At 46.5% G+C, this 136,863-nt stretch overlaps 6 protein-coding genes and 1 long non-coding RNA gene across 10 annotated transcripts; 6 read left to right on the top strand and 1 right to left on the bottom strand.

Moving 5' to 3' along the window:
* Positions 1-12,199: 12,199 nt before the first annotated feature.
* Positions 12,200-26,502, top strand: dalrd3 (DALR anticodon binding domain containing 3). The gene is made up of 13 exons (XM_029664103.2): positions 12,200-12,568; positions 13,687-13,991; positions 14,182-14,492; positions 14,776-14,834; positions 15,332-15,433; positions 19,573-19,637; positions 19,824-19,882; positions 20,589-20,671; positions 21,099-21,225; positions 24,261-24,319; positions 24,981-25,094; positions 25,598-25,666; positions 25,996-26,502. Exons 1-13 carry the CDS (start codon positions 12,338-12,340, stop codon positions 26,113-26,115), a joined length of 1,704 nt encoding a protein of 567 aa, XP_029519963.1. The 5' UTR covers positions 12,200-12,337; the 3' UTR covers positions 26,116-26,502.
* A 13,235-nt stretch (positions 26,503-39,737) lies between these two features.
* On the top strand, positions 39,738-86,857 carry LOC115132606 (cadherin EGF LAG seven-pass G-type receptor 3-like). The gene is given in 37 exon segments (XM_065020631.1): positions 39,738-45,321; positions 53,786-54,123; positions 55,755-56,043; positions 58,674-58,896; positions 60,611-60,726; positions 60,822-60,922; positions 61,460-61,617; positions 62,584-62,747; positions 62,917-63,042; positions 63,364-63,533; positions 63,959-64,144; positions 64,974-65,084; positions 65,210-65,378; positions 67,201-67,342; positions 68,975-69,095; positions 70,516-70,699; positions 70,867-70,968; positions 71,222-71,316; positions 71,439-71,648; positions 71,954-72,137; positions 72,633-72,782; positions 72,895-73,081; positions 73,235-73,402; positions 73,918-74,251; positions 77,200-77,374; positions 77,777-77,889; positions 78,013-78,092; positions 78,317-78,443; positions 78,622-78,741; positions 79,260-79,357; positions 80,087-80,178; positions 80,986-81,159; positions 81,392-81,589; positions 83,052-83,808; positions 83,810-83,947; positions 83,949-84,002; positions 84,633-86,857. Coding segments are annotated over 37 exon segments (11,766 nt in total). The 3' UTR covers positions 84,661-86,857.
* LOC115131972 (uncharacterized) lies at positions 86,618-89,030 on the bottom strand. 2 transcript variants are annotated; one of them, XM_029664101.2, is made up of 4 exons: positions 88,943-89,030; positions 87,671-88,549; positions 87,419-87,522; positions 86,618-87,259 (listed from the first exon to the last, which is right to left on the bottom strand). In XM_029664101.2, exons 2-4 carry the CDS (start codon positions 88,071-88,073, stop codon positions 86,720-86,722), a joined length of 1,047 nt encoding a protein of 348 aa, XP_029519961.1. In that variant the 5' UTR covers positions 88,074-88,549; positions 88,943-89,030; the 3' UTR covers positions 86,618-86,719. The 2 variants fall into 2 exon arrangements, with proteins under 2 accessions (XP_029519961.1, XP_029519962.1); XM_029664102.2 differs by having other exon boundaries at positions 87,419-87,480.
* A 147-nt stretch (positions 89,031-89,177) lies between these two features.
* Positions 89,178-98,832, top strand: wdr6 (WD repeat domain 6). The gene is given in 11 exon segments (XM_029664099.2): positions 89,178-89,301; positions 89,781-89,914; positions 94,325-95,101; positions 95,104-95,140; positions 95,142-95,212; positions 95,215-95,229; positions 95,232-96,452; positions 96,455-96,983; positions 97,153-97,230; positions 97,710-97,826; positions 97,986-98,832. Coding segments are annotated over 11 exon segments (3,687 nt in total). The 5' UTR covers positions 89,178-89,299; the 3' UTR covers positions 98,692-98,832.
* A 526-nt stretch (positions 98,833-99,358) lies between these two features.
* Positions 99,359-104,689, top strand: LOC115131970 (WAS/WASL-interacting protein family member 3). The gene is made up of 3 exons (XM_029664098.2): positions 99,359-99,627; positions 99,712-99,778; positions 103,202-104,689. Exons 1-3 carry the CDS (start codon positions 99,517-99,519, stop codon positions 103,666-103,668), a joined length of 645 nt encoding a protein of 214 aa, XP_029519958.1. The 5' UTR covers positions 99,359-99,516; the 3' UTR covers positions 103,669-104,689.
* A 2,248-nt stretch (positions 104,690-106,937) lies between these two features.
* LOC115131965 (solute carrier family 26 member 6-like) lies at positions 106,938-116,381 on the top strand. 3 transcript variants are annotated; one of them, XM_029664095.2, is made up of 18 exons: positions 106,938-107,352; positions 107,652-107,791; positions 107,907-108,017; positions 108,219-108,367; positions 108,447-108,611; positions 108,723-108,875; positions 109,013-109,095; positions 109,261-109,408; positions 109,522-109,635; positions 111,190-111,267; positions 111,449-111,544; positions 111,671-111,777; positions 111,922-111,991; positions 112,096-112,185; positions 112,609-112,752; positions 112,869-112,923; positions 114,912-114,966; positions 115,177-116,381. In XM_029664095.2, exons 1-18 carry the CDS (start codon positions 107,219-107,221, stop codon positions 115,193-115,195), a joined length of 1,911 nt encoding a protein of 636 aa, XP_029519955.1. In that variant the 5' UTR covers positions 106,938-107,218; the 3' UTR covers positions 115,196-116,381. The 3 variants fall into 3 exon arrangements, with proteins under 3 accessions (XP_029519955.1, XP_029519953.1, XP_029519954.1); XM_029664094.2 differs by having other exon boundaries at positions 106,939-107,352; positions 114,912-115,030; XM_029664093.2 differs by having other exon boundaries at positions 114,912-116,381.
* An 11,255-nt stretch (positions 116,382-127,636) lies between these two features.
* Positions 127,637-134,160, top strand: LOC115131968 (uncharacterized). Its single transcript, XR_010464368.1, has 2 exons — positions 127,637-128,659; positions 129,003-134,160. It is a non-coding gene; the product is annotated as an uncharacterized LOC115131968 (long non-coding RNA).
* Positions 134,161-136,863: the final 2,703 nt, after the last annotated feature.

The raw sequence follows: 136,863 nt of genomic DNA, 5'->3' as shown, positions 1-136,863 counted from the left end.
CTTTGAACTCAGGTCTAATGGGAAATGCCATCTAAGTTGTATGGAGTAAGGTGAGAGTTGGGGATGGAAAACCTCTTAATTTAATGATAGAAATATTACCTTGAGACCATTTTTTTGGGCATACAAATACTATCTAAAATGTAGTGTTTATAACCCACCTGTCTGATAGACACACAGAACCATGATCCTCTTTTGGAGAGGACAATGAGGTCTCTGGGGGGGAATCGGGTACACCTCCAAATCCACCGGACTTTCCAGGCCACGCACCAGTGGACACACACCTGCCCCACACATGCACACCTGTCCCACCGATCAGACAGACTGGTATCTTCAATTAGTAACTCCATAAGGCTGAAGAAGGGATTTATCCAACTTACTGTAACAGCTGTTTGTATTGTATCGGTTGAAAAAGTAATACAGTGTACAGTACCAGTCAAAGGTTTGGACACAGCTACTCATTCCAGGGTTTTTCTTTATTACTACACTTTTCTACGTTGTAGAATAATAGTGAAGACATCAAAACTATGAAATAACACATGGAATCATGTAGTAACCAAAAAAGTGTGAAACAAATCAAAATATATTTTATATTTGAGATTCTTCAAAGTAGCCACCCTTTGCCTTGATGAAAGCTTTGCACACTAGAGGTATGAGGTAGTCATCTGAGGTAGTCACATGAGGTAGTCATCTGGAATGTATTTCAATTAACAGGTGGCCTTGTTAAAAGTTAATTTGTGGAATTTCTTTCCTTCTTAATGCGTATACAGAAGACAGCCCTATTTGGTAAAAGACCACGTCCATATTATGTCAAGAACAGCTCAAATAAGCAAAAGGAAACGACAGTCCATCATTACTTTAAGACATGAAGGGCAGTCAATATGGAACATGTCAAGAACTTTAAAAGTTTCTTCAAGTGCAGTCACAAAAACTATCAAGCGCTATGATGAAACTGGCTCTCATGAGGACCGCCACAGGAAAGGAAGACCCAGAGTTACCTCTGCTGCAGAGAATAAGTTCATTAGAGTTACCAGCCTCAGAAATTGCAGCCCAAATAAATGCTTCACTGAGTTCAAGTAACACATGTCTCAACATCTACTGTTCAGAGGAGACTCCGTGAATCAGGCCTTCATGGTCGAATTGCTGCAAAGAAACCACTAATATAGGACACAAATAATAATAAGAGACTTGCTTGGGCAGAGAAAGATGAACAATGAACATTAGACCGGTGGAAATCTGTCCTTTGGTCTGATGAGTCCAAATTTGAGATTTGGACTCAACCACTGTGTCTTTGTGAGACGCAGAGTAGGTGAACAGGTGATCTCCACATGTGTGGTTCCCACCGTGAAGCATGGAGGAGGGTGCTTTGCTGGTGACAGTGTGATTTATTTCGAATTCAAGGCACACTTAACCAGCATATATATAGCTCTCTCTGCAGCGATATGCCATCCCATCTGGTCTGCACTTTGTTTTTCAACAGGACAATGACCCAACACACCCCCAGGCTGTGGGCTATTTGAACAAGAAGGAGAGTGATGGAGTGCTGCATCAGATGACCTGACCTCCACAATCACCTGACCTCAACCCAATTGAGATGGTATGGGATGAGTAGGACCGCAGAGTGAAGGAAAAGCAGCCAACAAGTGCTCAGCATATGTGGGAACTCCTTCGAGACTGTTGGAAAAGCATTCCAGGAGAAGCTGGTTGAGAGGATGCCAAGAGTAGGCAAAGCTGTCATTAAGGCAAATGGTGGCTACTTTGAAGAATCTAAAATATACTTTGATTTGTTTAACCCTTTTTTGGATAATACATGATTCCATATGTGTTATTTCATAGTTTTGATGTGTTCACTATTGCTATACAATGTAGAAAATACAAAAAAATAAAGAAAAGCCTTTGAATGAGTAGAGGTGTCCAAACATTTGACTGGTACTGTATATCAACTGTAAAAATCAGTTGAAAGTGGCAGGAGGTAGTGGTACAGTAGTCAAGCAATCAGAGATTGAAAGTGTTGTTGGGACAGCGAAAGGGGGAGGGACGGAGCGAAGGAGGAGTTATGGTCAGTTGTTCTGCAGAAGTGAAAGTGAAATCGGTTCTTTGTGTATTTAGGAGGAAGTGAAGACCCATAAATAGAGGAGTGCAGACAGCAGGGTGACAGCCGAGTTGGAGCAAGCTGATGGCAACCTGAGCAAAGCATATACGGTAACTTTCTTTTCAGAAAAGGGGGACTCTTCATGTCATTTTATGGGGGGGGCTGTACTTTTTTTCCATTCATTTAACTGTCTGTTTTTGTCCTCATTCAGCTCATTCAACCCTTTCTCACTAATTATGTAGCTTACCTTCAAAATACCCCTCTCGGAGGTTCTCTTGTTTTGAGTTACCGTTTTTCTGTTCCTTTCTGTTTGCGTTCTCTTCTTCTAGTGATCAGATAAACACTAGCTTTCCCCTCAAACCTGAGGAGTAGGTGACTTCAATTAATAAGTGAAAGTATGCCTCTGATGATTCATTAATAGGCTTTCTGCCCTCTCTTTTTCTCTCTCTCTCTCTCTCCCCGTCTCTCTCTCTCTCTCTCTCTCCCCTGTTTCGCTCTCTCTTCCACTCTCTCTCTCCCTCTCTCTCTCTCTCCCCCTGTTTCTCTCTCTCTTCCACTCTCTCTCTCTCTCTCTCTCTCTCTCCCTCTCTCTCTCTCTCTCTCCTCTCTCTCTCTCTCTCTCTCTCCCTCTCCCTCTCCCTCTCTCTCTCTCTCCCTCTCTCTCTCTCTGTCTCTGTCTCACTCTCTGTCTGTCCCTTTTAACTATTCTCTGGGTTTCTTCCAGTAACTTAGCAGCAGAGCCTATGTGAGATTTAAAGTAAAATGACAGAAGAAATAAAGTGCCACAGCCAACCTATCTTTTCCTTATATCTCCCATAAATCTTTGCTTTTATAACTCTCCATCTGTGCCTCCTTCAATGGACTGTGATCTCCTGTGCCGTCTCTCTCTCTGTCTCTCTCTCTCTCTCTGTCTCTCTCTGTCTCTCTCTCTCTCTCTCTCTCTGTCTCTCTCTCTCTCTCTCTCTCTCTCTGTCTCTGTCTCTCTCTCTCTCTCTCTCTGTCTCTCTCTCTCTGTCTCTGTCTCTCTCTCTCTCTCTGTCTCTCTCTCTCTCTCTCTCTCTCTCTGTCTCTCTCTCTCTCTCTCTCTCTGTCTCTCTCTCTCTCTCTCTCTCTCTCTCTCTCTCTCTCTCTCTCTCTCTCTCTCTCTCTCTCTCTGTCTCTCTCTCTCTCTCTCTCTCTCTCTCTCTCTCCCTCTCTCTCTCTCTCTCTCTCTATATATATATATATATATATATTTATATATATATATATATATATATATAGCTCTCTCTTCCTCTATCTCGTTCTCTTCCTCTATCTCTCTCTCTTCCTCTATCTCTCGCTCTTTATCTCTCTCTCTCTCCAGACATAGTTTTTTCAAGATGTGAATGGAACAGGATAGACCAATTACTTTTCTCCACTCCAAGAAATTGTGAAATGGGAACGGGATCCTCAATAGTAATGTTGGCGGGTAGGATGGTAACGGAACCCATAATGCAGCTGTGTCCTATGAACAGCACCTGGATGTGGGTTCCGTCTCCATCCCGTTTTGCAATATCCAACAGTCTGACTGTTTCTAGTGATGTCAGAGGGAGAACAAGACTTCATGGTGTACTTGATTTCCGTGAGTGTCTTTCAGCGCGGGTGTGGTTTAAGTTGACACTTCAAGAACTAACAGGTGATGTTCTTCAATGACACGTTTTCTCCCGGATTGCCAAACACACTATAAGGCACCGGGAATTTCGTGTCAGCAAAGAATGACACCAGCTTCTACCTTAGGACTTGAGCAGCTGGGTGCTATTTATATTTTGATAATGTTGTATATACAGTGTAGTTTGTAAATAGATTCATCGTCAGAGAGTGTTTCTGCACTGTCGCCCTATTTTTGTGTCCTAAATTCAAAAATGGATTTTGTTAACAAGTATCAACTTTTGACATTGTCTGGGAACACTGCTAAATAAAATGTCCATGGATATGTTTGTGCTGTCAGTTTACATTACAGGGACCGTTTACATTGCAGCTACCAAATCAAATCTTATTGGTCACTTGTCCCCAATATAACATGTGCAGACGTTTACAGTGCAATGCTTATTTACGAGCCCATTCCCAAACAGTGCAGAGGTAAAAAAGTAACACAATAAAAACAATAACGAGGCTATACACAGGGAGTGCCAGTACCCAGTCAATGTGGAGGGGTAGAAGGTAGTTGAGGTAATTCAGGTGACACAGTATGTTCATGTAGGTAGGGGTAAAAGTGACTAGGCCATCAGGAAATGGTACGACAGAAAATAGTAACACAAGAAAAACAATAACGAGGCTTTATACAAGGACTACCAGTACCCAGTCAATGTGCAGGGATACGGGGTTATTAAGTAATACAGTATGTACATGTAGGTAGGGGTAAAAGTGACTAGGCAAACAGGAAATATAATAAACAGAGTAGCAGCAGCGTATGTAAAGCGTGTCTATGTGTGAGTGTCATGTGTTGCGTCAATATGCATGTGTGTGTGTGTGTGTGTGTGTGTGTGTGTGTGTGTGTGTGTGTGTGTGTGTGTGTGTGTGTGTGTAGTGTGTGTGTGTTGGAGTGTGAGTGTAGTATATGTGAGTGTTTGGGTAGGGTCTAGTGAGTGTGTGTTGGAGTGTGAGTGTAGTATATGTGAGTGTTTGGGTAGGGTCTAGTGAGTGTGTGTTGGAGTGTGAGTGTAGTATATGTGAGTGTTTGGGTAGGGTCTAGTGAGTGTGCATGGAGCCAGTGCAAGGGAGTCAGTGTAAAACAATTCAGATGTAGAAATAGTAAAGGGAGTCAATGTAAATAGTCCGGGGGTGACCATTTGATTAACTGTCCAGCATCTTATGGCTTGGGGGTAGAAGCTGTTCAGGAGCCTTTTGGTCACAGACTTGGTGCTCCTGAAACGTCTATGACTTTTGGTGGCTGGAGTCTTTGGCAATTTCTCTGGCCTCCCTCAGTCACTGCCTGCCATAGCAGTCCTGGATGGCAAGGAGTTCGGCCCCGGTGATTTTGTATTTGTATTTATTAAGGATCCCCATTAGCTGAGAAGCTACTCTTCCTGGGGTCCAGCAACATTAAGGCATTGATATACAATTAAAAATATTACATGACATTTCATCTCATAACCCTTTACCCAATAGACTTAGTGTGTTCCCTCAGGCCAATACGGCACTATCACATATTTACAATACAACATCCATGTGTACGTGTGTGTAGACTGCATGTCTTTTCATGTGTGTGTGTGTGTGTGTGTGTGTGTGTGTGTGTGTGTGTCTCCTCACAGTCCTTGCTTTTCCATAAGGTGTATTTTTATCTGTTTCTTAAATCTGATTCTACTCCTCGCATCAGTTACTTGATGTGGAATAGAGTTCCATGTAGTCATGGCTCTATTGTAGTACCGTACGCCTCCCATAGTCTGTTCTGGACTTGGGGACTGTGAAGAGACCTCTGGTAGCATGTCTTGTGGGGAATGTATGGGTGTCTGAGCTGTGTGCTAGTAGTTAAACAGACACCCTCGGTACATTCAGCATGTCAACACTTCTTACGAAAACAAGTAGTGATGAAGTCAATCTCTCCTCCAATTTAATTAAGCAATGAGAGATTTACCTGCCTATTATTCATGTTAGCTCACCGTGTACATTTAAGGGCCAGCCATGCTGCCTTGTTCTGAGCCAATTGACGCACCTGTCACACCTGAGCAGTAGTCCAGGTGTGACAAAACTAGAGTTATTAGTAAGGACTGAAAAAAGTAAGTGGCCTGTACTGGGTCATACGCACTACCCTCTGTAGCGTCTTGAGGTCGAATGCTGAGCAGTTGCCATACCAAGCGGTGATGTAGCCAGTCAAGATGCTCTCAGTGGTGCAGCTGTATATCTTTTTGAGGATCTGAGGGCTCATGCCGAATCTTTTCAGCATCCTGAGGGGGAAGAGGTCGTTGTTCTCGTCCCCTTCACGACTGAGCTGGTGTGTATAGACCATGGTACATGTATGTCCTTGGTGACGCGGACACCGAGGAACTTGAAGGTCTCGACCCGCATAGCAGGCATAGTCAACTTCTTATTCCACTTAGTTCGACTACGCTGAGACTTCATGAACATCTGTAGGCTACTGCTCAAATTAGCCTGACTGTAGGCCTGTTGGCCAATGAGCCTGAACCAGCCCTGTGTTCCTAGTCTGTTAACCTTCATTTTCATATATACACATATACACACACACACATACAGTCATGTTCTGGCACCCGCCATGAGAACAGGATGATTTATTATGACCACTTGAGTTTCTATACCAAAAAGGCTTTCTATGGCACAATGAGAATTCATTCAGATAGAGCTCTAAAAGAGCTCGTGACATTATTGAACAAGTAGGAAAAGCCATATAAAACTGTCATTGCAATGTTGTTATACCATCTACCAAGTTCACCACTTACTTACAAAACACTGGACCTAGCGCCTTTTCAACACGAGAACATTTGTCATTGACTACACTTCGATGCAACAACTAGAACTTCTAGCACCTATATATCGAGGGAAGAGTTCATTGAGAGCTGCACATGTTTTATTTTGTGTATGATTTGATGTCCTGCTTTGTATGTACTGTATAGTGAGTTTCCAAGGGTATCTAAAGGCTTAGAATGAGAGCTTACGTTCCTCCCAGACCACGTCATCCTGCTCCACGTGCCTTTTGGTCACTGGGCGGGGCTCCAAGAAAACGGTTCGAGCCAACGCGACTCATGGTTTTCACAAGAGCACCACTCTCTGCGTGAACGTCTCGCACGATACCAGGGTAAACGTCCTGATCATACTCCGCCGCAAAACTACTTTCCGGTCAATGTTTCACATAGGTCTTCAATGGGCTGGAAGGCGTTGTGAGATGTGTTGGATTTTCCATCTTGGTCCGACTCTCACTTTTTTTCAACCAGTCCGTGGGCTGAAACAGCTGCAGTGATGTGGAAAGGAACAGAAGCAACTGAGTATCCTCTTAAGTTCTCTCTCTTGGACTGTCGGTGACAATCTGGAAACACAGGAAATTCTAAAAGTTATGCACATTCGGAATATGTAACGTTAACATAGTCTAGTGACACATAATGTAGTGATAATATGTTTGTATAACAAATGTGAGATTTGACATAAAATGACCCACAAGGATTACCTGGTGTATCTTCATTGCCCCACGGATTGTCCCCAGGTGGGAGGTTCCCCATGCTCTCTCTCTCTCTCTTCCTCTGAGATATATAAGAGCTTGTAGGCTGACTGATCTTTTGACAGTTCCTCAAATACAGTTCTTCCATATGGGAGGTCCTTGCCTCGTGCCACAATTCCATCTGCTTTTCGTTACACAGCTGCGCCGACCCCATCAGCTGGGACTTTTCCATGTCCGGCTTCTAGGAGATTCCATGTGACTCTCTGGAAGCCCATTTCAAAGGGAAGGGTGGAGAGATAGCAGATGTTTTTTTTTTAGACCTATCCTGACCTGCACTCACAAAGTGTACAGCAGTAGCCGATGGGCAGAGCTCAAGGAAGTAGGCCAGTGTTTTTGAGAGATGGGCCCAGATAGCAGAGGGGTCATGCCCCATAGACGAGCTCAGTGACCAAAGTGAAACTGTATCATTTGTGGTATATCCAACACAGGTGTGGAGGGTCACCTGCTTGTGGGAATCACCAAAGTGAAATCTGCCTGGATTTCACTGGTGTATTTACACAGGTAAAGGAAGATGGCGCCGGAAGAAATGGCAGCCGTTTTACAGGCGCCGAACCAATTCTGCTATTATGTGTTTGTTTTTCGCGTTGTTTATAACTTATTTTGTACATATTGTTTCTGCCACCGTATCTTACGGCAAAAAATAACTTCTGGATATCAGGACAGCGATCACTCACCCTGGATTAGACTAAGATTCTTTCTTCAACAACCAGGACGCACAGGATGTACTTCAGATACCCGACAAGGCCAATGTCCCAGTCATTGGCAGGAGAAAGAGACACAGGTATAGAGGACACAGGGCGGGGTGCCTTGTAAGGATCCGCCGACAGCGAGTGGGAAATCTGCCTATACCATCAATATTACTTGCCAACGTACAATCATTGGACAATAAATTAGACGAGGTACGATCACGAATATCCTACCAACGGGACATTAAAAACGGTATATCTAGTTTCACGGAATCGTGGCTAAATGACGACATGAATAACATTCAGCTGGCGGGATATATACGCTGCACTGTTTGCTTATAGATAGAACAGCACACTCCAGTAAGACTATGGGAGGGGGGGGGGGGTCTGTGTATATTTGTAAACAACAGCTGGTGCACGAAATAGAGTAGAGAGTAGAGAATCTCATGATAAGCTGTAGACTACACTATCTGCCAAGAGAGTTTTCATCTATATTTCTTGTAGCTGTTTATTTACCACCACAGATGGATGATGGCACCAAGACCGCACTCAGTCAGCTGTATAAAGAAATAAGCAAACAGGAAAACGCCCACCCAGAGGCGGCACTCCTAGTGGTCGGGGACTTTAAGGCAAGAACACTGAAATCAGTCTTACCTAATTTCTATCAGCATGTTAAATGTGCAACCAGAGGAGAAAAAAAACTCTAGACCACCTTTACACCACACACAGAGATGCATACAAAGCTCTCCCTCGCCCCCTATTTGGGAAATCTGACCATAATTCCATCCTCCTGATTACAAGAAAAAAATAAAGCAGGAAGCACCAGTGACTAGATCAATAAAGAAGTGGTCAGATGACGCAGATGCTAAGCTACAGGACTGTTTTGTTAGCACAGACTGGAATATGTTCCGGAATTCCTCCGATGGCATTGAGGAGTACACCACAGTCACTGGCTTCATCAATAAGTGCATCGATGATGTCGTCCCCACAGTGTCTGTACATACATACCCCAACCAGAAACAGGAAACATCTGCCCTGAGCTAGAGTAGAGTAGGGTAGAGCTGCTGCCTTCAAGGAGAGGGACTCTAATCTGGACGCTTATAAGAAATCCCGCTACTCCCTCAGACGAACCATCAAACAGGCAAAGCGCCAATACAGGACTAAGATTTATTGTACTACATCGGCTCCGACGCTCGTCAGATGTGGCAGGGCCTGCAAACCATGACAGACTACAAAGGGAAGAACAGCCGCGAGATGCCCAGTGACATGAGCCTACCAGACGAGCTAAATCACTTCTATGCTCGCTTCGAGGCAAGCAACAATGAGGCATGCATGAGAGCATCAACTGTTCTGGACGACTGTGTGATCACTCTCTCCATAGCCGACGTGTGTAAGACCTTTAAACAGGTCAAAATTCACAAGGCCGCTGGGCCAGACGGATTACAAGGACGGGTGCTCTGGGCATGTGTTGACCAACTGGCAGGTGTCTTCACCGACATTTTCAACATGTCCCTGATTGAGTCTGTACTACCAACATGTTTCAAGCAGACCACCATAGTCCCTGTGCCCAAGAATACTAAGGTAACCTGCCTAAATGAATACAGACCAGTAGCACTCACGTCCGTAGCCATGAAGTGCTTTGAAAGGCTGGTTATGGCTCACATTAACACCATTATTCCAGAAACCATAGACTCACTCACATTTGCATACCGCTCAAACAGATCCACAGATGATGCAATCTCTATTGCACTCCACACTGCCCTTCCCCATGTGGACAAAAGGAACACGTACGTGAGAATGCTAATCATTGACTACAGCTCAGCCTTCAACACCATAGTGCCCTCAAAGCTCATCAATAAGCTAAGGACCCTGGGACTACACACCTCCCTCTGCAACTGGATCCTGGACTTCCTGACGGGCCGCCCCCAGGTGGTGAGGGTAGGTAACAACACATCTGCCACGCTGATCCTCAACACTGGAGCCCCTCAGGGGTGCGTGCTCAATCCCGTCCTGTACTTCCTGTTCACCCACGACTGCATGGCCAGGCACAACTCCAACACCATCATTAAGTTTGCAGATGACACAACAGTTGTAGGCCTGATTACTGACAACTTTGAGACAGCGGATAGGGAGGTCAGAGACCTGGCCGGGTGGTGCCAGAATAACAACCTATCCCTCAACGTAATCAAGACAAAGGAGAGGATTGTGGACTACAGGAAAAGGAGGACCGAGCACGCCCCCATTGTCTTTTTTTTTGTGTGTGTGAATTTGACCCCTTTTTCTCCTCAATTTCGTGGTATCCAATTGTTTTTAGTAGCTACTATCTTGTCTCATCGCTACAACTCCCGTACGGGCTCGGGAGAGACGAAGGTTGAAAGTCACGCGTCCTCCGATACACAACCCAACCAAGCCGCACTGCTTCTTAACACAGCGCCATCCAACCCGGAATCCAGCCACACCAATGTGTCGGAGGAAACACCCTGCACCTGGCAACTTTGGTTAGCGCGCACTGTGCCCGGTCCGCCACAAGAGTCGCTGGTGCGCGATGAGACAAGGATTTCCCTACCGGCCAAACCCTCCCTAACCCGGACGACGCTAGGCCAATTGTGCGTCGCCCCACGGACCTCCCGGTCGCGGCCGGTTGCGACAGAGCCTGGCAGTGCTAATTCTGTTTCACTGATTTTTCCTGGAGTATTGTTTTCATTTGCCCTCATTGCTTTTTCTGTTTGCGGCATTGGCCAGGCCATACTTTCTCAGGATGTTGCCACTGAGCATTTTTGAAGCCACTTGTTTGTCCTTGGCACTGGTCAATTTGTTGATACTTTTGCTTTAACTCTGCAATGATGGCATTTGAAACAAAATCCTTCTCAGGTTCTTTGGAGTTTCCTTCCATTTGCTGTTTTGTCTTTGTGGAATCTTGTCTTACCAGTTTCTTCATCAGTCGATCGTACCTTTTTTTGAATTTCTCAGCTTTTCCGCAAAGCATTATCAAGTTTGACATTTGACATGTAAAGATCTTTGTATGTTTTTGAGAGACTTCTTCCAACATTTTTCCTTCCAGCAAGTATTCGACTACTCATTTATGTTGCAGACAATGAGGAAGGAGTATCAGGGCGTGCATCAGTGTCAGGTAAGTTAGGGGCAGGTATGTTGGCCTCATGTTCTGGCTGCAGGTCACCTGGTGACTGAGGTGATGTGTTACCTGATAGGTAGGTCTACATTGCAACTGTTCTCTTTAAAGTCGGTCTTCTTTTCCATTGGTTGCATTTCCATTGCCTTCTCTTGTTTCTTTGTTCTGCTTTGTAAGCTCAGAGATAGATTTCACTTCTCCCTTCTCTTTTTATTTCCAGTATTTCTCCCTGTCTTTTGCAGATGTTCCTGGTATCGTATAGGATCATTTTTAAAATTTGGTTTCTATATGTCTGTAATTGCTAAAATATACTTAAGTATCAAAAGTAAAGTATAAATAATTTCAAATTCCTTATATATTAAGCAAACCAGATGGCACCATTTTCGAGTTTTTTTAAATGTATGGTTAGCCAGGGTTACATAATTTACAAACAAAGCTTGTGTTTAGTGAGTCATCTTGATCAGAGGCAGTGGAGATGACCAGCCATGTGATACACTGTCACAATATGTTTCCATGGTAACTAAATTAACATTCTCTTCAAAAAACTTTATTAATGAGGAATTTGTCCTCAGTTGTGGAAATGGCACCACATATTTGGTTTAAAAACAATATAAAGAGCATACTCACAATACATATTGATATAGATTTAATGTAATCTTCCTCTAGTAGATAACATTAATTAATTACACATTATATAATGTTTTCTCATAGGAAAATATAGTAGAAGCGCAAAAGTCTGGGTCAGGGACAAGGGCAAAACAAAACATAAAATGCATCTGAAATACTTGATAAAGAGGTGTGAAAGAAAAAGTATGGGGTGATTGTAGTGTGAACTTAACAAATAAAGAATAACAATTATAATAATTTAAATAAAATCACTGCGAGGACATAGAAGTGCCCGTAGTTGCAGAATCAACATTAAATTACCAACATTGTTGATGAAAGTTAATTTACTATGAATTTCATAGCTTGTGCTAAAAGGCCAACACTGCCACACACAATATGGCGCCATAAACTCGCGCTTTTGCCCTGCTTCACAAGGAAACGGGACTCAGGGAAACAACATTTGCACTCTACAGTTCCGCATTGTGGTTATCATGCAGTCATTCACAGCCAATACGAGATCGATCGACTAGAGCAGAGGAACAAATGTTTTGTCTATTTGAAAAGTTAGCTGTCATAAACACAAATGATTACTATACCATTTAGCTCAGTTGAAGTGATGATTAGGTTGTGAGTTAGTGATGGAGAACATTGACGAGACACCGTTTCGGATCACCCGTACCGTCCAAGCTCTGGGCTCCGCACTACGGGGAGAGCCTGAAAATGTTCCCGATGCCGGTCAGGGTAGCAGTGACAGAATCTCGAGTGAGCCGGAGAAGCTTTGGTTTAAAGAAAGCAGCGCTAAGAATCTCCAAAACAGGGATTTCTTGTCACCCACTACGGTGCTGAATACGCTTTATGCAGACGGACAGGTCGGTGTGCTAAATAGCTAGCTTCTTAATATTATTATTTAATTCAATTCATTTGAACCCCATTATATTTTTCCTTTGAATTATTTGCAGTTGGATACACTGCTTATAACGCATGGGTTGACAGACAGACACACACACAGTTGACAGCACACGCTTTTCATTTTGACAGGTTGAAGAGTCTTGAGAGATGTGGAGGCTAATTATTTTACCCCGACCTATCTTCAACATCCACTTGATGATTGTGAACAAAATGGAATTAATACGTTTTCATATTTGAGACCGTTGACATTGTCCTCGTCGACATAACATTTAAACCCTGCGGCAAAAATTATTAACCCCTGACTGGACAAATCTAATGTGGGTCACTCACAGCAAAATGTGGCACCGTGTTTTTACATGGGGTCTATCATCTCGCGAGACGATGTTTGCATGGCATCGCCAAGACTTTGCGAGGTCACAGCCACAAAGTAATAAATCCCGCCTATTTGTACAATTTCTCTTTCTTAAAGTGTGATTTCCAACCTAACCTTAACCACACTGCTAATGTTATGCCTAACTTTAAATTAAGACCAAAAAACGAAGTGTTTGTTTTCATACACTTTTATGATAGAACATTTTGGCTTTGTGACTGTGGTAACTAATGGAAACCCGTTGCTGACGCATGCCAAATCTGGATAGGTATTTAATGTATCAGAAAACCACATCATATGTTATAGCAATCTGTCAGTCGATGACAGTCGATGACGTGGAACTCAACCATTGGTTGATGCATGCAAAGTCTGAGCAGAGGATCGTGACCAAAGTAGTTGCATGGTTGCATTCCCTGGTCAGACGTTGCATGCGTGCCACGTCATCGACTGTGCCGTCGGGCACCAGATTGCTATATCATATGATGTGGTTAGCTGATACATAAATTACCTATCCAGGCATTTTAAGATCTGGCATATGCCAGCAACGTCTGAGCAGGAGAACACGAACAGACTCATGCAGTAGGCAAATTAGGTCTATCCCACTGAAGGCAGAAGGCTACTACTGCTCCAGTATTGTTTTTGACTGAATTTGAGAAGAACTGTCTGCTATCCATAGACAGTATGTAAGTGTGATGTGTTTGTGTCTAGGTTCCCCCAGCAGTGATGGGTAGAGTGCTGTCCCTGAAAGGGTGTGGGGTTCTCCCTGTGGCTGGTGGGGAGGTCATGGGAGAGGGGCTGAGGGTGCGGGTTGACCGGATTGCCGCGTTTCAGAAGGTCCTGAGTGGAGTGTCGGCGTACCTGAAGCCTCCTAGCCAGAGACAGGGGGGTGTGGTGCTCAACTGCCCGGCCCTTCACCCCAAACCCAATTTACCCTCCCCGGACACACTCACGCTGGGGCAACTACGCACCGTGCTGCTGACTGACCACTTAGGGGCGCTACTGAGGAGACAGGGGTGAGTTAGGACATGGCTTGATAACTCATCTGGCATTATGTCACTGTCCAGTACATTGTATGTATCCGTGTTGTGTATGTTCATTGCGGTATGTGCCGTCTTGGTTAAATATGTGTTATACTGAGTATAGAGTGTTTTGCATTATCACCATATCATATATCAGTGTTGGTAACGTCCCTGTTTTTCTCAGGTTTACTGTGTCCTGCTGCCCTGTGCTGCCTGAAGATAGCAACATCATCGTCTTCCTCCGAATACTTGGCGTCGATTGGCCGTCAGTGCCGGTCAGCTGGACCAATGACGAGAGGGAGGAGAAGATGTTGGAGGCTTTACAGAATTCCCCGTACAAAGAAAGAGAGGAGACGAGGAATGGAGGAAGGCGAGAGAGTGAAGGAAAGAAGATGGAGGGAGAGAAGGAGTGGGGGACGCTCAGGGTGAACTTGAAGAGGGTGTTTCAGGAGGAGCAGCTGCCAGGGTATGACCCCAGCCTGGGTACCTGTACAGGTGAGACATGAAGGATCTTTGACCTAGGTTAGGACTTGGGGATTGGTTGTAAACGTGTTAACCTGTGATTAACACATTCATTGGCAAAGACAGAAGGTTTGGGTCAAATTGGTCAATACAATGGAATTATCTCATATGGAAGTAAGTCTATAACATGGCGCCTTTAGATGTGAAACTTACTGTAATGTAGCCGAGGGAAATAAAGCCTCCATAGCTTAACAGTCCATTATAGATTTGACTTAAGGACTGTCTGTAACATAATTCATGTGATTTTTGTCCTCAGTGCAACGAGACAGTGTGTCTCATCTGGCCCAACTGGACAGGGCTACTGCAGACTGCACAGTGAGTCAAGCTTTCTTTTCCCCAACGCTTTAAACATCAAGCTTTACCAGTGTACTACTATAGTAATACTATATCTATGGCCGTGTACTACTATAGTAATACTATATCTATGGCCGTGTACTACTATAGTAATAGTATATCTTTGGCCGTGTACTATTATAGTAATACTATATCTATGGCCGTGGACTACTATAGTAATACTATATCTATGGCCGTGGACTACTATAGTAATACTATATCTATGGCCGTGTACTATTATAGTAATACAATATCTATGGCCGTGTACTACTATAGTAATACTATATCTATGGCCGTGTACTATTATAGTAATACAATATCTATGGCCGTGTACTACTATAGTAATACTATATCTATGGCCGTGTAGTATTATAGTAATACAATATCTATGGCCGTGTACTACTATAGTAATACTATATCTATGGCCGTGGACTACTATAACGTCTCATGTTAGGTTTTCACATCTCTTATTGACCTAGGTATCCACAGCAACCGTGGTACATGTCACTTCCTGTCAGGATGAGTTCCGTCAGCAGCAGATAGCGATGCTATGGAGAGCCAGCGGTGCAACAGTGACACAGGTTTGTTTGACACAACGACACATTAACTACCACATAATGGTGATCTGTACTTAATTGTGAAGGACGGGCTCGTGGCAATGTCTGGAGGGGAATCAATGGAATGGTATGAAATACATCAAACACATGGTTTCTATGTGTTTGATGCAAATCCATTTGTTCCGTTCCAGCCATTTTTATAAGCCGTCTTCCCCTCAGCAGCCTCCACTGTTCACCATACTAACCAATAGATGTGCACGCAGGGGTGAAAGTACAGAGTACCGGCAAAATAAATAGTGTCGAAACAGCTTACCGGTAAAATATGAGACTATCACAATAATTAAAACAAAGATGGAAAGAAAACTAGGCTATTTCACAATCATTTATCATTACGGCGTGTCAGCCGCATGAGAAAGGAGCGAATAGTCTTGAAAACGGGTGGTATATACGCTTCAAAATGCAGTGTGGTTGGAGATGAACACAAACATTTTGCCAAGGCAGAGATGACTGGCTGCCGAGACTGAGAACCGCTCGGACAACAGTGGACACATCAATCAATTCAGGCTGTGAATTGTGTCCCTAATGACAATCACAGAATGACATTATACTTTTTGGTGTTTTTAGAGACGTCCCTTTCCATTCACCAAATGGCGGGTGCACAGCGCACTGTTTTTGATGCTGGAATTAAGCCGGACGAATGTGCGCAGGAAGCCTACTTTTTAAAGTGAATTGTTTGACAATCGGATGAAAAGGTAAGACATTTTCACAGCTAAATGACATGTCGTTACTGTTCCTCCCATGCAAGCACGTGTATGCATAGGATGTCCTGTACTGGGAAGAAATGAAATCGACTTTCTCCACTGGATGCACCAATACATTTGTTTTGATGACTGATCCAAGTACCAAGTGCTTACTCTTGAGGATCAGCCGATGCCTACCAAGTTTCTATCACTCTAAATTTCAAGCTTCTGCTTCCAACCCTGGGAAACTATTCTCCACCTTCTCCTCCCTCCTTAATCCTCCACTTCCCTCCCTCTCTGTGGTCGACTTTGAAAAGAAGGTTGACGACATCCGCTCCTCATTCACTCAGCCTACTGAGCCCACTGGCCCCACAGAACTACCTGACGCCTTGACCTCTTTCTCCCTTCTCTCTTCCTGCCACGAGTCATGTCCGGCCACCCGACAACCTGCCCACTTGACCCCATCCCCTCGTCCCTTCTCCAGACCATCCCTGGAGACCTTCTCCCATTCCTCACTTCCTTCATGAACTCATCCCTGACCGTTTCCCCATCTGACTTTAAGATGGCCAGAGTCAAGAAGCCAACACTCGACTCCTCTGACGTCAAAAACAACAGACCGGTAATCCCTTCTTTCTTTTCTTTCCAAAACACTTGATTGTTCTGTCTCTGACCAACTCTCTTGTTGTCTCTCTCAGAACGATCTTCTTGACCCTTAACGAGTCATTTTTCAAGGTCGCTCGCTCGCTCAACTGAGACCGCTCTCCTCTGTGTCTGCTCTGCCAAAGCTGACTCTCTCTCCTCTGTTCTTATCCTCCTAGATCGATCCGTTGCCTTCGACACCGTGGATCCTCCTTCCCACCCTCTCAGGGTTGGCCGTCTCAGACTCTGCACACTCCTGGATTGCATTGCTACGCAGATGACACTCATATACTCCCCCCTTCTGACACCCAGGTGGCGAAACGCATCTCAGCTTGGATGTCGGCCCACCACCTCAAGCTCAACTTCGACAGAACGTGTTTGACAACTTCAAGGTGTTCCCCTCCCAGAGTGCAAAGAACATTGGCGTGACCCTGGATAACTCCCTGTTGTTCTCTGCAAACATCAAAGCAGTGACTCGCTCCTGCAGGTTCATGCTCTACAACATCCGCAGAGTCCGACCTTTCCTCACACAGGAAGTGGGGCAGGTCCTAATCCAGGCATTTGACATCTCCCGTCAAGACAACTGCAACTCTGTTGGCTGGGCTCCCCGCTTGTGCCATCAAACCAGAGTATATGGGCGGAGCTGGAGCGGAGCGTGCCCAATTTGACTGGAGCGAGATTCTCAAAGGCTGGAGCGTCGGTCTTCTCGCCCGCTCCAATTTCCATCCAGTAGCGCTCACTTCACGAGCTCAGGGCATGCCCGGCCCAGCATGCATCTGTAGTCTACTTGTGTGCTGCTATAACCCCTTAATGTCATGTAGTTCGCTAAATATTTCCATAAAGAAACTGATAAAACACACAGGTGCAAAGTCAAAGGTGACTTATAAAGACGAGAACCAAGAGAAAGAGAGGGAGTGCGGTGGTGTAGTGTCCACAACTAAATAATCATTGTGGAATCTGAAAAGACACGTATATTGAAAGCATGATGGTTGTACTTACTACGTGCACATGCTAAAAGAAAGGAACGAGCTGGGTAGATAACTAAGTGTGTCATTGTAGCGAAGTATTTCTAAACTAAAAATCAGATCTCTTAAACGTTTAGCAAATGTTTTGTTCTATTATCTATACATTAGGCCATAATTGATTTTGGGCCCGTGAGGCCTGGCATATTCTCACGTTCAAGGAGCTTTCCATTTTGATTGGGTTATTTTGCCTAAAAAGCTTTAGGCCTACTTATAGAAAAAGGAATACAAAAACAACTCTGCATCTCTGCTCAGCCAGGCAAGAATGCCCAAAAGAGTGTTTAGCATCCCCAGTGGCTCTACAAGTGTGGAGAGGATATTCTCTGCTGCTCTCCGGCTCTCCAGGCACCATCACATAAGCCTGAAACCACAGACTGGCCAAACTCGTGTTCCTAAAAATGTATTCTAAAAATGAATTCAAATGCACTAACAAGTCATTTTTCATTTAATTTGTATTTAATTTGAAGTAAATCACAGCCTATATGCGCAATATATAGACTACAATGATTTAACACAACAAAATGTTGTTTAAAATGGTGAGCGCTTTATGTCCCTACCAGCCTATTGTCACACTCGCAAATGCTTCACTGTGTATTTATTTGTAGGCAAAAGCCTTGAAATAATAGAGCCTAAATAATTCCTTCTTAGGCTCCCTGTCTGGCTCCTGACCTATTTAGAGTGCTGTTTAGTAATCCTATTTGAAATTATGTGCACTTCTTTACATTCAGCTTTTCATGTTTCGAACCCATGCAAATGATCCAGAATGCTGCAGCCCGGCCGGTGTTCAGCCTTCCTAAGGTCTCCCATGTCACCCCGCTCCTCCGCACACTCCACTGGCTTTCAGTGGAAGCTCGCATCATCTTCAAGACCCTGGTGCTTGCCTATGGAGCAGCAAGAGGAACCTCCCTTACCTTCAGGATATGCTCAAAACTCTACACCCCCAACAGGAGCACTCCGTTCTGCCACCTCTGGTCTCTTGGCAGCTCCCACTCAGCCCAGTCAATGATCTTCTCTGTCCTGGCACCCCAATGGTGGAACAAGCTTCCCCCTAAAGTAAAGGGGAAAACGTCTGAAACCCGACCTCTTTGAAGAGTACCTTTTTAAAGCTAAAATATGTAACTTATTGGGCGACCCAACCAAATTCACATAGAAATGTGTGTTGTAGATCTGTCATTCTCATTGAAAGCAAGTCTAAGAAGCAGTAGATCTGCTTTATGTGCGCTATTTTTATGCTGCCAGTTCTTAAGTTTAGTTTTTGTGTCTTTTACTTTCGGTTTTGTACACTAGCTTCAAACAATATTTTGCGTTATATAAATAGATTTCACAGCGTTTTAGATGTTACAATGGTTCTCTACACTATAGTTGATTGTTTTGTCACATGAACTAAAATTAGGCGAACTATTAGAATTTTAGCAACCAGGAAATGAGGGCGTAATTTCTGCATAATGCAGCTTTAAATAACTCAAGGCGCCCCTCCAAAACGAAAGAAGAAGGCACTGGTTCTAATAGCACGGACTTTGCTGATTTTAAACACTTTGTTGAGGGGAAAATGTACTTAAAACGATTGTGATGGGTTGTTGTCTCACCTTGCCATCTTAAGATATGCACTAATTGTAAGTTGCGCCGGATAAGAGCGTCTGCTAAATTACTCAAATGTAAAACTGTTGACAATATTGCTTTATGCATCCACAAAACAGTCTCTCAACCGGCTGCAACCAGATACATTATGAGGGAACCAGTTTTACCGCTTTCTGTTTCTCAGAGGCATCTAGTTTGTGGACCAGTGAAGACTCCTGGAAGTCACCTCAGTGCGGCCCAGTATCTCCAGTAAGAACTACATCTAGTTTTATCCATTTGATTTCTCTTTAGTCCCCAGCAACTAAGTATATCACTGTTCTCCACCGTCTGCATGGAGGTGGTCTTTTCACATCTCAAATGTAGTCTCTTCAGATCTCCTCGAGCCTCTGTATGTGCGTCTGTCTCATCGGGTCTTTGTTCGCCCCTGTCCTATAGACTGAGAAGAGTGCAGATGAAGGAGGCCTCAGAGATGAAGTACGGAGAACAAGTCGAAGGTGAGTGTGCTCAATTTGTCTGAAGTGCACTTTGTAACGCGTGTGTACTTTTTAATGTGTATGAGACACACTGATTTGTATGATTAGGCAGTGGTGAAAAGTACTTAAGTAAAAATACTTTAGTGTGCTACTTAAGTAGTTTTGGGGGGTATCTGTACTTTACTATTTATGTTTTTGAGAACTTTTACTTCACTGTATTCCTAAAGAAAATAATGTACTTTTTACTCCATACATTTTCCCTGACACCCAAAAGCACTCGTTACATTTTGACAGGAAAACGGTCCAATTCACCTAAGAGAACATCCCTGGTCACCCCTACTGCCTCTGATCTGGCGGACTCACTAAACATAAATGCTTTGTTTGTAAATTAATGTCTGAGTGTTGGAGTGGGCTCCTGACTATCCGTAAATCAATTTTAAAAAACAAGAAAATGGTGCCTTCTGGTTTGCATAATATAATATAAGAAATTTGAATGAATTAAGACTTTTACTTTTGATACTTATGTTTATTTAGCAAATCCATTTACTTTTGATACTTAAGTATATTTGAAACCAAATATGTTTAGACTTTTACTCAAGTACTATTTTACTGGGTCATTTTCTATTAGGGTATCTTTACTTTTATTCAAGTAGAGCATTTGAGTACTTTTTCCACGACTGATTAGGGTATGTGATTTCTTTCCTTAATACTCCAAATCATTTTCCAGGCCAGACTTGGGATGACATCATCAAGGTCATGACCTCAGCCACTGTGAGGTTTGAGCTGCTCTCAACGGTCCATATGAGCCCGGTGAGTCTTAGCTGTGCCACTAGAGATTCTGGGTTCGAGTCCAGGCTCTGTTGCAGCCGGGCGCGACCGGGAGACCCATGGGGTGGCGCACAATTGTCCGGGTTCGGGTCGGGCTTGGCCGACAGGGATGTCCTTGTCCCATTGTGCACTAGCGACTCCTGTGGCGTGCCGGGCATTGTGCATGCTGACACGTTCGCCATGTCTATGGTGTTTCCTCCGACACATTGGTGCGGCTAGCTTCCGGGTTAAGTGGGCATTGTGTTTATGTGTGTGTGTGTGTGTGCAGTTGTACACACCGATAATCATGTGTGTGTGTGTGTGAACTGGTAGCGTGCTGGCCTACCTTGCTCTCCAGGGGGCTTGTGCCTGGCTGGTGTTGTGTTGAGTCAGAGCTGACTGTCAGACTGACAACTGTTTTAACACACAGGTCACCCTGGACGTGCAGAGGGAAGGCAGTGTGTCCACCAAAGGCCCCAGAGGCGGAGTCTTTGTCATGTACAACTGTGCTCGGCTCCACACCCTCTTTGACAGTTACGAGCGAGGCATGGAGAAGGGTGAGACACGCAAGGCAACACGATGATGATATGGTCATTTAGTAGACGTGACTGACTGGCTTATCTGTAGTGACTCACGGTACTGTATATTTCTAGTCCAACCACAATCTAACACCTCCACAGCCAACGGAACCACACAGTTGTACATACACTACCAATATCAAATCAATCCAAGTTGTATTAGTCATATGCGCCGAATACAACAGCTGTAGTAGACCTTATAGTGAAATGCTTACTTATAGGCTCTAACCAACAGTGCAGTTACAAAAAATACAGATACGAATAAGAGATCAAAAAAGTAACAAGTAATTAAAGAGCAGGGGGGTGCCGGTACAGAGTCAATGTGTGGTGTCACCGGTTAGTTGAGGTAGTATGTACATGTAGGTAGAGTTAATTAAAGTGACTATGCATAGATGACAACAGAGTGTGTCAGTGGTGTTGAGGGGAGGGGGGGGGTAGCCATTTGATTAGATGTTCAGAAGTCTTATGGCTTGGGGGTAGAAGCTGTTTAGAAGCCTTTTGGACCTAAACTTGGCGCTCCGGTACTGCTTGCCGTGCGGTAGCAGAGGGAACAGTCTATGACTAGGGTGGCTGGAGTCTTTGACAATTTTTAGGGCCTTTCTCTGACACCACCTGGTATAGAGGTCCTGGATGGCAGGAAGCTTGGCCCCAGTGATGTATTGGGCTGTTCACACTACCCTCTGTAGTGCCTTGCGGTCAGAGGCTGAGCAGTTGCAATACCAGGCATTGACGCAACCAGTATGCTCTCGATGGTGCAGTTGTAGAACCTTTTGAGGATCTGAGGACCCATGCCAAATATTTTTAGTCTCCTGGTGTGCTCAGTCCTCTTTTTCCTGTAGTCCACAATCATCTCCTTTGTCTTGATCACGTTGAGGGAGAGGTTGTTGTCCTGGCACCACACAGCCAGGTCTCTGACCTCCCAATAGGCTGCCTTGTTGTTGTCGGTGATCAGGCCTACCACTGTTGTGTCGTTGGCAAATTTAATGAGGGTGTTTGAGTCGTGCCTGGCCGTGCCGTCATGAGTGAACAGGGAGTACAGGAGGGGCTGAGCACACACTCCTGAGGGGCCCCTGTGTTGAGGATTAGCGTTGCGCATGTGTTGTTACCTACCCTTACCACCTGGGGGCGGCTCGTCAGGAAGTCCAGGATCCAGTTACAGAGGGAGGTGTTTAGTCCCAGGGTCCTTAGCTTATTGATGAGCTTTGAGGGCACTGTGGTGTTGAACGCTGAGCTGTTGTCAATGAATAGCATTCTCACATAGGTGTTATTTTTGTCCAAGTGCGAAAGGGCAGTGTGGAGTGCAATCGAGATTGCATCATCTGTAGATCTATTGCGGCGGTATGTTAATTGGAGTGGGTCTAGGGTTTCTGGGATGATGGTGTTGATGTGAGCCATGACCAGCCTTTCAAAGCACTTAATGGCTACAGACGTAAGGGCTACGGATTGGTAGTCATTTAGGCAGGTTACCTTAGTATTCTTGGGCACAGGCACTATGGTGGTCTGCTTGAAACATGTTGGTATTAGACTTGGACAGGGAGAGGTTGAAAATGTCAGTTAAGATACTTGCTAGTTGGTCAGCACATGCTCGCAGTACACATCCTGGTAATCTGTCTGGCCCTGCGGCCTTGTGAATGTTGACCTGTCTAAAGGTCTTACATCGGCTGCGGAGTGGGTGATAACACAGTCTTCCGGTACAGCTGGTGCTCTCATGCATGTTTCAGTGTTATTTGCCTCTAAGCGAGCATAGAAGTAGTTCAGCTTGTCCGGTAGGCTTGTGTCACTGGTGAGCTCTCGGCTGTGCTTCCCTTTGTAGTCTGTAATGGTTTGCAAGGCCTGCCACATCCAAAGAGCGTCGGAACCGGTGTAGTACGACTCGATCTTAGTCCTATATTGACGCTTTGCCTGTTTGATGGTTCGTCGGAGGGCATAGAGGGATTTCCCGCTCCTTGAAAGCGGCAACTCTAGCCTTTAGCTCAGTGCGGATGCTGCCTGTAATCCATGGTTTCTGGTTGGGGTATGTACGTACGGTCACTGTGGGGACGACGTCATCAGTGCACTTATTGATGAAGCCAGTGGCAGATATGCTGTACTCCTCAATGCCATTGGAAGAATCCTGGAACATATTCCAGTCTGTGCTATCAAAACGGTCCTGTAGCTTAACATCTGCTTCATCTGACCACTTTTTTATTGATCTAGTCCCTGGTGCTTCCTGCTTTAGTTTTTGTTTGTAAGCAGGAATCAGGAGGATGGAATTATGGTCAGATTTGCCAAATGGAGGGCGAGGGAGAGCTTTGAATGTATCTCTGTGTGTGGAGTATAGGTGGTACAGAGTTCTTTTCCCTCTGGTTGCACATTTAACATGCTGATAGAAATTTGGTAAAACTGATTTAAGTTTCCCTGCATTAAAGTCCCCGGTTACTAGGAGTGCTGGGTGAACGTTTTCTTTTTGCTTATGGTGGAATACAGCTCATTCAATGCTGTCTTTAGTGCCAGCCTCTGACTGTGGTGGTATGTAAACAGCTACAAAGAATATATATGAAAACTCTCTCGGTAGGTAATGTGGTCTACAGCTTATCATGAGATACTCTACCTCAGGCGAGCAATAGCTCGAGACTTCCTTAGATATCGTGCACCAGCTGTTTTTTTTTACAAAAAGTACATAGACCGCCGCTGTTCTATCCTGCCGGTACATCGTATAACCAGCCAGCTGTATGTTGATGTTGTTCAGCCACGACGCCGTGAACCATATTTACATACTATTTAGCAGAAGCTTTTATCCAAAGCGACTTAGTCATATGTGCATACATTTTGTGTGTTCGTGGCCCCAGCGGGAATCGAATCCACGACCCGTGATGTTGCAAACGCCATGCTCTACCGACTGAGCCACACAGGACCACAAACTACCATGTTGTATATGAGTACTAGTCCACACCAAGCAATATAAACAACCTTGATTGTACTATGTGTTTATTGTCACGGTGGATGTTCAGTTCCCATGTATTTGCCTCCCACAGGACTTTACCCTGAAATCCCAGAGGGCTCCCAGTTGGACTTCTCAGCTCTAAAAGAAGAGGTAGGCCCACAGTAGGTGTGCTGATCAAGGATCAGTTTGACCTGGGACCTCCCGAGGGGTGCAGTGGTCTAAGGCACTGCATCGCAGTGCTAGCTGTGCCACTAGAGGTTCTGGGTTCGAGTCCAGGTTCTGTCGCAGCCGGCCGCACCCGGGAGACCCATGGGGTGGCGTACAATTGTTAGAGTCGGGTTTGGCCGGCAGGGATGTCCTTGTCCCATTGTGCACTAGAGACTCCTGTGGCGGGCCGGGCGTAGTGCACGCTGACACGGTTGCCAGGTGTATGGTGTTTCCTCCGACACATTGGTGCGGCTGGCTTCCGGGTGAAGTGGGCATTGTGTCAAGAAGCAGTGCGGCTTGGTTGGGTTGTGTTTCGGAGGACGCATGGCTCCCAACCGTCGCCTCTCCCAAGTCTGTACGGGAGTAGTAGCGATGAGACAAGACTGTAACTACCAATCGGATACCATGAAATTGGAGGTAAAAAAATAGATATTTTCAGTTTGACCTTTTTAGGTCATAACTAGATGGACTAGATGGTGGATACCTGATCCTGATAGGATACCTGATCCTAGATCACACTTCTACTCCGAGACGCTTTGTGAATATCTGTGTTTAATTTCTACTTAGGTCCTCTAGAGACTGTGTCTCTCTTTCTGTTTCACAGGGGGAGTGGCTTCTTCTGTTCAATTACCTCATTCCATTCTCTGAGCTTCTCGACCAATCAGGACAGGCGTTGGAGTGTGATGGAGGGGCCAGAGTGAACCTGAAGACTGAACAGGTGAGGTTTTAAAAGGATATATTTGTAGTGTATTGAAATATCAGTTGATGGCAAAAATGAAAACACAAAGCAGACCAAACTCTTTGACCCTTTATAAACCTGCAGTATGTCAAATAGTGTGTGCTGTAACTTGGAAAATAAATAAATGTGACTCTGGATGACAACATAACGATGTTTGTTTCCAACATTAGCGCCGTTTTCCTGAAGAAGTTTGGTCCGCTTCATGTTTAGTTTCCTTCCGCTTCATGTTTAGTTTCCTTCCGCTTCATGTTTAGTTTCCTTCCGCTTCATGTTTAGTTTCCTTCCGCTTCATGTTTAGTTTCCTTCCGCTTCATGTTTAGTTTCCTTCCGCTTCATGTTTAGTTTCCTTCCGCTTCATGTTTAGTTTCCTTGCTACGATACTAACGAGTATCGCGATACTGGTATCGTCCCGGTCCTAGTTGATATAGGTGAATGAATGCTCATTCAATGTATGTTTAATGCGTGTGCAATGTGTCTCCCAGATCTGCAAGTTCCTGGTGTCTCTCAGTAAGGATTTTAGCTCCTATTACAACAGAGTCCACGTCCTTGGGGTGAGTAAACCAGCCATTTTACCTCTGTCTGTCTGGTAGTTAAATTAGGTTAGAGTTAGTGGACAGTACACTGTTAGAGCATGTGTCTCGCAGTATGTAGAACTAAATAAATGTTTGCATGTGTGATGCCCCCTATTGTTTGACACACAGAGATCCATGTGTTTATAGCCTCGGGTCATTCATACCAGGCCTGAAAACATGGCGTACTGGCAGAAAGCACAGCTGACTTGGATTTAAACGGACTAAAGTTCATAGTATAGTCCATAACATTTAACCTCAATCTGTCTCTCTCTCTCTCTCTCTGTCCCCCTCTCTTCCCTTCTCTAAAGGAGCCGTTGCCTCACCTCTTCAATCAGATGTTCTGTCGGCTGCAGTTGTTGAGAGCACTGAGAGAGCTCTATCATCGCGCGTTGGATACTCTTCACCTTCCTCCCATCCGGCAGCTATAGCCAAAAATACCCCAACTGTAGCCCCGAATATAGCCCCAACATACCCCAACTGTAGCCCCAACATACCCCAACTGTAGCCCCAACTATAGCCCCAACTGTAGCCCCAACATGCCCCAACATGCCCCGAATATAGCCCCAACTGTAGCCCCGAATATAGCCCCAACTGTAGCCCCGAATATAGCCCCAACTGTAGCCCCGAATATAGCCCCAACATACCCCGAATATAGCCCCAACATGCCCCGAATATAGCCCCAACATACCCCAACTGTAGCCCCGAATATAGCCCCAACATGCCCCAAATATAGCCCCAACGGTAGCCCCGAATATAGCCCCAACATACCCCAACTGTAGCCCCAATATAGCCCCAACTGTAGCCCCGAATATAGCCCCAATAGCCCCAACATACCCCAACTGTAGCCCCGAATATAGCCCCAACTGTAGCCCCGAATATAGCCCCAACTGTAGCCCAGAATATAGCCCCAACTATAGCCCCAACTGTAGCCCCGAATATAACCCCAACTGTAGCCCCGAATATAGCCCAACTGTAGCCCCAACATACCCCAACTGTAGCCCCAACATGCCCCAACAAATGCCCCCAAAATACCCCAACTGTAGCCCCCAACATGCCCCAACAAATGCCCCCAAAATACCCCAACTGTAGCCCCAACAAATGCCCCCAAATACTCCAACTATATAAGGCCTAATAACTGCCGTAAATTATCACTAGCCTATCCCCTACATGAAATACACATATAAATGTCACTTTTACTACTGTACTGTAGCTATTAGGCTTTTATCCCCCCCAGTCCTCTTATGTATATGTGACATACACCTGGTATTACACCCAGTCTATTTACTGTTGATGAAAGAAACTGTAGAGATAATTTGCACCCCTGTGTGAAGCCTTGGTCTCCCCAGACGTATCACCAGTATCTCTGATGCACCACAGATGCAGCATCTACCAGAGACCCTCACTGCCTTTGAAACAATGAACATCTGCCTGTCTTCGGTCTTCCCTTCTACGATACCATAGACACTATTCCGCTAACAGACACTGCCCTAGAGCCATAGATACAGTATTTACACACACTGTATGTACACAGTGTAAGCACTGCCCCTGTCCTCATCACTAGATATTGCTCCTGGCCACCATGAGCCATTTACTGTCCCCTTCTCCCTTCCCCTCCTACTTGAATAATACAAATATATATATTTCATTGGAACTGGCTGTGTCAGTATTATATATATATATATATATATATATATTGTGGTAAACCGTGGGGTGTTGGGTTGAGCGTGCAGAGATTGACACAGAGACAGGGGGGGCATTAGTCCGCAAAAACAAATATATCAAAGAAATTGCTCGGTCTTCCTTCTCTCTCTTAACCGGTGTCCGTCTCTCACCCGCGGTGTGCCACCATGCTCCTTTTGGGGCGGCAGGGTAGCCTAGTGGTTAGAGCGTTGGACTAGTAACCGGAACGTTGCGAGTTCAAACCCCCGAGCTGACAAGGTACAAATCTGTCGTTCTGCCCCTGAACAGGCAGTTAACCCACTGTTCCTAGGCTGTCATTGAAAATAAGAATTTGTTCTTAACTGACTTGCCTGGTTAAATAAATGTCAAATAAATTTTAAAAATTATCCGTTATTTTACCAGGTAAGTTGACTGAGAACACAATCTCATTTGCAGCAACGACCTGGGGAATAGTTACAGGGGAGAGGAGGGGGATGAATGAGCCAATTGTAAACTGGGGATTATTAGGTGACCGTGATAGTTGGAGGGCCAGGTTGGGAATTTAGCCAGGACACCAGGGTTAACACCCCTACTCTTACAATAAGTGCCATGGGATATTTAATGACCTCAGAGAGTCAGGACCCCCGTTTAACGTCCAATCCAAAAGACTGCACCCTACACATGGCAGTGTCCCCAATCACTGCCCTGGGGCATTGGGATATTTTGTTTTTAGACCAGAGGAAAGAGTGCCTCCTACTGGCCCTCCAACACCACTTCCAGCAGCATCTGGTCTCCCATCCAGGAACTGACCAGAACCCCGAATATAGCCCCCAAATATATAAGGCCTAATAACTGCCGTAAATTATCACTAGCCTATCCCCTACATGAAATACACATATAAATGTCACTTTTACTACTGTACTGTAGCTATTAGGCTTTCATCCCCCCCAATTAAAACCCTGTTTTTAGAACCCTGTTTTTAGACCAGAGGAAAGAGTGCCTCCTACTGGCCCTCCAACACCACTTCCAGCAGCATCTGGTCTCCCATCCAGGAACTGACCCGAACCAACCCTGCTTAGCTTCAGAAGCAAGCCAGCAGTGGTATGCTGCTAGTGTTTGGCCTCCACGGCTGGTTGGCACTTTCCTCTAATCACCTCCACTTAGAGCTGTCCGTGTCGGGGTGCCCAGCTCCCGTATTCCCAGCAGAGGGAGCCAACGTCGCCTCACGTACCTCCCCTCTATTACCATCCCCCGGGGTAGACCTCCTGGGATACCACAATATATATATGGAATGCTACATGTGACATAGACTAACCCACCACCACCACAGTACTTCTGTTGTGCCAAAGTACTATACAGTACTGTCCCAGATCCCAGTTCTCCATTGTCGCTCTGTGCCATATCTCGGACTGTTGTTATTGTGTACGTTTTTTGTGTTTCTATGGTGACCCGAGCTTTACACGGACTCTCACTCTCTCCCACAATGTTGTCAACTGTGCATTGGGCCAATATATTTTCCACCTAGATCAATAAATGAGTGTTGACCTCGGTGACCCCGCTGCCGTGTGTGTTGAGATGCGTGTTAAGGTGTGTGTGTGTACCACATTGCAGCACCGTGTGCAGCTATTTGTTCATGTTAAGTGTGATGAGTTACGGGCCAAGTCTATATAGATGGTTGCGTAACGCCTGGGGATTACGGAAATAATTGGTTATGAGTATAATTAATTTGTAGGCCATATCAGATCACTTCCCCCATCGTAGCGCTTATATAAAAAGATACGTGGATGCTCAAGTTCACGCAAGGCAATTAAAATGGACGCCGGGGCCACGCAATTAGAAACGTATCCACATTGACGGCTATAGAGAGTAATTGGTGGTTCAGCCCCTCTCTTCGTCATTAGCTGGTCCTGCCACATCATGCTCTATGCTCTCTGTTTGTCAAATTGAGTGATTCTTTTTTTCCCTCCGCTGGTGTCCTTTTGACCCCCCCCCCATAATGAGACGGGAACAGCTGGCCTTGGAGCTCTCCTCGGGCTGCAGCTGTTTGCTCTCCTCCCAACACAGCCACCACGGGTCCAATTCATTAGGGCACACCGTAGCAATGTAAGAACGAGTCCTTCTGATTGGGACAAGGTTTTCTGACGTCAGACCAAAGCTCTTGAGGCAGGCAGAGTTTTCCAGGGTGTGACACCAAGTTCAGTGTTACACGGCCTTTGTGTGGGGAATCGGCTGTTTCTAACATCTGTTCATCCATTTAGCAGGGGAATATACGTCCCCCCTGTCCCCCCCCCATGCTCTTTCATATCTGTGAGTTAGCACATACACAGATTTCCATCCGACTGTCTAGAGTTCTGGTCCAACATGACGCAATGCTACGACTTCAGCTTTTTTTCTTTTCTGGGAATGGCCTGGTTATTCCAGTTTGAAAATGATTTGTGCGCGTGTGTGTGTGTGTGCAGAAGTGTGTGCGTGTGTTCCCATTCCCCACTGCCAATGAGTTAAAAGAGTCTGGACTAGAAGTCTGACGAGACCAGGCAGGGGTGGTGCAGTACACGAACATTGCCACAGGGTGGAGCTCTACTGACAGATATTTTAGCCACCTGACAGTCCACCGGCCTTGCTTTGCATCTCCTCCTATCAAAGCGTTCCAATTCTCCTACCCTGCCTGCTTGTCAATCACTCCCCTCGGGCCTCGGTTGGCCAGAGACAATAGAGGGAGGAGAGAGAGAAAAAGAGACGTGAACATGAAAGCAGTTCAGAAACGGAGGGATGGATACAGAAAGGGAAAGGAGAGCACGCAGTCATCGCTATGAGCAAATCTGCTGTCTTAAAGGACGGAGAAAACAGAGAGATGAATTGAGGTCAGGGATGCTCACGAGTGTAGAGTGATTCTTTGTGGTTGCCAGGGAGAGAGAGAGAGAGAGAGACTTGCTCACTTGCTTTGGCAATGTTAACACATGTTTCCCATGCCAATAAAGCCCTTGAATTGAATTGAATTGAGAGAGAGAGCACAGGAGGGTGGGAGAAATAGAGGGAGTGAGGGAGTAGGCTGGGCTACTGATATTGATGAGTATTTAAGTGCTTTGACTGACTGTGGCTGGGCATACCCAACCGAGCCAGGAAATGACAGGATGAGACTGGGGGTTGGAGGGGGGCTAACTGAGGCTGAGGAGCAGCCAGACACTGTCACAGTGCCAGGCGACTCAAATGATGTCTAACACAAACAACATAATGACTGATATCAGTCGGAACATCCGGGATATTTCCTACTTAATGTGCTTCTTATATGAGTCACAGATCCTCTGAGGGAGTGGTTACTGTGAGGAAGGGATTCTACTGAAAGATAATATAAATTGTCTTTTATAACGCAGCAGGTTATTTTCAAGGGAACGTGGCTCCTGTTGAGCGTGTCCCAGAGTGCCTTTGAATGTGCAGGGTGTGGTGAGAGGAGAGCGTGTGACTGTGGGGGTTGGTTGATGGTAGAGGCAGGGGCCCGGAGATGGATAGATTGAATCAGATAAACTCCTCATGCAACAGCTGTCATCCAGCCCTTTTTCTCCCTCTCCCTCTCCCTGCCGCTCTCGTTCTGTTGCTCCCTTTCCTTTCTCTCCTCCTTGCTCTACCCTGGTTGAATACAAAATAGGGAATTGGTTGAACATGATTTGCTGTGTACTGGATACCTAATTGTGAGCAAATGTGACAGACCATCCATTGTTTGAATGAATCCCTGAATTCGTACATTATGATTATAACTGTGTATAATTATGTATTTCCTGATTTTGTTCTATCAGACATGTTTATGTACGCATGTGCATGTAAGTGCGCGCATAGGTCTACCCTCTTCACATATTCACGGGCCAAGAAAATAGGCCGAAGGCTGCTTAATACTATATCTGATCAGATCACATTACTGTTCATGGGTATTGATCTTCTCACAGCACTTTGGTTTAATCCAATATCCTCTTAACCATCCACGTGGTTAGGAAGCTCCTATATCAAACTAACTGCACATCCAGCAATAATGATTTACAGTCAGCATGAGGCCGGGGCTGCGAGGACGCCCTGCTGGGTTCAAGCCCTCCAGGACCCTAGTTGAATAGCTCTGCTTATAGGGATAATACACTTCCTTAGTTAATGCTAATAAAGTCCCATAAAGGCCTAGAGATGGAGATCCGTCCATTCAGCTGCTGCTGATCCATTTTGGATTAGTCAGGTTCCCGTCTGAAATGGATCCAGTGTGACCCGGGCCGGAGGCCGCCAGGTGCCAGGCTGATGCAACCCAGACCACAGTAGTGTGATAGGGATCCTCCATCCACCCTGATCTCACTTGACTGTGATCCAGTTAGGGTTAGATCCAGCCTGACAGCGCCGTGGCTCTGCTAACTCTCAGACCTGGTAGTTATGGCAACTTTCCACCTGAGACTTAGGTGTTTTACCAAAAAGGCTCAGACTTTTGTGTTTCCACCTCCAAGGTCCGGCTGCAGTGTCTCACTGGGCCCTGGCCTCAGTGGATCTGCTCTGACTTAGGGCAAGGATTATCACCCTCTCAAGGTGGACGATTACTACCTTTTCAAGGTGGAAGATTACTACCTTTTCAAGGTGGACGATTACTATTACTACCTTTTCAAGGTGGACGATTACTACCTTCTCAAGGTGGATGATTATCACCCTCTCAAGGTGGACGATTATCACCCTCTCAAGGTAGACGATTACCACCTTCTCAAGGTAGATGATTACTATCTTCTCAAGGTGGACGATTGTCACCTTCTGAAGGTAGACGATTACCACCTTCTCAAGGTAGACGATTACCACCTTCTCAAGGTAGACGATTGTCACCTTCTCAATGTGGACGATTGTCACCTTCTCAATGTGGACGATTGTCACCTTCTCAAGGTGGACGATTACCACCTTCTCAAGGTAGACGATTACCACCTTCTCAAGGTAGACGATGACCACCTTCTCAATGTGGACGATTGTCACCTTCTCAAGGTGGACGATTACCACCTTCTCAAGGTAGACGATTACCACCTTCTCAATGTGGACGATTACCACCTTCTCAATGTGGACGATTGTCACCTTTCTCAATGTGGACGATTACCACCTTCTCAATGTGGACGATTGTCACCTTCTCAAGGTGGACGATTACCACCTTCTCAAGGTAGACGTTTACCACCTTCTCAAGGTAGATGATTACCACCTTCTCAAGGTAGACGATTACGATCTTCTCAAGGTGGACGATTACCACCTTCTCAAGGTAGACGTTTACCACCTTCTCAAGGTAGACGATTACCACCTTCTCAAGGTAGACGATGACCACCTTCTCAATGTGGACGATTGTCACCTTCTCAATGTGGACGATTGTCACCTTCTCAAGGTAGACGATTACCACCTTCTCAAGGTAGACGATTACCACCTTCTCAAGGTAGACGATTACCACCTTCTCAATGTGGACGATTGTCACCTTTCTCAATGTGGACGATTACCACCTCAATGTGGACGATTGTCACCTTCTCAAGGTGGACGATTACCACCTTCTCAAGGTGGACGATTACCACCCTCTCAAGGTGGACGATTACCACCTTCTCAAGGTAGACGATTACCACCTTCTCAAGGTAGACGATGACCACCTTCTCAATGTGGACGATTGTCACCTTCTCAATGTGGACGATTGTCACCTTCTCAAGGTGGACGATTACCACCTTCTCAAGGTAGACGTTTACCACCTTCTCAAGGTAGACGATTACCACCTTCTCAAGGTAGACGATTACCACCTTCTCAAGGTAGACGATTACCACCTTCTCAATGTGGACGATTGTCACCTTCTCAAGGTGGACGATTACCACCTTCTCAAGGTGGACGATTACCACCCTCTCAAGGTGGACGATTACCACCTTCTCAAGATGGACGATTACCACCCTCTCAAGGTGGACGATTACCACCCCCTCAAGGTGATAATCGTTCACAGTTATCCGTTGTTATGTACCTACTACCATACCACGTCCAAAGGCACTGAAATATTTTGTCTTGCCCATTTACCACCTTCTCACAAAGTCTTGTTGATGCATAGGTTGTTGATTCTGCTCGCCTCATGTCTTTAGTGTCACACTCCCGATGGGGAAAAAAACAGTTTCCCACCCCCAAAAAACAACAGAACTTTTAATATGAACACTGGCAACACACTGGTGTGGGGTAAGTCTCAGGTGGCAATGCCCCCATTATAGTGCTCTTGAATCTCATGATCTCATAAAGCCTACTGATATACACGGAGTGCAAAACATTAAGAACACCTGCTCTTTCCATGACATCGACTGACCAGGTGAATCCAGGTGAAAGCTGTGATCCCTTATTGACGTCACTTGTTAAATCCACTTCAGTCAGTGTAGCTGAAGGGGACGAGACGAGTTAAAGAAGGATTTTTAAGTCTTGAGACAACTCAGACATGGATTGCTTATGTGTGCCATTCAGAGGATGAATGGGCAAGATTTACGTGTCTTTGAACGGGGTATGGTAGTAGGTGCCAGGCGCACCGGTTTGAGAGTGTCAAGAACTTCATCGCTGCAGGGTTTTTCATGCTCAACAGTTTCCCGTGTGTATCAAAAATGATTCACCACCCAAAGGGCATCCAGCCAACTTGACACAACTGTGGGTAGCATTGGAGTCAACGTGGGCCAGCATCCCTGTGGAACGCTTTCCACACCTTGTAGAGTCCATGCTCAGATGAATTGAGGCTGTCCTGAGGGCAAAAAGGGATGCAACTCAATACTGGGAAGGTGTTCCTAATGTTTTGTACGCTCAGTGTAGATCTCAATCTATATCTATTACAGTGACTCTGTGTTTCTACGTTGTATTTTGAGGATTCAATTTGATCTGGCGTTGGTAATATGCCAATGTGGATTTATGTCCTGAATGTTCCCTTAAAGTGAATGATTTCATTCAATGGAATTTTTACATCCGTGTTTTACCTGAATGTTCACATTCATTAGAATATTTGCAGTTTGATACATTCTATGGGAATGTGCTTGGGGAGTTGTGCATGTGTAGTGAGAGAGAGAGCAATGGTGATGGAGGCTGTTCAGAGACTGTAGGGAATATGTAAGGTTTTATGTATTTCTGCTGTGAATTCATTTTCCTCATTCTCTTTTTTTAAATGTCAACTCACTCTCTCTCCCACGCTTCACCCCCACACCTCTCTCTCTCTCTCTCTCTCTCTCTATTCCGTGATTTGGGTCACTGGCTGACTAAGAGAGGACACACAGCTGGCCCATAACCCCCCCCCACACACACACACACAGACTCTCACAGTCTGTAAAATATTTGTTTACTGTTGTTTGCCCACACTGAACATTAACTTCTCTTTCCCTACCACTCTCCCTTCATCCTCCCACTATTTTTATAAACAAAACTCTGTGACCTGTGTGTGTGTGTGTGTGTGTGTGTGTGTGTGTGTGTGTGTGTGTGTGTGTGTGTGTGTGTGTGTAAGGGATCCTGCTGCTCTCTTCATCATATCAAGAGATTTTCATTCTATTTGCTTTATGTGTGTGTGTGTGTGTGTAAGGTATCCTGCTGCTCTCTTCATCATATCAAGAGATTTTCATTCTATTTGCTTTATATGTTTATTTGACAGAGAAATCTGTCCAATTTGTTTAGTATTTGATCCCCTGATGATTTTGTACATTTGCCCACTGACAAAGAAATGATCAGTCTATAATTTTAATGGTAGGTTTATTTGAACAGTGAGAGACAGAATAACAACAAGAAAATCCAGAAAAGCGCATGTCAGAAATGTTATAAATTGATTTGCATTTTAATGAGGGAAATAAGTATTTGACCCCCTCTCAATCAGAAAGATTTCTGGCTCCCAGGTGTCTTTTATACAGGCAATGAGCTGAGATTAGGAGCACACTCTTAAAGGGAGTGCTCCTAATCTCAGTTTGTTACCTGTATAAAAGACACCTGTCCACAGAAGCAATCAATCAATCAGATTCCAAACTCTCCACCATGGCCAAGACCAAAGAGCTCTCCAATGATGTCAGGGACAAGATTGTAGACCTACACAAGGCTGGAATGGGCTACAAGACCATCGCCAAGCAGCTTGGTGAGAAGGTGACAACAGTTGGTGCGATTATTCGCAAATGGAAGAAACACAAAATAACTGTCAATCTCCCTCGGCCTGGGGCTCCATGCAAGATCTCACCTCGTGGAATTGTAATGATCATGAGAACGGTGAGGAATCAGCCCAGAACTACACGGGAGGATCTTGTCAATGATCTCAAGGCAGCTGGGACCATAGTCACCAAGAAAACAATTGGTAACACTGTGCCGTGAAGGACTGAAATCCTGCAGTGCCGCAAGGTCCCCCCTGCTCAAGAAAGCACATATACATGCCCGTCTGAAGTTTGCCAATGAACATCTGAATGATTCAGAGGACAACTGTGTGAAAGTGTTGTGGTCAGATGAGACCAAAATGGAGCTCTTTGGCATCAACTCAACTCACCGTGTTTGGAGGAGGAGGAATACTGCCTATGACCCCAAGAGCACCATCCCCACCCTCAAACATGGAGGTGGAAACATTATGCTTTGGGGGTGTTTTTCTGCTAAGGGGACAGGACAAATTCACCGCATCAAAGGGATGATGGACGGGGACATGTACCGTCAAATCTTGGGTGAGAACCTCCTTCCCTCAGCCAGGGCATTGAAAATGGGTCGTGGATGGGTATTCCAGCATGACAATGACCCAAAACACATGGCCAAGGCAACAAAGGAGTGGCTCAAGAAGAAGCACATTAAGGTCCTGGAGTGGCCTAGCCAGTCTCCAGACCTTAATCCCATCGAAAATCTGTGGAGGGAGCTGTCGGTTCGAGTTGCCAAACGTCAGCCTCGAAACCTTAATGACTTGGAGAAGATCTGCAAAGAGGAGTGGGACAAAACTGCTCCTGAGATGTGTGCAAACCTGGTGGCCAACTACAAGAAACGTCTGACCTCTGTGATTGCCAACGAGGGTTTTGCCACCAAGTACTAAGTCATGTTTTGCAGAGGGGTTAAATACTTGTTTCCCTCATTAAAATGCAAATCAATTTATAACATTTTTGACATGTGTTTTTTCTGGATTTTTTGTTGTTATTCTGTCTCTCACTGTTCAAATAAACCTCCCATTAAAATTATAGACGGATCATTTCTTTGTCAGTGGGCAAACGTACAAAATCAGCAGGTCAATCAAATACTTTCTTCCCTCGCTGTAGGATGGCAGAGCAAGCAGATCAGTAATATCATGATCAAATTGGGCAAACTCTAGGTCCCTGTCTGAATCTATAAAACTAGCAGTCAGATAATGAACATAGGCCTAGGGGCCCTGTGGTTGAATCACATATGGCTAATCTCCTCAAATAATGAATGACATCATCATCCTTTTGATTTAGACTCTATTGAAGGCAAGGGAAGGAAAGCACACACCTTGCACGTGATAGGGAAACAGGTTGCAATAGAACTTGAGTCTGGACCAATGAATACATGAATGGTCACTAATCAACTGTGAGATCAAGGAGAGCTAAGGGCCCTTTATCTTTTGATGGCTGTTTGGTATGCTATTCAAGTCAGTGAAGCCTGCTGAGGCTTATTATTCACACGCAACCACAGGCCCAATAAACTGTGGCAAGAATCACACAATCACCCCGCACATGCCACGCAGCTGTCGCCATATGGCATCGTGACTTGTACAGAGAGAGGGGAGGGAAGGAGGGGGGCTTCCCGGATAGCGACCCTCTGTGTCAACCTGTCTGAGTGACAGGACGGGTAGGGCCTTGTCCTCCTCCTCTAGCATAAATTGTAGATGTAAATGACAACAGGCGATTGGCTGGCAAACGACACGATTACCCGTTAATCTATGTCCGTCCCAATCACACCTCCGTCACATCTCATGAATGTATTACTGCCTCATCATTTCCGGTCGAGGCCAGATGCACACCGGGCCTCCGCTACCACCTGCCGCTCAGGATTTCAGGGAGGGGGAAGGATCTGGCGACTGTGGCACGGGGCCTGGTCAGACAAGGAGAGAGGGGCCGGGGGCCTGCAATTACGGAGTATGTGACTGGCAGGCAAAATGAGTGAAGAAAGCCTCAACACCACCCTCCCTCCCTGCACACTCAACCCCTCCGAGGGGTATAATCCACCAGAGGCTAAAAGTACCCCCACTTTCACTGTTCCCATGGCAACTCGCACCGTTGGAAAGCAGGGTCTTGCATGGCGGCTTGCGCAGTTAGGAGACCCCCCCATTGAGGAGTCAGAGCTTATTGATCCACCGTTGCGTGGAGGGGAGCCAAGCAGCTAAATTTGGACACACCCGCATCTTGAAAAGGGTGCTGTGTCTATACATTCTAAAACGCATGCGTGCACATACATAAGCACCCGCGTAGGGCTAAACGTGCATTAACCAAGAGGAGTGTATATAGCTGACTAATTACTGCTCTTAAAAATGAATGTTGCATTGCCAGAGCAATGTTGCGTAGTTGGTTGGCCTCTGCATAACACAGCCTGGGCCTGTATTATTTTTGTGTAATTTCCTACAATTTTGTAAAAGCTAATATTTGTGAAATGTTTTGAGTAAGAATGATCATTTAACATGTCTTATGTAGACTTAAATGGGCCGAGTGATGCAGCAGGCTGATTTGGAACGCCGCTGTCCATGGTGCTGTATATAATCAGGTCGGTCATGGCGCTACTAAAAATGACCCAACATGTTGGCTTAGTCATTTCTCCTCGGAAAGAAATCCACGGTGTGGACTGCCCAAACGTACAGTTATTTGGTTAAAGTGTTCGACAGGGCTTCCTAGTGTAGGCTTCTTTCAGCATTGTTTAAATGGACGCGGTCCATGGTTTTGTAATGCTGAAATGTCCCATTGCATGCTGATCCATCCCATCAAGTTTTTGTCTCGTTTCATTACTTCCCTTTTTCTTAAGTTAATGATATTGACACTGAGCTTGGGTGAAATGCTGAACATATAGTAGTACTCCATGGCTCAGAGTTTTAGGCTACATTATGAACAGATACAATTTTACAGCACCCCGCTTTGGTGTCACTTCACATTTCAGGTACTTTCCATTAATACGAAAATGTGTTTATATCCGGATACATTATTTATATTAAACGTAGGGAAATCATGGAATCGTAGCCTGTAATGTAGCCTACTTGGATTTTCTTCATCCCACTATTTCAGTATAATATTACAAGCGCCAGTTTGTCTAGACGACTTTGCGCGTGTCGACATGTATCTGTCCTAATCACGGACAGGGCGGCTCGCCAGTATAACCTAACCTACTTTTCACAGCAATTATTGTTGGTGTGCAGGCATGGCAAGCCATGATACCCAACATGGCTGACTGCCTGGCCCTCGCTTCCTAGCGCCTAATTACTTACTGTTCTCAGCTCCGAGAGAAGGATAGAAGCGAGAACATAAAGCGCGAGGGTTTTGATTTTTTTTTGTGCACTTTATTATTGTGGTTGGAGCATGAATATTTCAACATGCGTGGATCAGCTCCAACCGTGGCGGCGGCGACAGCCAGACTGAGAGAAACACAGATTGGTTTTCATAGCAGAACTATTTTGTGCCACAACACATCCGATGATGCAAGTCAAGGCTGCCAGACACGCCTTCCCTCCCTCAGCCATTTCCAAAATGTGGGGATTTCATTTTAGGTTGTAGAATTTACCATCAGAATGGATTATGTGACTGAATTTGGAATTTAAAAAAGAAAGATATTTCCATATAAACGACTTTTAATTCACTTTGTAAATACAACGAAATATATTGGTCATATTCATATGAATTCATGTTTGATTCAAATAATAAGTGAAGGGTGATGACCACATCGCAGGAAAAGCAATGAATAGGTAGCCTACTAATTACTCATCGATGTGTTGGCAGAGCATGACGTCATGGAGAGGCTCAATTCCTTTTTGTAGGCTATATAACATGGGCCTAACTGTCTTTGAAATGTATCAGGCTACAAGTGACAGAAAATGTGCAACAATAAATATAATTTACAGTGCCCCCTGTGTTATAATTGAATATTTAATAAAGCTTACATGTTTATAATTATTACCAAAAATGCCATTAGGTTTCATATGCTTCATTGCTACTATGTTCCGCTATAGCCTATATACAATTGAATGGATTTAGATGGGTTTACTAAAATATGAATGCGAGTGAGATATAGTTCCGAGTCTCCTTCCAGTTGTGGCTATGGCGGCTACGATGGTTTAACAGCCCTGCGAGCTGGAATAAACCAGGGAGGCGGAGGAAGAAAGCAGCGAGGGGGAGGGGTGTTGAGAGGAGGAGAGCGTAACGCGAGGATGGATAGTACCACCAGGGTCTGCTGAGAGCCATGTTGGATATGAATGAAAGGGAGAGTTGCTGCACCCCTGACGCCGACAGACCGAGTTCTACCGAACACAGCGAGTAAATGCCAACTTCCCGGGCCCACGGAGAGACGGGGGAGCACGGGGGAAGGTGTCGGGCGGTGCCGCTGGAGCTGGCTACCTAGCCGGCGACGGAAGAGAGAGAGACGCACTCGGAAGAGAGCGAGAGAGAGGGAGAGAGAAAGAGAGAGTGGTGAGAGGGAGAAAGGGGGAAGGAGAAAGGATCTTACCAGACTAATGGCTACACTGCTACTGGGTTCCAGCCTGCTCTCACCACTTCTTCTTCACCTGCTCCTCAGCCCTTTGTTCGCGGTTAACCCGGGGAAGTTAACAGGGACCTGTCGTTGGAGCCCGGGACCCTGCCCTGAGACACCGAGCCATCCAAGGGAAGCTTGGGTCTTGGCGAGCAGTAGTGGTTCGGTGATCTGCCCCAGGTGTACGTTACAACGTCTCCCATCGGGACGGCTCCAATCGGAACCAGCATTCCCGGTGTGGAGTCCTTTTGTATGGCAGGGGGCGCACGGAGACCCTTTTGAACCGTTGTGCACCGAAGAAGGAGGTGCGAGAGGGCCGTGGAATGGAGTCAGGCACCCCCAACCTGCAGGTAGGAGCAGGAGCAACGGTGGGGAGAGGGGCGTTGTTTCACCTGTTTTCTGTTCGTGGGTTCAAAAGGCCAAAAAGCGGTATATACAAAGGACTAGAGATTGCGCGCGGTCACCACCCTCTCTGCCGCCCGCCAAACCCGACACAGGGAGAGTCTTTGTGCGCGGCCAACACCAGGGACCTGAAAGCGAGTCGTCGGAGATTGCTAAAGACGTTCGAGGGGCTTCTGAAAGGTGTACAAGGACCCTTCACCGGCCACTTCCCCCAACACAGCAAATATCTACAGCTAAGCAACCACCTGGACAGCTGCCATGGGGCCCTCCTCACTCTCATTTGGGCAATAATGCTTTGGACTCCGGCGAGGTGGCCACCGGTGCTTGTTCTCATTTAAGTAGTCACAATGTTATCGATCTCACCAGTGATGGTTGTAATCGTTCGTTTACTAAAGCCATTGGGAGAACGGGGAGGAGCGTGATGCAAGGTCCCTGCCCATGCTATCTCACCTCAGCCACCGCAGGCAGCGCAGCCAGATGTTACCAGTCACCCGGGATTACTGAATGGGCCATGGCCCTCACAGGTTGTTATTTCAGGCATACCCGAGACAGGCTCCACGCCAGCCCCAGTCCTGGGCATGCCATGGTTCTGGGCAGGAGGAGGGAGGGATGGAAGGCACAAGGTAACAAACACGTGAACAAAAATGATTTGGATAATGATTTGGCCTCTGTTTATCTAACAACCAAGCTTAAGGAGCCGGCTGCTCCGCCACAGAGAATATCAGTGTTGACAGGCCGAGAACAGAGCGCTCAACCCCTTGTAGAGAGTAAGGGGTTACCCTGGGGGTCTCTCCTCGGAACGAGGTGTTGTCGTTTGCAGCGGATGGATGTGGGGGGAGGACTTTCAGCCAACGTTATAGGTCCCAGGGGAAGCACAGAAGTGAGTAATCTCGACATCCAATTTCCCCCAATCACGGATAGTCTATGTTTGCCATCTAACGGAACCGGTTATAAAAACAGAAATTCTACTAGCTCATTTTCCTTATTCCATGACGAAATACAGGCAGCAGAATCGGCTGCTCGAGCCAATGTTCCTCATCCTCAGTCTGAGCCAGCTCACAATGAGTCAGCTATCGTCACCCCTATATTTTCTTCCATCACCGCTCTCACTATAGCAGCCTCGGTACACGCTGGTGTAATTAAGTCTGGTGTCACTCACAGGGATCTCGTTATCGCAAACCCCTTCTCATTCCCCATGGAGCTCAATCTAACTGAACGGGATAGTGACTCAGACTCACATTCCCAGCCACGGACTAGCCTCCTCTACACACCCCCTCCCTTTCACATAGGATCAGCACCACAGGCACAATGGACAGCACCCATCAAAACCTCTACCCAGATTTCTCCAAGTAAACAGGTATATTCGGCTCACCACTTTCTGCCATTTTTTGGGGAGAATGTTCACAACGTCAACAATAATAACAATATCAGAAATTACAACCAGAACCAGAACCACAATAACAACAACAAGGAAAACAAAGAGGAGCGTGTTCAGATGAATCATGAAATAAATGGTGCCAATAGTAGACAGGAGCCAGTGGATCTGAGTGGACTATGCTCACAGACACAGCTGGGCTTGGTCCCTGAAGAATTGCTCTACACTGCGTGTGTTGACAGCAGCTCAGGCGACAGCTTAACTAATGTCCAGGGGGGCACTCGCCCGCAATTAAAATCAGGTAAACTGGTGCCATTACAACAGGAAGGTGTCAGTCAGCCAGAAAGGCATATGGGTGGCGAGGTTGAGGAGGGGTCTGGGGGAGGCAAACTACAGGTGGGGGAGGGAGAGAGACAGGCCAGAGAGAAACGGAGGGAGGAAGTGGAGGAGTGGGAGTCAGAGGGAATAACAAAGAGAGCCACAGCCCAGACAGATGAGACTGTAGAAGCAGAGGGAGAGAGAGAGAAAGGTCAGGAGAGGGCCAGCCTCACACAGACACCGAGTGGTGAAGGAGGAAAAGAGGAGGGGAAGAAAGTGTGGCAGGGGGCTGAAAGCACACAGGAAGACGAGGAGGAAAGGCACAGGTCAAGGGGAGAAAGAAGCTTGGGAAGGCAGACCGTGGAAGATGAAGGTGAGGAGGACAGAGGGAAAGAGGTTTTGGTGGTGGGGCGCGCTCGCCGAGCTGCCAACAGACACCCTCACTTCTCCCAGTATAACTTCCAGGTCCAGGTTCCAGAAAACCAGCCCCCAGGCACCTCAGTCATACCCATGTCAGCCACCGACCCAGACGCAGGTGAAGCAGGCAGGCTCAGCTACACCATGGCCCCTCTCATGAACAGCAGATCCACGGACTACTTCCACATCGACCCTGACACGGGCCTCATCACCACCTCCCAGGTGCTGGACAGGGAGCACATGGACCTGCACTACTTCCGGGTCACGGCGTCAGACCACGGCTCTCCACGCCTCTCTGGCACCACCATGGTGGCAATCACTGTGGCCGACCGCAATGACCACTCGCCTATCTTTGAGCACACAGAGTACCGGGAGACCATCCGGGAGAACGTGGAGGAGGGCTACCCCATCCTGCAGCTCCGAGCCACTGACCTGGATGCCCCGTCCAACGCCAACATCCGCTACCGCTTCATAGGAGACACTGCTGCTGCGGCCCGGGCCGCATTTGAGATCGACCCCCGCTCAGGGCTGATCACCACGCGGGGCGTGGTCGACCGGGAGACCAACGAGCGCTACACCCTCCACGTGGAGGCCAGCGACCAGGGAAGGGAGCCCGGGCCACGCTCGGCCATCGTTAAGGTCTCCATCACGGTGCTGGACGAGAACGACAACGTGCCCCAGTTCAGCGAGAAGCGCTATGTGGTGGCGGTCAGGGAGGACGTCCGACCCCACTCGGAGATCCTGAGGGTGAGCGCTACGGACCATGATAAGGATAGCAACGCGGCCGTCCACTACAACATCATCAGTGGGAACAGCCGGGGCCAGTTCTCCATCGACAGTGTGACGGGGGAGATCCAGGTAGTTGCCCCTCTGGACTTTGAGGCAGAGAGGGAGTACACTCTGAGGGTACGAGCCCAGGACAATGGCCGGCCGCCCCTCTCCAATAACACAGGTATTATCAGCGTGCAGGTGACCGACGTCAACGACAACCCTCCCATCTTCGTGTCCACGCCGTTCCAGGCGTCAGTGCTGGAGAGCGCCCCCGTGGGCAGCTCCATCCTCCATATCCAGGCCATCGACACCGACTCTGGGGACAACGCCCGTCTGGAGTACAGGCTGACTGGCACCAGCCCTGACACGCCCTTCGTCATTAACTCCGCCACCGGCTGGGTGACGGTCAGTTTGTCTCTCGACCGGGAGTCTGTGGAACACTTCTTCTTTGGGGTGGAGGCCAGAGACTATGGCGTCCCACCTCTCTCCGCCACAGCCAGCGTGACTATAACAGTGATGGACGTCAACGACAACAGGCCAGAGTTCCTGCAGAAAGAGTACTTTGTGAGGCTCAACGAGGACGCAGCTGTGGGCACCAGTGTGGTCATTGTGACCGCGGTCGACCGTGATGTCAACAGTGCGGTCACCTATCAGATCACAGGGGGCAACACGCGTAACCGCTTTGCCATAAGCACAGCCGGGGGGTCGGGGCTGGTCTCTCTAGCACTGCCGCTCGACTACAAACAGGAGCGCCGATACGTTCTGACTGTGACGGCTTCCGACCGCACGCTACATGACACATGCCAGGTCCACGTCAACATCACGGACGCCAACACACACCGGCCTGTGTTCCAGAGTGCTCACTACTCTGTGACCGTGAACGAGGACCGCCCCCCGGGCAGCACGGTTGTGGTCATCAGCGCCACGGATGATGACGTTGGCGAAAACTCTCGCATCACCTACTTCCTGGAAGACAACATCCCCCAGTTCCGCATTGACCCGTCCAGCGGAGCCATCACCCTGCAAGCCGAGCTGGACTACGAAGACCAGATGACCTACACTCTGGCTATCACCGCCCGGGACAACGGCATCCCACAGAAGTCTGACACCACCTATGTAGAGGTGAATGTGAACGATGTGAACGACAACGCACCGCAGTTCCTCAGCCCCAGGTACCAGGGCACCGTCAGTGAAGACGCCCCACCCTTCACTAGTGTCCTACAGATATCCGCAATGGACCGAGATGCCCACGCCAACGGCCGCGTCCAGTACACCTTCCAGAATGGGGAGGACGGTGATGGAGACTTCACCATCGAGCCCACATCGGGCATCGTACGCACGGTCCGCCGTCTGGACCGCGAGAGTGTTCCATTCTATGAGCTGACGTCGTACGCCGTGGACCGCGGTGTGCCTCCCCAGAGGACGCCCGTCCACATCCAGGTGACGGTTCTCGACGTCAACGACAACGCTCCTGTCTTCCCGGCAGACGACTTTGAGGTTCTGGTGAAGGAGAACAGTGCTGTGGGGTCGGTGGTGGCCCAGATCACAGCCACAGACCCAGACGAGGGGACCAACGCCCAGATAATGTATCAAATTGTAGAAGGCAACATCCCTGAGATCTTCCAGATGGACATCTTCTCCGGGGAGCTCACCTCCCTCATCGACCTGGACTACGAGGCCCGCTCTGAGTACGTGATCGTGGTCCAGGCCACCTCAGCTCCCCTGGTGAGCCGGGCCACGGTGCGCATCCGGCTGGTGGACCAGAACGACAACCGGCCCCAACTCCAGGACTTCCAGATCGTCTTCAACAACTTTGTGTCCAACCGCTCCAATAGTTTCCCCAGCGACGTGATCGGCCGGGTCCCGGCCCACGACCCTGATGTGTCAGACCACCTGTACTACTCCATTGCCCGGGGAAACGACCTACACCTGCTGCTGCTCAACCACAGCAGTGGAGAGATCCGGCTGAGCCGCAAGCTGGACAACAACAGAGCCTTGGTGGCCCCCATGCTCATCACTGTCACAGGTGAGAGACAGAGGGATAAAGTGTGGCTGGATATGTGAGAGAGGGAGGGGGAGAGAGAGATGTGTGTGAAAGAGATGGTGTTGGTTTGTGTGTGTGTCTGAGAGAGAGGGTGTGGGAAGGGCCTGTCAGAAAATGCGAATGAGGGTTATTTGAGATACTTAGGCTCTTGATCCATGATTTATGTTATTTTTGTGAATTAAATGAAATAGGCGACGAGGGGCATGCAATGATAAACTTCCTGGTAAGGATGGTTTATGATTTATTTTACTGTACAACAGTCATGCATTTTTCTAGTTTGTTAAAGAGCTTTTATATGGCCAGTGTTTTTTTTGTGACCTGCTGGTCTATTTACAGAGCTTTTATCCAGCCTCTCTCAGCCGACTCCTCTCCTCTAGGACTGGAGTGTTATGAGATTATAATTAAATACAGTCAGCCTCCCCTCTATTCTCCCCTTCACAATCTCTCTCTCTCTCTCTCTCTCTCTCTCTCTCTCTCTCTCTCTCACTCACGCTCACTGTCTCTCTCTCTCTGACTCTCTCTCTCTCATTCACTCTCTCTCTCTTTGGCTCTCATGCTCTCTCTCTCTCTCTCTATCCCTCTGCTCTTTACTGAGACTAGAGAGAGGGGAGATTAAGATGTAATATAGTCGGTCTAAGATCCCAGCAGGACAGCCGGCCAGGCCTGTACTCATCTGATATCTGTCTCCATCCATCTGTCTGTCTTTCCTTCCCTGGGGCACCAACACACAACACCACTTCCCCTCTTTTGTGTGTGTGCGTGCGCGAGTGCTTGCATGTGTATCTGTGTTTGTGTGTGTCTGCACAGTACATATGGGTGTAGACAGAAAGCTGTGGAGAGGAAAGGCAAATGAGCATTAAATCAGTTGTATTTGTCACATGCTTCGTAGACAACAGGTGTAGACTAATAGTAGAACACTTACTTACTTATGTTCCAAGTTAAAGTTAAGATAGACAATAGAAATAGTGAAATGAGGAATAAATACACAGTGAATAACGAATGGGAATAATGAGTAAAAATAACATGGCTATACATAGGGAGTATAAAATAACATGGCTATACATAGGGAGTATAAAATAACATGGCTATACATAGGGAGTATAAAATAACATGGCTATACATAGGGAGTATAAAATAACATGGCTATACATAGGGAGTATAAAATAACATGGCTATACATAGGGAGTATAAAATAACATGACTATACATAGGGAGTATAAAATAACATGGCTATACATAGGGAGTATAAAATAACATGACTATATACAGGGAGTAGAAAATAGCATGACTATATACAGGGAGTATAAAATAACATGACTATATACAGGGAGTATAAAATAACATGACTATATACAGGGAGTATAAAATAGCATGACTATATACAGGGAGTATAAAATAACATGACTATATACAGGGAGTATAAAATAGCATGACTATATACAGGGAGTATAAAATAGCATGACTATATACAGGGAGTAGAAAATAACATGACTATATACAGGGAGTAGAAAATAGCATGACTATATACAGGGAGTATAAAATAGCATGACTATATACAGGGAGTAGAAAATAGCATGACTATATACAGGGAGTACCAGTACCGAGTCGACATGCAGGGGAACGAGGTAATTGAGGTAGCTATGTACTGTACATATAGGTAGGGGTAAAGTGACTAGGTAACAGGATAGATCATAGACAGTAGCAGCCTCATATGTGCAAAAGAGTTAGTGTGTTCGTGCAAAAAAGGGTCAGTGCAGATATCCGGGTAGCCATTTGATGACCTATTTAGCAATCTTGTTTAGTAGTCTTATGGCTTGTGGGTAGAAGCTGTTCACGGTTCTGTTGATTCCAGACTTGGTGCACTGGTACCGCTTGCTGTGCGGTAGAAGAGAGAACAGTCTGTCGCTTGGGTGGTTGGAGTGTTTAACAATTTTTTGGGCCTTCCTCTGACACCGCCTGGTATAGAGGTCATGGATGGCAGAGAGCTCGGCCGCAGTGATATACTAGGCCATAAGCACTACCCTTTGTAGCACCTTGCGGTCAGATGCCAAGCAGTTGCCGTACCAAACGGCGATGCAGCCAGTCAAGATGCTCTCGAGGGTGCAGCTGTAGAACGCTTTGAGGATAAGAGGGCCCATGCCAAATCTTTTCAGTCTCCTGAGGGGGAAGAGGTGTGGTGCCCTCTTCACGACTGTGTTGGTGTGTTTGAACCATGATAGATCTTTAGTGATGTGGACACCAAGGAACTTTAAGCTCTCTACCCGCTCTACTACAGCCCCATCGATGTGAATGGGGATGTGTTCGGCAACCTGTTTCCTCTAGTCCACGATAAGCTCATTTGTTTTACTGACCTCCTCCCTATAGGCTGTCTCATTGTTGTCGGTTATTAGGCCTACCACCGTTGTCTGTCGGCAAACTTTATGATGGTTTTGAAGTCCTTCGCAGCCACACAGTCGCGGGTGAACAGGGAATACAGGAGGGGACTAAGCATGCAACCCTGAGGGGCCCCCAGTTGCAGAGGGAGGTGTTCAGTCCCAGGGACCTTAACTGAGTGACGAGCTTGGAGGGCACTATAGTGTTGAACGCTGAGCTGTAGTCAGCATTCTCACGCAGGTGTTCCTTTGTCCAAGCCCTACCACATCCGACGAGTTTCAGAACCATTGTTGTAGGATTCGATCTTAGTCCTGTTTGATGACGTCAAAGGGCGTAGCAGGATTTCTTATAAGGGTCCGGGTTAGTGTCCCTCCCATTGAAAGTGGCAGCTCTAGCCTGTAATGTTGCCTGTAATCCTTGCTTCTGGTTGGGATGTGTACGCACGTACGTATGTCACTGTGGGGACGACGTTGTCGATGCACTTATTAATGAAGCCGGAGATGTGATCAACTCCTCAATGCCATCGGATGAATCACGGAATATGTTCCAGTCTGTGCTAGCGAAACAGTCCCGTAGCTTTGCATCCAATTCATCGGACCACTTCCGTATTGGGAGTGTCACGGGTACTTCCTGTTTGAGTTTGTGATGTAAGCAGGAATCAGGAGGATATAATTATGGTCCGATTTGCCAAATGGAGGGCAAGGGAGAGCTTTGAATTCCTCTCTGTGTGTGGAGTAAAGGTGATCTAGAGTATTTTCTCTTATAGTTGCACAGGTGACATGCCGGTAGAAATGAGGTAGACATGCTAGGCACATCGACAGAACCAATTTTAGACGAGTCCCCTAACACATTTCCCCCATGGAGTGGTTATAATAGTTCGTATTTCAAACCGTTTCGGGCGCTACAGACTTTTTAGTGAGAAGACCGATTTTTCGGGGATGTCTCATGGTCTGACCAACACCGCTCTAGCTCTGTCACCTTTCACCTCAGATGCGGAAGTGTAAACACAGGTGGATGCGGTGGATTGAGACTCATTCAATGCTAAACAACAGATATTTCTAGCTTAAACTGACAGAGTTGGATGGGGATCCTTTTTTATTACGTTACTTAGATGAACTCTAGGGGGTTTTAAAATGTGCGCGGTACACTTTTGTTTACCGTCCAACTTACATAATTGTGTTCTTGACTGGTCATGCATGGGATGGCAAGAGTTCACACAGTTTACAGTGTCCGTAAAGAGACCCTTCTCTTCCTGCTCCAGTTCTAGGATTTCCCCGTTATATAATCTATCTGTAATGCCCTTTATTAAACACAAGAGACAGGAGGGTTCAATACCCCCTCTCTTTCCTCTGTCAGCATCATCCTTTACTCATTCAACACACATAAATACATCCTGTAGGGAGTGTTCAGGCATATTTTGTGTGTGTTTGTGTGTGTGTTTGTCTGTGTAAGTACAGTATAGTCAATGAGTCATTTCTCATTATATACTGTACATACAGTAGTTGTCAACTACACAATGTACACAAAAGTATGTGGACACCCCTTCAAATGAGTGGATTTGGCTCTTTTAGCCACACCTGTTGCTGTGTATAAAATGTATAACATCGAGAACACAGCCATGTAGTCTCCATAGACAAACACTTGCAGTAGAATGACCTTACTGAAAATCTCAGTGACTCTCAACTTGGCACCGTCATAGGATGCCACCTTTCCAACAAGTCAGTTCATTAAATGTCTGCCCTTTCTGCTGGTACCGTCTAGGAGCAACAACGGCTTAGTAGGTAGGCCACAAAAGCTCACAGAACAGGACCGCCGAGTGCTGAAGCGCGGAACGTGTAAAAATGGTCTGCCCTCGGTTGCAACACTCACTACTGAGTTCCAAACTGATTCTGGAAGCAACGTCAGCACAAGAACTGTTTGTCGGGAGCTTCATGAAATGGGTTTCCATAGCTGAGCAGCCGCACATAAGCCGAAGATCACCATGAGCTATGCCAAGCATCGACTGGAGTGGTGTAAAGCCTACCACAATTGGACTCTGGAGCTGTGGAAAGAGGAGTGATGAATCACGCTTCACCATCTGGCAGTCCAAATAACAAATCTGGGTTTGCCGGAGGCCAGAAGAACACTACCTACCCGAATGCATAGTTCCAACTCTAAAGTTTGGTGGAGGTGGAATAATGGTCTGGGGCTGTTTTTCATGGTTCAAGCTAGGCCCCTTAGTTCCAGTGAAGGGAAATCATAATGCTACAGAATACACTGACATTCTAGACAATTCTGTGCTTCCAACTTTGTGGCAACAGTTTGGGGAAGGCCCTTTCCTGTTTCAGCATGACAGTGTCTCCATGCACAAAGCGAGGTTCGAACAGTAATGGTTTGTCAAGATCGGTGTGAAAGAACTTGACTGGCCTGCACAGAGCCCTGACCTCAACCTCACCAAACACCTTTGGGAGGAATTGGAACACCGACTGCGAGTCAGGCCTAATCGCCAGACACCAGTGCCCGACGTACCTAATGCTCTTGTGGCTGAATGGAAGTCCCCGCAGCAATGTTACAACATCTAGTGGAAAGTCTTCCCAGAAGAGGGACCAATTCCATGTTAATGCCTATGATTTTGGAACGCGATGTTCGACAAGCAGGCGTCCACATAGTTTTGGCCATGTAGTGTACCTTCCATGTGACCCGGTAGATAGATCTGTACATCTGGGTAGGAATAAGGAGGATAATGTGTAGTTTAGATCATTGAGACTTTAAGCATCTGTATAAGTACAATGCATTTTTATGCTTATGCCTTATGTGTGTTTGTTAATATGGTAGAGTAATGTGTGTGTGTGTGTACGTTTTTGTGTAAGTGTGGATGTGTGTGTGCATCCGTGCGTCTGTGTGTGTATCTGTACGTCTGTGTTTGTGTGTGTGTGTGTGTGTGTGTGAGTGTGGTTTAATGTATCGTAAAGATGCAGTGTAAGCCTGCAGAGAGAGAGAGCCCTTTTAACTGTGTGGCTTATTTCGTTCTGCACTGAGAGTAATGAGTGTTCAGACCTCAGGGGGAGAAGGGCTTTTAAAACAAACAGAGCGCGGAAATCATGTCAGACCACTGCCTGTAATGTGTGTGTGTTCACACGTGCAAGAGTGTGAATGCATGCAGGCTATGGATGTGTGTCTTTCTATGGTTGTTGTGTGTGTTTCTTTCTAGGTGACTGTTTGCGCTACACGTGATGTTGTTAACTCGTAATCATTTCCATCCATTTGAAAAGGCCAACCCCTGATATGACTGCAGTTACTGATATAGGCAGCAGGAAGCTTGGTTTTTCCAGCTGAGCTTTAGGAAGGGAAGCATTGCTTATATCTTGGAGGCTGTAAAAGCACTGTTAGCCAAGTCTACCTGGAAGAGCGCCTAAAACGTCCCCGTTAGCCAAGTCTACCTAGAAGAGCGCCTAAAACGTCCCCGTTAGCCAAGTCTACATAGAAGAGCGCCTAAAACGTCCCCGTTAGCCAAGTCTACCTAGAAGAGCGCCTAAAACGTCCCCGTTAGCCAAGTCTACCTAGAAGAGCGCCTAAAACGTCCCCGTTAGCCAAGTCTACCAGAAGAAGCGCCTAAAACGTCCCTGTTAGCCAAAAGCGCCTAAAACGTCCCCGTTAGCCAAGTCTACCTAGAAGAGCGCCTAAAACGTCCCCGTTAGCCAAGTCTACCTAGAAGAGCTAAAACGTCCCTAAAACGTTCCCGTTAGCCAAGTCTACCTGGAAGAGCGCCTAAAACGTCCCCGTTAGCCAAGTCTATCTGGAAGAGCGCCTAAAACGTCCCCGTTAGCCAAGTCTATCTGGAAGAGCGCCTAAAACGTCCCCGTTAGCCAAGTCTATCTGGAAGAGTAAAACGTCCCGTTAGCCAAGTCTATCTGGAAGAGCGCCTAAAACGTCCCCGTTAGCCAAGTCTACCTAGAAGAGCGCCTAAAACGTCCCCGTTAGCCAAGTCTACCTAGAAGAGCGCCTAAAACGTTCCCGTTAGCCAAGTCTACCTAGAAGAGCGCCTAAAACGTCCCCGTTAGCCAAGTCTACCTAGAAGAGCGCCTAAAACATCCCCGTTAGCCAAGTCTACATAGAAGAGCGCCTAAAACGTCCCCGTTAGCCAAGTCTACCTAGAAGAGCGCCTAAAACGTCCCCGTTAGCCAAGTCTACCTAGAAGAGCGCCTAAAACGTTCCCGTTAGCCAAGTCTACCTGGAAGAGCGCCTAAAACGTCCCCGTTAGCCAAGTCTATCTGGAAGAGCGCCTAAAACGTCCCCGTTAGCCAAGTCTATCTGGAAGAGCACCTAAAACGTCCCCGTTAGCCAAGTCTATCTGGAAGAGCGCCTAAAACGTCCCCGTTAGCCAAGTCTACCTAGAAGAGCGCCTAAAACGTCCCCGTTAGCCAAGTCTATCTGGAAGAGCGCCTAAAACCTCCCCGTTAGCCAAGTCTACCTGGAAGAGCGCCTAAAACGACCCCGTTAGCCAAGTCTACCTAGAAGAGCTCCTAAAACGTCTCCGTTAGCCAAGTCTACCTAGAAGAGCGCCTAAAACGTCCCCGTTAGCCAAGTCTATCTAGAAGAGCGCCTAAAACGTCAGCCAAACCGTTAGCCAAACTCACATAGTGTTATTTACAAACACTTGTTCTCCCTCTGTGCTAAAAATTCCCAAATAACCTTCATTTATGGTTTGGGGAGGGTTATAAAAGTTTAAAGAGGAGCGACGTGGTCTAGAACAGTGGCTTAGCTTCAGAGGGCCAGTAGCTATGGCATTAGGTCTGAGTTCTTTTGCACTCACTGTAGCTATCTGTTTCTGAGTGAGTTAGCTACTAGCTGTTAGCTGGGTTATATTATTAGACTGTATGTTACAACATTCAGTTCCTAAGTTAGCTAGCTAATAGCACTGTTCTTTTGTACTCTATGTAGCCTATCTGCACCTGACTTAGCTAGCTGCTAGCTCGGTTATATTGTACTGTTTTGGATTAGCCTATATTGCAGCTCATTGTATGTACCTGTTTCTGAGTTAGCTACGTAGCTGGCTGCTGGACAGAAGCCAGGCATGTGGGCCAAATCACACACGATTATCCTCTTAACTACGATACTTCTCATTTCAATAAGAAAGGGTATCAGGAGTAATTAGAAATGCGTTTTTGCAAGCTATTCATTGACAGCCAAAATGTGTAATATCCTTTGCCTGAGCAGTAATTCTGCTATATAATTTGTTTCTCTTTTTACAATGAGAGAAAGTCGTCAATATCCAATGTTTTTTCTCATATTATTTCTTGAACATGGGGAAATTAGTTTTGGTTTAAGCCTTCCTCTTACAATCCTGGCCGACCCTCTGGCTGTTCATTTATTAACGTCTGGTGTGTGTGTGTGTGTGTGTGATGCGAGTATGTGTGAGGTCAATAGAGAGTCGGCCTCCTCATAATCCTGTAATCAAACCAGCTGCCACCACACCCCTCCCCCCCGTGTCAATATTCTCATTCTGCCTCCTTTCTCTCCTTTCTCACCTTTTCTTTCAGTAGCTCCATCAACCCCTCTCTCTCTCTCTCTCTCGCTCTCTTTCTCTCTCGCTCTCTCTCTCTCTCTCTCTCTCTCTCTCTCTCTCTCTCTTTCTCTCTCTCTCTCTCTCTCTCTCTCTCTCTCTCTCTCTTTCTCTGTTGTACTCCACAGTACCAAGCTCTTAGCCATGGGGGTCTTTTGTGGTTTCAAATTATATTATCTTTTTGATTATATTGTACTCCCATCATTGCTTTTATAGTAATACATTTGGTCAATCTGTGGAAAAGTAGTTTAATTATCCTTTGACAAGGGGATGATAAAAGGGAGGATAAATGTGCTCTTTGCACTGATAGACAATGTAAGTATGTGTGTGTGTGTGTGTGCGTGCGTGCGTTTGTGTGTGTGTGTGTGTGTGTGTGCACACTTGTATGTATGAGTGGGGGGCAGGGGAAGATTATGCACTTGCAAGACGGCGGCTCACGCTAAGTAAATATATGTATCTCTAGAGACTGACTTTGCAACCTCACGCCCCTCTCTCTCCTCCCCATCCCTCCCTTCTCCTCCTCTCTCTCAGACGGTATCCACAGCATCTCGGCCCAGTGCATCCTCCGAGTGCTCATCATCACAGAGGACATGTTGAGCAGCAGCGTGACGGTGCGCCTTCAAAACATGTCCCAGGACCACTTCCTGTCCCCTCTGCTTGGTCACTTCCTGGAGGGGGTGTCGGCAGTGCTGTCTGTACCTCCGGAGGACGTGTTTGTTTTCAACATCCAGCCGGACGGCGAGGCGGGGGGCATCCTGAATGTTAGTTTCACCGCGGCGCTGCCAGGGGGTCATTTCTTCCCCTCCGAAGCCCTAGAAGAGCAACTCTACCTCAACCGGCCTCGCCTCACCTCCCTGGCACAGATGGAGGTACGGGGAGGAGGAGAAACACACAGATCAGTCAGGAATATATATGCGAATAGACATTCGTCATTACACACTAACACACTAACACACTAATACACTACCACACTACCACACTAACACACTAACAGACTACCACACTAACACACTAAAACACTGACACACTACCACACTAACAGACTACCACACTAACACACTAACACACTAATACACTAACACACTAACACACTAATACAGTAACACACTAACACACTAACACACTAATACACTAATGCACTAACACACTAATGCAATAACACACTACCACACTAACACACTAATACACTAACACACTAATACACTAACACACTAATACAGTAACACACTAACATACTAACACACTAATACACGAATAAACTAATGCACTAACGCACTAATGCAATAACACACTACCACACTACCACACAAACACACTAACACACTAACAGACTACCACACTAACACACTAAAACACTGACACACTACCACACTAACAGACTACCACACTAACACACTAACACACTAACACACTAATACACTAATGCACTAACACACTAATGCAATAACACACTACCACACTAACACACTAATACACTAACACACTAATACAGTAACACACTAACATACTAACACACTAATACACGAATAAACTAATGCACTAACGCACTAATGCAATAACACACTACCACACTACCACACAAACACACTAACACACTAACAGACTACCACACTACCACACTAAAACACTGACACACTACCACACTAACAGACTACCACACTAACACACTAACACACTAATACACTAACACACTAACACACTAATACAGTAACACACTAACACACTAACACACTAATACACTAATGCACTAACGCACTAATGCAATAACACACTACCACACTAACACATTAATACACTAACACACTAATACACGAACACACTAATACACTAACACACTAATACACTAATGCACTAGCGCACTAATGCAATAACACACTACCACACTAACACACTAATACACTAACACACTAATACACTAACACACTAATACACTAATGCACTAGCGCACTAATGCAATAACACACTACCACACTAACACACTAATACACTAACACACTAATACACTAACACACTAACACACTAATACACTCACACACTAATACACTAACACACTAATACACTAACACACTAACACACTAACACACTAATACACTACCACACTAACACACTACCACACAAACACACTAATACACTAACAAACTAACACACTAACACACTAATACACTAACACACTAATACACTAACACACTAATACACTAACACACTAATACACTAACACACTAATACACTAACACACTAACACACTAATACATTACCACACTACCACACTACCACACAAACACACTAATACACTAACAAACTAACACACTAATACACTAACACACTAATGCACTAACACACTAACACACTACTACACTAATACATACCAACATATACAGTAGATGTAAGCACCTACTGTAATTAATCTACATGAACATAGTCTGTCCACCACTCTTTTTCACTCACTCCCTTTCCCACCCGTCCGTTGAAGAGAAACCATGATGTGTGTGTTGTAATGCAGGTGCTTCCTTTCGATGACAACGTGTGTCTGCGGGAGCCGTGTCAGAACTACATGAAGTGCGTCTCGGTGCTTCGCTTCAACAGCTCTGCTCCCTTCATCTCCTCTCCCTCCGTCCTGTTCCGGCCCATCCACCCCATCGCCGGGCTGCGCTGTCGCTGCCCCGCAGGCTTCACTGGGGACTACTGCGAGACGGAGATCAACCTGTGTTACTCCAACCCTTGTTTCAACGGAGGGGTGTGCGCTCGCAGGGAAGGAGGCTACACCTGCATCTGCAGAGAGGACTACACCGGTAGACTACACAGTTAATGGGTGTTTTGTCGCTGTTCGTGGGTGCGGGGGTGAGGGCCGGGGGTTGGTTGGGGTGGTTTGTCTGATTGGCTGTGTCTGTCTAACTGTGTGGTGTTTTGTTGTTGCTGTGTGTGAAACGTGTGTGTTTGTCCCAGTGAGTAGTAGTATATCCTCACATTCACAGGAATGCAGGACTACACGTGGTTTCCCATCTCTGCTCGTGTCCCCTGGGAATAGCTGCAATACAGTCTCAGGGTGGAAATGATGGAGAATAGATTTCATGCATATTTTAGAGGTGTTTCATGTCCTCTTTCATTCCAGATCAAAAAAAGCTTGAGGTGAGCCAGCACTTTTCTTTCATGAGTGAAGAGGAGAGAAAGAGAGAGAGAGAGAGAGAGACAGAGAGACAGAGAGACAGAGAGACAGAGAGAGAGAGATCCCGGGGGATGAAGAAAGAGAATTGCAAAGATAAAGAGAAAATAGAGACTGATGGGAAATAGAGAGGAGGGTTTTGATGATTTTCTGTATCGCCTGTGATGGTATGAGGAGTCGCTGAGTTGTTTCAAAGGACTGCAGACAACTAACACGGGCATTTAATATTGAGAGAGTGAAAGATGTCCAGGGAAATAATAAAAGAGGAAGGACAGGATCTACTTGGGGTAGAGAGCGATAAAGGAGAGAGGGAGAGATGGAGCAGGAGTAACACGAGGACATAAAGGCAGGGAGAGGAGGTAAGATAGAAAGAAGGAGAAAGGGCATCTGAGGCAGAGAGAGCGGAGCCAGGCAGAGAAAGGGAGAGAAGGGGAAGGGTGTAGAGAGGGAAAGAGAGAGGTAAGGAGGCGGAGAGAGAAAGAAGGATGTAGAGAGAGAGTAGGGAAGGAGGTAGAGAAATGGGGCGGGGGCAGAGAGAGACAGGGAGAAAGTGAGAGGGAAGGAGGTAGAGGGAGACAGAAGGACGGAGGTAGAGAGAGAGAGACTGCCTCTGTGTACCATGTGTGGGAGCAAAAGAAGGGGTAGGTTGAGGGGCCGTAGGGGGAGCGACGGCTTTGATGAATAAAACATCCTGTGAAGGAAGGGGCGTGAATGCATTAGTTGGAGAGAGAGAGAGAGAAAAGTAGATATACAGAGAGAATGAGGAAGAGAGGAGCGAGGAATAGAACACAGGGGGGAAGTAGAGCTCGGGAGAAACGGATCGATGCCAATAGGAAGATTGTTTTACGGATGTGCAGGAATAGGGATGAGGGAACGAGGGAGGAAGAGGGGAAGTCAGGATGGACTGGGGCGTGGGGAGAAGAAAAGAGGGAGAGGAGAGGGGGGAGGAGAGGAGAGCAGAAATAGTTTTCAGTTCTTCCGTGGAAAAGCGAGTTAGAGAGGCACCGATAGAATGGAGAGCATAAGTGCAATATGTTCACCTTAGGGAGAGCAATCGTACAGTAATTGCTCTTTATCCGTGTACGTCTGTGGAGAACATGAATGTAGGAGCTGATCTCTGCTCCCTATCTTTTTTTGAGTGGGCCGTCAGTGTGTTGAGTGAGTGCAGATTTGTACAGTAGAGAATGATAGGAGGGTCAGCAAAGTGAAAAGAATCTTCCGTTCTTTGCCGGGGTAGATGAAAGAGCTGATCTTAGCTCTGGTCTGTCTGTCTGTCTGTCTCACCAGACAAATAATTCATGATTATTAATGTCTGTTTATTTATTTTAATATTATTAAATCAGTGTTTGTGTGCTTGCGTGTGTTTGTGCGTGTGTGTGTGTGTGAGCGTGCATGTGTGAGAAAGATAGAGAGAAACATAATGTAATTTGGTGGTGGTGGTGTGTGGGTGTGTGTGTGTGTGTGTGTCCTGGGGGTGATTTGTAGTGTTGGTGTGTGTTTGGCAGGACCAGCTGGCAGTGAGTGCTGCTGCCTGGGGGTCCGGGGAATAGAAGCGAGGGAGGAAGGGGGGGGGGGGGGGAAGAGGGGTGAAAGCCGTTTAAACTCTTGATGCTTTTATGCGCAGAACCCTGGCATGTTTTAACGCCTTACCCATCATACCGGGGGGTGCAGTCAGTCAGTTTGTGCGCGTGTCCATTCGTGCGTGAGGAAACATACAGGGCACTCTGCAGTCTCGGCCACAAAGCACAATTGTCTGGCTAGTGGTTGTTTTTTTAAAACCAGTGCCGGTGGCTGCATTCACCCCAGTAGTGCCTCGACGCTGAACACAAACACGGTGCCAACCCCGAGACAACATCAGGCCCGCCCGTACAAAAGGCCTAGCCTGCAGGTTTAACATGATCAGCATGTCTCCATGGACCTCCGCAGGCTTGGAGGAGCAGTGTGTCTGCAGTTGAAGGCAGCTCATCCCCACACTGTGTTCATGCACCAGTTCATTGTCAGTGAGGACGGCTGGAGCAGTCTATGGCTCTGGCTGGGATGTTGTATTCGCTGGTTCTGTTTACGCGCGTATTAGGTTGTATTTGTGCTTATTGTCCTTTGTTTTTGCTTTTATGCCTGTTGTATGGTCCATATAGTTAGGATACTATGTGGACCACGCATACTTTAGGTTTCTGTATTTGCATTGATTGGGGCTGTCGTGTACAGTATTGTGTGTATGGTCTGTATGTATAGTAACCTGTGTCCCCCTCTCCTTCCCAGGCGAGCGGTGTGAGTGGGACAGGCGTCAGGGTCGCTGTGTCCCTGGGGTGTGTCGGAATGGGGGGACGTGCAGGGAGCTGTCTGGAGGGGGGTTCCGCTGTGAGTGCCCCGCAGGAGGGTGCGAGCGGCCCTACTGCACTGTCCCCGCACGCTCCTTCCCCCCCAAGTCCTTTGTCATGTTCCGAGGCCTCCGCCAGAGATTCCACCTCTCCATCTCTCTCACGTGAGGACTCAACGTCTTTCTCTTTTTCTCTTTCTTCTCCCGTCGCCCCCCCTCTCTCTCTCTCTGTCTCTCTCTGTCTCTCTCTGTCTCTCTCTCTCTCTCTCTCTCTCTGTCTGTCTTGTCTCTTCACTCTCTCTGTCTCTCTCTCTCTGTCTTTTCTCTTCACTCTCTCTGTCTCTCTCTTTTCTCTTCCCTCTCTCTCTCTCTGTCTGTCTTTTCTCTTCACTCTCTCTGTCTCTCTCTTTTCTCTTCCCTCTCTCTCTCTCTCTGTCTCTCTCTCTCTCTCTCTCTGTCTCTCTCTTTTTTCTTCCCTCTCTCTCTCTCTGTCTGTCTTTTCTCTTCACTCTCTCTCACTTTTCTCTTCACTCTCTCTCTCTCTCTTTTCTCTTCCCTCTCTTTCTCTCTGTCTCTTTTCTATTCCCTCTCTCTCTTTTTTCTCTTCAGTCTATATGTCTCTCTTTTCTCTTCAGTCTATATGTCTCTCTTTTCTCTTCAGTCTATATGTCTCTCTTTTCTCTTCAGTCTATATGTCTCTCTTTTCTCTTCAGTCTATTTGTCTCTTTGTTTTCTCTTCACTCTCTATCTCTCTCTCTTTTCTCTTCAGTCTCTATCTGTCTTTCTTTTCTTTTCAATTTCTCTCCATCACTCTCTCTCTGTCTCTTTGTTTTCTCCTCACTCTCTCTCTCTGTCTCTTTGTTTTCTCATCACTCTCTCTCTCTCTGTCTCTTTGTTTTCTCATCACTCTCTCTCTCTGTCTCTTTGTTTTCTCATCACTCTCTATCTCTCTCTCTTTTCTCTTCAGTCTCTATCTGTCTTTCTTTTCTTTTCAATTTCTCTCCATCACTCTCTCTCTGTCTCTTTGTTTTCTCCTCACTCTCTCTCTCTGTCTCTTTGTTTTCTCATCACTCTCTCTCTCTCTGTCTCTTTGTTTTCTCATCACTCTCTCTCTGTCTCTTTGTTTTCTCCTCACTCTCTCTCTCTGTCTCTTTGTTTTCTCATCACTCTCTCTCTCTCTGTCTCTTTGTTTTCTCATCACTCTCTCTCTGTCTCTTTGTTTTCTCATCACTCTCTCTCTGTCTCTTTGTTTTCTCATCACTCTCTCTCTCTCTGTCTCTTTGTTTTCTCATCACTCTCTCACTCTCACTCTTTCTCAAATTCCTGCTCTTTCTTTAATCTGTCCTGGCCCCTTGGCGTGTTCTGATTGGTCAGAGGGTGGTTGCTAGGGAGAAGTGGTCATAAATGTGATTTACATTGGATTCATTTAAGCGACGCTCTTATCCAGAGCGACTTACAGTAGCGAGCGCGGACACTTTCGTACTTGTTCGTACTGATCTCAGGTGTAACTAAATCCTATGACTCAGAGGTCCACTGGAACGGATATTTTATCATATACTACTATTATATACTACTACTATATATGACTATTATATACTACTATTATATACGACTATTATATACTACTATTATATACGACTATTATATACTACTATTATATACTACTATATTCTAGCACACACTCATATAGCCTTGCAGTAGAGATTTGCAGTGGAGTGACACTTACAGTCTTATACGGTACCACGTGTAGAGCACAGTGTAGTAGAGCTATGTAACACCGGGGGGGGGGGGGGGGGCTGACACCACATCATCCCAGGGGTGGATGTGCGAGGGATGGCTTTAACTCACAGCGCCCTGGCATGGCGGTGGTGTGTTACAGCTTCGCCACCCTGGAGAGCAGTGGCCTCCTCTTCTACAATGGACGCTTCAACGAGAAACACGACTTCCTGGCTCTGGAGATCCTGGAGGGCCAGGTGGTGCTCAAGTACTCCACAGGTGGGTGTATATCTGTGTGTGTGTGTGTGTCCAACCTGTATAATGGTAGGTGAAACCCTGGTTTTGAGTGAGACCTCTGACCTATCTGTCCCCAGGTGAATCGTCCACTCAGGTGAGCCCCTTCCTACCTGGGGGCGTAGCCGATGGCAACTGGCACACTGTCCACATCCACTACTACAACAAGGTGAGTCTCAGTGTGTGTGGTGTGTGTGTGTGTGTGTGTGTCTGTGTCTCTGCTGCACATGCACTTGTTTACATTTTCTTCGCTTCTCCACTTTCTGTCAGCCCCCCCCGCCATCTTAGTCCAGGCACAGTGGCCGCGTTCCTTCGTGTGTCAAGCTGTCGTCCCCTCTCTCAAATCAAATCCTTTCTGAGCCTAGACCAACAGCGAAACGCTCGCTTCCCAACAACGCCGAGAGAAACGTAGAAAAAAGAATAGAACAAACAATAACACAAGGAATAAATACACACAGGAATGTAAAACAAGTTAAGATCAGAAAATAAAATACAAACACACAATATAGCAGAATTGGTCAGGAGGTGGTGAAAAGGCTGCTCTCCCCTGCAGCGCCGTCGTAGACACCTCCGACAACACACTCGTCTGTGTACTGTGTTTCACTATCTCTCTGTTGTTTCAGCACAAGCAGCAAGAGTACAGCAGGGTGTTTTGGGCTATGTGTGTGTGTGTTCTGTGTGTGTGTGTTATATTTCACTGTCCCTGTCTTTGCCCCAGCCCAAGCGCAGTGTGAGCGGGGAGGCTCAGGGTCCGTCTGATGAGAAGGTAGCGGTGGTCAGTGTGGATGACTGTGACACGGCCGTGTCGCTGCGCTTCGGAACACAGCTCGGCAACTACAGCTGTGCTGCTCAGGGCAAGCAGACCAGCTCCAAGAAGTGAGTCTCTCTCTCTCTCTCTCTCTCTCTCTCTCTCTCTCTCTCTCTCTCATACACACACAGACACACAGACACACACACACACAGACACACAGACACACACGTGCAGTGGGGCAAAAAAGTATTTAGTCAGCCACCAATTGTGCAAGTTCTCCCACTTAAAAAGATGAGAGAGGCCTGTAATTTTCATCATAGGTACACTTCAAATATGACAGACAAAATGAGGGAAAAAAAATCCAGAAAATCATTTTTAATTTATTTATTTGCAAATTATGGTGGAAAATAAGTATTTGGTCACCTACAAACAAGCAAGATTTCTGGCTCTCACAGACCTGTAACTTCTTCTTTAAGAGTTTCCTCTGTCCTCCACTCGTTACCTGTATGAATGGCACCTGTTTGAACTTGTTATCAGTATAAAAGACACCTGTCCACAACCTCAAACAGTCTCAAACTGACTTGCAAGTAACTGTATGCTTCACTTGCAAGTCAGTGTCAGGGTTGCCACTTAAGCCTCTTCTTCCTGTCTAGACTTGACAAGTCACCACTTCACTGCTGCTGTGCTCTGTAAGTCCTGAGGAAAGTACAAGGGCAACATCTAATAATGCTGTGCTCTTCTCTTCCATCTGTCTCTCTCTCTCTCTCTCTCTCTCTCTCTCTCATTCTCTCTCTCTCTCTCTCTCTCTCTCTCATTCTCTCTCTCTCTCTCTCTCTCTCTCTCTCTCTCTCCCTCTCATTCTCTCTCTCTCATTCTCTCTCTCTCTCTCTCTCTCTCTCTCTCTCTCTCTCTCTCTCTCTCTCTCTCTCTCTCTCTCTCTCTCTCTCTCTCTCTCCCTCTCATTCTCTCTCTCTCTCTCTCTCTCTCTCTCTCTCTCTCTCCCTCTCCCTCTCATTCTCTCTCTCTCTCTCTCTCTCTCTCTCTCTCTCTCTCGCTCTCTCTCTCTCTCTCTCTCCATTTCTCCTCCTCAGATCTCTGGATCTCACCGGTCCCTTGTTTTTGGGCGGAGTGCCCAACACGCCAGATAATTTTCCGTTCCACACCCGAGAGTTTATCGGCTGTATGAAAGACCTCCACATCGACAACAGTCTTTTGGACCTGGCTGGATACATCGCTAACAACGGAACCCTAGCCGGTCTGTATGGTTGTTCCACACTGTGAGGTCATTCCTAACATTCACCTCATTAAAGTGTCATCTTAGTCATGCATTGCCGAAGTGAAAATGCTACTGAAGTGGAAATTAGGATTCACCTCTGATGTACAGGAAGCTTGTTTAACGTGGTTGTCTTCTCCGGTTCTGTTAGGCTGCAGTGCCAAGTCGCCCTTCTGTAAATCCAACCCGTGTCAGAATGGAGGAACTTGCCGAGTGAGTTGGGAGACATTCTCATGTGACTGCCCCCTAGGTTTTGGAGGGAAGGACTGCAGCCATGGTGAGAAACACACTGAAACTTATCGAGATTCCTTAAAAACATGCCACTTCGATGCAGCTATGACCGTAATTGACTTTTTCGTAGCAGGTTAGGAGAATTAACCTAGCAGGTTAGGAGAATTAACCTAGAAGGAAGGTTAGGAGAATTAACCTAGCAGGTTAGGAGAATTAACCTAGAAGGAAGCCATTCCAATGATTCCACTCCAGATGTCACCACAAGCCCATCCTCCCCAATTGAAGTGCCACCAACCTCCTGTGATGAACACCTACAGTACACTCACACATCTCACTGACTCTAGTCCTTCTCCCCCCACCCCTAAAGTGATGCCCCACCCACATCGTTTCCTGGGAAACAGTGCCCTCTGGTGGGACCTGAAGAATGACGTGACCATCTCCACTCCCTGGTACCTGGGGCTGGTGTTTAGGACACGGGCCAGGGAGGGCACCCTGCTGCAGGCACAGGCCGGACAGTACACCAGCCTGGTCTTCCAGGTCTCTACACGCCTGTGCTGCCTTACCTGCACTAGTTTATCTCTGTCTGTCTGTCTGTCTGTCTGTCTGTCTGTCTGTCTGTCTGTCTGTCTGTCTGTCTGTCTGCCTGCCTGCCTGCCTGCTTGCCTGCCTGCCTGCCTGCCTGTCTGTCTGTCTGTCTGTCTGTCTGTCTGTCTGTCTGTCTGTCTGTCTGTCTGTCTGTCTGTCTGCCCGTCCGTCTGTCTGTCTGTCCGTCCGTCTGCCCGCCTGTCTGTCCGTCTGTCTGCCTGTCTGTCCGTCTGTCCGTCTGTCTGCCTGTTCGTCAGTTTGTTGTAGTAATACCAACCTGCAGGGGGGACTCCAAACCATGCTATGTTAATACAGAGTGTGCATCTACATGTGGGTCACTCTGTGTATTCACCAATGTACCTGTGTTGCCGCGGCAGCTGGTGAGCGGTCAGCTGGTGTTCTCAGTGACCAAGGGGTCGACGCGGCCGGTGCGTCTGCGTCTGGACCAGGTGCAGGTGAGCGATGGGCGCTGGCACGACCTGCAGCTGGAGCTCCGAGACGTCCGCAGCGGGAGGGAGACGCGCTACGTGGCTACTGTCCGCCTCGACTTCGGCCTCTTCCAGGTGAGAGTCCCACATTGTCCCTACTCACTGCTCTGAAATCAGATTTAATGGGTGATGCTTCATTTGGGGGAGGGGTAAACTGATCCTGGGTCTGCGCCTAAGGGTGGCACAATAAGGCCCTATCGCTCTTTGCAGCGCAGACGTCTCAATGCAAATCTGAACCTCCAATCTGGCCCTGTAATCCTGTAGGTCATTAATCCCAACATCCAATTCTAAAGCCAGCGTACTGGCTCTCTGCCTGGCTATGCTCTGTCTGCCCACTGCTGGTATTAAAACCTGGGTTTTGTCAATATTGACTCCAATGTACCACCCCACACACACACTTTTTGTGCTCTTTTATGGGCTCTCCTGTGCTCGTCACTTGCCTTCTATCAAATCATTTTGTGTCTGTCACTCTTTCTGTCCCTGAACCTGTCCAGCCCTTTCTGTCTATTCTGTTCTTTTCTCTCACTTATTCAGTCTTTTCTCCCTCTCTTTCTCTAACTACATCTAGTTGTAAGCACTGACTGTCATTCTGAATAAGAGCGTCTGTAAACGGACTGACTGATCCCTCATCTCTCTCTCTCTCTCTCTCTCTCTCTCTCTCTCTCTCTCTCTCTCTCTCTCTCTCTCTCTCTCTCTCATCCCTCTCCTCTCTCTCTCTATCTCTCTCTCTCTCTCCCTCTCTCTCTCCCTCTCTATTTATCTCTCCCTCTCTCTCTCTCTCTCTCTCCCTCTCTCTCTCCCTCTCTATTTATCTCTCTCTCTCTCTCCCTCTCTCTTTTTCTCTCTCTCTCTCTCCCTCTCTCTCTCCCTCTCTATTTATCTCTCTCTCTTCCCTGTCTCCCAGGGCACAGTGATAGTGGGGAATGAGATCCATGGGCTGAAGGTGAAACACCTCCATGTGGGCGGAGTCCTGGGCTCGGGGGAGGTGCAGAATGGGATACGGGGCTGCGTCCAGGTATCTTAACCACTGTCCACAATTATTTTTGGGACTCATATAGACTTTTTGTGTTAGCATGTATGGTATAATGGTCTATGCTCTTACAAGATTCTGTTTGACACCCATTTCGTCTGTGTTGTCAGGGGGTTCGTTTGGGGGTACGACCGGACGCCCCGCTCCTGCCCCGCCCCTCCAAGGCTGTCAAAGTGGAGACGGGCTGTAGCGTCGGCAACCCCTGTGTCTCCTCCCCCTGCCCGCCCTACAGCCGCTGTAGTGATGATTGGGAACGCCACACCTGTCTCTGCGAACCAGGTAAGATACTTCAGGAGGGAGTTTGTGAGCGAGAGTGTGCGCGTGTCTGTGTCTGTGCAGGCATTTGGCATTTGTGAAAGGACCTCATCTAATCCCTCTATCGGCAAATTGTACAAAACTACAAAGTGAGACGACTTAAAAGGGAAAGAACATTTGCTAGAAGGTGTGATGAAGAAAGAGCGGGGGGGGGGGGTGGGAGAACAAGAGAGGGAGAGAGAGAGAGGAAGCAATGAGCGCCGTGGGGGAGGGGGGAATGGTGAAGCTCAGAAATCCCTTCAGCGCCATCTAACACAAACCTCCCTGTTTGCGCAGTGTGGCAACAAAGCGATATAGTCAAACACAGTGCACACGCAAGTGGGTTTGTCGGAGATGGCTGAGACGGCGCTGCAGTGGATACGTACCGCAGCGATGGCTTTCATTAGCCAAATGAGCATTAAAGATCGAAACAGGCCAATGGGTGTCAGGGGGAGACAAATCAAAGTTTCATCATACCAGAGGTGCTCTGAATAATTCCCTCTCATCTTTGGCTGTGAGCCAGTGCAATGGCAGTACGGTGGCACTGCAGCGCCTGTTGAATTAGCTCAATGGCTCCGGCTCACACACCGGAGAACATTTACAGCACTGTTCACACGCTATGTACTATACAGACACACAAACACCGGAGAACATTTACAGCACTGTTCACACGCTATGTACTATACAGACACACACACACGCTATGTACTATACAGACACACACACACGCTATGTACTATACAGACACACACACACGCTATGTACTATACAGACACACGCACACGCATGCACACGCACGCACACACACACACACGCACACACACGCACGCACGTGCACGCACGCACGCACGCGCACACACACACACACACACACACACACACACACACACACACACACACACACACACACACACAGGGCACTGACACAAGGACATCTGCTGTCAGCGTGGTGCTGTGTGAGGCGGCTAGTGTGTGTGTGTGTGAATGTGTGTGTGTGTGTGTGTGTTTGCGTGTTACCATGCACAGGATAATTAGGCGCAATAAAAATGTGTTTCTTTCGACAGATTCAGTTGTATCGACCTAGAGCCACTGTGATGGCTAGGGGGTAAAAGCTACACCCCTCCATAGTCAGAGAACACGTGAACCATTTCCCAAAATGCAGACTTTAAGACTCCAGTAGTTTCCCGTCGCCAGGACAGTGTCATTGTGTGCACTTGTATGCGACCAAGGCCAACGTCTCCGTCTTTTGTCCGTTTCTTGGTATCCTTACATGGTCGAGTTCAAGGACGTGGTGTAATAGGAGCAGGAGTCTTTGCCAGGGACTTCTTTTTGAAGACACCTCTCACCTGGTTCTATGGGGAGATTCTTTTCCACTCTTCTATCTGGTGTACCAAAAAAAAATGGTGTCAGAAGAGCTCTATTGGGACGATGGCCGCTTAATATTGAGTTCCTTGATGCACTGATATCGTCAGAAATATCAGTGCCTAGAAAACAAACAGCGAAACACCATGGATTTTGCGGGCTGTATGTATGGCTCTGTGGTTTTGCTGTTTGGTTTTCTATAGGCTTCTATAGCGAGGGCTATGGTCTGGAAAAGCTATGTCTGTTTTGTGTGAAAGCTGTTGTTGCGTGTAGTATCCATAAATGCACGAATGTCCAGAGCTTTCTGCCTGTTTTAGGCTTCAATGGTTCTTTTCAAAGGACTGTTTTTTTTGTATTAAGATGTGGGTGTGTTCTAGGTTTCTAACGCCTGTGTGCGTGTTCCCATGGTAATGACTGTGTGTGTGTGTGTGTGTGTGTGTTGTAGGTTTCTATGGTAAGGGCTGCAAAGACGCGTGCCAGCTGAACCCATGTGAGAACAATGCCCAGTGCCACAGGAAGCCCAGCTCATCCCACGGATACATCTGCGACTGTGGAGACAACCACTACGGACAGTATTGTCAGCACAGGTCAGTCTGTCAACCCTACATACAACTATAGATCAACCATGCTACAGCAACCATTCATCAACCATGGGGCAACTGTAGATCAACCCCAACGGCCGGTATTGTCAGCACAGGCCAGTGAGTCAACCTCACATCAACTATAAATCAACTAGCTATGAACGTAATATTATACACCTGTGACTTGTGGAGACGTTCGACGACTGAGGCCCGGCAGTATGACCGAACTCCAAATGTCTCTCTGTGTCTCTAATGTTCGCAACGGTACACCGCAGCAGTGCCTGAGGCTGAAGCAGGGTTCGGCGGTGCTCTGCTCTGTCAAAGTGGCGTTTGTTGTCCGCCCCCCCACCACACACACACACATATGCCCTAATCCACAGGAGAGGATAAGAGAAGACTTACGTTTATCTGTGATGATAAAACACAGTGTATATCTGTGACCCGGGCATCACCCCTCCGCCCCCATGTGAAATCCCTCCCAGCTTTCGGTGTCAGATCTTTCCTCTCCCTCATTCCCTTTGATCCAGGTACTGTGATGTGCTCTGGGTTGAACACTGTGGCCTGTATAGCAGACTGAAAAGAACTGACACTTTTAAAGGTCCAATGCAACTGTTTTGTCGCAATATCCAATATTAACAGTTTAAGTACCTCATTGTGACTGTTTTCAATTCAAATGGTTATTAAAAAGAAACCAAAATAGCTTCTTTTAGCGAAGAGCAATTCCTCAAATAAGAATTTTGCTAGGACTGTCTGGGAGTGGCCTGAGGGGGGAGGGGAAACGGAAAACAGACTGTTATTGGCAGAGAGGTTAGGAACTCTCTTTCTTATTGGTCTATTGACTAATGTACCGCATGGTGATGTCACCAGACAGGCCAAAACTCCATCCGATCAAAACAGGCTGAAATTCCAGGCAGTCTTTTCAAACAGCTCTTTCACTGATATAAACGCAACATGCAACAAGTTGAACTCTTCTACTGAGTTACAGTTCATACAAGGAAATCAGTCAATTGAAATGAATTCATTAGGTCCTAATCTATTGATTTCACATGACTGGGCAGGGTAGCAGCCATGGCCTCCCACCCACTGGTGAGCCAGGGCCCAGCCGATCAGAATGAGTTTTCCCCAACAAAAGGGCTTTATTACAGACAGAAGTACTCCTCAGTTTCATCAGCTGTCCGGGTGGCTGGTCTCAGAAGATTCCGCAGTTGAAGAAGCCGGATGTGGAGGTCCTGGACATTTTAGAGTGGCCTTTTATTGTCCCCAGCACAAAGTGCACCTGTGTAATGAGCATGCTGTTTAATCAGCTTCTTGATATGCCACACCAGTCAGGTGGATGGATTATCATGGCAAAGTATAAATGCTCACTAACAGGGATGTAAACACATTTGTGCACAACAGTTTTTGAGAAATAAGCTTTTTGTGCGAATGGAACATTTCTGGGATCTTTTATTTCAGCTCATGAAACCAACACTTTACATGTTGCATTTATATTTTTGTTCAATATCTATACAAAACACAGGAAAATCACATTTTTTGACTGCATTGGGCCTTTAACATGTGTGCGTGTGTGTGTTTCACTGTGTGTTTGTGCGTTTTACTGTATGTGTGTTTGTGCGTGTGTGCGGTGTGTGTGTATAGGATTGACCACCAATGCCCACGTGGTTGGTGGGGCTCTCCAACATGTGGGCCCTGCCACTGTGACGCCAGTAAAGGATTGGACCCCGACTGCAACAAGACCAGCGGCCAATGCCACTGCAAGGTGACTTGCTCGCTGTGGCACACACACTCGCTCATATCAGCAGTAACTTCTCTTACTGATAATCAACTCATATCGTAACCCCCCCCCCCCCCCCCCCAGGCACTGATCCATGCTCTTACATACCCCGGCAGTCCTGTCATCGGCCTTACCTATTGTTTTTCTAATCAACTCTGGGCTGTAACCCCGGCCTAACCCGTAATCCCTGTTCGTGACCTTAATCTCTAATCCTTGATACTGATCCTAGCTCTAAACCGACGATGTTGTCAAACAAGCACTATTTTAAGAGGCCTCATCAGCAGCTTCCTCTTGTTAATCTGAACGCACCCCATTAGCCTTTAACACTCTTAACGCCGACAGACACCCCCTTATCCATCATACCCCCTCCCCACAGCGAGCCCATCTTAAATCTCAAGAACAGGAGAGAAGCACGTGTCGTTGACGTTCAGTAGCACCCTGTCTTTAACTGTAGCTTTCCATGTGTTTTTCTTCACATAATTCAAGTGATGAATTGCTCTTTTACGCAATTGTACGTGCTTACGTGCTGGTATTCCGAAATGCTCGCCTGACAATATTTTTGTCTGTCTTTTTTGTGTTTGTCTGTCCCACGTCTCTGTGTGTCTCCCTCTTTCTCTCTTTTCTGTGTGTGTGTGTGTCCGTTTACACGCTCTTCACTCTCTTTTTTTCATACAAATGTGTGTGTATGTTTGTGCGTTTCTGTGTTTGTCTGTCTGTGGTCTATGTAAATGTGTATGTAAATGTTTATGTAAATGAATATGTAAATATCTATGTAAATGTCTATGCCTGTATATGTCTGTGACTTTGCTTTGTCTGTCCTTTGTGTCCATTTGGATGTGCTTGTCTTTGGTCTGAATGTGTGTGTCTGTGCGTATCTGTGACCTGTTTGTCTCTATCTCCGTCTGTGTGTGTCTATCTCTTTGTGTGTCTTTATGTGTATGTCTCTGTCTGTGTGTCGGTGTGTCTATCTGTCTGTGTGTGTGTGTCTGTCTGTCTCTTTGTGTATATATATATATGTGTGTGTGTGTGTGTGTCTGTCTCTCTGTGTGTATATATTTGTGTGTGTGTGTCTGTCTCTCTGTGTATATATATCTGTGTATGTGTCTGTCTCTCTGTGTGTATATATTTGTGTGTGTGTGTGTGTGTGTCTGTCTCTCTGTGTATATATATCTGTGTGTCTGTCTCTCTCTCTGTGTGTGTGTGTGTGTGTGTGTGTGTGTGTCTGTCTCTCTGTGTATATATATCTGTGTGTGTGTCTGTCTCTCTGTGTATATATATCTGTGTGTGTGTCTGTCTCTCTGTGTATATATATCTGTGTGTGTGTCTGTCTCTCTGTGTATATATATATGTGTGTGTGTGTGTCTGTCTCTCTGTGTATATATATATATATGTGTGTGTGTGTCAGGAGTTCCACTACCGCCCGCGAGGCAGTGACTCCTGCCTGCCGTGTGACTGCTACCCTGTGGGCTCCTTCTCCCGGTCATGTGACCCAGAGAGTGGCCAGTGCCCGTGTCGGGCTGGCGTGATTGGTCGACAGTGCAACATGTGCGACAACCCCTTTGCCGAGGTCACACAGACGGGCTGCGACGGTAAGACAGAGCGTTTCCTCTCCTCCTTTCCTGTGATCCTCTCTCTCTCTCTTCCTCCCATGTCTCCTCTCACATCTTCTCTGTGCTTCCTGGTTCTCGGATTCCCTTATTCCTCTCGATGATATTGAGTATACTAACACTCTGTCCCCCCCCTCTCTCTGTGTTAGTCATTTATGACGGCTGTCCTAAGAGCATCACCCTGGGGATCTGGTGGCCCAGGACTAAGTTCAACCTGCCAGCAGCCGTACCTTGTCCTAAAGGATCTGTGGGTCAGTCCCTCAACCTTCTCCACATTCACTGTAGTTAACTGGATATCTGTAGATAGTATCATTCCTGAGTCTTCCAAAGAAGGAAAGAAGGAAAGATGAGAGAGTGGGACACCCCATTCCTTTGAAAGCTAGTATAGTGTTTGAAAGTACCCCCTCCCCCCTCCCCCCACCCACTGTGTTGTTTTTTTAGTGTTGTGGATGTGTTATACAGGTATCAGTATGTACAGTATCTGACTGTGTCTGTTCTCTCCAGGTGCTGCTGTCAGACACTGTGATGTGGAAAGGGGCTGGCTGGAGCCGGATCTCTACAACTGTACCTCTCCTCCCTTTGTGGAGCTCAATGCAGCGGTACAAATACTCTGCTACCCAATTGCTCATACTGATCGGAACTGTAAATGATGGAATGGTGTCTAATAAAGTGTGTGTGTGTGTGTGTGTCTGTGTGACTGCATGTCTGTGTGTGTGTGTAGCTGGAGTCGGTGGAGCGGAACGAGACAGAGCTCAGCACCATTATCGAGAAGAAACTGGCCCACCAGCTCCGTGATGTCACTGAAGCCACATCCCGTCTCTATGGCAATGACATTCAGATTGCAGAGCGGCTACTGTCCCGTCTGTTGACCTTTGAGAGTCTGCAGACAGGCTTCGGCCTGACCGCCACCCAGGACGCACACTTCAACGAGGTGAGGGTTGCCCGGCAACGTGCCCGTAAAGCACGTCAGTCGAGTTTGGAAAATGTTGTTTTATTGGTCTGTCTGTCTCTGTGTGTGTGTGTGTGTTTTAGGATCTGAATCTGATCTAATCTTATATGATGTGTCTCCACCTCACCAACTGTGCAATTAACATGGTCTACTTCACCTTTTTTCTCCCTTTACCTCAAACTCCCTCCCTCCCTCCCTCCCTCCCTCCCTCCCCTCTCCTGCCGGCTCATGCTTTTGTTCTTCTACCTGTCTCAATCTCACTTCTCCCCCCCCCCCTCTGTCTCCAGAATCTTCTGCGGGGCTGCAGTGCGGTGCTAGGTCCAGACAGTGCAGGGTTGTGGCGGGCCCAGAGCCAGGTCCAGGGAGGGGCAGGGGGGCTGGCTGACCTGCTGGAGCAGTATGCCCAGACGCTGGCCCAGAACATGAAGCTCACCTACCTGAACCCAGTGGCCCTGGTTGCCCCCAACATCGGTGAGTCACCGCCCCCAGGGAGCAACAGGCTGCTGTCTTTCCCTTTGTATGTGGTGTGCTCAGTACATTGTGTCAAGTAAGGTCTAACTCTCTGGATTGAGTGGTTGTTCCTTGTTTATTTGCAAGGTCAAGTAGTCAATCCATGCAAGGTCAAGTAGTCAATCCATGCAAGGTCAAGTAGTCAATCCATGCCAGGTCAAGTAGACCGCCTAGTCCATATTCTGTATAAAAAAAGTAAGCGAAAACCCTGTGAACTGCAGTGTGTCTAGATCTAAGTTCTGGTTTTGGCAGGAACAACTAAGTATCCACAACAAGTGTAAAAACTGTACACTAATGACTTGAATTATTGTTTGACATATTTTTGGCAATGTTGTGGGTAAACAGACAACGTTTTTCACACGTAGCTTCATCAGGTTTGTTTTGTTATGTTGTGTGGTGAAACCTGGACTCTCATAGGCTGGTGTGTGTGTGTGTGTGTGTGTGCGCGTGTTGCAGTGATGAACCTTGACCGCGTGGAGAACCACACTCACGTGCGCCGACGTTTCCCTCGCTACCAAAGCCCTCTGTTCCGCGGCCAGGCTCTCTGGGACCCCCACACACACGTGGTGCTGCCCCCTGCTGCCCTGCTGCCACAACGACACCAGTGTGAGTAGAACACGCACACACATGACAGTCGCTGAAACACACACGCACGCACACACACACACACACACACACACCTTATTGTCACTACTCTTATGCCTTATGCCTCTTCCAGTTTCCGCTTCACAGAACACAGCTCCTGCCCCCATCAGTATGTTGGCCAATCAGACAGGAGAATATGCTGTGGCCAGCCGTTCTGTTTCGCTGCCGGAGCCGCCCGTCACCATCGTCATCATGCTGATCTATCGTAGCCTTGGACCGGCACTCCCCCCCAAGTACCACACTGACAGACGAGGAGTCAGGTAATTCATAGTGTGTGTGTGTTTCTAAGCGTTTATTTATGGTTTCGTTTTAACTTCTTGAAGCACAGCATTGGAAATGTGCCACTGTGTTTGATGGACCACAAAACAACACTGTTTGGGCAATTATGTCCGTCCTACTAAATCAACCCCCAGACTCCCCAGACATCCGGTGATGAACTCTCCAGTGGTCAGTGTGTCTGTCTACAACAACCAGACGTTTGTCGGGGGTCCCCTGGACTCGCCCCTGCAGCTGGAGTTCCGTCTGCTGGAGACCACCAATCGTAGCAAGCCCCTGTGTGTCCAGTGGAACCACAGCAGCCCGTGAGTGGAGCTTTACATGACTTGAGTGGACTTGTGCTCTATGGGAAATAGATAGTGTCTCTTACTCTCCCCGTCTCTTCTCTTCATCCTGCCTTTCTCCCACCAGCCTCTCCTCTACCCCCTCTATCCGCTCTCCTTGCTCTCTCTCTCTCTCTCTCTCTCTCTCTCTCTCTCTCTCTCTCTCTCTCTCTCTCTCTCTGTCTCTCACCCACACCCCTCCCTATTTTTCACTCACCCCACTGCTCTCTCTCTTTCTCTGTCTCCCCTCTGCTCTCTCTCTCTCTCTCTCTCTCTCTCTCTCTCCCCCTCTCTCGCTCTCTCTCTCACTCTCTCACTCTCTCTCTCTGTCTCTCACCCTATTTTTCACTCATCCCACTGCTCTCTCTCTCTCTGTCTCTCACCCTCTCTCGCTCTCTCTCTCTCTCTGTCTCTCACCCTCTCTCGCTCTCTCTCTCTCTGTCTCTCACCCACACCCCTCCCTATTTTTCACTCACCCCACTGCTCTCTCTCTCCAGGTTGGAGGCGGGAGGTTGCTGGACGGTGAGGGACTGCATCGTAGTATACAGGAACACGTCCCACGTGCGTTGCCAGTGTCAGAGGCTGGGCACCTTCGGTGTCCTGATGGACAGCTCCCAGAGAGAACAGCTGGAAGGGGATCTGGAGTCCCTGGTCCTGGTCACCTACTCCTCTCTGTCGATGTCCATGCTGGCGCTGCTGCTCACCGTCCTGGTGCTGTCTTGCCTCAGGGGCCTCAAGTCCAACACCCGCTCCATCCACTCCAACATGGCCGCCGCCATGTTGCTCTCTGAGCTCGTCTTCCTGTTCGGCATCAACCAGACTGAGCAGCAGGTACGTGTGTGTGCGGGGAGAGGGGATGTGTGTGTGTGTGAGACAGAGAGAGAGAGAGAGAGATCATAATGTGTGTGTGTGTGTGTGTGTGTGTGTGTGTGTGACAGAGATAGATCATAATGTGTGTGTGAGACAGAGAGAGAGTTCATTGTGTGTGTGTGTGTGTGTGTGTGTGTGTGTGTGTGTGTGTGTGTGTGTGTGTGTGTGTGTGTGTGTGTGTGTGTGTGTGTGTGTGTGTGTGTGTGTGTGTGTGTGTGTGTGTGTGTGTGTGTGTGTGTGTGTGTGTGTGTGCACCCAACCAAGACAGCACAGTATGTTTGGATGCGTTCAACAAGTGTGTGTTCCAACTGTGTATCGTATGTATATTATGGGTGGGCAGGTAGCCTAGTGGTTAGAGCAAAAGGTTACTGGCCCAACGTCATTGTAAATCATTTGTTCTTAACTGACCTGCCTCGTTAAATAAAGATAAAATAAAAAAACAAAAATATTAACAGTATGTTAGATCATTGTCTTCAATGAGCTTGAATATCCGCTTTACTACAGAATCAGGATCACTTCCATTCCAACCATGCTTGAAAGGTTATTCTGTTTGAGTGGGTTGACAAAATGAGCGTCTGGTTGCCAAGGCCTCTTTCTCTGCTTCTTTCTCTTCCTCTTTCTCGGCTTCTTTCTCTGGTTGTTTCTCTGGTTGTTTCTCTGCTTGTTTCTCTGCTTCTTTCTCTTCCTCTTTCTCGGCTTCTTTCTCTGGTTGTTTCTCTGGTTGTTTCTCTGCTTGTTTCTCTGCTTGTTTCTCTGCTTGTTTCTCTACCTCTTTCTCTGCTTGTTTCTCTGCCTCTTTCTCTGCTTGTTTCTCTGCCTCTTTCTCTGCTTCTTTCTCTGCTTGTTTCTCTGGTTGTTTCTCTGCCTCTTTCTCTGCTTCTTTCTCTGCCTCTTTCTCTGCTTATTTCTCTTCCTCTTTCTCTGCTTGTTTCTCTGCTTGTTTCTCTGCTTGTTTCTCTGTCTCTTTCTCTTCCTCTTTCTCTGCTTCTTTCTCTGCCTCTTTCTCTTCCTCTTTCTCTGCTTGTTTCTCTGCCTCTTTCTCTGCTTCTTTCTCTGCCTCTTTCTCTGCTTCTTTCTCTTCCTCTTTCTCTGCTTGTTTCTCTGCTTGTTTCTCTGCCTCTTTCTCTGTTTCTTTCTCTGCTTCTTTCTCTGCTTGTTTCTCTGCTTGTTTCTCTGCCTCTTTCTCTGCTTCTTTCTCTTCCTCTTTCTCTGCTTGTTTCTCTGGTTGTTTCTCTGCCTCTTTCTCTGCTTCTTTCTCTTCCTCTTTCTCTGCTTGTTTCTCTGCTTCTTTCTCTGCCTCTTTCTCTGCTTCTTTCTCTGCCTCTTTCTCTGCTTCTTTCTCTTCCTCTTTCTCTGCTTGTTTCTCTGCCTCTTTCTCTGTTTCTTTCTCTGCTTCTTTCTCTGCTTGTTTCTCTGCTTGTTTCTCTGCCTCTTTCTCTGCTTCTTTCTCTGCCTCTTTCTCTGCTTCTTTCTCTTCCTCTTTCTCTGCTTGTTTCTCTGGTTGTTTCTCTGCCTCTTTCTCTGCTTGTTTCTCTGCTTGTTTCTCTGGTTGTTTCTCTGCCTCTTTCTCTGCTTATTTCTCTTCCTCTTTCTCTGCTTGTTTCTCTGCTTGTTTCTCTGCTTGTTTCTCTGCCTCTTTCTCTGCTTCTTTCTCTGCTTCTTTCTCTGCTTGTTTCTCTGCCTCTTTCTCTGCCTCTTTCTCTGCTTGTTTCTCTGCCTCTTTCTCTGCTTCTTTCTCTGCTTCTTTCTCTGCTTGTTTCTCTGCCTCTTTCTCTGCTTCTTTCTCTGCTTCTTTCTCTGCTTGTTTCTCTGCCTCTTTCTCTGCCTCTTTCTCTGCTTCTTTCTCTTCCTCTTTCTCTGCTTCTTTCTCTGCTTGTTTCTCTGCCCCTTTCTCTGCTTCTTTCTCTGCTTCTTTCTCTGCCTCTTTCTCTGCTTCTTTCTCTGCCTCTTTCACTGCTTCTTTCTCTGCCTCTTTCTCTGCTTCTTTCCCTTCCTCTTTCTCTGCTTGTTTCTCTGCTTGTTTCTCTGCTTCTTTCTCTGCTTCTTTCTCTGCCTCTTTCTCTGCTTCTTTCTCTGCCTCTGCCTCTGCTTCTTTCTCTGCCTGTTTCTCTGCTTCTTTCTCTGCTCGTTTCTCTGCTTCTTTCCCTGCTTCTCTCTCTGCTTGTTTCTCTGCTTGTTTGTCTGCTTCTTTCTCTGCTTGTTTCTCTGCCTCTTTCTCTGCCTCTTTCTCTGCTTGTTTCTCTGCTTGTTTCTCTGCCTCTTTCTCTGCCTCTTTCTCTGCTTCTTTCTCTGCCTCTTTCTCTGCCTCTTTCTCTGCTTATTTCTCTGGTTGTTTCTCTGCTTGTTTCTCTGCTTGTTTCTCTGCCTCTTTCTCTGCCTGTTTTTCTGCTTCTTTCTCTGCTTCTTTCTCTGCCTCTTTCTCTGCCTCTTTCTCTGCCTCTTTCTCTGCTTCTTTCCCTTCCTCTTTCTCTGCTTGTTTCTCTGCTTGTTTCTCTGCTTCTTTCTCTGCCTCTTTCTCTGCTTGTTTCTCTGCCTCTTTCTCTGCCTCTTTCTCTGCTTGTTTCTCTGCTTCTTTCTCTGCCTCTTTCTCTGCCTCTTTCTCTGCCTCTTTCTCTGCTTGTTTCTCTGCTTGTTTCTCTGCCTCTTTCTCTGCTTGTTTCCCTGTGACTCTTAGCTCTTTAGAAATGTACACTCGGATGCTTCCAGTATAACACCAGATAGAGTGTTGTATATGTTCTAACTGGTCTGAACGCCAAAGGGCTTAAACAGAGTTTGGCAAACGAACTGATAGGACACCATCTTGGCAAGTTGGCGCTGACCTCAGCTAGCACACCCACAGCAATACCTCTGAAGGTTTGTATATGCGCGCATGTATCCCTACACGTGGCTCTGACTGACCTCTCTGTTAGTTCCTGTGTACGGTGGTGGCCATCCTGCTGCACTATTTCTTCATGGCCACGTTTGCCTGGCTGTTTGTGGAGGGGCTCCACGTCTACCGCGTGCAGACAGAGGCTCGCAACATCAACTACGGAGCCATGAGGTTCTACTATGCCATCGGGTGGGGTGTGCCTGCCATCATCACAGGTACACACACACACACACACACACGTAGAATACACATACACACACACACAAACACACACATGCATATGCACAGACACAGACACGCGTACAATACGCACACACACACACGTACAATACGCACACACACACACACACATGCATACGCACAGACACACACACACACGCAGACTCACGTCTTAGGATGACAGGCTAGATATGACAGAATAGATTTGACTGATTCTTAAAAACAGCCACAGTGACGCACATTACATCTAGCACTAACTCACACATACACACACACACACACACGCACACACACACGCACACACGCACGCACACACATACAGACAAACACACACACACAGACACACCCACACACACACACACCACAGTGCTACCTCATCTTGCTCTCTCTGTGTTCAGGTTTGGCGGTAGGGCTGGACCCTGAGGGCTATGGGAACCCAGACTTCTGCTGGATCTCCATCTACGACAAACTCATCTGGAGCTTCGCTGGACCCATCGCCATCGTACTCCTGGTATTGTCTCACCCTCATTCTACGTCAGCCACTTTGTTAGTGCCGGTTCCCTGTGTTCGCCTGTGTACCTCTGCAGTCTCTCGTCACATGGAGGTCTGCCTCATTGCTGTCTCTTTGTTACAGATAAACGGTGGGATGTTTCTGATTGTGGCGCGCATGTCCTGCAACCCCTCCCAGAAAGAGACCAAGAAACTACCTGTCATGTGAGTGACCCGGAGAGGTTGGACCGACGACATAATAGGCCGGGCTCTGCTGATGATGAGGAATATACAATGTTCCTATTGCAGGAACAGATCGTTCAAATTCAGTCATAAAGGCCTCTTTGTTTTTAAACCTCTCTGTTTCTCTCTTTCGCTGGCGTTCACGCGCGCTCTCTCTCTCTCTCTTTTTACTCTCTGTTCTTTTCCTCTTCCTCCTGCTTCTCCAGTGCCACGATTCGCAGTGCCTTCCTCCTGCTGCTCCTGGCCACCTCTACCTGGTTCTTTGGGCTGATGGCTGTCAACAACAGTATTCTGGCCTTCCATTATGTCTTCGTTATACTATGCTTACTGCAGGTACTGCACCTGTCTAGTGTGTGTGTGTGTGTGTGTGTGCCCCCAATTAGAGAGTGTGAGTTGCTTTTCGGTCTTGCTGAGTACTTGGTGGTGTGTTTTGTAGTTAGTGTGTGTTAATGCATGTTATTATGTGTTAATGTGTGTTAATGTGTGTGTTCCCCTCGTTCCCTCTGCCCAGGGTCTTGCTGTGTTCCTGGTGTTTACGGTGCTGAACGCCGAGGTGCAGGAGGTCTGGAAGTTGTCGTGTTTGGGTAGGAAGAGCCCCAATGAGGACGCGCCCAGAGCCCCACAAAACCCTGTGAGCATGGCCCACACACACACACACACACACACACACACGGCAGGTAGCCTAGCGGTTTAGAGCGTTGGGCCAGTAACCGAAAGGTCAATGGTTCGAATCCCGGAGCCGACTAGGTGATACATCTGTCGACGTGCCATTGAGCAAGGCCCTTAACCCTAATTGCTCCTGTAAGTCCCTCTGGATAAGAGCCTCTGCCAAAAGACTTGCCCATTTTGCTACCCATCCTACACTGCACATCATCTGGCTCTATTCAACCACACACATCACCCCACAATCCACATCAGCACACCCTGGCCCTCTGGGCTGTTCACGTGACCCAGATTCCACAATGCACTGTGCTTAGCCGACCTTGTTAAGATTTGTACCACTGACTCATCTGGGGAATGGTTGTTGCTGTGTGTTCTGTTATTAATTCATATTCGACTAGCGCGGTTTGACCTGGAAAGTCGATGTGTGCTCCTGAATGTCTTTTTGAACACGTGTGTGTGTGTCTGTGTGTGTGTCTGTGTATCCAGGGTCAGAATCCCTATAACAATGCGTCGTTGCTGGAACAGAGCGGACTGCACCGCATCACCCTGGGAGCCTCTACTATCTCCTCCGTCAGCAGTGCTCGGTCAGTAGGCCGTCTGAGATACACAGGGTCTGAAACACGCAGATGAGGTTTCCCTGACACGGATGAAGCTTAGTCCTGGGCATAAAAGCTATTTCGGTGGAGATTCTCGATTGACCATGCTTTTTAAGTCCTATAGTAAGGTCAATCTGTGTCTGGGCAACTGGCCCAATGTGTGCATGTACTGCAGACTTCCATTGTTTGTATAATGTGTAGACCTACAGTGCATTCGGAAAGTATTCAGACCCCTTGAGAAGAAATGGCAGAAACTCTCCAAATACAGGTGCGCCAAGCTTGTAGAATCATACCTAAGAAGTCTCGCGGCTGTAATTTGCTGCCAAAGGTGCTTCAACAAAGTACTGAGTAAAAGGTCTGAATGCTCATGTAAATGTGATATTTCTGTTTGGATTTTTTAAAATCAATTTGCAAAAAAATCTAAAAACCTGCATTTGCTTTGTCATTATGGCGTATTGTGTGTAGATTGATGAGGAGGGGAAAACGATTTAATCAATTTTAGAATAAGGCTGTAATGTAACAAAATGTGAAAAAATCAAGGGGTCTAAATACTTTCCAAATACACTGTATATTGACTTGTATCTAAACTTTGATAAAAGGTATAGATTAGTAATGTAGATTAGGCTGATGGAGCCTGCCTAATGTAGTGGTCAGTAGTCTCAGTGTGTGTGATGGAATGTGTAAATACTTTGGTTAACACCTCCGTTCCCCCCATAGAGAGAACCTGCTGGCCCGCCAGGCCTTGGAACACAATCTGGGACACACTGGCGCCACAGACCTGGACGTGGCTATGTTCCATAGAGACGGAGGTACCCGGTGCACACACACACAGACACACAGACACACACACACACAGAGACACAGAGATACACACACACACAGACACACAGAGACACACACACGCACACACACAGAGACACAGACACACACACAGAGACACAGACACACAGACACAGACACACACTAGGGGTGCACGATATGGGCAAAACAAATTGTGTCAAGCTGGTTGCAATTCCCAAAAGATTTTGCACCAAATAAAACTGTTGGAGTCATAAACATACATGAATTCATATTAAGAAGCAACGTGGAAAAGCAGCATGGTTCTTGTTTGGAACAATCTGTTGACTGCATCTGACTTAACAGAACAACGTATAGTGGATCTAGCAGCATGGAGGAGGAACTGTGCTGCTTGATTGGCAGGGGGAGGGGCTTGGTGTGTGACGTCACAGCCGCAAGAGGAGAGAGAGGGAAAGAGACGACAAACGGAGCAACCTATAAAGACACGCGGCTGAGGGGCCTTTTAAAAGATTTCAAATAAACACATTCATAAACACTCTAGGGTTATAATACTGTATACAATACAAGTAAAAGGATAACAAATGTGCATCACCTTTTTTTGCTTTTAATAGTAACTGACACTATAACTGGTTCTATAACCTCACTCTCTCTCGTTCTCTCTCTGTCTGTCTGTCTCTGTCTCTCTCTGTCTGTCTCCTCTCATTCTGTCCATCTCTTTCTCTCTCTCATTCTGTCTGTCTCTCTCTGTCCATCTCTTTCTCTCTCTCACTCTGTCTGTCTCTCTCTGTCCATCTCTTTCTCTCTGTCTCTCTTCTCAGGTGAGGACTCGGACTCAGACTCGGATCTCTCTTTAGAAGAGGAACGTAGTCTCTCCATCCCCTCCTCCGAGAGTGAGGACAACGTTCGCCTCCGTGGACGCATCCAGCGACGCTTCAAACGCACCAATCACAGTGAGCGGCTTCTCACAGAGCCCGCCCACAACGGGACCAAAGGTACACAGACACACACAATGGAAATAGATTCACAAATCACAGCAATTTTTACGTTATGTATGTATATATGTATGTGATACCTATAAATGCCATACCGATATGCAAACACACTGAAAATGTCAGACACAGAGATCCATAAACCAATAAAAATGATTTTGCATTTAGAAGTATGACAAAACTCTCTTTATTTGGAATTGTTGGCCAGTGGTGATTGTCCATCTTTGTGTGTTAGACCTGGATGGCAATGATCTGCTCTCCTATTGGCCAGCGCTGGAGGAGAGTGAGGTCCACTCCCTGCAGAAGTGGGGCTCAGAGCGCCGCCTAGGGGCTGACTACAGCAAGGACGCCACAAACAACAACCAGCCTGAGGCGGCACTGACCAGTGGGGACGAGAACGGTCTGACAGGACAGTCCAACCGCCACCGCAAGGGTGCGACACACGCATGCAGGCACACACAAGCACATACACACATACACTCAGACACAAACACACGCACACACACACAAACAAACACACACACACAGACACAAACACACGCACACACACAGCCTGACTACCACAGAAAGGGTCACAAACTCAGTAACCTTGCTATTCTGTTAATGACCTCCTGGACTTCTTGATGGGCCGCTCCCCAGGTGGTGAGGGTAGGTAGCAACACATCTGCCACGCTGATCCTCAACACATGGCAAAACCTATTCCCCCTCAGGAGCCTGAAAAGATTTGGCAATGGGTCCTCAGATCCTCAAAAGGTTCTACAGCTGCACAATCGAGAGCATCACTGCCTGGTATGGCAACTGCTCTGCCTCCGACCGTGCTACGAGTCTGTAGTCATTTAAGCAGGTTGCCTTAGTGTTCTTGGGCACAGGGAATATGGTGGTCTGCTTGAAACATGTTGGTATTACAGACTCAACCAGGGACATGTTGAAAATGTCAGTGAAGACACCTGCCAGTTGGTCAGCACATTCCCGGAGCACACGTCCTGGTAATCCGTCTGGCCCCGCGGCCGTGTGAATGTTGACCTGTTTAAAGGTCTTACTCACGTCAGCTACGGAGAGCGTGATCATACAGTCGCTCGGGACAGCTGATGCTCTCATGCATGCCTCAGTGCTGCTTGCCTCGAAGCGAGCATAGAAGTGATTTAGCTCGCCTGGTAGGCTCGTGTCACTAGGCAGCTCGCAGCTGTGCTTCCGTTTGTAGTCTGTAATAGTTTGCAAGCCCTGCCACATAAGACGAGCGTCAGAGCCGGTGTAGGACGATTCAATCTTAGCCCCGTATTGGCACTTTGCCTGTTTGATGGTCACTGCCTGGTATGGCAACTGCTCGGCCTCCAACCGCAAGGCACTACAGAGGGTAGTGGCCAAGCGTCCTGCCATCCAGGACCTCTATACCAGGCGGTGTCAGAGGAAGACCCCCTCCCCCTTTACATCACTGCTACTGTCTGTTGTCATCTATGCATAGTCACTTTAATTACTCTACCTACATATACATACCACCTCAAATAACCACTGCTACTGTCTGTTGTCATCTATGCATAGTCACTTTAATAACTCTACCTACGTGTACATACCACCTCAAATAACCGGTGCCCCCGCACATTGTACCGGTACCCCCCTGTATATAGTCCCGCTGTTGTTATTTCACTGCTGCTCTTTAATGACTTGATACTTTTATCTCTTATATGTATTTTTTTGAAACTTCATTGTTGGTTAGGGGCTCGTAAGTAAGCATTTAACTGTAAGGTCAACACAGGGGCCCCCTGTACCTGTTGTATTCGGCGCATGTGACTAGTACAATTTGATTATATTTATTATTACCATACAGATTCATGTAAACTCAAACACCAAAATACATATTGACCCTTCCTTTTTCTAATCTCTCCCTGCTGACTCAGGCATCTTGAAGAATCGCATTGACTGTCCCCCGGCCTTGCAGGGTCTCTCCGCCATGGGCCAGGTCCCCAGCGAACTCTCCTGGTACCGCACCTCCACCCTGGGCCACAGGGGCGTCCCGGCAGCCTCCTACGGCCGCATGTACTCTGGGACAGGCTCCCTGTCTGGCACGGGCTCCTTGTCCCAGCCTGCCTCCCGCTACTCCTCCAGGGAGCATCTGGATTCTTTGGCCCGCCGCCAGCTCTCCAGAGACCCCCTCGGTCGCCAGGCTGGAGGAGGATCCCAGAACCGTCTGGACCGCCAGGGCCCCCGGGACAACCTGGACCTGCTGCCCCGCCGCCGTGAGCCGGGCCTAGACAGAGCCTCCAGGGAGAACCTGAGCAGCTCCAGAGACAGGCTGGATGTCCACCAGCACAGCGCCCACACCTCCCGGGAGGACTTGAGTGGGAATGGGGGTGTGGAGCCCGGTCTGGGAGGGTCGCGCTCCCAGCTCAACACCCTGACGCGGCGCCAGGCCTCCTCCCGTGAACACCTAGGAGGAGCGCTGATGAGCAGCCGCTCCCGTGAACAGCTGGAGGCTAACGGGGGCGGCGGGGTGACCCAGTCCCAGCCCTGCAGGGAGTGGCTTCGCACCCTGCCCCCCCGCCAGCACTCACACCCTGACCAGCCCCCGCCCTCCTCCCCTCCGGCTCCCATCAGCGAGGAACCCCAGGAGCCCCCCCTACCCCGCCGCGGCCGGCTGGACTCTGCCCCCTGTGTAGGTACCCCTCCCTGCCCCGGCGCCCCCCAGCCGCCACCCGTCCAGCGAGCACCTGGACATCCTGTCCTCCATCTTGGCCTCCTTCAGCTCCTCCGTGCTCACCCCCCCAGCCCCCTCCTCTGCACAAGGACCCTCCCCTCCCCCCCCACTCCGCGACCTCTCACAGCATCTCTGAGGTCTCCCCAGACTCTGAGTAAGTCCTGCACTCTCACTCAGCTTCATCTACCTGCTTCCTCTCCTCTTCACACTCCTGCTCTGCTCTCTTTCTCTATCCTCAGACATCCATCCTTTTGGTTCCTATCAAAGATGTGATGATTTGGATTATAAACGTGTCCTAGCCTGCATGTCAGGAGATGCACACTGAGTGTACAAAACATTATGAACGCCTGCTCTTTCAATGACATCGACCGACCAGGTGAATCCAGGTGAAAGCTAGGATCCCTTATTGATGTCACTTGTTAAATCCACTTCAACCATTGTAGATAAAGGGGAGAAGATAGGTTTAAGACATGGATTGTGCATTTGTATCATTCAGAGGGTGAATGGGCAAGACAAAATATTGAAGTGCCTTTGAACAGGGTATGGTAGTAGGTCCACCAGCCAAAGGACATCCAACCAACTTGATACAACTGTAGGAAGTATTGGAGTGAACATGGGCCAGTACCCCTGTAGAATGCCTCGACAAATTGAGGCTGGGGTGGGGGGTGCAATTCAATATTAGGAAATTGTTCTTAATGTTTTCTACACTCAGTGTATGTAGCATTCCTCAGTTATGTTACTTCGGCTTGCCACTGATTGTGGGGGCTCTCTTTTCTCTTCACAGAGTCAACAGAAGTGAAGGACAGTCTTGATGACACCCTCCATATCCCACAATGCATTGTGTTTTGTATTGGGGATACCAAGGACTGTGTGGGGGGCCGGGGAGAGGTCAAGGAGCACCCTGGACTGCTGAAGCACCCTGGGATACTGTAGGATCTAAGTGTTGAAGAAAGGCAGACAGTGAGATTGGAGTTTGGAGGTGCCTGGTTCGTTCTGTTATAACCAGCAACCAGTATGGGGAGGAGGGCTATACGATGGATAGCTGGCTACCTTAGCTACTAATGTTTAATGAACTTCGATCCTCAGATTTAGTCATGAACACAAGGATCGGAATTGAACCGCTAAGAAAAAGATGAACCTGTACATAACATTTTTATACCTTTTGTATCTTTTTCATCAGAGGCGAAGGAAGAAAAATAGCCCTTGAATCAAAATACCGTTCTCCTGAAACGTTTCCTCAAACCCGTCAGCTATATGTATAAAACTAGGGACAGGGGTCGGTTAGTGTTGATTGGATGAGATTGTGAGACCTGAGACATGATAGGACGAGGAAGGTGTTGGGGGGCGGGTGATTGTAAACAGGAATGAATTCTATGGAAGAGGGATCTGACAGAACAAATGATTGTGAACAAGAAAGAAAGTGAACATACTTTGATATTTGAGAGGCTTGATTATCTCATTCTTCAGTTGCTCAGAATACTGTTTAGATGGAAGTGCTCTGTTAATCCAAGAAAAGACCCACTGCTTTTGAATGTCAGTCATCTATTCTGCAGCATCATATATCTCTCTCTGTGCTACTATATATCAGAAACAAAACACCAGTACCGTTACATATCTAATAGTTTCTCTGCCTGATATTTGGTTCATTTTAGTGTACAAAACCCTCTGTTGGGAAAATGGTCACGTAAACCTCTGGGGTTTATAGGGGTATGAGAGGTAGAGAGAGAACATGTTTAGGTTAGCACCTAAAGTGGTGTTACATATTGGCTCTGAGATGAAAAGGCAAGATCAGAGGACGAGTCACCGGTGCACCAGTTGTTCCAGGGCCATAACATGTAATAACACGACACTAAACAGACGCGTGGACCAGAGAAAGAAAAGTGGGTCAAAAAGAAAAATGAGTGAAAAAGAGAGAAGCAATCGAGGGACTATTACTCATTAGAGGAAGGACGGAAAGACAGATTGAAGAAAGACAACGACTCGTCTCTTACACCCAACGGTCTGCAAACCTCTTTTCAACTACCTGCTTTAATCTTTTTATGTCTTTGGGTTGTGGTAAGTTAATATAAATGTGACAGTATTATTGCCAAAAATCTCCCCAGGGGCCCCGATATCCATCCTTCGCTATATTCCATCTACGTTTAACTGCTCCAGTTATTTTGCCTCTGGTCAGTTCTTTTTTTTATATGATTTATTACTGCAGTACCGTTAACTTGTACAGACATAAGATTTATATTATTTATTACTTTGTCATTTTGTGTGAGAGTGTGTTATTTATAAAAGAGAGTATGCAGCGGTATTTGTTCAAATGTTTTTTTTTTGTTTGTTTTTTTAAACATGTAATGTTTCGTATGAGCTGACTCTCCCACTGTGACAAAATGCATTGAGAGAAAAGGAAGTGTGAGAGAAAAGAGGGAAGTCATTGAAGTGTAATGATGGAGGAAAGGAGGGAGGGAGAGAGGAACGGGGGACTGTCAGTTTGTGTGCTTATTCTGGGGTATGTGCTATCCCGTCGGCATGGGGGGGAATTTGAAACAGCTGCTCCTCGGTTACCAACATAAAAATAAGAAATATTCCTAACAAGATGTTGTTTGAGTCCTATTTTCTGTGAGTGACATTCCCTGGTGAAAACAACCGTTTTAGCAGACTAGTTTTGACAGTTTGTTTCCGGAGGGTCTCCTCTCTTTCAGGTCTCTTTTCACATTCAGAGATCTCTACCAGACCATTAAAACAAAACTCCTACAGATCTAGGGCAGCAATGAAAAGGAATACCAAAAAAAGATTTTACTAAAGTTTTCACAAATACCTGAAACTGTCAGAAACTTTAAAAAAAATCATCTTCATAAAAACATAAATGCAACAAAATAACCGTCAAATTATTTGATCATCGCCCTCAGTGTCCTCGCTACTCGAGCACAGTCGTACCTTTTCCCCCATCTTCTTCAGCTTAGCCTGGTAGTATCTCTTTTTTAGCCTGTAGGCTTTCTCTTTCTGCCTCACCGCCTTCCTCTTGTCTTCTAAAACCTTCTGTTCCATCTGTAGGACTCTCATCCTCTGCTCATGTTCCAACTCCGACAGTTCCAGCATGCGCGGCCCGTACCGTGGGTCCTCAGACCCCCGCCCTGCTGCCGCTGCCAGAGAGGTGAAGGGTTGCGGGGCGGCCCGGGGGACGTAGGGCAGGTCAAAGTTCACGGGGCAAGAGGTGAACAGGTTGGAGGATGAGGCAGATGGGATGGGTGGAGGGAGGAAGGACGGGGATGTCCCAGACCAGGAGGTTTCACTGTGGGTGAGAGTGGAGGCGTTGGGCTGGCTGGTGGAGAAGGGGATCCGGTGGGGTCCGTCACTTCCTGCTAGTGCCGTGAAGGAGGCGATGCCGATGCTCATGGCTACCTGGTCTTTACTCTCGCTCTCCTGGGGAAGACAGACTGGGTTAGATTTCAACTGCACGGTGTCCTCTTATACGAGAAGCTCTTTCAGTGGCTTTTGAACTGTATTGGCATGTTCATATGTAAAGATCATCGTACACTAGAGGATTGTCTATGGAGATGTGCTCTAGCTGTGACACGTTACCTCATTGTGACTGTTATCAGCATCGTCCTGGTCACTCCCACTGGTCGCTGCAGTACACGTCACTAGGTCACACAGGCAGACAGCGAGACAGAGATTGGAACCGTCTCCCCGAGCACCGTATATACACGTGTGTGAGCAAATTGGTTGACAACACATCAGCCTATCATCTAAGGAATGCACGTTTGATAAATGCGTGAACTCAATATCGACGAGCTCATCTTAGCGGAAGCCCTGAGAGTAGTGTGGTATTACCTGCTGTGGGGGAGCCAGGCCCGAGGCCGGTGTAGTACACCTCTCCGTCCATGTCGTCCTGGTTGGAGATGAGGTTGGGTACCATGGCCGTAATCTCCCGCTGAACCTCGGTCAGGGCTGTGACAGGCATGCCGGCGACCATCTGCTCCTGACGCCGGTGCAGCGCCTGGCGGCTCTCCACCTTCAGCCTCTTCCACAGGGTCTTCATGGTGCCCACCGAGCTTGGTGGCCGGTCGGGGAAGGCAGTGTTGAAGGCTTCCACCACCTCGGCCCACACGGCGTTGCGGTGCACAGTAGTGTTGGTGTCCTTCCTGAAGTCCTGGACTGTGTGCACCACGCCCTGGATCCTCTGCAGGAAGTAGAGCTTCTGCTGCATGGTGAAATTGGGCGTGCGGTACGACATGGTCGTTGGTCGCCAAGGCAACGGGGTGGAGGTGAGGGTTCTAGTCCTGCTCGGGTTCGTGTGCGAGAGGGATTACGGGGCCGCAGTAGGCCAAATGGGGGCATTTCCTTCCAACCAACATACTGTATGAGGTTGATTTAGGTTTGAAGTCTTTGTGAGGTTGTTCTTTCCATGAGCATCGAGTTGATTTTGAAACTAGGGTGTTTTCAGTGAGCGTTGGTTGTGAGGTTTAGTCCAACTTGATGTCCTGTCAGAGATCATGTGGAAGAACTGCTTGGTGCGTGCATTTACTTGGTGGGTGTGTCATTGTCATGAATGGTACTGTAATCCACAGTAGGGCATCATCTTTACTGGGATAACCAGCTGTTATGCAGTGTTTAGCTACAGAAAAACGTGGGTGTCCACTGTCAAGTCAAATTACACCGATGAACCGTGTTTTATGGAGCTGTGGTCCACTCTGTGATGATTCTTAATCTCTGGGTCGGGGTAGAAGAAAACAAAAGAATGACATTCAGATTGATATGAACACTTTACAGCAAGGTTGAGATTTTTAAGAACACGTGCCATCATTCCCAAGGGATACCGAATGTTCATCCTCTCCTTTTAATAAAAGGGAATAATTCAGGCCTGGGACATCAGGTGAGTGAAACTAACTACCAGGTACAAACAAAAACATAGCGTTTCGGGACGGAATTGAATAGCCTTTATATCGAATGCCTTGCTTGCTACCTAGCAGGTTAGCAAGATGACAGTAATAATGCTAGCCAAGCTAATACACCTAACATTCCCCATATACATGCGCTTATTTGGATGTACATTTTATTTGTAAATTAAAACAAATAAACATATGATTTGTTGTTATTACTCACATGCAACCAGACAGCCAATAAGAGCGGCGAATTATCGTGGACAAACACTTTGTTGTCTTGCCGCCACCACCACCCCCTCATGTTTGGCGGCCGGATGCGAAATTTAAACAACAAACCTGCGTATTTTACGCAAATAGCACTTTCGACTCTTTTTTTTAACCAATAGCTGTCCGCTTTATTGCAACGTGCGATGCATTATGTCAGTGTGGCCACGTTTGATTGGATGCGTGCGGAAGAAACGCATGGGTAGCTAGCTAGTTCTTCAGAGAGAAGAACAGAACAAATTCACGAAAGGACAATGAATACTTTTTTGTTGTTGTCAAGAAATTAAAATATTTTCCTGGAATCTAGATAGATATGTAAGTAACTACCCATGTTATTTCCAAGACAGTAGCCTAGACATGACTAGCTAATTACCCTAAGTCAAATATTGTTATAACTAGCTAACGTTAGCTAGCTAGCTAACCCCCTTTCATCTGCGTGACTACCTAAGTAGTTGGTTACCTAGTGTAATAAAAAGTTATTAGCATGTTTTCGGCTATGTTGTATTTTCCTCCCTTGGTGTTGACAATAAATCAGAGGTTATTGTAAGTTAGATAGCTATAAATTGCGAATATCACTGTGCTGCACTGATTGGCAATCTCCTTTTTTTCGGGTTTTCATTCATAAGAGAAACATTGAAATAATAAGAGAAAGAATACCAGCTAAAGCCCCAAATTATCAAGCGCACACACATAGCTATCTGACAGGTTGACGTCATCTCACTATGCAAAATCATTTTTGGGGGGAGGGATGAGAAGATTACTAGCTAAAGTTAATGTTTCTGTATGTGTGCCAGGTTATCGGGTGCTGTTGATGAGAGGCTTTCCGCAGGGAGTGTATCAATGTCAGTGATGATGGCAATTGAGACGGCAGCTCTGGTAGTCCCTGTCACCGCTCTGGAGTTCATAAGGGAGGAGTGCCTGCTAACAGGTAGGAGATCCCTGGCTAGTTACATAGTTATAACTGATATGCCATGGCTCATACAGCGTCACAGCTTGGCTAATGGAAAGCGCCTGCGCCCATTTTTCAACTAACCTGTTATTGGCGATACTTTCTTTATTCTCGATTTGGAAGGAAAGTACATCTTATATCAAGTGATTTTGATTGTGGAAATCTGTTCCAAAGTATTTCCACACATAATAAAGAGATTTATCTGATCATATACATATGTAAGCAAGGTTTGAAATTATTAGGTTTTAGTCAAATATTATATCTGTTTGGGCTTCTTGTGGTCAATTTGCAGTGTACAAATGATTTGTAATTATGTTTTGGCACCCTGACCATGCCCTCAAGAAAAAATAGGCTTGTGGCCGAATGTAGTTGATGATCTCTGCTTTATGCTAGCTACTTATCAATGTCTTTCTCCGAGCTGGAACAGCTAGCAATGGTCGAACTAGCCCGTGATTTATTAGCCAATCCCTGGCTAGACAATACAAGACCGTCCTTACTGCCTTGTCAAAGCTGCAAGGCATATTCACAGTAATGTTCAACCTCTTCTTGTCCCAGTCTGTAATCCCAAAATGTTTTAAGATGACCACCATCATTCCTGTCCCCAAGAACTGAGGCTTCATGCCACAATGACTACCGCCCTGTAGCACTCACATCTGTAATCATGAAGTGCTTTGAGAGGCTGGTTATGGCACACATTAACTCCAACATCCCAGACACTCTAGACCCACTCCAATGTCCATACCATAGATGATGCTATCTCAATTGCTCTCCACAGTGACTTCATCCACCTAGATAAGAGGAATACCTATGTGAGAATGCTGTTCATTGACTACTGCTCAGCATTCAACACCCTTTGTCCCCTCCAAGCCTGTCACCAAGCTTAGGACTCTGGGTCTGAACACCTCCCTCTGCAACTGGATCCTGGAATTCCTGACGGGCCGACCCCAGGTGGTGAGGATAGGCAACTTCACCTCCGCCACGCTGACCCGCCACACAGGGGTGTGTGCTTAGTACCCTCCTGTACTCCCTGTTCACCCACAACTGTATGGCCACGCACTTCTCCAACACCATCACCATGTTTAGTGATAACGGTAAGCCTGATCACCGTCGATGATGAGTCAGCCTACAGGGATGAGGTCAGTGACCTGGCAGTGTGGTGCCAGAGCAACAACCTCTCCCTCAACGTCATTAAGACCAAGGAGCTGATCGTGGACTACAGGAAGGGTGGGGGGGGTGAGCAAGCCCCCATTCACAACGATGGGGCTGCAGTGGAGCAGGTCGAGAGCTTCAAGTTTCTCATTGTCAAAATCACTAAAGACTTAAAATGGTCCAAACACACGCACACAGTCGTGAAGATGCTCAGGAGGTTGTTAGAATGGCGCCGGAGAAGAAGGCAGACGTTTTACGTGCCTCCGACCGATTGTGTTTTTTGTTCGTTTATTTGCGTTGTTTGTAACTTTTTTAAACTTACCGTCTCTTAGGACCGAAAATAACTTCTGGACATCAGGACTGCGATTACTCACCACGGACTGGCAGAATCCTTTTTTTCCTGTAACGAGTCTGATGAGCCCGACGCGAACGATATACTGCTTTCTCTGGAACAGGCCTAGATCCCAGTAATCTGGTCAGATGAAGCAGATGCTAAGCTACAGGACTGTTTTGCTAGCACAGACTGGAATATGTTCTGGGATTCCTCCGATGGCATTGAGGAGTACAGCACATCAGTCATTGGCATCATCAATAAGTGCATCGATGACGGTGTCCCCACAGTGACCGTACGTACATACCCCAACCAGAAGCCATGGATTACAGGCAACATCCGCACTGAGTTAAAGGCTAGAGCTACCACTTTCAAGGAGCGGGACTCTAACCCGGAAGCTTAAAAGAAATCCTGCTATGCTTTCCGACGAACCATCAAACAGGAAAAGCATCAATTCAGGACTAAGATTGAATTGTACTACACCGGCTCTGACGCTCGTCGGATGTGGCAGGGCCTGCAAACCATTACAGACTACAAAGCGAAGCACAGCCACAGCTGCCCAGTGACACGAGCCTACCAGATGAGCTAAACTACTTCTATGCTCCCTTCGAGGCAAATAACACTGAAACATGCATGAGAGCACCAACTGTTCTGTAAGACTGTGTGATCACCCTCTCCGAAGCCGATGTGAGTAAGACCTTTAGACAGGTCAACATTCACATGGCCACAGGGCCAGACAGATTACCAGGACGTGTACTGCGAGCATGCGCTGACCAACTGGCAAGTGTCTTCACAGACATTTTCAACTTCTCCCTGTCCGAGTCTGTAATAGCAACATGTTTCAAGCAGACCACCATAGTGCATATGCACAAGAACACTAAGGTAACCTGCCTAAATGACTACCAACCCGTAGCACTCACATCTGTAGCCATGATGTGCTTTGAAAGACTGATCATGGCTCACATCAACACCATGATCCCTGAAACCCTAGACCCACTCCAATTTGCATACGGCCCCGACAGATCCACAGATGATGCAATCTCTATTGCACTCCACACTGCCCTTTCCCACCTGGACAAAAGGAACCTCACCTATGTGAGGAACCTCACCAATTCTCACCTATGTGAGAATGTTATTCATTGACTACAGCTCAGCGTTCAACACCATAGTGCCCTCAAAGCTCATCAATAATCTAAGGAGCCTGGGATTAAACACCTCCCTCTGCAACTGGATTCTGGGCTTCCTGGCGGCCGCCCCCAGGTGGTAAGGGTAGGTAACAACACATCCACCACGCTGATCCTCAACACGGGCCCCTCAGGGGTGCGTGCTCAGCCCCCTCCTGTACTCCCTGTTCACTCATGACTGCAAGACCAAGCACAACTCCAACATCATCATTAAGTTTGCCGATGACACAACAGCGGTAGGCCTGATCACTGACAACAATGAAACAGCCTATAGGGAGGAGGTCAGAGACCTGACCGTGTGGTGCAAGGACAACAACCTCTCCCTCAACGTGATCAAGACAAAGGAGATGATTGTGGACTACAGGAAAAAGAGGATCGGAGCACACCCCCATTCTCATCGATGGGGATGCAGTGGAGCAGGTTGAGAGCTTCAAGTTCCTTGGTGTCCACATCACTGATAAAGAACATGGTCCAGGATATCTGTGTCAAGCGGTGTGGTAGAAATGCCCGGAAAATCATTATAGACTCCAACCACCCAAGCCATAGACTATTCTCTTTGCTTCTGCACGGCAAGCCGTACCGGTGCATCAAGTCTGGCACCAACAGACTCTTGAACGGCTTCTATCCACAAGCAATAAAAATCTAAAAAATGTTGACCTTTTATTTATATTTTTGTACTGTCTCTATGCACACTCAGAGGGCCCTACACACACACACACACACACACACACACTCACTCCATCTGCTCAATCGCACATAATATGCACATACATTTATACTGACTCTACACACCCACACATCCACTCACATACAAGCTGCTGCTATTCTGTTTATCTTCTATCCTGTTGCCTAGTCCCCTCACCCCTATACATATCTACCTCCATCACTCCAGTATCCCTGCACATTGTAAATATGGTACTGAACTGACCCTGTATATAGTATGGTATTGAACTGACCCGGTATATAGTATGGTATTGAACTGACCCGGTATATAGTATGGTATTGAACTGACCCGGTATATAGTATGGTATTGAACTGACCCGGTATATAGTATGGTATTGAACTGACCCGGTATATAGTATGGTATTGAACTGACCCTGTATATAGTATGGCATTGAACTGACCCTGTATATAGTATGGTATTGAACTGACCCTGTATATAGTATGGCATTGAACTGACCCTGTATATAGTATGGTATTGAACTGACCCTGTATATAGTATGGTATTGAACTGACCCTGTATATAGTATGGTATTGAACTGACCCTGTATATAGTATGGTATTGAACTGACCCTGTATATAGTATGGTATTGAACTGACCCGGTATATAGTATGGCATTGAACTGACCCTGTATATAGTGTGGTATCGAACTGACCCTGTATATAGTATGGTATTGAACTGACCCTGTATATTGTATGGTATTGAACTGACCCTGTATATAGTATGTTACTTACTTATTGTGTTCTTCATATTTCTTCTTATTTCTCGTGTGTTTTTTCTCGTATTACATTGCTATTGATTATTGCATTGTTGGGTTTTGAGTTTGCAAGAAAGGTATTTCACTGTGCTAGTGATTGTGACATTAAAAACCCTTGCATGATCAATCTGATCTGGGCCATGTTCCAAATACTTATAAATTGTATCCTTCCTCTCTTCCTTTGTCCCTTCCTATGCTCTGTCATTAAGTGTGATTAGATATTTGACATGTGCATGCGTCCATACAGGTGAGGGTCCGATCCTGACAGTGTACCGCCTCCAATCTCAGTCCAAAGCCTCCACCTCACTGAGCGTGCTCCTCAACTACCGCATCCATGGGATTCGTCCCAAACCACAGACAGGAGACAGACGGACCAGTGACCCAGACGATGAGGTGGTAGTGTTTGGAGGGAAGGCTGTGCGCTTGCTGAGGCTGAGTGCTGGAGGGCAGAGGCTAGAGCCGCTGGGCCCCCTCATGGAGCTGCCCGACTGGGCCCTGGATGTCCGCTGGGTCTCTGGAGAGAAAGGTCCACTCCTCGGCGTGGCTCTGGCCCACAACGCTGCTCTGTTGCTGGATCATGTTGAGGGCTGCGTCCTGGCCCTCTGCTCTTGCCAGGAGGGGTGTTTGCTCTACTCCGCCCTGCTCCTGGGTGGGAACTGGGAGGACTCTGTCCTGGTTGGGGGGACTGTGTTCAACCAGCTGGTGCTCTGGAGGCCAGGAGGGGCACAGCCGGGCGGGAAGGCCCCAGTGGAGAGGCGTCTGCCAGGTCACAGTGGCGTCATCTTTAGCCTCTGTTACTGCCGGGAGACTGGCTGGCTGGCCTCCGCCTCGGACGACCGCAGTGTGAGGGTCTGGAGGGTGGGGACCTGGGGGTGCTGGAGGGGGTGTGGAGACCCCAGCCCGACGTGTCTGCGGGTGTTGTATGGACACCAAGCCAGGGTGTTTTCCGTCAAGCTGTCCCCTGGACGGGTGTACAGCGCTGGGGAGGACGGGGCCTGTCTGCTGTGGGACTGGGGAGGTGGGGGAGGGTGGCTCGGACACTGAAAGGCCACCGGTCCGGGGGTGAGGGCGCTGGCAGTCAGTGAGGGAGGGGACGGCCAGGACAGGTGGGTGGCCACCGGAGGGGCAGATGGAGGATTCGCCTGTGGCGGGTGGGGGGGAGGAGGAGAAGGGAGATGCCGAGGGAGGGCAGGGGGACGTGGAGATTCTGGTGGACCTAGGCTTCCAGGGTCGAGGCGTCCCCAAGGTGGTGGGTGTGGTGGGGGATGGGCACTGGATCCAGGGCAGGGTGGTGGTGAACACAGACCATGGGGAGGTCTACCTCTATGAGGGGGGGCGGTGGGGTCTCCTATGGGAGGGGGGTCCTGAGTTCCAGTCCTACTGTGTGATGGAGGTGCTACGGGTGAGGGGTTGGGGGGCTGCTGCATCCAGGGAGGGGCTGTGTGCTTTAGGCAGCCTCAGTGGAGGGGTGCAGGTCTTCCCCCTGTCGCAGCCTGGCGCGGGGGTGTTGTTGAGGGCAGGGCCAGGGAAAGTCCACAGTGTGCTGTGGGTGAAGGGCCAGGCAGAGGGGCAGGGGCGAGGGGGGTACCTGCTGGCATCCGGAGCAGAGGGCCTGGTCCATCGTTGGCAGGTGGAGGTAGAGATGAGAGACACTGGACTGGCTCTCAGGGTGGAACCACTCCGTCCTCTCCTTCTGCCTCCCTGTGCCAAACGCTGGCTCACTGCTATAGTTTACCTCAACCGCCCACAGGGGGCACTGTGGGTATGTGGAGACAGGAGAGGATCACTGCTGCTGTTTGAAGAGAGTGAACACCATCAAGAGAAGAAGAGGGGAGCTGGAGAAGAGCATGAGGATGAAGAGAGGGGAAGAGAGGCACATAATGGGCTGGTTGAAAGCCATGATGAAAAGGGGGACGTGGTAGTCGGAGAGGAGGATGAGGAGAGAGAGGCCAGCAGGGCAGGGCTGACCCTCCAGCCTGTGAGCTTTCTGTTCGGGGTGCATGGAAAGCAGGGGGTGACGTGGGTGTCGGAGCACCGGGGGCTGCTGTACAGTGCGGGGAGAGATGGCTGTGTGAGAGTCCTCCGGGTTGGACCAGAGGGACTGGAGGTTTTGAGGGTCCAGCGGGCCTGCAGGGGGATGGAGTGGCTGGAGAGAGTTCTGCTTCTGGAACCCCAGGACTCTGAAGAGGAGCAGAGCGCCCAGGAACCAGAAGGAAGTGGGAAAGAGGCCCGCTTTGTGATCGTGGGCTTCCATTCGGTCCACTTTGTAGTGTGGGACCCCGTGAGGCAGGAGAAGCTGCTCTCAGTGCCCTGTGGAGGAGGCCATCGGTCCTGGAGCTACTGCCCCCACCAGGACGGCCTCTCTATGGGCCAGGGGCCCTAGTGTTCATCAAGCAGGGGGTGGTCCTGGCCTCTAAACCCTCTGGGGAAGCACCCAGCCGGGCAGGGAGCCTGGACCTGAGACAGGGGCTGCACGGCAGGGGAGTGGGCTGTGTGTGTCGCTTGGGGGTAGTGGGGGAGGCTGGAGAGGGCCGCTGGGAGGTGCTGGTGACCGGGGGAGAGGACACCAGCTTGACCGTCCTGGCGGTCCAACCGCAGACGGGCGCGGTCAGAGTGCTGTCGGTTATCACTGACCACATCTCGAATGTTCGGACTCTGACAGCAGTCAAACATTTGGATGGAAGGACTGACAGAGGGACAGGTGAACAGACAGAGTCCCTCTCTGCCCTGCTGGTATCTGCAGGTGGACGCGCACAGATGCAGTGCTACCGGCTGCTGATTGGAGGAAATGGACAGTTAGGCTTGCCCTCCTGTCAGGTGATACAGGTGGCCAGCCACCGATTGGACGATCAGTGGGAGAGAATGCGGAACCGACACAAGACTGTGAAAATGGACGCAGAAACCAGGTGTTTGAATTTGTACTTTATATAAATGCTCGCTTTTCATTCAATTAAATCATACAAACACATTCCCTTGCCTTCTACCAGAACACACCAACACACAGATACTGTCTTGCAGCTGCCCATTCTCTCACAAGCACAATCTGATGTTTTACTCTGCTGTTTGTGTTTTCAGGTACATGTCCATTGCCGTGGTGGATGATGGGACAGAGTCGGTCCTCCTGGCGTTGGCCTGCAGTGATGGAGCTGTGAGGTACACTATCATTATTCTACCAGTCAAATTCATGAGGTACACAAAAGATTAGGACCTAGTGTTTTTATTTGACCCCTTTCCTAAAGTATGTCTGTCTTTCCCTCTCTCTCTCTCTTTCTTTCTCGGTCCTCTCTTTCTTTCTTTCTCGGTCCTCTCTCTCTCTCACTCTTTCTTTCTCGGTCCTCTCTCTCTTTCTTTCTCGGTCCTCTCTCTCTCTCTCTCTCACTCTTTCTTTCTCGGTCCTCTCGCTCTCTCTCTCTTGCTCTCTATCTCTCTCTCTCTTGCTCTCTCTCTCTCTTGCTCTCTCGCTCTCTCTCTTTCTTTCTCTCTCTCTATTGCTCTTTCTCTCTCTCTTTCTTTCTCGTTCTTCTCTCTCACTCCCTCTCTCTCTCTTTCTTTCTAGTTCCTCTCTGTCTGTCTCTCTCTCTCTCTCTCTCTTGCTCTCTCTCTCTCTCTCTCTCTCTCTCTCTCTCTCTCAGGCTCTTCTCAGTCAGTGAGTTGAGGGGAAAGTTTGAGCTCCTGTGGGAGAGCTTCCATCATGAGAGATGTGTACTCAGCATCGCCCCCTGCAGCCTGGAGGATGGACACGGAAATCGGTGAGGCACTGGGGGGGCTGACGGCTCCATGACAGGTTGCAAAGGCAACGCAACACAAGATGCTATTCATGTTCTGAATAACCCACATTTTCCCTCATCGTCATTTTGACCTCATAATAACATCAGCCGAACGTTCTCTCACCTCTCTGTCTCCCTCAGACGTGTGTTCCTCTTCAGCGCAGCCACAGATGGAAGGATAGCAGTGTGGGATATGAGCACCGTAGCCAACTCAGACAAGCCCCCTACTGCGGCCCTAGCCCCAACCAGCCCCTGTCTAACAGTCCCCGCCCACCAGAGTGGAGTCAACACCCTGGCCGTATGGGAGGAGGGCCTTGGGGCGGGACATACAGACGGAGCCCGGATAGCATTGGCCAGCGGAGGAGATGACGGACAGCTGTCAGTAGCACTCATCAGGGTGCAGTACCATGGGGAGGCGGTAGGGGGCAGCAGAGTGTGTCTACAGCTCCAGTCTCAGTGGTCAGTGGCGTTAGCCCACGCTGCCCCTCTGACCGCCCTGAGGATGCTGAGCCCAGGCCTGTTAGTGTCCACATCCCCTGACCAGAGGGTGTGTCTGTGGAGGCTGGCCACTACCGGACTCAGCCAACAGGGAGCGCTCGTCTCCCATGTGGCAGACGCAGCAGGGCTGGAGGTTTGGATTGAGGCTGGGGTTGGGTCTGTGTCTGGATGTGGGGACAGGGGCTGGGTGGTTGTCTGTGGACAGGGGTTACAGCTGCTGAAGGTGACCGACATGGAGGATGGAGGGAACAGGGAGGACAAAACTGGAAGAAAGAGCTGTGTGGGAGGGAGGGAGGAGTGTGTGAAAGTGTCTTTACACCAGCGTTGTCTGGATGACAAGACAACATGACCTGTTGTGAACTGGACCCGTGAACAAGATTAGTTTAATTGAATATCTGAAATGGTTTACGGTCTAAATGACCCAAAGAACCCAAACGCCTTCATTTCATAACGTACATTTGGATTTTGAAATAAACTTAATTTAAATCAAGATATTTTTCTCAAATGATTTATAGATGTATGGCTGCTTGTGGTGTACTGCTTCTGCTGGTGTGGCAGTCAGGGCTAGGGAAGTGGGAGTAATCAACTGACTTGAGTGTGTGTGTGTGTGTGGGGGGTAGTAATGTACTCCACCTCTGTAATGTGAAATGGAGGTCTGGATGGGGGTCAGTACACAGGTTTAGGTGGGGCAGGACTGCAGTAGATGAACATGAATATTTTATTCATGTCTCCGATTGCCTTTCATCCAGCATTCGTCAGTGTGCCAACTTCCCTGATGAGAATCAGAGAGAGAGAGAGAGAGAGAAGTACTATTTGAAGAGCTAGATGGAGCAGGGAGGTGATGCCTTCTGAACGATGACGTGTACAAACCAATGTATATGGGAATTACTCTGCAAAATAGCTGGATTGGAGTTGTTTCAGAAAAGACCTTTAATTCAACAGTAGTATGCTGAAATCAATGTGAAGCGTGAGAGAGGACTCGTGGGAGGGATCTATTGATGCGTGGGAGGGATCTATTGATGCGTGGGAGGGATCTATTGATGCGTGGGAGGGAGTCGGTGCTGAAGGATGAAGTAACTTCGCTGTGAGCTCAGTTGAACGGAAGGCGTTGTCTGCCGAAAGATTAAAGACGAGAAAGGAAGAGTTTGTGTGTGTGTGTGTAGCGGTGTGAGGGATGCCTCGGCGTAGCCGGGCCCGTGACAATGGGGCTGAGGTGAGCCAGCGAACCCCCCGAGGGAGGAGAAAAGACCCCCAAGTTGAGGAGCCTTCCACACCCACCAGAGAGGTACAGTACTACAAACTGGTGACACTGTTGACCAAGTTGCTGTGTATTTATCATGGAACTGATCTCTCTGCTCTGTCATCACAGGCCACAGGATCTATGATGCCACAGGATCGGTTGCCTATGATTGGCTCCTCTGGGAGTAAGCCAGCAGGTGCAGTGAACTAACTATAATTTCTATGTAGGCCTTTTCCCAATTAGATTGGCTCAACTTCTGCGTCCTCTCTGGCCTCCTTTTTGAAAAATGTCAAAGGTAATCGAGGAGAGGCGGCAAGGAGAGGAAAAGTGGACAGAAATGCGCTCGTATGAAATTAGACTCCTCAGGCAAATGGCGTTTACAGGGTGGAATCCCAAAAGAATTGTATAAAGTGACAAAAACACATTTGACTAGTTGTGCAAGACATTTGATAGATAAAGGGACAAGTAGCATACATACCATTTTTCTCCTCCGAGAATACAACAGCTGATTCTGAAGGCGTGTGGCAGATATTCAAAACTCTTCAGTGAAGTAATCCGCCTTAAGGAGGCTATCGAAGAGGGGAGGACAATCTTCCCTTTGCCTACTAACGAATTGACACACTCCTCGACCACTTCAGGGTTTCGGGGTCACGGAGGAGACCCCCTAGGGAGCGTCTTCAAATAGATAACAAGAACAAGAAAACGCGCCTTGTGTTGCTATTTTGACTTCCAATCCAGTATCAATTTGAAGACGCTCCTTAGGAGCAGCATGCAGTGAACAGACATACTGCCTTTCCAATCAAGAAAAGTGCTGGCATGTAATATGGACACTGCAACATCAGTGTTAACATTATCAGTCCATGTCAGATGCTAACTGGTCTAAGAGACCTGCTCCTTTCTCCTCTCCTGTCTCTTCCCCTGTCTCTTCTCCTGTCTCTTCTCCTGTCTCCTCTCCTGTCTCCTCTCCTGTCTCTTCTCCTGTCTCTTCTCCTGTCTCTTCTCCTGTCTCCTCCCCTGTCTCCTCCCCTGTCTCCTCCCATGTCTCCTCTCCTGTCTCCTCCCCTGTCTCCTCCCATGTCTCCACTCCTGTCTCCTCTCCTGTCTCCTCTCCTGTCTCCACTCCTGTCTCCTCTCCTGTCTCCACTCCTGTCTCCTCTCCTGTCTCTTCTCCTGTCTCCTCTCCTGTCTCCTCTCCTGTCTCCACTCCTGTCTCCTCTCCTGTCTCCTCTCCTGTCTCCACTCCTGTCTCCTCTCCTGTCTCCACTCCTGTCTCCTCTCCTGTCTCCTCTCCTGTCTCCTCTCCTGTCTCCTCTCCTGCCTCCACTCCTGTCTCCACTCCTGTCTCCTCTCCTGTCTCCACTCCTGTCTCCTCTCCTGTCTCCACTCCGTGTCTCCACTCCTGTCTCCTCTCCTGTCTCCTCCCATGTCTCCACTCCTGTCTCCTCTCCTGTCTCCTCTCATGTCTCCTCTCCTGTCTCCTCCCCTGTCTCCTCTTCTGTCTCTTCTCCTGTCTCTTCTCCTGTCTCCTCTCCTGTCTCCACTCCTGTCTCCTCTCCTGTCTCCACTCCTGTCTCCTCTCCTGTCTCCACTCCTGTCTCCTCTCCTGTCTCCACTCCTGTCTCCTCTCCTGTCTCCTCTCCTGTCTCCTCTCCTGTCTCCACTCCTGTCTCCTCTCCTGTCTCCTCTCCTGTCTCCACTCCAGTCTCCTCTCCTGTCTCCTCTCCTGTCTCCTCTCCTGTCTCCACTCCTGTCTCCTCTCCTGTCTCCACTCCTGTCTCCTCTCCTGTCTCCACTCCTGTCTCCTCTCCTGTCTCCACTCCTGTCTCCTCTCCTGTCTCCACTCCTGTCTCCACTCCTGTCTCCACTCCGTGTTTCCACTCCTGTCTCCTCTCCTGTCTCCACTCCTGTCTCCACTCCGTGTTTCCACTCCTGTCTCCACTCCTGTCTCCTCTCCTGTCTCCACTCCTGTCTCCTCTCCTGTCTCCACTCCTGTCTCCTCTCCTGTCTCCACTCCTGTCTCCTCTCCTGTCTCCACTCCTGTCTCCTCTCCTGTCTCCTCTCCTGTCTCCACTCCTGTCTCCACTCCTGTCTCCACTCCGTGTCTCCACTCCTGTCTCCACTCCGTGTTTCCACTCCGTGTCTCCACTCCTGTCTCCACTCCGTGTCTCCACTCCTGTCTCCACTCCGTGTTTCCACTCCTGTCTCCTCTCCTGTCTCCACTCCTGTCTCCTCTCCTGTCTCCTCTCCTGTCTCCACTCCTGTCTCCACTCCTGTCTCCTCTCCTGTCTCCACTCCTGTCTCCACTCCATGTCTCCACTCCTGTCTCCACACCTGTCTCCACTCCTGTCTTCACTCCTGTCTCCACTCCGTGTCTCCACTCCTGTCTCCACTCCTGTCTCCACTCCGTGTCTCCACTCCGTGTCTCCACTCCTGTCTCCACTCCTGTCTCCACTCCTGTCTCCTCTCCTGTCTCCACTCCTGTCTCCTCTCCTGTCTCCACTCCTGTCTCCACTCCGTGTCTCCACTCCTGTCTCCTCTCCTGTCTCCATTCCTAGTTTCCACTCCTGTCTCCTCTCTCCACTCCGCTCCTCTCTGTTGGCTCTCAAGTGTTTGTTTTCCTCTGACTTTGTCCTCTGTCAACACACAGACACTTGATCATATCAACCGAGAGACACAGGGCAAGAAGAGCGGGCAAGAACTAGAGAAATCCACATGAAAAATGATTCCCTTTGTACACCGTGTACAAAACATTAGGAACACCTTCCTAATACTGAGTGGCACCCTCTTTTGCCCTCAGAATAGCCTCAATTTATCAGGGGCATGGAATCTACAACGTGTTGAAAGTGTTTCACATGGATGCTGGCCCATGTTGACTCCAATCCTTCCCACAGTTATGTCAAGTTGGCCAGATGGGAAACTGTTGAGCGTGACAAACCCAGCAGCGTTGCAGTTCTTGACACAAACCGGTGCGCCTGGCACCTAATACCATACGCCATTCAAAGACACTTAAATCTTTTGTCTTGTCCATTCACCCTCTGAATGGCACACACACACAATCCATGTCTCAATTGTCTCGAGGCTTAACAATCCTTCTTTAACCTGTCTCCCATCCCCTTCATCGACATTAATAAAAGTGGATTGAACAAGTGACATAAATAAGGGATCATTTCACTCGGTCAGCCTATGTCATGAAAAAACAGGTGTCCCTAATGTTTTGTACAGTAAAAGTAAAACACTTTTATACACATGAATACTTTGCTGGCACATTTACTATACAAATTCAAAGACAACCTCGCCCTATGTCAACTGTATATCCGTGAGAAACGAAGGTACTTCAAAGCTGAAATCCATGAAGGGGGAAACAGCGCCACTGTTCGGCCCCCAGCGCCTTTGTTATTGTTTTTGTTTTGTTGATGAAACGAAAAGAGAGAGGAGCGTCCAGCATCGTGGTTTTAAAAAAAAGTCACATGACATATTCTGCAGTTCTAATCACGCGTGCAATTATGTCCTTAGGGAAAGACAGTGTTCGTTGTTTGAGAACTCATTTGTTGTTAGCTAGTCTGTTTGAACATTTACTGCCTTGTCTGTTCAACATGGAAGAATCTCCCCTCCTCCACAGCCAAGCCGACTATGACAACCCACCAGCGCCCCTCTCAGGCCGCACGGAGGAAGCGCACCCAGACGGGCCTTCCCCCGGACAGCATGACCCCGTGGGGCGGACTGTCCCTGTCCGAATCCTCCTTCACCAGCATCCCTCCGCCCCCGCCCGCCCCTCTCCCCACACCCCTGCCCCCCCAACTCCCCCGACACCTGTCGGGGGGTGTCGGTGTCCGGAGCCCTGCCCCCTCGCCCCCAGTCACAGCTCCCACGGAGGGGAGCAGGGCCGCGAGGGTGAGGCGCAGGGTGCCCCCCCAGCACAGGCTCCCCCGTGCCCCCCGCTTGCCCCCCCTCAGACCCGTCACCAACCTCAGCTTCTCTCGCAGCTTCACCTTCTCCTTCTTTGAGCTGCCGCTGCACCAGTCCCCCCACAGCCGCGCTGAACGCGTCCGAGACCTCATGCTGCTGCTGAGACAGATCCAGTACTGACTGACCGCACTACACCGTGACCCAGAGCAGCGACTAAGTACTGACTGACCGCACTACACCGTGACCCAGAGCAGCGACTCAGTACTGACTGACCACACTACACCGTGACCCAGAGCAGCGACTCAGTACTGACTGACCGCACTACACCGTGACCCAGAGCAGCGACTCAGTACTGACTGACCGCACTACACCGTGACCCAGAGCAGCGACTCAGTACTGACTGACCGCACTACACCGTGACCCAGAGCTGCGACTCAGTACTGACTGACCGCACTACACCGTGACCCAGAGCAGCGACTCAGTACTGACTGACCGCACTACACCGTGACCCAGAGCAGCGACTCAGTACTGACTGACCGCACTACACCGTGACCCAGAGCAGCGACTCAGTACTGACTGACCGCACTACACCGTGACCCAGAGCAGCGACTCAGTACTGACTGACCGCACTACACCGTGACCCAGAGCAGCGACTCAGTACTGACTGACCGCACTACACCGTGACCCAGAGCAGCGACTCAGTACGGACCACAGCATGGCTATTAACTAGGACAATACTTGACCACTCACCAGGACAATGGTCCAGCTCTGGTTGCATCACAATTACATCAAGTCCAAGCACTGGCACCGGTGGTCAGGCACGATCCTTCTGAAAATGCGGCACTACTGTCCAGTACTGACCGACTTGATGGCACACCAAGGACCACAACAGGACCATGGTTATGTGCAGATATTCTGAACCCTTTCTGATTAACTCAGTCCAGGGATACTGCTTTTAAAGCACATTTATTCTCAGCGTTTGTATGTTAGTGTGCCCAGTGATTGGAGTACTAAACATTTGTGTGTGTGTGTGTGACGTGTTAACAATTTGTTTGTTCTTATTGGCTGTCTGGATCTGGGGGTGAGGCTTTGAGACAGTGTAGCACGGGTTAAATGAGGAAATTGATCAGATTAAAACGTATCAACAAAAAAATAACAGATTAAAAAAAAAAACATACCGAGTTAAAACTCTGAATATTTGGATGCTAGAGTTTTATGTAGCCTGATATGCTAATCAAAGTCTGTCTAAGTTCATGTTTGTTGCTGTAGTTATAATGTGGCAAATGGTCCCATTGCCGGTTGGTAATCATTCTCTCCCAAGACATGGTAATTTAAACATCTGTATTTCTCTCTCAAAATCATAAGATTATAGCATTTCATTTTAGTCGTCTTTACACTTTATATGATGTAAAGAAAGTTCATGTTTGATCTAATGTGTCAATGTTTATAATGTAAGGCTGGCAAGAATTCTCTCCTGAGACTTTTGGGTAAAGCAATTTTCAACGTCTCCATTTTGTGTCAGAATTATTTGGGCGCATTTGTTTCTAGTCATTATGTCACTTTATATTCTACAATGTGATGTGGCAAATGGCTATAATGCACGGCTCGTTTGAGAGCCTAAGATGCTTTATCCCAAGACCTTTATGCATATCAGTACAGCAGAAGAATCAACCCACACCTACAAAATCATCAAAGTGGTGCACACTCATACTCCACAGACACGCCCCTCCCCGTGCTGACTGACATGGTGTCACGTGTGGGTATCTGATGTCAGTGGACTTTGAGACGGGTGGGCCGAGGCGTTGATGTTCATTTGGACCTTTTCATCAGGATGACAATCTGTGATAACCCTGTCGTCTCTGTGAGACCATGGGCAGGCACATCCCCAGTGGCATCAGGCTAAGGGGCCAGAGATTCACATCATTTCATTCCCATCAAAACATTGTTGTCTTTCGTTGTCGCAAGTTCCAGAGAAACCGCTGCAATGTTTTAAACAAATGTCAGGGGATCAGAATTTTAAAAGAGGATCTTTTTATTTATTTGTATTTTTTATTTTTTTACTGCCCCCTGAGCATGTTGGTACAGTATGTACAATTATAATTAATTTAATTATTATAATATGCCTACTGTACCAACTCTGCTCTACTACTTTGTGTAATAAGACATGAAATGCTAGTTAAATCGTGGGATGTTCTACTTATGTCCACCTTTTATCATGCCAATTGAAGGTCACACCATGACATTGTTGACTACTCGATTCTGGTTGGGCTCGAAGGGAAGTCTGTTTGATCCATTTTTATCCAGTCCGTGAGACATGTTCCGTTCTCCATAACTTGTTGCTCCTTCTGTCATTCCAAAGCACACGGAAACAACAGACACTGAAATACAACCGGACTTTGTATACCAGCTCACTTTTCCCTTCTCCTACTGATAATGCTATTCGATGCGGAGCCGAGTTTAGTTTATTACAGCGAGAGGCATCTGACTTCACTTACACGTGTGACTCACAGTGCTTCTTGGACCATGTATTATGGAACGGGCCCAGATAGATCCAGTCCCCACTGTCGACAAGATCTTGTGGAATTATTAAGGAATAATTCATGATCCAAATGTAATCAGGGGCATTTCCACTCCAATCAGTGTTTGTTAACAGTTCCTAAAAGATTAGAGTATTACAGTAGTTTTGTGTTTCCCTGATTTCATATGTGTGTGGAATGTTTTCCTCAGGTCTCCACACTGTTGTAGGCGTTGAGGGATTGGTTCAGTGTAGTACAGGCTGATGTCTTGTAATCCAACAACCATTATAAACTGGGTGGTTCGAGCCCTGAATGCTGATTGGCTGAAAGCTGTGGTATATCAGACCGTATGCAATGGGTATGACATTTACATTTTCTTTTTACGGCTTTAATTATGTTGGTAACCATTTTATAATACCAATAAGGCCCCTCAGGGGTGTGTGATATGTGGCCAATATACCACGGCTAAGGGCTGTGTCCTAGCACTCCGCGTTGTGTCGTGCTTAAGACCAACCCGAGCTGTGGTATATTGGCCATATACACCACACCCCTTCGGGCCTTATTGTTTAACTATACTAGTGGTTGTAGGATTTCGAAAATACTTTAGTTTGTTAGATAGCTTAAGTCCTGTGAATGTGACAGTGTGCTGTTTAATCAACTGTAGATGGGCCAGGATATCAAGGAGTTTGCTTGGGTTCTCCCTCTTGGGAAAGGCCCTACTTTTAAGCCAGGGCTCTTTTGGTTACGTCCCAAATGGCATCCTATTCCCTGTGTAGTGCACTACTTCGGGTGCCATTCTGTCTGAATGCGAGCCACGATAAAGGAAGTTTTCAGCAGCGTTGAATCGCTGAGGGGAAGGGTTGCCCGCTGCTCTGAGCAGAGTTCAAGGCTCCACTCCACCCTCCCCAGCACACGTGGTGTACGGTAAACACACTCACATGACATCAGCCTGCTCATTCTCTCTGGACATAGTTGTGTACAGGTTTTGTCTTCACCTAGTATTTAGTCTCCCACACACACACGGTCAGGTTATTTTTCTATTTAATTGCTATGCTATTCTTTTGCACTTTCACTCTAATTATATCTAAACTGGCTCACTGAACTATTCATACACAAAATAGAGAGAAATTGGCAAATGGAAAATTGGCAGCAGTCAGACCGTCCTTATATAGCAGTGCTGGAGAGTGTTCCTGCACTGTGCCTTTGACTTCGAGATGGACAGTATTATTCTTAATCCGGTCCGGCCTGATCACACAGCCATGCTGGACGAAGCACAGTTGGATATACTGGGTCAGCGGTTGGGAAAGAAGTCCCGGTCGGTTTGGGAGAGGGTGAAGGCGGAATGCTGGTGAGTGACAGTGGAGCCTTGTTGCTCCGGCGCGGCATTCATGCTCTATATTTCCATTGTGGCGTGAATGTTAACCCCACCCCCCCAGTAGTCTGGGGCATCGTGAGGGACATACTGCATAGTATTATGAGGGACAATATCACATTGTTGGTGTTTCTTTAAAATATTACATTTCCTTTTTATATTTTAACACATTTTTTATTTGGCCTACATATTTATACCTGTCAAATTCAACAGAGAGAAATGAACCATTTATGTCTACGATTGAACCCCAGCTCTGGTTGTGTCTCCTCTCCCAGGTGTTCTGGTCCCAGGCTGAAGAGCTGTATGTTGTCATCTGTTCCTGTCCTCTCCTGGCTGCCCCGCTACTCCCTCAGAGACGACGCCATCGGAGACCTGATTTCGGGCGTCAGTGTGGGTATCATGCACCTACCCGGAGGTACCACTGACTACCTGCAGCTACAGATATGAATGAGATTGATAGGCACCTGGTTATACCTACCGCTCATGTCTGCTTTAGGCCAGACGCTTCACTCTCTGTGTTCCCCCCCAAGGCCTGTCTAATGCGTTGCTGGCCGGGGTGCCGCCTGTGTTTGGTCTCTACACCTCTTTCTATCCGTCGGTCATCTACTTCATCTTTGGGACGTCCAGACACCTCTCAGTGGGTGAGTGTTAACACGGACCTCTGCGTCACCCTCATCACCTGAAGGGGTGGGCATAATCCAATTCCTTCACGGGCTTTCTTTTCTTTTCAGTTAGTGCTGAATGAGTGAAATGTGGGTTTGAGTTCAGTTAGCCTGAGCGAGGAACGAGTGCAAGGCTTTGAATATGACATCGGTGTGTTTCCATGCATGACGGGCACACAGGTACTTTCGCCATTCTTTCTATCATGATTGGCACTGTGACGGGCAACGTGGAGTTGCTTAGCAACGGTGTCGAGGAGCGGGAGGGCGATGGAGGAATGGCTCGAGTGTGTGTGGCAGTACAACTTACCTTCCTTTGTGGCCTTATACAGGTGAGAGCACACACACACACACACACACACACACGTCTTAGGATGACAGGCTAGATCTGTTACTTGTCCCTCTCTACAGATAGTGTTGTTCTTGATAAGAGGAGGGGATGTGTGTCACTGGCTGTCTCAGCCCCTGGTGAGCGGCTATACCACGGCGGCAGCCCTTCATATCACCATCTACCAGCTGCCTCTACTCTTTGGCATCCCAACCAACAGACACAGCGGTTTCCTGGCTGTAGGCTGGGTGAGCTTTGTGTGTGCGTGCGCGTGTGTAGGAGACAGAGGGAGTGTGAGAAACCGGTTACAGTGTGTGTGTGTGTCCCTGTCTTCATCCCTGTTCCCTGGTGTGTGTCAGATGCTGGTTGATGTGCTGTCTAGAGTGACTAACGCAACGCCTGGGACGCTGGTTGTCTCCGCCGTCTCCATGGTGATCCTGGTGGGAGGCAAGATGCTGAATAGACTCTTCAAGACCAAGCTACCCATGCCCATTCCATGGGAGCTAGTGCTGGTAGAGATACACACAACACACACAACACACACACACACACAGTCAGACATGAGTCAGAATTGCATAAAGGTCTCTCTGTTGAAGACTGTTCCAGTGTGATGACTTCATCTCCTCTGTCCTCTTCATTTTATCCTCAGATAACGCTGGCCACCTTCCTGTCAGTGCAGTTGGACTTGTCAGGACAACATGGTGTCCAGGTAGTAGGACACATACCCACTGGGTTAGTCCTACTGTCTCTCGTCGTATTGTTTGTGCCATGTCAAATGAATTTACTTGTGACATAAAACTTGAGTTATTACCGTGTTATGTTCACAGGCTACATGGGCTGAATACAGAAATATGATGAAACTCCCAGTATGTCCCCTCTCTCTTTCCGTGGCTCCAGCTTGTCTCCCCCAGCCCTCCCCTCTCTAGCCCAGGCCAAACAGCTGTTTGGTCCTGCTCTGTCCCTGGCTGTGGTGGGCTTTGGCTTTACCTCCTCCATGGGCAGAATGTTTGCACACAGACATGATTACGCCATAGACAGCAACCAGGTAACAGAGAAATGAGCTCTCACATGGTCTCCTAATGGACTCACTATATTCACTCCGCTGTTAGGAGGACCAGTTTCTCTCTCACTGCTATAATTGGTCTCTTCCTGCTGTAGGACTTGTTGGCGATAGGACTCTGCAACACAATTGGAGGGATGTTCCACTGTTTTGCCGTCAGCTGCTCGTTGTCACGCAGTACGGTCCAAGAAAGTATTGGGGTGAAAACTCAGGTAGAGTTTTCTTTTTTTCTTTTTAAAGCTGGAATTTGGTACATTTTGCTGTTCTTCCATTCCGTCACAAGAGGTGTTGAGCGATGAGGTGTTAGATGGGGTTGAGGTCAGGGCTCTGTGCCAGCCAGTCAAGTTCTTCCACACTGATCTCGACAAACCATTTCTGTATGGACCTCGCTTTGTGCACGGGGGGCATTGTCATGATGAAACAGGAAAAGCCCTTCACCAAACTGTTGCCACAAAGTTGGAAGCCCAAAATCATCTAGAATGTCATTGTATGCTGTAGCGTTAAGATTTCCCTTCACTGGAACTAAGGGGCATAGCCAGAACCATGAAAAACAGCCCCAGACCATTATTCCTCCTCCACCAAACATTACAGTTGACACAATGCATTGGAGCAGGTAGCGTTGTCCTGGTATCCACCAAACCCAGTCAGACTGCCAGATGGTGAAGCGTGATTCATCACTCCGGAGAACGCGTTTCCACTGCTCTAGAGTCCAATGGCGGCGAGCTTTACACCACTCCAGCCGACACTTGGCATTGCGCATGGTGATCTTGGGCTTGTGTGGCCTACCACTTCGCGGCTGAGCTTTTGTGCTCCTAGACGTTTCAACTTCACAATAACAGCCCTTACAGTTGACCGGGGCAGCTCTAGTAGGGCAGAAATTTGATGAGCTGACTTGTTGGAAAAGTGGCATCCTACGATGCGTTGAATGTCACTGAGCTCTTCAGTAAGGCCATTCCACTGCCAATGTTTGTCTATGGAGATTGCAAGGCTGTGTGCTATATTTCATACATCTGTCAGTAACGAGTGTGGCTGAAATAGCCAAATCCACTCATTTGAGAGGGGTGTCCACATACTTTTGTCAGTAACGAGTGTGGCTGATATAGCCAAATCCACTAATCTGAGAGGGGTGTCCACATACTTTTGTCAGTAACGAGTGTGTCTGATATAGCAAAATCCACGAATTTGAGAGGGGTGTCCACATAGTCTATATACAAAAGTATGTCATTCTCATTGAAAGGAAGTCGAAGAAGTGGTAGATCTGTTCAATGTGCACTATTTCTATGCTTTCCGTTTCTATGTTTTTGCATCTTTTACTTTCGATTTTATACACCAGCTTCAAAGAGCTGAAAAATACAAAAGTGTTTCGGTTAGGGAAAAGATATTTCCCAGCAGTTTAGATGTTAAAATGATTCTCTACACGATATACTTGCTTGTTTTGTCACATAAACTGAAATTGGGTGAAGTATTCACATTTTTGCAACCAGGAAATGAACAAATGAATTGTTCTTTGTGATAGACATACTGTAGTATTGAAATGAGATGGATACGTACTGTAGTATTACATGTGAGAGGGATGCAGAAATGTAAAGCCTGGCTCTGGAATTGAACCCTGGTCTGCCGTGGGGAATATGTAGTCCATAGTTGGCTGTGTGCTAAACACCGGCACGGGGTCAAGTCTTAATCTCACATCTTCCCTCACTTATATGCATCACCACTCTGTTGCTCTCTCTTTTCTAATCTCTCCCCCTCGCTCCTCCTGTCCACAGGCGGCTGGGCTTCTCTCTGCTCTGATGATGCTCACCATCTTGCTGAAGATTGGACATCTCTTTGAGCAGCTGCCAATAGTACTCAAGTCATTTATAACACCTTCTACATTCCCTTCTCTAACACTGAAATCAGATGTTTTGTCTGTGTTTGCGTTCATTTGTTTGTTTTGGTGTTCATATGCTTCTGTTTCATTCTCTGCCTTTGTGTTTGTAAGTGTTTATACTTGTTGCTCTGTCTCTATGTGTGTGTGTGTTACAGGCAGTGTTAGCAGTGGTCATTGTGGTAAATCTGCAAGGGATTCTGGGTCAGTTTCGGGAAGTCCCAGTGCTCTGGGCATCTGACCGTTTGGACCTGGTATGTCAACCTCCATATAACATCCATCATCCATTTCATATGCCTTCAGTCATTCTGATGACCCATCACTGATCACCCCAGATAGGCCTCTAATCCAGGGACTTTCCTGTGTCCCTCTCCCTACAGCTGGTGTGGGTGTTCACCCTGATCTTCACCCTGATTTTCAACCTGGATCTTGGCCTGGCTGCTGCTCTGGCCCTCTCTCTGATCACTGTCGTCTACAGGACTCAACTGTGAGTGTGTCGGTCACTCGTTAGGTGGCGTGCATGTTATGGGATTCGCATAACACCTATGGAAAATCATTCACGTCTGTTCTTTCTCATTTTGTCTTTTTGTATTCATCTGTCTGTCTGTCTGTCTCTTGATCGCTCTCCCAGCTCCCACAGTGCAGTGCTGGGTCATATTCCTGGGACGGACTGCTACAGGGACCTACGTCTCTATGCCGAGGTAACCTTTATGACAGCCATTGCGAAACCTTTCACCTGAACTCACTAACCAGTTCCTGCTGTGCTGCTGATGAACAACACCCTGCTCTGCTCTGTGTTTCACAGGCCAGGCCGGTTCCTGGAGTTACTGTATTCTCCTGCTCCAACCCGCTGTACTTTGCAAATGCTGAGCTGTTCTTCAGCTCTCTCAGAAAGGTAGGTAGGCTACATGCTATGAGACATAAACTACAACTCAACCCAGACAATATAGCATAAACTACAACTTAACCCAGACAATATAGCATAAACTACAACTCAACCCAAGCAATATAAAATTAACTACAACTCAACCCAGAGAGTATTATAAACTACAACTCAACCCAGACAATATAGCATAAACTACAACTCAACCCAAGCAATATAATATAAACTACAACTCAACCCAGACAATATAATATAAACTACAACTCAACCCAGACAATATAGCATAAACTACAACTCAGCGCAGAACCTGTTTGTTTCTGCATAGTTGTGCATTCCTTCACGTACTTACTGTAGGTTGACAGCTGTAATTCATGCAATGTGAAAGTCTATGAACATTAGCAAGTGTGTGTGGGTGTGTGTTTTTTGTGAAAACAGTCTGTGCAGCGTGTCCAACTGGAGAATGCAGCCCTCTTTGAGAACCAGCCCTTACCTCAAATGCAAGGTGCAAGGCACTGTCTGGTGCTAGAGTTTAGCTCAGTCATCTTCATGGACTCTATGTCAATCAAAGCACTATGTAAGGTGAGCCCAAACAGTCATTACCTGAAACAAATAACAGCGAGTATGAGACAGGGAAAGGGAACAAGAGATATCCCATACTGTGCTGTGTAACACACTGTGTTTTTCCGTTGTGGCAGGTTGTGGAGGAAATGGAGGAGCAGGGGGTCAGTGTGTTTCTGGCTGCTTGCCCAGGTAAATTCCCCTCAAACTTCCTGCAACTGCCATAACAACCTCACCTACTTATAAAACTCCCTGGTCTACCCTCAAAACAGTGATGGATGTACTGTAACATATACAGTTGAAGTCGGAAGTTTACATACACCTTCGCCAAATACATTTAAACTCAGTTTTTCACAATTCCTGACATTTAATCCATGTAAAAATTCCTGTCTTAGGTCAGTTAGGATCACCACTTCATTTTAAGAAGGTGAAATGTCAGAATAATAGTCGAGAGAATGATTTATTTCAGCTTTTATATCTTTCATCACATTCCCAGTGGGTCAGAAGTTTATACACACACTAGCATTGCCTTTAAATGGTTTAACTTGGGTCAAACGTTTTGGGTAGCCTTCCAAAAGCTTCCCACATTAAGTTGGGTGAATTTTGGCCCATTCCTCCTGACAGAGCTGGTGTAACTGAGTCAGGTTTGTATGCCTCCTTGCTCACATACACTTTTTCAGTTCTGCCCAAAAATGTTCTATTGGATTGAGGTCAGGGATTTGTGATGGCCACTCCAATACCTTGACTTTGTTGTCCTTAAGCCATTTTGCCACAACTTTGGAAGTATGTTTGGGGTCATTGTCCATTTGGAAGACCCATTTGCGACCAAGCTTTAACTTCCTGACTGATGTCTTGAGATGTTACTTCAATATGTCCACATAATTCTCCTCCCTCATGGTGCCATCTATTTTGTGAAGTGCACCAGTCCCTCCTGCAGCAAAGCATCCCCACAACATGAGGCTGCCACCCCCGTGCTTCACGGTTGGGATTATGTTCTTCGGCTTGCAAGCCTCCCCCTTTTTCCTCCAAACATAGCGATGGTCATTATGGCCAAACAGTTCTATTTTTGTTTCATCAGACCAGAGGACATTTCTCTCATCTTCACAAGGTCCTTTGCTGTTGCACTTTTCATACCAAAGTACGTTCATCTCTAGGAGACCGAACGAGTCTCCTTCCAGAGCAGTATGATGGCTGCGTGGTCCCATGGTGTTTATACTTGCGTACTATTGTTTGTACAGAGGAACGTGGTTCCTTCAGGTGTTTGGAAATTGCTCCCAAGGATGAACCAGACTTGTAGAGGTCCACAATTATATTTCTGAGGTCTTGACTGATTTTTAAACATTTCCCCATGATGTCAAGCAAAGAGGCACTGAGTTTGAAGGTAGGCCTTGAAATACATCCACAGGTACACCTCCAATTGACTAAAGCCATGACATAATTTTCTGGAATTGTCTAAGCTGTTTAACGGCACAGTCAACTTAGTGTATGTAAACTTCTGGCCCACAGGAATTGTGAGAAGGTGAATTATAAGTGAAATAATCTGTCTGTAAACAACTGTTGGAAAAATGACTTGTGTCATGGCACAAAGTAGATGTCCTAAACGACTTGCCAAAACTATAATTTGTTAACAAGAAATTTGTGGAGTGGTTAAAAAATGAGTTTTAATGACTCCAACCTGTCTGCGACCAAGCTTTAACTTCCTGACTATGTAAACTTCCGACTGTATATTTCGTATTGTGAAATTTGGCGCTGGACATTGCTCTTATACCTCTCAGGACATTGATTGTACTGTTTTTGGTGTAAGATGTGATTGCAGTTGCTTTAGAAATCTGTTTCAGATTGTAGGGTAATGTGCATGTCAGTTTCAAATTGTAGGGTAATGTGCATGTCAGTTTCAAATTGTAGGGTAATGTGCATGTCAGTTTCAAATTGTAGGGTAATGTGCATGTCTGTTTCATAATTGTAGGGTAATGTGCTTGTCAGTTTCAAATTGTAGGGTAATGTGCATGTCCGTTTCAGATTGTAGGGTAATGTGCTTGTCAGTTTCAGATTGTAGGGTAATGTGCTTGTCAGTTTCAGATTGTAGGGTAATGTGCATGTCCGTTTCAGATTGTAGGGTAATGTGCTTGTCAGTTTCAGATTGTAGGGTAATGTGCTTGTGTGTTACCTGTGTCCTGTAGACAGGCTGGTGATCAAGCTGCAGGCCCAGGGCTTCATCCCAAACACTCTGTCCAGGTCCTGCCTCTTCCCGTCAGTGCACTACGCTGTCCAACACTGCCAGATATCGCCTCCCATGGCTGTGAATATGTTCCCTTTTTCTATATGCTTTGCTACTGGCATCGCTACCTCGTGTCCTACGTCTACCAATGTGTCTGTTGGAATTAGTCTGTCTGCTTTGTGATTGTTTCCTACCTCTGCATTGATGTTGTTCTTCTGCTCCTGTAGGACCACAACACAGAGCTGAGTGAGTGTTGATGTGCAGCCTGCAGCTCATGGAGTGGATGGGAAAACGCCACCGTGGAATTCCTGCCTCAATCAGAATACGCAGTAGACTGAACTCCCAGCTCAAGCTGGCGTCGGCGATAGGACGATGAAAATGCTTTCCTTTTGAGCTTCTTCGCCAACGCTGTGGTTCAACGTCTTCTTTTGAGCTATGAAAAGACAGCAGAGGGATTGGAGCCAGCCGGAGTCCGTCTGTCTGTCTGTCTGCCTCTGTCAGTGTGCCTGTCTTCCGATCTCTAAAACATGTCCAGGTCCAACCATCCCTTGCGCCATGATTAGGGGTGTCTGTGGGGGTTTAATGGTTGGGCGTCGCTCCTGCACCTCCTCCAATGAGATCAGACACTCATGGGAAGTGGGTGAGCTCGGCTGATGTCAATCAAATCAAATTATATTAGTCACATGCGCCGAATACAACAGCTGTAGACCTTACAGTGAAATGTTTACTTACGAGCCTCTAACCAACAGCGCAGTTTAAAAAATAAGAGATAGAAAAACAAGTAATTAAAGAGCAACAGTAAAAAATATATATATATATACAGGGGGGTGCCGGTACAGAGTCAATGTGCGGTGCCACCGGTTAGTTGAGGTAGTATGTACATGTAGGTAGAGTTAATTAAAGTGACTATGCATAGATGACAACAGAGTGTGTCAGTGGTGTTGGGGGGGGGGGGGGGGGGGGTAGCCATTTGACTAGATGTTCAGAAGTCTTATGGCTTGGGGGTAGAAGCTGTTTAGAAGCCTCTTGGACCTAGACTTGCCGCTCCGGTACCTCTTGCCATGTGGCAGCAGAGAGAACACCCAGACAGAATTGACTGTCATTCGTTGTTTGTGTCATCGTTTCAATTTCCATTGCAGGCCAACTGTACTACTGGCATTGCCTGGGTGGGTTTGTGCTACACAGAAATAAATAAGGACCGAACGGACTCGCCCTCTTGTGACAATGTAGTTCAGGAGGGCACATTTGGATGCTTTTCTCAACCTCGGTCAGTGAAAGGTTGTACAGGTTATGACTTCGATCCACATGCTGATAGCCTACTGCGGTTATGTTGTTGAACTACGAGACCATACTGTCAGGTCTTTCATTCTGCTGTGTGTTTTAGAAGAAATGGAAACAGAAGTTGTCTCCCATAAAAGCTTTATTGAAGCAATATGACATCTTGTGTTCAATTCTTTGTTGCACACAGAATGGTTTATTATTTTCCTTTATAACCATACTGTATCATCATTGTGTTTCACCATGTCAAATCTTTGTAAGCTTACTCGGTCTGCAGCTCCACTAAGACATGACGCCCCTGCAGTTTCCACAGCGATGGATTTCATTTGAATGATTGACAGGTGCAACACCCCTGTTTGACTACCTCTCATTCTTTTCCCAAGAGAAGTTGTGTGGACAACACTTCTATTAAACTCAATGTGAACCCTTGAATAGCAAGGAAAGTAATACCGTTTCAACATATCATCAAGCTTCAGATGAAATTAAATTACTATTAAATATGAATAAATGTTAAATATCTACTGCATACCAGAAGAGGGAGGGAAAGGAGTACAAGAGTACAGCCCATAGTTGAACTTAACTGCAAATGGAGGGACAGAAGAACTGCCTATACGGTATAATAACTGCCTATACTGCCTATACTGTATGCCTATACTGTGTAATAAGTCTAGCAGAGGCCATAAATGAAGACATGGTTTATATAACGGGCTCTGCAAGAGGGGTGAACAAACTGGAGGTCAAAGTTCAAAGGTCATCCAGGGGTATATATATATATATATATTTGACCCCTATCAAAAAAACCTGTTTCAATGGAAGTTCGGTTCAAAACATTAGAATGACCAACAAACTCCAACAGAACAGGTTCATTATTTTTCCCTCATGGTCCCCTAGTATCATTATTGCGGCCATATCTGTTTGTCCACACAACCAGGTCATACACCATCCACACAGGGTAAGCAAAAACAAGTGTAATATCCCTGACTTAACTGAATTATGTCCTCTCTCTAACCAGGCCCAGATAAGACTCCTCCTCAGACACCTCTTTCTAAAGACCTACTGTCTCACTGACTTGTAGCGTCAACAGCACACCTGTCTGTCCATCTCGGCCGGGATAAAGTGATTGATTGGGAGGAGGAGAGCAATCTGTGTTTTGTCTTCGTTCAAGTTCTGCTGTCAGAAGATACTTGGACAAAAGGGAATACTCAGTGACAGAGGAAGTTAAGGGGGAAACCAGAGGGCTTTCTAGGAACAGAGGATCTCAACTGGATTAATAACGGAAGAATGACCCCTCTCTAACTCATACCGAGACTCAGACACTTTGGACACAAATTCATCAAGTATTTGGATTACCATATTTGGACATCCTGAAAACTGATGTACTGACCTGCAGTAGATTGACCTTGAAGGAGAGGAACATCTTTCCACAAGTTGAAGCTACATCAAGTGGGATATTGCTGCTGATCATCGAGGAGAGCTGAAGCCAGTTTCTATTGAGACATAAGACATTTACGTCCTACGGTCACAACACATCAGAGCACAGGGAGAGAGTTGACATCAGAGCACAGGGAGAGAGTTGACATCAGAGCACAGGGAGAGAGTTGACATCAGAGCACAGGGAGAGAGTTGACATCAGACAAGGCTGAAGGAAGAATCAGAGGTGACCTCTACACAGACGGGACTCTAGTGGGTCACACAGGCCCAACTATGTAGGAGAGAAGGCGTGTGGGCTATCGCACACACAGAGAGGAGCTGGATAAAGGAAAAAAGGTGGACAAGATCCCTGTCTCGGAAAAGCTCAGAGAGTCAATGAGGTAAGGTAATGTTAACCTTGAATACAACAGAAAATAACCTACAGTACCAGTCAAAAGTTTGGACACACCTACTCATTCAAGGGTTATTCTTTATTTTTTACTATTGTCTACATTGAAGAATATAGTAAAGACATCAACACTATGAAATAACACATATGGAATCATGTAGTAACCAAAAAAGTGTTAAACAAACCAAAATATTTTTTAGATTTTAGATTCTTAAAAGTAGCCACCCTCTGCTTTGATGACAGCTTGGAACACTCTTGGCATTCCTTCAACCAGCTTCACCTGGAATGCTTTTCCAACAGTCTTGAAGGAGTTCCCACATATGCTGAGCACCTTTTCCTTCACTGCTTCCAACTCATCCTAAACCATCTCAATTGGGTTGAGGTTGGCTGATTGTGGAGGCCAGGTCATCTGATGCAGCACTCCATCACAGCCTAGAGGTGTGTTTTGGGTCATTGTTCTGTTGAAAAACAAATTATAGTCCCACTAAGCACAAACCAGATGGGATGGCGTATCGCTGCAGAATGCTGTGGCATCCATGCTGGCTAAGTGTGCCTTGAATTCTAAATAAATCACTGACAGTGTCATCAGCAAAGCACCATCCACACCTCCTCCTCCATGCTTCACGGTGGGAACTACACATGTAGAGATAATCCGTTCAGCTACTCTGCGTCTCACAAAGACACGGCGGTTGGAACCAAAAATCTCACATTTGAACTCATCAGACCAAAGGACAGATTTCCACCGGTCTAATGTCCATTGCTCGTGTTTCTTGGCCCAAGCAAGTCTCTTCTTGTTATTGGTGTCCTTTAGTAGTTATGTCTTTGCAGCAATTTGACCATGAAGGTCTGATTCACGTAATCTCCTCTTAACAGTTGATGTTGAGATGTGTCTGTTACTTGAACTCTGTGAAGCATTTATTTGGGCTGCAATTTCTGAGGCTGGTAACTCTAATGAACTTATCCTCTGCAGCAGAGGTAACTTTGGGTCTTCCTTTCCTGTGGCGGTCCTCATGAGAGCCAGTTTCATCATAGCGCTTTTAGGTTCTAGAAAACTTTTTTTGTAGACCATTCATTTCAAACGAACTACTTCATAAATGATAAAACCCTACATGTAGCCTCTCTCTTTTAGGTACATATGCAGTGATGAGTGATGATAGCCGGCGTGACGGATCGCTTGGCTCCAGATTCTATCTTCACGACGTGGGACAACGCCACCAATGAGAGTATGGTGGATGTTTTTTCTCGAGTCGCGGAGCGGGTGAAAGTGGCAGCTGCAGTGACTTTCACAGCCTCTTCGTCCTCTTCCGGGTAATTGTAACCGAGCGTCAACTGACTGCCACAAGACTGTGTTTGCCTGCGGAGCTGAAGCCTCGGCATTAACTCTGTCAGCCAAGTTACTCATCACTACTCATCTCTGAACTACAGTACCTCTGTTAAATTAGCAGTGACTGTATGACAGCTTCCCCCGTGTGTTGGTGTGTGTGTGGAGCTGGTTCAGCTTGTGTGTGTAGATGCTCCTGGGGCTGGTTCAGTTCGGCTATGTGGTGACCTACCTGTCTTAGCCCGTGGTCAGAGGGTACACCATCGGAGGAGCCATCCACTTCATCGTCTCTGAGCTCAAGGACACATTTGGTATCCGTTTGAAACGCTACAGCGGGCCCTTCTCCCTGATCTGTGTACAACAGACACACATAGGAAGACACACATTGTGACCTTGGGTTCTAGCTGACATTTTGGTCCGAAGTTAGTTGATCTTTAGGTGGTCCTTTACATGTGTCATATGGCAGATGCTTGGAAAAGTACCTTTACGATGAAGAAAATGACAAATCTGAACGTTTCGCCTGCGCAGAGAGATAGATGCCTTTTAAACTTGGTGCTATAAAGTTCTATCTGCAATCCAATCACACAATGCTGGGTTGTCAATCAAAAACAATTGTAAGGTGATATCCTTATTGAGTCATGAAAGAGGAAGACATCACTTAACTGTTCTGAGACTTGAAAAATACTCAGTATCTCAAAGCTATACATTTTGTGCGTAGAACCTTATAGGCCCAAGCCCTTGATTATTCATATCATAGGTTTCTGGTCCTGTTTTTAAACCACTTTTTCAGAAGAATGGCTATAATGTAAGCTCTTTATGGTTCAAACAAATAAATACAGGTGCCTTAGAGCATGTTTAAGGCCCTTCGCAGAGGCATCGCTTCATTTGTATTGTTCTATATCAATACGAAAACCTCCATGGAAGGGGATTTTCACGAAAATTACAAATTTACCACATTGTATTGACAACTAGCAAGTAGTTTACTGACTTTGTGTGTCAGAGACTAGAAAAATATATCAGTTTCTCATCCAGAGCTAAGCTAGTCATGCGCAGGATATACTGTATTTTGTCATTTTAGGTAATTATCTATTTGACAAACGTGGGGATGAACGTGAATTAATACATTCGGTGATGTGATTCAAAAGAAGGAAGGTTATTCTCTTTATTATAATCATTAAATGTCTACTTTTATATTGAAATCACTGTAACATTCTGTGGCAGGTAGGACCTTTTGGCTGAACCCAGATTGACATGTAAGGTTCTACCTTCAATTGCACCCCTGTGGTTATGAAAGAAGAACTCATTACCAAACAATTCTGATATCTGGGATGTGAAAAAATGGAAACCAACATAGGTACCCTGGAGGTGAGCCTGGTGTCAATCGTTGGCCTCATCGTCAAGGAACTCAACACCTAGCTGGGGGGGAAAAGAACTGTCAGTACCCATTCCCTGTAGAGCTGCTGGTCGGTGAGTCACAATCCCACTCCTCCTACACCCAACAGAGGACAATAGATTACTGTAGTTCCCACCCTGAAAATTAGACCAAATGAATGGCAGGGAGAGAAAATTGGTGTGTGCACAAACAATGGATGACGAAGTAGAGTAGGACTAAATCTTTTTCCGTAAAACAAAGAAATACAGCCCAAACATTATTTTGTCCATTTCTAATGTGGGTTCAGTCATAGACGTCTGTCTGATAATTATCACCACGGTGTTCTTCTGGCAGGTCAACCTTGAGGGGGAATATGAAGTGGAAAGGGTGGGAGAGATCCCGTCTTGGTGAGGAGAAGAGTATTATACTGTACACACATAGAGATACACAACCACCTAGATACACAACCACATACACCACACCCTCTCTCCCAAACGCCTGGAAGGGATGAGAGAGCCAAGTCTATGGGCAGCACACACACTTACACCAACTGATTAATGGACTGCTTGTCACGATCGTCGTAAGGAGCGGACCAAAATGCAGCGTGGGATGTGTTTATGATGATTTTTAAAATTAAAGAAAACACTGAATACAAACTATACAAAACAATAACGACCATGAAGCTATAATGAGAACTATGCTGACACAAGCAACTAACAGACAATCACCCGCAATCCAAAATGACAACAGGCTACCTAAATATGGCTCCCAATCAGAGACAACGACTAACACCTGCCTCTGATTGAGAACCATATCAGGCCAAACACAGAAACAGACAAACTAGACATCCAACATAGAATGCTCACTCAGATCACACCCTGACCAAACAAAACATAGAAACATACAAAGCAAACTATGGTCAAGGTGTGACACTGCTGAATGTATTTTTTTTTATCTTGCTCTGCTTGCTCTTTTCCAAATGATGTCTATCTCTAATAAGCTACCCAGGAAAAGGCAGAAATAGCCCATATTAATTTATGTTGCCTTAGAAATAAGGTTCATGAAATCAATAACTTGCTAACATTAGATAACGTTCATATATTAGCTATTTCTGAGACTCACTTAGATCATTCATTTGATGATACAGCAGTAGCAATACAAGGATATAACATCTATAGAAGAGACAGAAATGCTTATGGGGGAGGTGCCTAGAAGGTCAGCATCCCGGAATCACCTCTTCACTGTTGACGTTGAGACTGGTGTTTTGCGGGTACTATTTAATGAAGCTGCCAGTTGAGGACTTGTGAGGCGTCTGTTTCTCAAACTAGACACTCATGTACTTGTCCTCTTGCTCAGTTGTGTACCGGGGCCTCCCACTCCTCTTTATATTCTAGTTAGAGCCAGTTTGCGCTGTTCTGTGAAGGGAGTAGTACACATCTTTGTACGAGATCTTCAGGTTCTTGGCAATTTCTCGCATGGGATAGCCTTCATTTCTCAGAACAAGAATAGACTGACGGGTTTGAGAGGAAAGGGCTTTGTTTCTGGCCATTTTGAGCCTGTAATCAAACCCACAAATGATGACGCTACAGATACTCAACTAGTCTAAAGAAGGCCAGTTTTATTGCTTCTTTAATCTGAACAACAGTTTTCAGCTGTGCTAACATAAATTGCAAAAGGGTTTTCTAATGATAGATTAGCCTTTTAAAAATGATAACCTTGGATTAGCGAACACAACGTGCCATTGGAACGCATGAGTGATTGGTTGCTGATAATGGGTCTCTGTACGCCTATGTAGATATTCCATTACAAATCTGCCGTTTCCAGCTATAATAGTCATTTACAACATTAACAATGTCTACACTGTATTTCTGATCAAATTTATGTTATTTTAAATGGACAAAAACTGTGCTTTTCTTTAAAAACCGAGGACATTTCTAAGTGACTGCAAACTTTATACGGTAAATGTAAATGTAATGTAATGTAGTGTATGTGTTATGGCTTTTCAGCCATATCGTGGATCAAGAGCTATCTATCTAATATAACAGATGGTTTTCTTTAATGGTTGTGTGGTGTACAGCAGGGAAGCTTTCTAGGCCCTCTACTCTTTTTTATTTTTACTAACAACCTGCCACTGACATTAAAAGAAGCATGTGTGTCCATGTGTGCTGATGAACCAACCATATATGCATCAGCAACCACATCTAATGAAGTCACTGAAACCCTTAACAAAGATTTGCAGTCTGTTTTGGAATGGGTGGCCAGTCATAAACTGGTCCTAAACATCTCTAGAACTAATTGTATTTGGGGCAAATAATTCCGTAAGGTCTTAAGACCTCAGCTGAATCTGGTAATGAATGGTGTGGCTGTTGAGGAGACATGGTGTTACCTTAGATTGCAAACTGTCATGGTCAAAACATATAGATTCAATGGTTGTAAAGATGGGGAAAGGTCTGTCTGTAATAAAGAGACACTCTTCTTTTTTTGACATCACACTCCACAAAGCAAGTCCGACAGGCTATATTTTTGTCTTATCTTGATTATTGTCCAGTCCTATTGTGTTGCAAAGAAATACCTAGTTAAGCTGCAGCTGGCCCAGAACAGAGCCGTACGTTGTAACATAGATGCAGGGAGTCAGGAAACAAGTGCAGTTGGTGAGTTTAACAACAAAACAGGAGAAGCGTACAAAGCATGAAAAACAAAACCAATTCTGCCTGAAGACTGAGGCTACTGAGGGCTAAATAAAGAGGAAGTAATCAAGGTAATGATGAAGTCCAGGTGTGCATAACAATGGGGAGCAGATGTGCGTAATGATGGTTGCCAGGTATGCGTAATGTGGTTTGCCAGGACCGGTGGTTAGTAGACGGTGTCGTCGTGACACACGTCTTGTTCGTCATTGTAATCAGAGGGCTAAAATGAATACTATGCATGCCAGTTTCTCTTGGCTAAGAGTTGAGGAAAGACTGGCTATGTCACTTCTTGTTTTTATAAGAAACATTAATGTGTTGGAAATTCTAAACTGTTTGCATAGTCAACTTACACACAATACTGACACACACACTTACCCCACCAGACATGCCACCAGGGGTCTTTTCACAGTCCCCGGATCCAGAACAAATTCAAGGGAACATACAGTATTATACAGAGCCATGAGTGCATGGAACTCCCTTCCATCTAATATAGCACAAGTGAAGAGCAAACCTGTTTTTTTTTAAACGAATAAAGCAACCCCTCTTCCCCATGTTCATGTTTTTAAATGTATGTAAATAGTCTGTAATGTCTTCTTCGTTATGTGTCGGACCCCAGTAAGACTCGCTGTCGCATTTGGCGTTGTCTAATGGGAATCCTAATAAATCAAATAAAATCTCTTTCTAATCTCTCTCCCTCTTCTCCCACAGGTGGCTAGTGCTCTTTCAGCCATGGTGATTCCAGTCATCATGCTGTAGATTGGGGCTGTCTTTGAGGAGCTGCCAAAGGTACCATTCTATTGCCTGTTCTGTGTGTGATTGTGATTGCTGGCTATCTTTCTGTCCACCAGGAAGTGTTGGCACCCATCGTCTATGTGAACCTGCGTGGCATGATGAAACAGTTCATGGATATGGTGAGAGAGAGAGAGGACAAGAGAAATAAAGAGAGCAAGAGAGAGAAAGAGGTAGGGAGAGGAATGGTAGAGAGGGATAGAGGTGAGATGACGGAGGAGAGTGGAGAAAGAGAAGAGAGGGGTCTTAGATTTGATTTCAAGTTCATATATTGTTTTTTTCCTCACAGAGATGATAGGATCCCACACTCTTAGAAAAAAACCTAAAAGGGTACTTCGGATGTCCCTATATGAGAATCCTTTGAAGAACCCTTCTTGGTTCAAGTTAGAACTTTTTGGGGTTCCATATAGAACCCTTTGCAAAAAGGGTTCTACCTGGAACCCTTTTTTCTAAGAGCGCATAGTAGAAACAGAAGTCTCAGGGTTAAAGTGAGAGCGTGTGGTGAGCGTGTGGTGAGGGAGGAAGATGTGTGTTAACTGGTGTTTGTTTTCCTCTGTCTGGCCCCTTCCCTCTCTCGCCTAGCTGGTGTGGATGGCCACTCTGATCCTGACCGTGCTCTTCAAACCTGGCCTATGCCTGGCAGCCTCCATTGCCTTCTCGATGCTCACGGTCATCTTCAGGACCCAGCTGTGAGCACACAATCACTCACATGCACACATGTATTCCCAACCACTATAAACCACAGCCCACATTAACTCCACTCTATCCCTGACAGACTCCACCTAAACACGAACCTCCAACACTACTCATTTCAATACACCCCCCCACTCATCATTAAATAATTTGCTCTTTATAGTCAGTTTAACAGATTTAAAAGGGACTCAACGTCTCATCTGCTCCTCTTACTGTGATAAATTACATGTTAAATCCCTATGCCTGTCTATTTGTCAGTTTCGGGCCAAAGTACTCCTCTTCTAGGGCAGGTCCCTGAGACTGACATCTACAGACCAGTGGAGGACTATAATCAGTAATGTGTCCATGGAAACAAGATAAATACGTAAAGATACAATACATATTCAGTTACTCTAATCATACTGCCACTCAATCAATGGGAAATCTTTAACTTGTAGGTACCAGGGCTATGTCTGTGAAGGTGTTTCACTTACATTTTCGGCAGTATATCAGTTGTTAAGTGAACTTTAACTCCGGAGTGAAGTATCACCTAGGTACATATCTAGGATCAGCTTCCCCTCCCCCAATCCTACCATTAGTGGGGAAAATGCTAAATGGACCTAAAATCAGCATCTGATGTGTAATTTACATTTACATTTAAGTCATTTAGCAGACGCTCTTATCCAGAGCGACTTACAAGTTAGAGCGACTTACAAGTAATGACACAGCAACTATGTGTGATGATATATATCATCACATCTTTAGCCAACTTGGTCTCAGAGCATTTCGTATTAATCTGTATGTAAATCTGAGACACTCCATTTAGTGTGATATGTTACGTTTCGTATGGGACAAGGACGTCCCGGCCGGCCAAACCCTCCCCTAACTCGGAAGATGCCGGGCCAATTGTGCGTTGCCTCATGGGTTTCCCTTTCACGGCCGGCACGGGTCTCGAACCAGCATCTGTAGCAACTCAGTTTGTACTGCGATGTCGTGTCTTAGACCGCTACGCCACTCGGGATGGAGTTGAGGCTCCATTTACAAACGTTTTTAATACTTATCAACTGCCCTGCACAAAGTATCAAAATACTACACACGACTCTTAAATCATTTCATTTAAATGTTAATTATATTTGTTGATCACAGAAACAAATAATGAAATGTTAATTATACAAAGCAGCCCGTGTAATCATCTGCCAGAGAGCAGCCCCAATCAGCCCGAGCCCCAAGTAATACATTTGGGCCAGATAACTCACACCGGAAGCGGTCCGAGCTCAATCCCCACATCCAGCCATAAGTAATACTGCTGAAGGCGGCCCAGACTCGGGCCATATGACGTCGGCCGAGTCTGACTCTCAGCCGAGTGCCCCCGACTCTCAGCCGGAATCAGCCCAGATCCACTGTGCTAGCTGGGAAGGGTTAGCCAACATGCCTAAGTCGTTGCAAAGTTGTTTATTAATTAGCTAAAATGCTAAAGTTGTCCACACTGAGATTCAAACACCTTGGGGTTGCTAGACGTTTGCATTATATGGCCACCCATCCACCCCGACGAACCACCCTCCTTTCGTTTTTGCCTTAAGTAACCTTCTATCTTATGAAACCATACCAAACGTAACATATCATACTAATTTGAGTGTCCCAGATTTAAGTTTACTATGTTACGTACAGTCTAAGAGACCAGTCCGCTTTATCAAGTCTGTTATAACAAGGGGTGCATTTGTAAATTCACTTTGGAGTGTGCTCGTAAATTCAGACAGTTGTCAGATTGTCCATTCGTAAATTCAGAGCGCTTCGCTCTCGGAGCGTTAAGAGTGCACACTGGACGTTATGGCCGAGGAGTAGGGTTGATCCCAGCATTCTGACCACACAACGCAGTCAATCAGGTTAAAGGTTAAATAAAATAAATAAAAGAGCACCCAAGCTAACTGGCTAACGTTGGCTAGCTTGCTAGCTATTTCCAGACACAAATGAGAGAACACCCCACTCTGACCATTTTACTCGCCCTAGCAGAGCTGGTTAGGCTGTTTTCATGTTATCCAGAGCGTTGGTGACTGTAACTGTGCTGCTGGCAACAATTTAAACACGCTTTTTTTGCCGACGTTTACCGACACCGGCCATATTAAACGGGTGTTGAGCGTTCGTAAATTAATCCGTTATTCTGCACTCTGGCACACTCAGACGAGAGTGCTCTGAAATCGGAGGAGGAGTGCTCTGAAATCGGAGGAGGAGTACTCTAAAATCGGAGGAGGAGTGCTCTGAAATCGGAGGAGGAGTGCTCTGAAATCGGAGGAGACGGCCAGAGAATTTCCAAATGCGCCCAAGAGCATTGCTATAAGGTACCATTCCTTCTCAGGTGAAGGAGGTCCCCGGGGTAGTTACCAGCCTCGGACAAGGTGAGGTCACAGGTCAAAGGTGACACAACGATGACACTACTCAATTACGAGCCAAGAAATCAGAACAACACCGCAATTACTATGCGCTACACAAGGAATTACTATGCGCTACACAAGGAATTACTATGCGCTACACAAGGAATTACTATGCGCTACACAAGGAATTACTATGCGCTACACAAGGAATTACTATGCGCTACACAAGGAATTACTATGCGCTACACAAGGAATTACTATGCGCTACACAAGGAATTACTATGCGCTACACAAGGAATTACTATGCGCTACACAAGGAATTACTATGCGCTACACAAGGAATTACTATGCGCTACACAAGGAATTACTATGCGAATTACTATGCGCTACACAAGGAATTACTATGCGCTACACAAGGAATTACTATGCGCTACACAAGGAATTACTATGCGCTACACAAGGAATTACTATGCACTACACAAGGAATTACTATGCACTACACAAGGAATTACTATGCACTACACAAGGAATTACTATGCACTACACAAGCTTACTTTGACAAACTGGCGAAACGCCTGACCTGTTATTGTTACATTTTGCTGTGTGCGCATCGAGAGGTTGAGAGGCATTGTTAAGATGTCATCCATTAGAATGTCCCACTCCCTTGCCATTGTGTCTGCAGCGTGGGATTGACGTCACTAAGCTCATCTCCCGAAAGTAGAAAGCGTAGGCCGAGAGATTGAGGAAGGAAATGAAAGAGGCCAGGAAAGCAAACGACAACAAAAAAGGAAAAAGAAGAACGCACAGGAACCGGAGGAGGAGTGACACTGAAAAGATAGGGAGAATACTAGTCTGTTTGTGTAGCTCCAGTGTAATCCACTAATAGGGTCTATGGTCAGGATTGGTCAGGATAGTATTGGATTAATATGCAGGTAATGTGATGAGTGTCTTATGAATGATCCTTCCATGTGTTCTCCTGTCCAGGAGGGGGAGCCAGACAGTTCAGAGAAGGATGTGGAGAATGATCAAATCATGTCAAATCTAATGTTATTTGTCACATGTTTAGAAGATGTTATTGCGGGTGTAAGCGAAATGCTTGTGATGCAATGTGAGGTGCTGTCTGCCTGTTGTCATAGCAGTAAGCAGGCAGAACAGGTTGAGTAAGATTACCTCTCTCTATCTCTCTTTTTTCTCTAATACATTCGCTCAGTTAAATTCAATGATGCTTTACTGCTATGACTGCAAAAATGCAATGTTCTCAAAACGAGACACATAATTCCATTTTTTGTTTGTTTGATGGAGCAGTCTCCCTCGCTCTGACCCCGACATTTGACCTCTCTCCGGTGCTGTTTCAGAGCCAAAGGGACTACGGCGATATCGGTGTGGAGGTGGTGGATGTCAGAGTGAGGTTTACATTTTCAATTTACTATTATCAAAAACCGTCATGCCGAACATGCAGCACCGTAACAGCAATGCATTCCGTGGATGCGGAAAATAGCATTGTTTGTGTGTGTTTCCCATAACGTTTTTACAGCTATTTACTTTGATTATCTTATGTAATTAGGGAAATTGCTTATCATGACTGATTATACAGGCAAAATCACTAAAGGGGCCAATGTTTATCTAGGAATGTTGATTAACCATAATTATGAATGTTGAATCCCTTCTCTCACGCTTCTCCTCTTCCTTCCTCTATCCCCCTACATCTGTCCCGCTCCCTCCCTCCCTCTCGCTCTCGCTCTCTAGCTGGTGTTATTGAGAAACTGGAAAGATGAGGATTCGTCAGTGAGAAAGTCACTAAAGTGTGTCTCTTCTCCTCAATCCACAAATGCTGTGCTTTACTGTCAGACAGACAGGGCCCAGATGGACAGTGATGACGAGGTGAAACACACACGAGCACGACACGTGCACACACACTGATGCACACACACTGATGCCCCCATTCTCATCGACGGGGCTGCAGTGGAGCAGGTTGAGAGCTTCAAGTTCCTTGGTGTCCACATCACCAACAAAGTAGAATGGTCAAAGCACACCAAGACAGTCGTGAAGAGGGCACGACAAAGCCTATTCCCCCTCAGGAGACTGAAAAGATTTGGCATGGGATCCTCAAAAGGATCTACAGCTGCACCATCGAGAGCATCGTGACTGGCTGCATCACTGCCTGGTATGGCAACTGCTCGTCCTTCGACCGCAAGGCAGGTAGTGGGTGGTGACAGAGGGTAGTGCGAACGGTCCAGTACATCACTGGGGCCAAGCTTCCTGCCATCCAGGACCTCTATACCAGGTGGTGTCAGAGGAAGGCCCTACAAATTGTCAAAGACTCCAGCCACCCAAGTCATAGACTGTTCTCTCTGCTACCGCGCGGCAAGCGGTACCGGAGCGCCAAGTTTAGGTCCAAGAGGCTTCTAAACAGCTTCTACCCCCAAGCCTTATGACTCCTGAATACCTAATCAAATGGCTACACAGACTATTTACATTGCCCACCACTCCCCCTCTTTTACACCGCTGCTACTCTCTGTTGTTATCATCTACGCAAAGTCACTTCAATAACTCTACCTTCATGTACATATTACCTCAACTAACCGGTGCCCCCGCATGCATATTGACTCTGTACCGGTATCCCTCTGTATATAGTCTCCACATTGACTCTGTACCGGTATCCCTCTGTATATAGTCTCCACATTGACTCTGTACCGGTATCCCTCTGTATATAGTCTCCACATTGACTCTGTACCGGTATCCCTCTGTATATAGTCTCCACATTGACTCTGTACCGGTATCCCTCTGTATATAGTCTCCACACTGACTCTGTACCGGTATCCCCCTGTATATAGTCTCCACATGGACTCTGTACCGGTATCCCCCTGTATATAGTCTCCACATTGACTCTGTACCGGTATCCCTCTGTATATAGTCTCCACACTGACTCTGTACCGGTATCCCCCTGTATATAGTCTCCACATTGACTCTGTACCGGTATCCCCCTGTATATAGTCTCCACATGGACTCTGTACCGGTATCCCTCTGTATATAGTCTCCACATGAACTCTGTACCGGTATCCCTCTGTATATAGTCTCCACATGGACTCTGTACCGGTATCCCTCTGTATATAGTCTCCACATTGACTCTGTACCGGTATCCCTCTGTATATAGTCTCCACATGGACTCTGTACCGGTATCCCCCTGTATATAGTCTCCACATCGACTCTGTACCGGTATCCCTCTGTATATAGTCTCCACATTGACTCTGTACCGGTATCCCTCTGTATATAGTCTCCACATTGACTCTGTACCGGTATCCCTCTGTATATAGTCTCCACATTGACTCTGTACCGGTATCCCTCTGTATATAGTCTCCACATTGACTCTGTACCGGTATCCCTCTGTATATAGTCTCCACATTGACTCTGTACCGGTATCCCTCTGTATATAGTCTCCACATGGACTCTGTACCGGTATCCCTCTGTATATAGTCTCCACATTGACTCTGTACCGGTATCCCTCTGTATATAGTCTCCACATGGACTCTGTACCGGTATCCCTCTGTATATAGTCTCGCTATTGTTAATCTACCGCTGCTCTTTAATTACTTGTTACTTTTATTTCTTATTCTTATCTGTATTTTGTAAACTGCATTGTTGGTTAGGGGCTCGTAAGCAAGCATTTCACTGTCAGGTTCACCTGTTCTATTCGGAGCATGTGACTAATCAAATTTGATTTGATATTTGATTTGAAGCAAATGCATGCACTACAAGCCCACACACTCACAATTACTCACATTCTTTTACAGTTTCTAACCTGTTTATATTGTACACATACACTGAGTGTACAAAACATTAGAAACACCTGGTTAAAGAATGATTTTTAAGCCTTGAGACAATTGAGACATGGATTGTGTGTGTGCCCTTCGGAGAACGAAAAGGGCAAGACAAAATATGCGTGTCTTTGAATGGGGTACAGTAGTAGTTGCCAGGCGCACCGGTTTGAGAGTGTCAAGAACTGCAACTCTGCATAGCTTTTCACGCTCAATAGTTTCCATCTGTATCAAGAATGGTCCACCACCCAAAGAACATCTGGCCGGCTTGAAACAACTGTGGGAAGAATTGGAGTCAACATGGGCCAGCATCCCTGTGGAACCCCTTCGACTCCTTGTAGAGTCCATTCCCTGACCAATTGAGGCTTGGGGAAAATTGGGTTGTATACTCAATATTAGGAATGTTTTGTACACTCAGTGTATAGACAAATGGTTCTCTACAAACATTTTGTTTTGTCGGGTTTAGGTTTTGGTTGCTGGCAGCTCTGTTTTAGTGTTCAGTTGCATGCATGGCTCTTTTGCAGCTCCACAGGGGGATCTTACATGTTTCTGGTAGTTGTTTTACGAGTGATCGGTCAGGTTATACTGATAAATGCTGAAAACCCTTACCTGAAACAGTCCAGTGGCTCTATTTGATCAAATCTAACACAATGGTAAGGTAGAGATATATGTTCAGGGGTGTGTCAGAAATACTTCTGCTATTTTCACAGACGGAATTGTGAGTGCAATAGCTGGCGGTGGCTCGAAAGGGCTGGGTTTTGATTAACAAACAAGTTGTACGTGTGATGAGGGCTAGGCCACTCAACACATTCCATAGCCTAATACTGCATGCATTTGTATGAAGTTCTGTAGGTTATTGATGGGCTTTGCGTTGTCACCAACTACAATTCAGCTGGAGGCATGGAATATTCTTGTCCTGGTCCATTGTGGCATCCTAGTCCATTGTGGATTGATACTACAGTTTATGAAATACTATAGGCTACAGTAAAGAGTAATAGCAACGGTAGGTGGTAGATCAGCTTTAATATTGCAGATAGATTGTAGCGTCCATCAATGTAATTGTCTGCATCATGTCTACTTCCAGCTTATCCATACTGTACACATTTTACGGACACAAATCTATTTGACAATAGATATATTTGTTTGTTTTTAGTCCTCTCCTTCCTCTACCCTCAACCTCTCTCATCTATTTCTGATGTCCATCCAGTTTGATTTCTATTTGCCATATATTTTTAACTGTGCTATTTCACAAAAGTCCTGAACCTAAATACATTTTACACACACAGTGTATTTTACATGAGTTATCTTGTTGTTATTAGTCCCTCCCTCCAGCTCCATGCAAACCCTCCCGTCTATCTCTTAACACCATTCATATTGGGTCTCTATTTGCCATATATTTTTCGACTGTGCTGTGATGCTTCACTACACTTCTGAACCTTTCTATTCTCACAGTTTCTACAGATTGTAAATGAAAGAGAAACATTTTTGTTATAAGTATTATTATATTATTGATCGATTGACTGTGACTTTTCAAATCACCCAGTATTGCTGTCTGCAGTGTTAGTTCTGGGTAAATGTTGCAATTCTTCAGCCATTCCTGGACCTGTGACCAACTACAAGCTACATATGGACAGTACCAAAATAAATGATCTAATGACTATGTTTCTTTGCAGCAAAATCTCCAGAGCTGGGAAGGTTGTATCCCCCATTTATATAACTTTCTATTGGTTGCAATAATTTTGTATAATCATTTTTATTGAAAAATTCTAAGTTTTGAATCCGGTGTTGTTTTGTGTATCAGTTCATAAACCATGTGCCATGGAATCAGTACATCCAAAATCGTTTCCCAACTAGTTTGCAATCTATATGGCACACCTGTCATTTTTTTGGTCCTTAAATTAAACTAGGATACTTTTTTATTTATCACAATTTTCTTTAAACAAATTGTGGTCTTTAATGCAGGGCCGACAGACAAGTTCCTTACATCCAGTGTTTGCTCAATAACCTTTTGGAGTGTTGGCAGTCAACATTGTTGTAATTGGCTTCAACGAGCCTCGCCTACATGTCTATACGCATTGCACTTCTCCTAAAATAAAACATGTCAGGCTCCAGTAAATTGTATCGTATGTGTGAGGCACGTTCTCAATAAGCAAAATATTACCTAGGCCTACCGTTGATACTGCATTATAGGACAGAATCATTTAAATACGTTTGGAGGAGAGGGGTTCTTTGAAGATGGGGATGGATACTTGAACAAGAGAAAATGAAGTATGCAGGGAGACATATGTGTGTATGTTTTAGGATGTGCAATATACTTTCAATTCAATGCACTCATTTAAACACCTTTTATAGATCGGCTACTTTGCAAGGCAAGGATAAAAAAGATAAGATGCATTGCTGTTGAACCAGCCTTAGTAGTCTAGACCTATGGTAAGGGTCGCCTATGGAGGGCTTGATATTAATAGGAAAACAAGCTGTTTTTTTCTGTTTTTTAAAACCACAGCAATACTTGAAAAGTGAAATTAAGTAACATATGCAGGTATGTGAATAATGAAAATGCATGAGGGCAAAAAAAATCTAAAAAATATTTCAAAGCATTCTCAGTAGATCATTTAAACTGCTTTATTCATTAGGCTATTTGGCTAATGGTCAGGATATTTAAAAAAGTACCCATGAGATGCTGCTAAACCAGCCTTGATTAAGGGGAGGGTATGGTATAAAACACAAGGAAAATTTAGTTTCATGTATCGATTCCATTCAATCATTTCCAGACATTACTATGAGCCCGTCCTCCCCAATTAAGGGGCCACCAGCCGCCTGTGAGATGTACTTATTAGCAAGTTCAGAATGCTTGACATTCATACTTGTGTACTCATATTTTTGGACACCGAAAGAAAGTAAGAAAGAAACAATGTATCACAAAGAGACACACAAACCTTGAGACACCTAGATCGATGTACATTGAAACAAAATAATATACTTCCATGACCTTCCAACAACCAAATAGATACACCTTTGGGTAAACTTTTATATTGAAAGATATTTACTTATTCTGTGCTAAATAAAGGATTGTATATTTATTGTTGAAATTGTTAATAAATATTTATAAAATGTATTTTAAGAGATTTTGTTGAACAAGTAATATTTTTATTTCTCAAAATGGTCCTGAGGCCCTTGTTAAGGTCAACTGAATTTGAAATGTAGTCAAACAAAAAACGGCCCATAATAGTGTCAATCAAAATAATGACTGAATGTTCAATATTATCTGCATGTGCTGTGTCATGTAGTTTTAATTTACTGTAGTACAGTACCAGTCAAAGTTTGAACACACCTACTCATTCAAAGGCTTTTATTAATTTTTTTAACGAATTTCTACATTGTAGAATAACAGTGAAGACATAAAAGCTATGAAATAACACATATGGAATCATGTAGTAACCAAAAAAGGATTAAACAAATCAAAATATATTTTAGATTTTAGATTATTCAAATTGAAACATTTATTTGGGCTGCAATCTGAAGTGAAGTTTTCCTCTGCAGCAGAGTTAACTCTGGGTCTTCCTTTCCTGTGGCAGTCCTCTTGAGAGCCAGTTTCATCATAGAGCTTGATGGTTTTTGTGATTGCACTTGAAGTAACTTCTTCAACTTCTTGAAATGTTCCTTATTGACTGACCATGTCTTAAAGTAATGATGGACTGTCATTTCTCTTTGCTTATTTAGGCTGTTCTTGCCATAATATGGACTTGGTCTTTTACCAAATAGGGATCTTCTGTATACAACCCCTACCTTGACACAACACAACTGATTGGCTCAAACGCATTAAGAAGGAAATAAATGACACACATGTACATCTAACAAGGCACACCTGTTAATTGAAATACATTCCAGGTGACTACCTCATGAAGCTGGTTGAGAGAATGCCAAAAGTGTGCAAAGCTGTCATCATGGCAAAGGGTGGCTACTTTGAAGAATCTCAAATATAAAAAATACGTTGATTTGTTTAACCTTTTTTTGTTTACTACATGATTCACTATGTGTTATTTCATCGTTTTGATGTCTTCACTATTATTCTACAATGTAGAACAAAGTAAAAATAAAAATAAAAACTTGAATGAGTAGGTGTGTCCAAACGTTTGGACTGGTACTGTAGCTAAAAAGCTTGTGATCAGGATGCTGAAGCATGATGTGTAGGGAATTGGTTTTCTCATGCTCAACCACTTGAAGGCAGCGTTCTGAGTGTCAACACCACATGCACGCTGTCTGTATCTCTTAAAGGAACAGTGTCACAAGAAAGTGTTTACAAAAGACTGTTTCTGTATCCTTACCCATGTATTAGCCTACAATATCCACATCCAAACCCATGTACAGCATCATAATTACTTTACTTTTCTCCATTATGTACCCTAATGTTTTCTTACTGTGTAACGTACGTTTCACTAATAATGGTGACCGAGACAAAAAATTGCGTCTCGCAAGTTTCTCAGCATGTCTCGGAAAGACATGCCTTGGTGGAAGTATCAGGTCTGCTTAGAAAAACCTGTACAACCACATTGAGGTGTTCAAGCGATCAATAGGTATGGCGCTTAACAGGACATGCTCTTTCGCTTTCTCCCTCTCTCTGTGTGGGAGTCTCTCTCAATTCAATTCAATTCAATTCAAGGGCTTTATTGGCATGGGAAACATGTGTTAACATTGCCAAAGCAAGTGAGGTAGACAACATACAAAGTGAATATATAAGGTGAAAAACAACAAAAATGAACAGTAAACATTACACATACAGAAGTTTCAAAATAGTAAAGACATTACAAATGTCATATTATATATATATATATATATATATATATATATACAATGTACAAATAGTTAAAGGACACAAGATAAAATAAATAAGCATGAATATGGGTTGTATTTACAATGGTGTTTGTTCTTCACTGGTTGCCCTTTTCTCGTGGCAACAGGTCACAAATCTTGCTGCTGTGATGGCACACTGTGGAATTTCACCCAGTAGATATGGGAGTTTTTCAAAATTGGATTTGTTTTCGAATTCTTTGTGGATCTGTGTGATCTGGGGGAAATATGTATCTCTAATATGGTCATACATTGGGCAGGAGGTTAGGAAGTGCAGCTCAGTTTCCACCTCATTTTGTGGGCAGTGTGCACATAGCCTGTCTTCTCTTGAGAGCCATGTCTGCCTACGGCGGCCTTTCTCAATAGCAAGGCTATGCTCACTGAATCTGTACATAGTCAAAGCTTTCCTTAATTTTGGGTCAGTCACAGTGGTCAGGTATTCTGCCGCTGTGTACTCTCTGTGTAGGGCCAAATAGCATTCTAGTTTGCTCAGTTTTTTTGTTAATTCTTTCCAATGTGTTAAGTAATTATCTTTTTGTTTTCTCATGATTTGGTTGGGTCTAATTGTGCTGTTGTCCTGGGGCTCTGTAGGGTGTGTTTGTGTTTGTGAACAGAGCCCCAGGACCAGCTTGCTTAGGGGACTCTTCTCCAGGTTCATCTCTCTGTAGGTGATGGCTTTGTTATGGAAGGTTTGTGAATCGCTTCCTTTTAGGTGGTTGTAGAATTTAATGGCTCTTTTCTGGATTTCTCTCTCCCTCTCTCTCTCTCTCTCTCTCTGTGTGTGCGTGTGTGTGTGTGTGTGTGTGTGTGTGTGTGTGTGTGTATGTGTGTGCGTGCGCAAAGCTTGTGTGTATGTGTATGGGAAAGAGAGAGAACATTCCATTTCCATAGAAAAAAGGCTGACTATCTAATGTTCCAGAGCTGCACAACCGTAACAATCTGTA

This window comes from Oncorhynchus nerka, linkage group LG7 (genome assembly GCF_034236695.1).
Source record: "Oncorhynchus nerka isolate Pitt River linkage group LG7, Oner_Uvic_2.0, whole genome shotgun sequence".
In the NCBI taxonomy this organism is placed as follows: Eukaryota; Metazoa; Chordata; class Actinopteri; order Salmoniformes; family Salmonidae; genus Oncorhynchus; species Oncorhynchus nerka.
Note: the sequence above shows the minus strand (reverse complement) of the source record. Positions and strands in the feature narration are given on the sequence as shown.

Excerpts from the sequence above, each read along its gene's own strand:
- LOC115131970 (XM_029664098.2), top strand. The coding sequence starts at position 99,517 with ATGCCTCGGCGTAGCCGGGCCCGTGACAATGGGGCTGAGGTGAGCCAG. Across the intron at positions 99,628-99,711 it reads CTTCCACACCCACCAGAGAG|GCCACAGGATCTATGATGCC; the intron begins GTACAGTACTAC and ends CTGTCATCACAG. Across the intron at positions 99,779-103,201 it reads CTCTGGGAGTAAGCCAGCAG|CCAAGCCGACTATGACAACC; the intron begins GTGCAGTGAACT and ends CCTCCTCCACAG.
- LOC115131972 (XM_029664101.2), bottom strand. The coding sequence starts at position 88,073 with ATGTCGTACCGCACGCCCAATTTCACCATGCAGCAGAAGCTCTACTTC. Across the intron at positions 87,523-87,670 it reads GCCTGGCTCCCCCACAGCAG|ACGGTTCCAATCTCTGTCTC; the intron begins GTAATACCACAC and ends GTGCTCGGGGAG. Across the intron at positions 87,260-87,418 it reads CTGATAACAGTCACAATGAG|GAGAGCGAGAGTAAAGACCA; the intron begins GTAACGTGTCAC and ends TGTCTTCCCCAG.
- dalrd3 (XM_029664103.2), top strand. The coding sequence starts at position 12,338 with ATGGAGAACATTGACGAGACACCGTTTCGGATCACCCGTACCGTCCAA. Across the intron at positions 20,672-21,098 it reads CAACGGTCCATATGAGCCCG|GTCACCCTGGACGTGCAGAG; the intron begins GTGAGTCTTAGC and ends TTTAACACACAG. Across the intron at positions 21,226-24,260 it reads CGAGCGAGGCATGGAGAAGG|GACTTTACCCTGAAATCCCA; the intron begins GTGAGACACGCA and ends TGCCTCCCACAG.
- LOC115131965 (XM_029664093.2), top strand. The coding sequence starts at position 107,219 with ATGGACAGTATTATTCTTAATCCGGTCCGGCCTGATCACACAGCCATG. Across the intron at positions 108,368-108,446 it reads TCCTTTGTGGCCTTATACAG|ATAGTGTTGTTCTTGATAAG; the intron begins GTGAGAGCACAC and ends CCCTCTCTACAG. Across the intron at positions 111,778-111,921 it reads GTCGTCTACAGGACTCAACT|CTCCCACAGTGCAGTGCTGG; the intron begins GTGAGTGTGTCG and ends TCGCTCTCCCAG.